General features: G+C 35.0%; 13 protein-coding genes, 1 long non-coding RNA gene, 2 other non-coding genes and 1 pseudogene across 19 annotated transcripts; 6 read left to right on the top strand and 11 right to left on the bottom strand.

Moving 5' to 3' along the window:
- Positions 1–7,070: 7,070 nt before the first annotated feature.
- LOC114715378 (ubiquinol oxidase 1, mitochondrial-like) lies at positions 7,071–10,874 on the bottom strand. The gene is made up of 4 exons (XM_028900220.1): positions 10,385–10,874; positions 10,137–10,265; positions 7,634–8,122; positions 7,071–7,386 (listed from the first exon to the last, which is right to left on the bottom strand). The coding sequence occupies exons 1-4, from the start codon at positions 10,769–10,771 to the stop codon at positions 7,327–7,329; spliced, it is 1,065 nt and encodes a 354-aa protein (XP_028756053.1). The 5' UTR covers positions 10,772–10,874; the 3' UTR covers positions 7,071–7,326.
- Positions 10,875–13,668: 2,794 nt separating this feature from the next.
- LOC114715341 (ubiquinol oxidase 2, mitochondrial) lies at positions 13,669–16,510 on the bottom strand. Its single transcript, XM_028900157.1, has 4 exons — positions 16,039–16,510; positions 15,809–15,937; positions 14,221–14,709; positions 13,669–13,988 (listed from the first exon to the last, which is right to left on the bottom strand). The coding sequence occupies exons 1-4, from the start codon at positions 16,420–16,422 to the stop codon at positions 13,929–13,931; spliced, it is 1,062 nt and encodes a 353-aa protein (XP_028755990.1). The 5' UTR covers positions 16,423–16,510; the 3' UTR covers positions 13,669–13,928.
- Positions 16,511–18,878: 2,368 nt separating this feature from the next.
- Positions 18,879–22,410, top strand: LOC114715340 (urea-proton symporter DUR3). The gene is made up of 9 exons (XM_028900156.1): positions 18,879–19,156; positions 19,346–19,453; positions 19,692–19,787; positions 19,874–19,956; positions 20,030–20,250; positions 20,380–20,642; positions 20,723–20,961; positions 21,106–21,755; positions 21,872–22,410. The coding sequence occupies exons 1-9, from the start codon at positions 18,971–18,973 to the stop codon at positions 22,162–22,164; spliced, it is 2,139 nt and encodes a 712-aa protein (XP_028755989.1). The 5' UTR covers positions 18,879–18,970; the 3' UTR covers positions 22,165–22,410.
- Positions 22,411–31,942: 9,532 nt separating this feature from the next.
- On the top strand, positions 31,943–35,526 carry LOC114715319 (uncharacterized). 2 transcript variants are annotated; one of them, XM_028900124.1, is made up of 4 exons: positions 31,943–32,761; positions 33,813–33,868; positions 33,959–34,151; positions 35,045–35,526. In XM_028900124.1, the coding sequence occupies exons 1-4, from the start codon at positions 32,069–32,071 to the stop codon at positions 35,378–35,380; spliced, it is 1,278 nt and encodes a 425-aa protein (XP_028755957.1). In that variant the 5' UTR covers positions 31,943–32,068; the 3' UTR covers positions 35,381–35,526. The 2 variants fall into 2 exon arrangements, with proteins under 2 accessions (XP_028755957.1, XP_028755956.1); XM_028900123.1 differs by having other exon boundaries at positions 31,945–32,761; positions 35,042–35,526.
- A 1,323-nt stretch (positions 35,527–36,849) lies between these two features.
- On the top strand, positions 36,850–37,474 carry LOC114715329 (RING-H2 finger protein ATL79-like). The gene has a single exon (XM_028900144.1). It carries the CDS (start codon positions 36,926–36,928, stop codon positions 37,472–37,474), a length of 549 nt encoding a protein of 182 aa, XP_028755977.1. The 5' UTR covers positions 36,850–36,925.
- Positions 37,475–43,006: 5,532 nt separating this feature from the next.
- LOC114715328 (serpin-ZX-like) lies at positions 43,007–44,771 on the bottom strand. Its single transcript, XM_028900143.1, has 2 exons — positions 44,169–44,771; positions 43,007–43,693 (listed from the first exon to the last, which is right to left on the bottom strand). Exons 1-2 carry the CDS (start codon positions 44,688–44,690, stop codon positions 43,007–43,009), a joined length of 1,209 nt encoding a protein of 402 aa, XP_028755976.1. The 5' UTR covers positions 44,691–44,771.
- A 5,186-nt stretch (positions 44,772–49,957) lies between these two features.
- Positions 49,958–51,576, bottom strand: LOC114715353 (acyl-CoA-binding protein). Its single transcript, XM_028900170.1, has 4 exons — positions 51,480–51,576; positions 50,540–50,657; positions 50,380–50,442; positions 49,958–50,285 (listed from the first exon to the last, which is right to left on the bottom strand). Exons 1-4 carry the CDS (start codon positions 51,489–51,491, stop codon positions 50,206–50,208), a joined length of 273 nt encoding a protein of 90 aa, XP_028756003.1. The 5' UTR covers positions 51,492–51,576; the 3' UTR covers positions 49,958–50,205.
- Positions 51,577–53,724: 2,148 nt separating this feature from the next.
- LOC114715339 (60S ribosomal protein L13-1-like) lies at positions 53,725–56,387 on the bottom strand. Its single transcript, XM_028900155.1, has 5 exons — positions 56,315–56,387; positions 55,355–55,470; positions 55,102–55,235; positions 54,300–54,458; positions 53,725–54,170 (listed from the first exon to the last, which is right to left on the bottom strand). Exons 2-5 carry the CDS (start codon positions 55,461–55,463, stop codon positions 53,949–53,951), a joined length of 624 nt encoding a protein of 207 aa, XP_028755988.1. The 5' UTR covers positions 55,464–55,470; positions 56,315–56,387; the 3' UTR covers positions 53,725–53,948.
- Positions 56,388–64,932: 8,545 nt separating this feature from the next.
- On the top strand, positions 64,933–67,716 carry LOC114715337 (probable polyamine transporter At1g31830). Of its 2 annotated transcripts, none has more exons than XM_028900152.1 (2): positions 64,933–65,110; positions 65,950–67,716. In XM_028900152.1, the coding sequence occupies exons 1-2, from the start codon at positions 64,958–64,960 to the stop codon at positions 67,405–67,407; spliced, it is 1,611 nt and encodes a 536-aa protein (XP_028755985.1). In that variant the 5' UTR covers positions 64,933–64,957; the 3' UTR covers positions 67,408–67,716. The 2 variants fall into 2 exon arrangements, with proteins under 2 accessions (XP_028755985.1, XP_028755986.1); XM_028900153.1 differs by lacking the exon at positions 64,933–65,110 and adding an exon at positions 65,577–65,774.
- Positions 67,717–68,525: 809 nt separating this feature from the next.
- LOC114715338 (ankyrin repeat domain-containing protein 6) lies at positions 68,526–71,124 on the top strand. The gene is made up of 2 exons (XM_028900154.1): positions 68,526–68,844; positions 70,079–71,124. The coding sequence occupies exons 1-2, from the start codon at positions 68,708–68,710 to the stop codon at positions 70,719–70,721; spliced, it is 780 nt and encodes a 259-aa protein (XP_028755987.1). The 5' UTR covers positions 68,526–68,707; the 3' UTR covers positions 70,722–71,124.
- Positions 71,125–71,501: 377 nt separating this feature from the next.
- On the bottom strand, positions 71,502–73,292 carry LOC114715352 (uncharacterized). The gene is made up of 2 exons (XR_003737546.1): positions 72,767–73,292; positions 71,502–72,432 (listed from the first exon to the last, which is right to left on the bottom strand). It is a non-coding gene; the product is annotated as an uncharacterized LOC114715352 (long non-coding RNA).
- Positions 72,256–72,416, bottom strand: LOC114715381 (small nucleolar RNA snoR143). Its single transcript, XR_003737549.1, has one exon. It is a non-coding gene; the product is annotated as a small nucleolar RNA snoR143 (small nucleolar RNA).
- On the bottom strand, positions 72,719–72,880 carry LOC114715382 (small nucleolar RNA snoR143). The gene has a single exon (XR_003737550.1). It is a non-coding gene; the product is annotated as a small nucleolar RNA snoR143 (small nucleolar RNA).
- A 746-nt stretch (positions 73,293–74,038) lies between the features above and the next one.
- LOC114715318 (protein NPG1-like) lies at positions 74,039–78,448 on the bottom strand. The gene is made up of 6 exons (XM_028900122.1): positions 78,117–78,448; positions 77,470–77,641; positions 77,011–77,263; positions 75,699–76,909; positions 75,090–75,237; positions 74,039–74,702 (listed from the first exon to the last, which is right to left on the bottom strand). Exons 2-6 carry the CDS (start codon positions 77,620–77,622, stop codon positions 74,383–74,385), a joined length of 2,085 nt encoding a protein of 694 aa, XP_028755955.1. The 5' UTR covers positions 77,623–77,641; positions 78,117–78,448; the 3' UTR covers positions 74,039–74,382.
- Positions 78,449–79,927: 1,479 nt separating this feature from the next.
- Positions 79,928–84,380, bottom strand: LOC114715355 (uncharacterized). 2 transcript variants are annotated; one of them, XM_028900173.1, is made up of 3 exons: positions 83,405–84,380; positions 82,613–82,720; positions 79,928–80,352 (listed from the first exon to the last, which is right to left on the bottom strand). In XM_028900173.1, the coding sequence occupies exons 1-3, from the start codon at positions 84,044–84,046 to the stop codon at positions 80,272–80,274; spliced, it is 831 nt and encodes a 276-aa protein (XP_028756006.1). In that variant the 5' UTR covers positions 84,047–84,380; the 3' UTR covers positions 79,928–80,271. The 2 variants fall into 2 exon arrangements, with proteins under 2 accessions (XP_028756006.1, XP_028756007.1); XM_028900174.1 differs by lacking the exon at positions 82,613–82,720 and having other exon boundaries at positions 83,405–84,371.
- Positions 84,381–97,182: 12,802 nt separating this feature from the next.
- Positions 97,183–101,478, top strand: LOC114715354 (protein CYCLOPS-like). Its single transcript, XM_028900171.1, is given in 12 exon segments — positions 97,183–97,835; positions 98,219–98,265; positions 98,494–98,634; positions 98,754–98,802; positions 98,887–98,939; positions 99,222–99,568; positions 99,571–99,906; positions 100,239–100,282; positions 100,398–100,443; positions 100,780–100,828; positions 100,968–101,096; positions 101,231–101,478. Coding segments are annotated over 12 exon segments (1,551 nt in total). The 5' UTR covers positions 97,183–97,649; the 3' UTR covers positions 101,355–101,478.
- Positions 101,479–102,714: 1,236 nt separating this feature from the next.
- The window catches only part of LOC114715316 (uncharacterized), a 3,350-nt pseudogene continuing 1,939 nt past the window's right edge, over positions 102,715–104,125 (bottom strand).

Genomic DNA, 104,125 nt, shown 5'->3' with positions numbered 1-104,125 from the left:
CTATTCAAGAGATTTGGTTTGGAAGGGACAATCTATGGCGTTCGTCAAGGAGGACTTACCCCTAATAAATACCAACCCCCGCCTTGATTTGTATTGCAGGAAATAAATGAAGGATCTACTGAGGGTTAAGGTTTGTTCGAATTAACACTTGTAAAAAAGTGATTTTTATTTTATTTGAAAGGATACCAAATACTCCCTCCGTTCCTTATTATAAGAAACGAATAACCGAATTACGTTGATAAAAAAACAGTTAAAATTAGTTAAGAACAATCAATGTGTAAAAAGTATAATCTTTTTTCCAAAAATACCCTCATTAATAAGGAGAGAGAGCATGAGAGAGAACAATTAAATTATTAAAAGAAAGAGAAGTGGGAAGGAGAGAGAGTGTGAGTTGGAGACAATAAATATGGGTAAAATAGGAAATCAACATAAAAAAGTAGAGACAACTTTTAAGTGTCTCTTATATATAGAAACATGCCATAAGCATTAAATGTCTCTTATAATAAGGGACGGAGAGAGTACTTAAAAGTGGATTTAAAGAGCATGGATCCCAAGCTTGAGCATGAGCAACTTTAGCACGTTGGGCTTTTTTTTTTTTTTTTTTTTAGCTTTCAAAGTTATCATGCTCATAAGTTCCGTAATTTCTTTTATCCTAAATATAGAGGTTAGTTACAAAAACTTTGTTTTGATTTTAAATATAGATTTGAAATTCTTTTAGTCTCCATATTCATTTCACTAAATTAACTTTATAATTGCCAAAACTCCTCAAGCTTGATAGGATATTATGCCTCCAACTTTAGGGAAGTTTTTCTTTCAATTCTGAGTGTACGTAGAAAGTCCCTCCAATGGAAAAGGGTAATGGGTATGTGTAAACAAAAAAAAAACATTGAATTTATAATTAGATTCATGTATATTTTATAAATTATGGCTATTACATTCTAATACAAATGATCAAAGGAAGGCGTATTTCAAGACAACAAATATATTTTACAAATAAATAACTAACTTACTCAATTTTTTTCCAATTTATGCGAATTAGTTTATCACTCCTCTGCTGCTTATTATAAGGTATCAACTATAAGAGTTTTGTTATCCATTTTACAAAGCATTTACTTAGGGTCTGTTTGGGTAGCACCCCAAACCATGGTTTGGGGAAAATGCTACCCAAACAGCCTTCAATATTGTGAAACCATGGTTTCATCTGAAACCATGGTTTTAACCTCTAAAACCTTGGTTCTGTGGAAAGCAAAATTATCTTGCTTCTGGTGTTGAAGCTTTCGCTGTTGGGTTGTCAGAAATTATTTGGACAAAAAATGCCCCTTGACTCGCTTGTGTTGTTGGCGTGGAGTCGTGGAGAAATGGTTTACGGTCATTTGGTCCTGACGCAGCAAGAGAGTGAGCCTGAAAGAATCATAAAGCGGAAAAGATAATTGCTATAATAAGTAATAAATTGTTTTAATGTGTGCTTATTTATTTTGTCAAAAAATATCATGATATTTCATATTTATAATCTTTAAAATAAAATAATATTTTTCTGTTGGTAAAAAATATTTATTTTTTCCAGAAACATTTTTAATCTTATATTTTATAAATATATATATACACATGTTAATTATTTATTAATTATGTTGGTAAAAAAATATATTATTAACAATTTTGTTCCTTCAAATTAAAATATATTATAAAATCTATATTTTATGTAATTATCATATTAACTTATACCCTTTTTAGTAATTTGCACATATAAAAAGTACTTCTGGTAATAACTATCTAAACACTCTCACTTCTCAGAATCACTTTTTCACAAAATCTATTCTTCACAAAATCTATTCTCCTCAGAATCTATTCTCCAGAAGCTATTCTCCAAACCATGGTTTGGTTTTATCCAAACACTCCCTAAAGTTTCAAAGAGCATCAAATATTTTTTTATATATATATACCCATATTTAATTAGGGTAGTCTAAAAGAATAAAGTTGATGCTGTAGGAGTTTAGTGTTGTTAATAAGGATAATATTGAAAACCAATTAACTTTTATGACAAATTAAATGCTTTTAATTATTTTTATTGGTATGTATAAATTAGTTAAGAATAACTTATAAGAGGGACCAAGAGGTAAAAAGGGATTAAGCTAGAAATTTACTTTGAAAGTTTTCATTCAAAAACATTGATTACGTGAAAGTTTTTTGAATTAAAAATTTACGTTGATAGTTACTCATCTTAAATGGTCATCTCTGATCAACCAAAGGAAATTCAGTCCCCTTAAAGTTTCCACTCAAGGAAATCCTTCTCTCTCTCCATCCCCGTATTACTTCCCTTTTCTTAACTCGTCGCAGCCTCCATTCAGTTCCTGCTTTCCTCCTATCATATTTAGATCTCCTGCACTTGTTAATTATTTTGTGGATTCCGGTGTGCTCTGTTATTGACTTTCTGATTTCGGGCTTGTTTGGGTGCCCCAAAACCATAGTTTCAGAAGCACTTTTCTGCAAAACGAGGTAATTTCCTCCACATATTTACTTCGTAATCCGTAAAAACACTTCTGAAACCATGGTTTAGTTTCTATCCAAACACTCATGAGACTCTGTCATCGAAACCTGTTGAAATTTCACAAACTTATGGAGGTACCATTTTTGGAACCTTCTAGTAAAAATAATGCCAGGTTATTAAAGCATGAGCATGGTGATGAGGAGGATTTAGCACGCAATAACCTGCAATTCAGCAGCAACGCAGCATAATATAAGGAATTTTATTGATTAATAATTTATAAATGGTTTTGTAAGTGCCTTTTTTAACCAAATTCACATTAATATTTTTACGAATAGAAAAGTGAAAAAAAGATTATATGATTAAATAAGATACTAAATAATTATTAGAAAGAAAAGTCAAAAGCATAATGTTTTAAGTTCGAACTATGAATGTAGAAAATATTTTTAAGAAAATTATTTAAATTGAAGGGAAAATAAGTTTAAAATTACTAAATTTTAAATAAAAAATTCTTACAAAAAATGTGTTATTATTTACAAATTTATTATTATCAAAACTTATTAAATTGTTGTAATTTAATCTGGGATTTAGTAATTTCAAGTTTACTTCCGAGGGATTCTCCCTCAATTGAAGTGGTCAATACTTGAGTATAACCCAAATAAAAATTAAAAAAAAACAAGGAACAAAGTAAAAATGACACCCATGATTATTATGAGCAGTTTAAAATTTCAGAAACCAGTGTTAGTGCTCATCGCAGTGATAAATATCATGATACCCATCAAATCTTAACTGTATAAATTTATGAATGACCAAGGTTTAAATTTTCAATTTTTTTTTTGAATTTTTTAATAAATATATAATTCAAAATAAATGTAATTTTTTAATTGTAAAATTTTCCAAAAATAATTTTTTATTTAAAAATCATAAATTGAAAATTTTAAATTTGAACCGTTAAAACTATACTTAAATAATATAGATTTTACCAGTCATGACACTTATTAGGAAAAATGATAAAAAAAAAACACTTGAACCTGAAAATACCAAAATAGCTACTTGAATATGCAAAATCCCATTTTCGTCACAAGTGACCAATTTGATATTTATAAATTTGTTGAAATGATCTTATTACCCTTTATTTTATTTAGTTTTTAAAAAATCCAAATGCCTATACTGGCTGGCCGGATGCCGAAGCTTTGGTGCTGGCGATGGTCGTCGGAGCTCTAATGGCCGTCGTCAGTTAGATTTTAAAATGCCACTTTTTTAATTTTTCAGGAAACTTCTTGTTAAATATTATACTAAACTTGTTAATAGAATTATAAAACTTGTTAACGGTATTATTGAAGTTGTAAAAATACTACTTTTTTAATTTTCTGAAAAACTTGTTGTTAATTACTATACTAAACTTGTTAATAATGTTATAAAACTTGTTAACTGTTTTACTAAAGTTATAAAAATCTTTTAAAAAAATTGTTGCCAATGGGAGTATTTGGCTTTTTAAAAAACAATAAATAAAGTAAAAGATAATATGGTCATTTTAGTAAATTTATAGATGTCAAATTGGTCACTTGTGACTAAATTGAAATTTTATAAATTCAAGTGACTATTTTGACATTTTCAAATTTAAATATCATTTTGTGTCATTTTCCCTACTTATTACTACCTCTGATCCTAATTATAAGAATTAGTTGACTTATTTGAGGAGATTAAAGAAATAAGTTAAGCTAGTTATTTATAATAAATTAGTGTTGTCTTTCCTAAAATATCCTTGCTAATCAAGTATATTTCCTAGAACTACCATTGTTAAAAAGACTACCTTGCAAAAGAATGTATAAATATGAGAGACAAAGTGAATTGCGGTCTTATATTTACGACCAAAATAAAAGTAAAATAAGATTTTATATTAAGAACTGGAGGTAGTATTAGCATTAGTATCTACTCATTTAAGGGGGTGTTTGGAAGCATCCAAAAATGCTTCTCAGAAGCACTTTTCTACAAAACGAGACAAATTCCTCCACATATTTATCTTGTATATTGTAAAAATATTTTTAAAATTATAATTTAGTTTCCATCTAAATACTTTTTTAGTTTTTTTTTCGACCAGCATCTAGTTTCAAACTTTCATCATTTTCCTCTTTTTTTTTTTTTGTTTTAAGTAAATCAGGCCGGCCACACTCTTCCTCTTCTTAATTTAAGAAAAAAGTCAAATGACTCATGAATGCTATTGATTTGACTTCTCCGACACTTTATGCATTAGAGTTTTGAATAGCCAAGCTTTCACATAGAACTGTTTTATAGGTAGGAGAGTAGGGGAGTAAAAAGATGTTTTCTTTTAACATGCTTTATTTCATTTTTCTTTTTTTCCGAGTGAAGCTTTATTTCATTTTTCATCCACGTAATTTGGGCTGTTTCTCCCTAAGCAATTCCACGTCTTTTTTTTTTTTTTTTGCCAATAAGCAATTCCAAGTCCTACATTTGACGTAATATGTACGTCTCCTTTTCCAAAAGTTTTGATTTTTTAATTCTTCTTTAAAAAAAATATTTTTTTACTTACTATATATTTAAGAAAATTCTAATAAAATCCTGTAAAAAAAAGATAACTTTAAAAAGTTTTAATGAAAAACAAAAAGTTATCATTATTTATTTTAAAATTTATCGTTATAAATTACTCAACAAATTTATTTTTTGGGACTTAACTTTAATTCCCGGTGCCTATATTGTCATCACGATATAAAGGCCTGGCAGGGATCGTGAGTGTGCTTGTTGTGGGTCCTTTTTGTCTTTTCGGCCAGTGGGTCCACTTAAACAGACATGGGAAGAAAGCGTGTTAGGAGTGAGGAAAACCGTGGTTCGTAGGGAATGTGCAGAATACATGTGTATAACGTTATTGAGGCTTACCGGAGCTTTAAAAATATTTAGATATCTCAATAATCACTTTTTAGAAGTATTTTTTTATAAATTAAATTTTTTTCATATATTTACCTCATAAATTATGATTTTGATCTTACCCAAATACTCCTTTTTTCATTTACGAATATTTGTAAATTTTTTTCATTTTTTATAATGTAAATTAGTGTTTATAAATTTTTTATTTTATTATTATTATTAGTTGTTAAAATTAGGATGTGTAAATTTTTATATGAAAACTTATTATTTTTCTGTTGTTAGCTCTTAAAATACATGTGTACTTATAAATTTACCTACAAATTTAACTTAATAGATATAAACAACTTGATAATTTTTGACCATGCTTTGATTTCATCTTTATATTTTTTGTGTCATTATCAATATTTTGATCCTTTTAGTACTTTTATTCTAAATATATAAATTACTTGAAAAGCTTGTTTTGATCATAAATATAAAATCTTAATTCATTATATCTTCTAATTTATAATTTTTTTTCCGAATTCTCTCTATTAATTGGTACATACTAAAGAAAGAAGAAATAGTTTCCAGCCATAATATTAATGATAATTCAATTGAGTAAAATAAAGTTGATAGTAAAACCTCAAGTTTAAGCTTTTGTTTTAAAAAATAACTCATGCTAAAAAAGCTATTAATTACCATAATTGATTTGGACCACCCGAGAGCTTTCTGAACTGTGTTTTTTTCCTCTTCTGTTTGTTTTTTTCGAGTATTGTGTCTGACGGTGGATATTTCATTCTCGTCTTATCTCAGTATGTAGCAATCATAATTATAATTAAGTAATTTGGTGTAAAAATTTAATTGAGATCAAGTAGATATTAATTAATTAGTAGAAAGTGTGATGGATGAAAAATTAGTGAGAAGAACTTGATTAAATTTTTAATGAAGAACTTGTTTTCCTAATTTTCCACATTAATTTTAGGGTCTAAATGCTTCATTTTTCCATTTTATAACCACTAATCACATGATGCCTAGAGGATTAATCAACAATATATGGTGGATCGCGTGCCCTCTTTGGTGCATCCAAAAAAACAACTCTCTTTCCTCCTCCTAACTGCTTCCTAGTTCTTATAAAAGGTGGGTCACTATATATTTCTTTTTCAGCCTCAAGGGTCACCATATTTTCATTGTCTAGTTCTGATTTCTGATTGACAACAATAAACTATAAAGCAGGTTGTGCTCACAACTCCCAAGGAATAGAATAAAGTGACGGAATAAACCGCTTTTTACAGGGAAAGAAAACATACACAAGCGAGCCAAGAGCAAACCAACAAATCAGTGAGCATCAGGTTCTCGTCCACCTCAACTTTTTTATCTTCATTCGTCTGCCTTCTTCTCGGCCTATCAAAAGAAAAACAAGCTGCTCTCTAATCAGTTATGAAGAAATTAACGAGTCTTCTTTTCTCATGAGTAAGGCTAATAGCGATCCGATTACAAACTTTACAACCTCCATGAAACTTCTGAAGAAAGCTTAACTTGCTCGCTTCAGTAGAATCATCAGATATCCTCTGTTCTCAAGGGAATCTCAGCACTTTGGACCATTATCGCAGATCTATAGATCTCCAAAATGCTAAAATCCCCATCTTACTCATGAATTAAAAATGGCAGTCCCTGTCTTTATGACATACAGAATCCAAATCAACGAACAGAAGAATACATCACAACAAAATGATTAGGACAACAAACTTTATCAAGTAGGATTCACCACGCAGTCTTCTTACAGTACAACCCCAAATGTGAACGATTGTTAACATGATGGGGGCACATTATTAGTATTTACATTAAAGTTGCCAGTATTCTATACATATTGTCAGAGTAGAGCACAGCCATTTCAACTGGCAACAGTGTTTTATTCATACCCAAAACAACTTCACAACTAAAGACCAACATTTTTCGTGCCCCGATGGCCAAAATCTCAACTTCTAGTGGTAATCAATCGGAGCTGCAGCGTCCCTCAGCTCTCGCCCTTGATAATGTATGTCCTGCAATTCATTACAGGGAAACACCATCAGTACTATCTTACCACAATACAAAACCAAAATTCAAATTTATTCCGGACACTCGAACCGGCTATCCAATCAAAGGGGAAAACTACTCACTCCAAGGTTAGCACATTCCCAACAAAATTGACCAACCTAATTTAGCGCAGGTATCTGTATTATGCATCTTACAAATATCTTAGTGCACCGATCACAAACATCTTAAATAATTAATAGAGGAAAAACTTACCGATGCAAAGTGGTTGACATCACGGTGGTGGGCTTCATCGGCTCTAACGACCATGACGACATCTCTCAAAGTGGAGCCAGGTGGAAGCTGCCAATAGTCGATGGCAATGGCCGGGGCCGGAACATTCTCAATAGTTCCCTTATCCAATTCCTTGAGGAATTCAGTGTAGGAGTGAATGGCCTCCTCCTCCAGGTACCCCACCATGCGGTGTGCGAATTTAGGGGACAGCAAATAGCCCAAGAAGTAAGCATTGAGGAACACGCCTTGGACGGCTATGACCAGAGCTCGCTCGTACCACCTGGGCTTTGATACCTCCATGAACGTCATTAAATGCATCCTCTCGTTCTCTGCTTCTTCTAACAGTGCCTTGATCCAGCCCCCACTGTGCTCGAACCGTCTCAGCGATTTCAAGTGCAGCACCATCCCTGCTACCATGCCCGGTACAGCCGCCACTGTTTCCAGCATCATTGCTCGGCAACCATACCGTCTCTGTTACATTAGTGTGCACACCATGCATAAGACAGACAACTTTCAAACATAGAACGCATATAGATAAAGTTGCCAAATTGTGTGGGATACGCTGTAGAATTTGGATCCGCAAGCTTGAAGCAAGAATCTTTAGCTTTGCCGGGTAACATCAACATGAGAAAATGATATAGCATAGATTGAATCCGATGAGAAACTCAACAAAAAAACCATGGTGCCAATTTTCTTACCATGTTTATTTCCAACATAACCACTACAAATGGACGTAAGATGTGTCCAAGTTCACAGACGGCCATACAGGCGGAGCAGAGAGAATGGCAAGCAATGAAATCATGTGCCACCTCAATTTACAAGTAAATATACTCCTACTTATTAAGCAGGGACGGAAACAAATGTAAATGGACTCGAGGCAGCTGCCTCTCCATGGTTTTACCCGCATATCATTAATTAGTGTAATTAACATTCTTTTAACTTCAAATTTTTAATCCCTCCCGTCCAAAAAGTCCCCCCCCCCCAAAAAAAAAATTGTTCTTTGAAGATAGAATGCAGTGCAAGTGCAGTAGTTTTAAAGTCGGGGGTGTTAGCTGAAACGGTCCAAGCTAACATAGTCTGATATCCAAGGCTCTAGTCCAGGTAAGGCCACTCATTCTCAAGTGGCTATGGTTTTGTTTGGATCAGCAACTTCTTTTCCCTTTTCTTTATCTGGACTAATCATAATAAATAAATTTGATGGCATATAAAGTATAATAAACCAAATTAAAGACTTTTCAAGAAAAATTTTAATTTCATTTTTAATTATAACTAATGACATAGCAAACCAGTTCAAGTGATAAAGATAGAATACAGTGCAGTAGTTACGAATTAAAACCCTCCACTTTATTTTCTTTTTATTTTCTCTGTTCCACAAAATCCTTTCTCTTTATAATTTATTTAATCATTTTTTTTGGATAAAATTTAATCATGTTCTTTACTCGTTATAAACTTATTTGTATAGTAAATAATAAATGATTTTTTCACAATAAGTCTTATTCTATATATTAATAGCAAGATTAGAAATTTTATTATAATGGAGATCATGGAGGAATTTTATTACAGTAGGAACTAATGAATAAGACCTTAATATTATAAATAAATTTGAATGCAATAATATTCTCACCTTATATTTATTTTTACGTTGAAATAAATTTTTATAATATTAATCTTATAAACATTTAAATAAGATTTTTAACTATTCCCTTACAGCTTCTTAGTTCTGCCACGGTTATTTTATTTTAATCGATAAATTACTTCTTTTTTTTTTTTTTTAGGACACTAGAACTAATACTCTGTAGGCTACCCATGACAACGCGATTTACTTCATTCCCAAAATTATGATTCCAACCTTTCACCACTTGTTTAGGATCCTATCACACAGAAACTAAGCTTATTTTTTTTATTTAATATGTATTGATTATATGATAAAAATTATTTTTATATGTTTTTTTTGTTACTGGATTAAATTGCAAGTCAATAAGTCATGCTAAATTGCTTTTGATTTGAATTTTATTGTCAAAAATATTTATTTTCATGTTTTAGAATTCAGTTTTTCCCCCTCTTGTAATGATCCTAGCATTTGGACTGAAAAGATATTCCATCTTTTATGAAAAATTAATGATTTTATTTTTTTGGTTCTTGAACGGCTACACTCGATCGCGTCAAACCAATAATTCCTGATTAATTGAACAGAATTTTCCTTCTATAAAAAGAAAGTTAGACTTTTTGGCCAAAAAAAAAAAACGAATCAGAAAGTTGGAATTCTCAGTCATCCACTACCTCTACAGAGTCATCATGTGCCATATTACGCTAAACTGGATCCAAATTTTATAAACGGATCACCCTGCCAAAAACCAAAAACCCAATATGCATGACCAACATTCAGAAGGAGAGAAAATCATGAACAATATGCATGACCAGTATTCAAGGCATATAAAAAAGATCGGGAAAGGAAACTGTTTGTGTGATGGGATTAGATAGATACCTGGAAGAATATATCAGTGGGCCATCGGAGAACCTTTACAGTCCAATAAGCCATCTTGTCCAAATATGTCGCCGGCGCATGGTGCTTATTCAGATCAATCGACAGGTTGGCTTGGTACGTCTCCCACGGCTTCCTCAAATCAAAACCATCAAACACAAACAAATTCATCAATAATTATTCCATCCAAATCGATCAATTATGAAAGTCCCGCAATTGAAATCCAAAGAAATGAAATGCTCATTACATACCCTAAAGCAATTCCACCTCCATTCTGTACCATCCGATTTTGTGATCTTCGCCGGTTCAACACCCCAATAACTCACCGCTCCCTTCCCGTCATTTTGCCTGCCCACACGGCTATCGGTTGAAGCAGAAACCGACGCATCCTGCTTCTCTTTCTGTTCCACAGATATAGTGCTCCAATTCCGCACACTTCCACCGTTAATCAGTGGAACCCTAAGCCAGTAGCTGAGATTCGCTCGACTTGCCCAAACTGGATCACCAAAACCCTTGGCTACATTACTCAGCACCGCCTCGCTGCCCAGAGCACGAGCGGTTGTACCAGTGGTGGAGAAGAACCGTGAGCCCGCCGCGACGGCGACTCTGCCGGTAATAATAACACCACGACTTATCATTTGAGAAGGAATCCAAGGATGTGGGATGCGGAAGGACCCTTAGAGAGAGCTCGTCTTCCCGCCGAGAAAATATGGTACGAAGAGAGAGCAGAAAGAAAGGTTACTAGCTGTTTGGTTACAGTCGTGGCGGGCTCACGTTGTTGGATTTTATAACCGACTTCGTCTTAAAATTATTATTTATTTCAAGGGTTGGGTTTAATTTGATTTAAGAGAGTATTTTGTAAAAGAATTTTTTAGTGAAAATATCTTTGATGCTTGTGGGAACCCACCTTTGCCCTTCAATTGAGGTTGTTTCATATTTTATGCCAATTTTGACCATTCAAATTTTAGTATTTTAATTCTACTAAAATTAAAGTAATTATTACCACAGTGTGAGTTATTATTTATGACATGAATATTATTCTAGTTTTTAATCTCATAATAATGTCCCAAACGAGAAATATATCCAATGGATATCATCTTTGCATATCCAAATTCAATTGGTTTGATTCACTTGATAATATGATTATTGACGCAGATTGACCACTCTGACCTTGTTTGGTTTGTAAACTGAAGTGTAATAAAATGAAATTGAAAAAGGAACACGCTAAATGTAAAATATCATTCGTTTTTTAAATTAAAAAAAAATATAGAATTATAATGATAATATTACCTCCGGTCCTAATTATAAGACCTAATTGACTAATTTGAAGAGATTAAGGAAGTAAGTTAAGTTAGTTATTTGTAATAAATAAGTATTGTCATTCCTAAAATATCTTTGCTAATTAAGTGTATTGGCTTAAACTATCATTATTGGAAGGACTATTTTGAAAAAAAAATACATAAATATGATAGACAAAATGGATTGGGGTCTTATAATTAGGACCAAACAAAAAGTCAAATATAGTCTTATATTAAAGACCGGAGGTAATAAAATAGAAATGATTGTTACAGAGAACATATTACACAACTTGATTTTCATGCAAGATTCGAATTCTCGTTAAGAATTGTGTCTATATTTAGTGTTTGACATGTCTTGCACAAAATAACATCTGACAAAAGGATGCCTATCATCATGTTTACCCAAGAGAACCGGAAGCCTTTCAACTTAATCCAAAATTTTTGGGATAAGTTTATGGCCTTGTATCAGAGGTTTGGGCTCTTTCTTGGGAAAACGATGGCCACTACATAGTCTGGGTACAGGCGATGCTATTCAAATACAGAAAAGAATACTCTTGGCTTAAATATAGTTTTTTTTTTTTCCTTTTCTTTTTTTCAGGGAACAATTATATTTGAAATAGATCCGCACTAAATTTATGACTTAAATGGGGCTACTTCTGTGATTAATCGCTGTATATTTATGACTTAATTAAGACATTTATAACAAATTGGTATTGTCTATCAAAACTAATGTAATATTCTAAATTATTAATAAGTTGGCATCCCTCTAGGCTTATGAGCAAGTTGCCATTTCTTTGGGAGCAAGAAGGCCGGGTTTTTGAGTAGGCCACGTAACCCGCTTGATTTAACCGCTCTGCAGATCCCGTGGGCGGGCGCTAATGTTCAATGAATGGGTTAATAAAATATTACGATAAAGCCCCGATTTTTGTTGTTATTGAAATAATAATTCTTCTCAGATTCATGGTGTCATCACTTACGTAAACAAATAGTTTTTTTTTTCAAAAAAAAAAAAAAACGCCAACTGAGGTTCTGTTTATTGGTTTGATCATAAGGCTTTGTCGAATTTAATATGATCAAATTGCCTTAAGTTGAGGGAAAAAAATACACAAAACACGGGGACCAAATTGAGGCAGGGGATTTGATAAAGAGTAACAAAATTACGAGATCCGTTTTATTTGCATGGAAGGAAGACATTCATTCCACATGGGCTTCATAAGTGCAAAAGATATTTTATTAAAAATATATCACCTTCTATTGTTAATATAAAATCTAATTGATTAATTTGAGACGATTAAAAAAATTAGTTAAATTAATTATTTATAATAAATATGTGTTATTTTTTTCTAAAATACTCTTATTAATCATGTGTATTAGTTAAAACTATTATTTAATAGAAACTTTAACATGTGTAACTAAATAAATAAAGTGAATTTCAATCTTATATTTAAGATCAAATTAAAAATTAAACAAACTCTTATACTAAGAACGGAAGGTAGTATATAAGTAAATGCTTTATTGTATAGGGGGAAAAAAACATGAACTGTTATAACTAACTCGTCATATACGCAGAAGCAGTGTAGAACGTACAAATAGCAATTTGAATTTGGGTATCCCGAAAGAGTGTTTGAAACAGAGATGAAGAGTCATATAGAAAGACAATGTTGCTTCATTCGAAATGGAAGGTGGTGTGAACGCTTAAACGGAGGAAGCTATTGAGATGCAGAGAAGGAAATTTAAACTCTTTGCAGCAATGCAAAATTGCAAGTGACATTCGGCATGCTTGTTGAAAATGGTAATAAGATCTTTTAAAAATAACTTTTCAATTATAATTTACTAAATAAGATATAAATATGTAAAAAGAGTTATATCTTAACTTGTATATTTTTAGGATGTGAAGAGGTAATTCCAAACCAGCTCTAGAATCATTCCAAAACCTTGGTGGAATCACATGGCGCATATTTGACAAATGCCTCCTCTCTGGTAGCTTCGTATTTATGTCCAAGCCACACCTTCATCCCACCCAACACGTCCTCGTGCTATTTCCCTGATATTATGCAACTGAGCCCTTATTTATTTAGCGAGGAACAGATCGAAAACAAAACAGAACTACAAGTTGTCTTTCGAGAGCGGCTGCATTGCGTCATCGACTTTTTGAATGAGTTAAAAGTTTGAATTAGCTTGAAGGATTTGTGTGCAAACGCAAGCGAAGAACGGGGATTGCCGGGGAGAAGAAAGCCCAGTGACATAGAATGACGGGACAAAAGAACGGTCAAAATATACTTGCCCATCTTCTATAAAGCTATCACATTTTGGATTTCTTTTTCCGCCAACACAGATTGTTATCATAACGGGTGCTCTATATTTACATTACCCTCGCCAATCTACATCATCACAGCACCATCAAATGTCACGTGCAACAGTAGTATTTTATTCATACCACAAACAAAAAAAATGACCAGCTTTTCCGTTCTCAGGGGGGCCAAATTTCAGTCAGGTTCTAGTGATATCCAATAGGAGCCGGCGCTTCCCTCAGTTCTCGTCCTTGATAATGTATGTCCTGCAATTTTATCACCCACAAACATCATCAATATTATGATCTCATGACGGTGTCCTAACCAGCTCTTCAGTTAAACATGAACCATCCACTCCAAGGCTCAAAAAATACTAGCAAAAAAATACCACACATAACACTTGAGCCATTCCTTCAGATTGATTAGCCCATCACGAAGTGTACCGCACATCGTCAACAGTCACAAACAACTCAAATAATTCAGGGAGGAAAAACTCACCGATGCGAAGTGGTTGACATCACGGTGGTGGGCTTCATCAGCTCTAACGACCATGACGACATCTCTCAAAGTGGCGTCAGGCGGAAGTTGCCAATAGTCGATGGCAATGGCTGGGGCTGGAACATTCTCTATATTGCCCTTGTCCAATTCCTTGAGGAACTCAGTGTAGGAGTGAATGGCCTCCTCCTCCAGGTATCCCACCATGCGATGTGCGAACTTAGGGGACATCAAATACCCCAAGAAGTAGGCGTTGAAGAACACACCTTGGACGGCTATGACCAGGGCTCGCTCGTACCACCTGGGCTTTGACACCTCCATGAACGTCATTAAGTGCATACGCTCGTTCTCTGCTTCCTCTAACAGTGCCTTGATCCAGCCACCACTGTGCTCGAACCGTCTCAGCGACTTGCAGTGCAGGAGCATCCCTCCTACCATGCCCGGTACAGCCGCCACTGTCTCAAGCATCATTGCTCGGCATCCATACCGTCTCTGTGTCATTTGCGTACACACCATGTAAGACAAAAGAGAATGCATATAAACTAAGTTCCCAAATTTCGTTGCACCTATACATTTAGGTCCGTACATGAGATCAGAATCTTTAGCGTTGTATAGCAATTATAACAACAGAAAATGATAATCCTAAGGTTTTCTTCCAATAAGATATATTAGCAAGAGAACCCACTATAGAATCTGGCGAGAAAATAAAATTTTAACCAACGAATACTGGATTACAAGTGTTCTTCTCTTGTGCCAAATTTTCTCATCATGTTTATTTCAACCAATGATTTTTCCCATCTTTTGACCAGTTTTCCCCCCCCTTTTATTTCGGGCGTTCTCTCGAATTTGTGTGAAGACGTCCGTTAGTTTTTTTTTTTTCCCCGACCGATATCTTATTCCAAGAGTTTGGGCTGTTGGATAATACCCCATTACCTCAAAGAAACTTACTGGGCTATTGTCCAACGTTTGGCTCAACTTGACATATAAGTATAATCACAATCACATACAGCCCAGTAAGCTGTAAGCCATCAATTTATCACATTCAAACCATTTCAATTCCTGTAAGCCATCAGTTTATCCAATTCAAATCAATCGACCTGATAAAAATCATCACTTACTAATAACCATACAATATATATAATTAAATTAGAATTACATGACACGAGTGTCCCAATGTAATTTTGATTTTAATTTTATTTTAAAAAATATTTATCTAGTGATTTTAAAGGGAAAGAATATTCTTCAAAAGGTAAACTCCATCGTCCCAGGCCTCAGCCCAATTATTGTGGATAGTTTTTTCGAAAAAATTATTGGAGATAATTGAATAGAATTTTTCTGTCATCTAATACTCCACACCGTCATGTGCAATATTAGGTCATTCTAGATCCAAATTCTGTGCATCCTGCCACAAATGACAAGCTGGCAAACCAAACCGAATTCGCAAGCCCATGATTCCAGACAAGTAAAAAAAGACCAGAAAATTTTGCAGAAAATTATCTTCTATAAGCCATTCGATGTATGAATAAAAAGCAGGCTAATGGAGAGAAAACAGTGCTAGTTTAGATAATTTCAGAAGAGATACTGTGCATACCTGGAAGAATATATCAGTGGGCCATCTGAGAGCCTTGACGGTCCAATAAGCCATCTTGTCCATAAAAGTCTCCGGCGCATGGTGCTTCTTCAGATCAATCGATAAGTCCGCTTTGTACGTCTCCCATGGCTTCGAATCAAAGCCATCACGCACAAATTATCAGTAACCCCATCCAAATCAATCGATAACGAAAACGTTGAAGGAGAAAACACAATAAATGAAATGCATACCCTAAAACAATTCCACTTCCATTCCGTACCGTCTGGCTTCGTGATCTTCGAGCTTTCAATACCCCAATAACTCACCCCCTTCTCGTCTTTGTTCCCCCCCACACTGCTGCCGCTTGAAGCAGTACCCGAGAGATCCTGCTTCTCTTTCTCTTCCACCGACAAAGTGCTCGAATAGCGCACCCGGCCACCGTTGATCACCGGAACCCTTAGCCAGTAACCCCGATTCGCAACATTTGCCCCAACCTGATCACCAAACCCCTTGGCTGCATTACTCAACACCGCCTCACTGGCCACAGCACGAGCGGTTGAACCAGTAGTAGAGAAGAAACGTGAGCCCGCCGCGACGCCGACTCTGCGGGTAATAATAACACCACGGCTCATCATTTTCCGATGAATCCTAGAATGCGGGATGCGGAAGGAAGGACCAGTGAAGAGTCTTGCTTTCCAAGAAAAAATGAGAACGTAGAAATCAGAAAGAAAAGTATATGTTGCCGGGTCACAGTTGTGAGGAAAAGCTTTTGTGTGGTTGGGAATTTATATGCGATATAGACAGAGTCGGTTTCGTAATACAATAATAATAATTTTGTTTGGCCAAGTAATAAAATAATAATTGGAGGCCTTTGTTTTTTTGACCTGGAATAGTTGGAGGGCTTGGGGTTTATGAGAGGCTTGGAACATTTTGAAACGTGACTAGGGTGGAAATATCTTTGATATTTCGTCTGGATTTTTCGAGAGCCGCCTAATTAATTAGATTTGGTCCCGATTTGTGGGGATAATTTTGTGGCTTTGGTCAATATCACGATGTCGCTTTGACCGTTTTTGTAATTAAAGACTGCCACGCGTTGGCCAAAAAAAGAAAACTGAAGGATTCCGCAGGAAAAAATTTTAATTTTAATTTTGATTATTATTACTCCTTCCTGTTAATATTTTAAACTTTAGATAACTAATTCATGAATAATAGTTAAAAATATGTTCTCGTAATAATAAAATAAAAAAAATTGAGTGAAAAAATGTGATAAGAAAAAATATGATAAAAAAGAGAGAAAATCAATAATTAAGAACAATTAAAAAATATATTAAATATTAAGATTAAAAAATATTAATTTGGTAGTACACCAACCTCGTGACTGGCGGCGGATGCAGGTGTGTACTAATTTGGTAGTACATCGGGAACAAATTGCTCAAGTTTTTGTTAAAACTTAAAAGGTATTATTAATTAATAATTAATAAATATTAATAATTAGTTGGCATGTTTTTTGGCCTGTAAATAAAGTTGGCATTTCTTGGGGACCAAGAAGGTTCGGTTTTCGTGTGGCTCACGGAAGCCACGAGTTTCGCGGCGACGCAGCCAGCAACTTGTGCGGACGCGTCCAAATACCCTTTTTTTTATTTTATTTTATTTTTACTTTTTTTTGGTAATTGAAATGAAATATGATATGGATGCTGTGTATATATTTTTCAGATTCGTAGCATCATCATCTCTCAACGAAAAGGTGAGACTATACATCACGTTTAAGAGTTATTCAACATTCTTTCATGAAATTATTTTATAGAATTAATTTTTTTTTAATTTTGGTCATCATTTTTGTCAAATCCAATGCATTATAAACAAACTGCGTCAAGTTGTTTTTTTTTTTTTGAAAAAAAAATTACAATGACCGAAATAAAACTTCACCTTAGAATTTTTCTTTTGGCAAGAAAAAAAGTTTAGTTGAGTCTATAGAGATACTTACAGATCAGTTATGAATAAGGTATTCACATTGATAGAGGGATTCAAACTTCTAATCTTATAGATTATGAGCCGATTCTTTATCAACTAAACTAACTTGTTAGTTTAGCTCAGAAAAATGAAGGCATTAAAAGGAGATTCAGCCCAAGATGATAATGAGATGCGGTGCGGTCTTAGGCCCAATGTTGACTATACGAGATGGGCTTGTCTGTGTCATAGATGGGCTCTCATGATTATGGGTCGAAGCCCATACGGGCAGACCACGGCCGGAGAAAGCATCCTGGGGATTCAGAAACGCCTCTTGAGTTCCCCCAAAAAAGAAAAAAGGAAACACTCCTTGAAAAGCGTTTTTCAATTAATTAAAGAAATTGGCCTAAAAAATATTAATTAAAAAAACGAAGCAAAAGCGTACTTTATTGATTAGTCCTTTAGTTTCGTATAATATTTTATTCTGGTCTTCTAATTTTGTTTAGTGTCTTTTTAGTGATAGAACCCCAATAATGTCAATGACAAAAGACATTAGCATTAAAATTTTAAATGTTAGCAAAACAATAATTTGCATAAAAAGTTATTTGAGACAAATGGTGTTAAAGGACTGAAAAGATATTTTATAAAATTAAATGACCAGGTTAAATTTATGAGATTCTGTTTCATTTAGCTGGATATTCTGTATAATAGCCATAATTGACAGGTTAATAGTACATGAGATTCTGCATCACTTAGCTGGAGACTTTGTGTAATAGCCTTAATTGAATAGCGTATACGGGCAGAAAATCTAGATCAATCATTCCCGAATAGAAACTGACCAACAAAAAATTATAATTTCATTAAGAAAATGCTTTTTTTTTTGTGACTTAAGAAAATACTTAAATAGTGAAACACAATGCTTTGGCAACTCAATTAACCATCAAGAGAGCAGTTTTTTATTGGCTTCTTTCCTATGACAAAAAAAATATCAACGTCCAAATTTCAACACTTGCGACTTAAAATACTCCATGATTGATTGAACTTTGAATCCAGACCAAAGATTCCTCTGGCCACGATAGATACCTTTGACTTTTCAAACCCATTGTAATTCCCAAGAGAAAAGCCATTAAATTTCCGCTCTGCTTAGTAATCCCCAAGCAATGGAGGCTTGGGAAACTTCAGTTGCAATTTTCTAAGGCAAAACAGTACCTTCCTGTGCCTCCACCTTCTTCCCTCATGGCTTCCCCAACACAGTGTCCACCCTTTGAGTTCTCTGCAAAATATTATCATGTTTCTGAAAATGGAGGCAGCTGTGTGAGGCAGAGCAGTTTCTTTGAAGGCAAACCTGTGCTTAATCAGGGAGTTGGATACTCTGTCATTCTTGGTTTTGGTGCTTTCTTCGCTATCTTCACCTCTTTCTTGGTGAGTAACCATTACAAGTTTCACTTTCTTTATGTAGTTTCTTTGTTCTTCTGTCATGTACGTTAGGTCATGAACTGAAGCTTTTTCTTCTTCCAATTCCATGTTTTCTTATCAGTAAGATACCCTTTAACTTCCAAGGCATCAGAATTAAGTTATTGATCATTTTGTTTAAACGTGCTTGTGGATCAGGTATGGCTGGAGAAGCGATATGTTGGGTCCCGCCACACTTCTGAATGGTTTAATACTGCAGGAAGAAGTGTTAAAACAGGATTGATTGCTAGTGTAATTGTGTCTCAGGTAACATATTCACTCATGACCTCATAAATCATAATATAACTATTAGATAACTAAGAATCACTAATACAGATATATAAAATGGGACCCACAAGAGATAATAAAACTATTTCAAAGTAATTTAAAGTGCTGCTTCATTTTTAGATGTCTGGTATGAGACCACTATGGCTTTGAAAGCATTGGTGCTTGATTGTGAAATTACTAATCTTTAATTTCCTTTCACCACTATGGTTTTATTTAGTGGACATGGGCTGCGACAATCCTGCAAAGTTCTAACGTTGCCTGGGAGTATGGAATTAGTGGGCCTTTCTGGTATGCTAGTGGAGCTACTATACAGGCATGAAGTTTATATCTTCATCAAACATAACTTGTAATCTTTGATATGATTAGACAGTGAAATTAGGCTGAAATTACAATGAACAGGTATTATTATTTGGAATCATGGCCATAGAGATTAAAAGAAAGGCTCCTTATGCTCATACTGTTTGTGAAATTGTCAAAGCTCGGTAAGTTAATTGGGTTTGAATCAATGACAAGATTTCTGTCAGTTTAAATGATATAACATCTTCTTTGTTTCAGATGGGGAACACCTGCACACATTGTATTCCTCATCTTCTGCTTCTTGACCAACATAATAGTAACGGCCATGTTGCTTCTTGGAGGTTCTGCAGTAGTAAATGCATTAACTGGTGTGAACATTTATGCTGCTAGCTTCCTTATACCACTTGGAGTAATCGTCTATACTCTAGCTGGAGGCCTCAAAGCCACGTTCTTGGCAAGCTATATACATTCTGTCATAGGTTGTTCACTTCAATTTTAGTCACTTAAACTACACACAAACACTTTTTTTTGTAAATCTGGTATAGCTAAGATTTGTTTTTGATCCCTTTCGATAATTAACTGGGTATTTGTTTATTGTTCACTTTCAGTGCATATTGTTTTGGTCATATTTGTGTACCTTGTGTATACGGCAAGCAGTGAGCTTGGTAGCCCAAGTGTTATTTACAACCGTTTATTAGAGGTTGCAAGCAGATCAAGACCATGCCAGGAGCCTATGTCACATCATGGCCAATCATGTGGTCCTGTTAATGGCAATTACAAAGGATCTTACCTGACAATGCTGAGTTCAGGTGGTTTGGTTTTTGGGATCATAAATATTGTTGGCAACTTTGGCACTGTCTTTGTGGATAATGTAAGCATAACCCTTAGCTTCTATTGGAATCTGATTAGATCTATGAACAAAGTTTAAATTGATAATGTTGCTGATTCTAGGGATATTGGGTGAGTGCCATTGCTGCAAGACCTTCATCAACTCATAAGGGCTATTTGTTGGGAGGATTGGTCTGGTTTGCTGTGCCATTTTCTTTGGCTACTTCATTGGGTCTTGGAGCTTTGGCCCTTGATTTGCCCATAAATGAAAGCGAGGCAGGCCATGGACTTGTTCCGCCTGCTACGGCAGTGGCTTTAATGGGAAAAGGAGGATCTATTCTTCTTCTTACAATGCTTTTTATGTAAGTTACAATTTGCTCCTTCAATACATAACTTGATACCAACTTGAAGGATTTATCTAATGATAAAGATTAACATGTGATGTGTGACTAGACCAATTGAGTTAACTACTGTTTGACTTTTGATTATTTTGATATATTGATCAGGGCAGTGACTTCAGCTGGTTCATCAGAACTAATTGCAGTGTCTTCTTTGTGTACATATGATATCTACCGTACTTACATAAATCCCAACGCAAGTGGAAAGAAAATCCTTAAAGTGTCAAGAGGGGTAGTTCTAGGATTTGGGTGTTTCATGGGTTTGTTAGCTGTTATCCTAAACAAAGCTGGTGTTTCTCTGGGTTGGATGTACCTTTCAATGGGAGTTTTGATTGGTCCAGCAGTTCTTCCCATTGCATTCATGCTTCTATGGAGAAGAGCAAATGCAAGTGGGGCCATCCTTGGAACAATCATCGGTTGTATCTTTGGAATCATTACATGGTTGTCTGTCACCAAGATCGAATATGGCCTGATAAACCTCGATACAACAGGTAGAAATGCACCTATGCTAGCTGGAAACCTTGTCTCAATCCTAACTGGAGGAGTACTTCATGCCATTAGCAGCATGTTATGGCCTCAGAACTATGACTGGAGCACCACCAGACAAATTACAACAGTTGAAAAGGAAAAAACTGATCTTCCTGCACAAGAGTTCAGAGAAGAAAAGCTGTTAAAGGCCAAAGCATGGATAGTGAAGTGGGGTATTGCCTTCACTGTTTTGATAGCTATAATATGGCCTATTCTCTCCCTCCCAGCAGGTAATCTTAAAAAAAAAAAATTCTTAGTTAAACTAATCTAATCATAAAGATACATAGAACACATATTTGAAGTATAGTTCATTAAAACTGATGCTGTGATTTGTTGATTTGAACAGGGCAGTTTAGTAAAGGGTACTTCTATTTCTGGGCTGTGATTGCAATAGGGTGGGGAACCATTGGTTCTGCAGTAATAATAGCTTTACCAATAATAGAGAGTTGGGAAACCATACACACTGTGATTCTGGGGATGTTTACAAATGACAGGCTCATGGAGAAGGTTGAAGAGTTGAATTTCAAGTTGCAGACAATCATACAAGCAATCCCAGAAGCTGAAAGACTTTATTTGCTTGAGAAGGAGAAAGCAAAGAAAGAAGTCTCAGAGCGACAAGCTTGCTCTCTTCCTGCCTGAGATTCTTTGGAACAAAAAAGAACCTGTTAAGATGTTGCTCCATTATTGGACTTCGGACAAAAAAAAGAAAAGGAATTAAAAGCATCATATCAATACAAGGACCCATGAGATGGTTTTTGTATTCCACCTTTAAAACCGAAAAAGTTTTCATTTTACTGTCAAAGTATCTATCGATAAGGACAAGTACAAGGTGATACAGATGGGTGCGCATTATAAAATATAAAATACATTTTATTTTATTGTTAATGAAAATAGTATCATGCTTTAATCAAAATACTGTTAACCTATATTCATAAGTATTTAATATAAGCATATCTCTTTTTATGAAATAAAATAGATGTGCTTTGTAGTATCGAATCCGATGTTTACATTGCTGTCCTATCAAAAAAAGGATTCCTTATTTTTATGTCATTGACGTGTAACATTAAATTCTAGCGAACCTTTCGTCAGTATACCATAAAAAGTCATAAATTTACAAGAGAAGTACAATCAAACCCTAAAAAAAAAATATAATTACTTAAAATCTATTAACAAGTAAAGTAAAGAGTATATAATGACAAGTTTTAGAGTAGGGAATAAAAATATGTTCAGGTCCATCATTTGTTATTGAGACTTTTTGGTAATTAAATCTTTTTTTGGGATCTCTTGATAACTCTCCCTAAATTTATTATTATTTTAGTAAGATGTCAAAGATTGAAAGGATTAATATAAATTTTAGTCCTTTTAAGTTTATTCTCATTTTGGTTTTGATTTCTTAAATTTTAAATCATTGGTTTTGGACTTTTGGTCCCTCAAATTTCTTTTCAGTTAAAACATTAGTTTCTATAATACAATAAAGACCCGGACCATTTTACCCATAAAAGGACTAAAACTTATGATTTGAAAATTGAGAGATTAAAACCAAAATAAAGATAAATTTAAAAGACTAAAGATTATATTAACCTTTTTATAAATTACTTTTATAATTGATTAAGAGCATATTTTTACGTAAGTGAATATTGTTCCCAACCCGAGTAAACAATAATGATTTAATGATGTTAGAGATATGAGATTTTAGCACGTCATTTAAGCATAGATGATACTCCTCCGATCCTTAATATAAGACCTATTTAACTAATTTGATTAGATTAAAAAAGTTTGGTAAATTAGTTAATTATAAGAAATGTGACAATTTTTTTCTAAAATACCATAATCACTTTCTTAATATCCTTTCTCCCTCTTCTACTTGATTATGGTTGAGAGAGTATCTATAGGAGTAATTTAAAGAAAATTGATAAATATGAGAGATAAGTCTTATATTTAGGAACAAAACCAACTTAACAATTGGGTCCTATATTAAGGACCGGAGGAGTACAATCTTTGGTTTTTAATATAAGAAATAGTTGACTAATTTGAGTAAATTAAAAAAATTAATTAAATTAATTATTTATAATAAATTAGTGTTTTTGTTCCTAAAATACCCTTATTAATTATGTGTATTAGCTAAAAGCCTATAACTATTATTTGATGAAATATTTAACACGTGTAACTATTATAAAGACTACTTTAAAAAAATAAATAAATATTATAAAAAAATTGAATTGAGATCTTATGTTTTAAGATCAAATTAAATATCAAATTAATTTTTATATTAAAAAACAAATGTAATAGTTAAATCCTCGTCAAAGAAGAACATTATCATAGATTCCTACCTTATGTATCATCCCAAAAGTTTGGTTTTGGTTCATATTTGTTATTGTAATTATTGGTTAATCTGAGTTTCATCATCTTTGTTCCTCTTTCTTCTTCATCCTTAACGAACAGATTGAACACTATTGAAGGATTTTTTTTAAAACAAAAAAAGAATAAGAAGAAGAACAAAAGGGGGGTGTGAGTGAAAACATGGAAAAGCAAAAGAGAATAAACAATAAAAATGATTGTAGACAACGGACAAAATGTTCACAAAATTACATATGAGACAACTGATAATTACTACTTCCGTTCTTTAATATAAGAGTTTGTTTGACTTTTATTTTGATCCTAAATATAAGACTCCAATTTGTTGTGAATATAATATCTTTATGGATGTCCATGTATCTATCATTATCTCCCTTATCTCCCAATATCTTCAGTAACTCCCATTATCCCCATTATCTGCAATTATCTTTTATTATTATATCTGTAGATGCTATCAAAGATGTAAAGCCGTGCCTATAAATAGAGGCCATGTACAATGTATTCAGCACCCTATTGAATAGAAAGAGAAATACTCTCTCTTATTGATATTCTTTCTTCTCTGTTCTTCTTCTTTATTTACAACACGTTATCAGCACGAGGGCTCTAACAAAGTGCTATCATGTCAAACCTTACAAAACTTGAGTTTGTGGCTCTTGACATTACTGGGAAGAATTACTTATCTTGGGTACTAGATGCGGAAATTCACTTAAATGCCAATGGTCTGGGAGACAGAATTAAGGCAGAAAATAAGGCATCTAATCAAGAAAAGGCTAAAGCTATGATCTTTTTACGCCATCATTTACATGAAGGACTAAAATGGAATAGTTGACCATTAAAGACCCACTCGTACTTTGGAACAATTTGAAAGAAAGGTATGACCACCAGAAAACTGTCATTCTCCCAAAAGCTCGTTATGAATGGATGCACTTGCGCCTACAAGATTTTAAATCTGTTAGTGAGTATAATTCTGCGATATTTAGAATTAGTTCTCAACTGAAATTATGTGGAGAAAAAGTCACTGATGAAGACATGTTGGAGAAAACATTCTTCACATTTCATGCATCCAACGTGTTCCTGCAGTAGCAATACCGTGAAAAAGGCTTCAAAAAGTATTCTGAACTAATTTCTTGCCTTCTTGTAGCTGAGCAAAATAATGAGCTTCTAATGAAAAATCATGAATTCCGTCCAACCGGCTCCACTCCATTCCCGGAAGTGAATGTAGTAGTAAATGGACCAACACGCGGTCGTGGACGAGGACATGGACGTGCACGAGGCCGTCGCATTGACCGTGGACATGGTCGTGGTCATAATCGAGGTGGTTCAAATTCCTATTCAAAGAGGACAAAGAATGATGAGAATCGCAAGAGAAAAACTAGTGGAAGTAATAACCACTCTGAAGACTCGTGTTATCGTTGTGGTGGGAATGGTCATTGGTCACGTACTTGTCGTACACCGAAATATTTGGTTGACCTTTATCAAGAATCGCTTAAAAATAAAAGTAAAGGCAACGGCAAAATGCCAAGGGTAGAAACCAATTTTGTTGATGAAGAGGGCGATTCTGATTATGGCAACATGGATGTCACTCATTTGGATATTGCTGATTTCTTTACCGATCCTAATGGAAAGATTGATTACCTGATTGGTGATGGGAATGTTCAACAATAAATTGTTTTAGTGAAGTTAAATTTCTATGATTTTTTTTTCTTTTTCATCTTCTTTTATAAAGTTTCTACTTTCAATGTTGTTATCTTTCCAAATTAATAAAATTACGAGTATTTTCCTTTTATTAATTTTGTTTCTTCCTCCCTCTCTTGACTATGTTCCTTGTAACGAAGAATGGCTCCTATTGACGTCAATAATGAAGATTTATGTCTTGTTGACAGTGCAACAACTCATACAATACTTAGAAATAAAAAGTATTTCTCTTCTTTGGTAATGCAAGAAGCCAACCTTCAGACTATATCTGGAAGTGCAAAACTGATTGAAGGCTCTGGAAGAGCCAATATATTGTTACCTGGAGGAACAATATTATACATTGATAGTGCATTTTACTCAACTAAGTCTAAAAGAAATTTGTTGAGTTTTAAGGATATCCGCAAGAATGGATACCATATCGAAACAACAATTGAGGAAAATCAAGAATATCTTGCTATTACAAAGTCAACCTCAGGTAAAAAATGCACACTAGAAAGATTGCCTGCGTTTTCTTCTGGCTTGTACTACACAATTATTAGTACAATTGAAGTACACATCATTATAAACCAGCAGTTTGTAAATGATAACAAATTTAATGTTTGGCATGACCGGTTAGGCCATCCCGGGACAATTATGATGCAAAAAATAATTGAGAATTCATGTGGACATTCATTGAAAAGTCAACAAATACCACAATCCAATGTTTTCTCATGTAATGCATGTTCCAAGGGAAAGTTAATTGTTCGGCCATCACCAGGAAAACTAAAAAGTGAGCCTCTCACTTTTCTAGAACGCATACAGGGAGATATTTGTGGACCGATACATCCATCATGCGGACCATTTAGATATTTTATGGTTCTAATTGATGCATCAACAAGATGGTCGCATGTCTGTTTATTATCTTCGCGTAACCTGGCGTTCGCAAGATTATTGGCTCAATTAATTAGATTAAGAGCACATTTTCCTGATTTTCCTATCAAGAAAATATGTCTTGATAATACTGGTGAATTTACTTCACAAGCTTTCAATGATTATTGTATGTCTCTTGGGATTGATGTTGAACATCCTGTGGCTCATGTGCACACACAAAATGGACTTGCAGAATCATTAATCAAACGTTTACAATTAATTGCAAGACCATTACTTATGAGATCAAATCTCCCAATTTCTGCTTGGGGACATGCAATTTTGCATGTAGCAGTGTTAATTCGCATCAGGCCAACAAGTTATCTCAAGTCCTCCCCTTTACAAGTGGTTTTTGGTCATGAACCAAATATTTCCCATCTAAGAACCTTTGGATGTGCTGTACATGTTCCAATTGCTCCCCCACAACGTACCAAGATGGGGCCTCAAAGAAGGATGGGAATATATATTGGATATGAATCTCCCGCTATAATAAAATATCTAGAACCCTCAACAGGAGATTTGTTCACAGCTCGATTTGCCGATTGTCATTTTGATGAGTCACTTTTTCCAACAATGAGGGGAGAAAATAAGAAGTTGGAAAAGGACATTAGCTGGAAAGAATTATCACTGTCTCATCTTGATCCTCGCACAAAAGAATGTGAACTGGAAGTTCAAAAGATAGTCAATTTACAAAGTTTAGCAAATCAATTACCAGATGCATTTACTGACCCGAAGAGAGTAACAAAATCACATATTCCAGCTGTTAATGCTCCTATTAAAATTGATGTCCCTGATGGACAACCAATTGTGAATGATTCTAAAGCACGTATGAAGCGTGGCAGGCCCATCAGCTCCAAAGATAAAAATCCTCGAAAGAAAAAAGGAGTTAAAAGTATAGATGGCCTAGTCGAGAATAATTTAGAAAAGTTAGCAACTCCAGAAGAGTCATCAGACAACGCTAACATCCCAATTCTCAGTGAAAGTCAGGTACCTGAAATATGTGAAAATGATGAGATCTCAATTAATTATGTTATGAATGGGATACGATGGGACCGAAGTGAAGTCGACGTCGATGATATTTTATCTTATAATGTAGCGCTCGATGTGATAAATGATAATGAGGATCATGAGCCAAAGTCAATTAGTGAATGTAAACAAAGAAAGGATTGGCCAAAATGGAAAAATGCAATTGAGGCAGAATTAAAATCGCTAGAACAGCGAAAAGTTTTTGGACCAGTAGTCCTTACACCTGAAGATGTAAAACCGATTGGATATAAATGGGTTTTTGTGCGAAAGAGAAATGAAAAGGGTGAAATCATAAGATACAAAGCATGACTCGTTGCCCAAGGATTTACGCAAAGACCTGGTATCGATTTTGAAGAAACTTATTCACCAGTAGCGGATACAACTACTTTTCGATACTTGATTAGCCTCGTAGTAAATAAAGGGCTCAATTTACATCTAATGGATGTTGTTACAGCCTATCTGTATGGCTCACTTGATAATGACATTTATATGAGACTCCCTGAAGGGCTGAAATTGCCAGAAGCACACAATTCAAACTCTCGAGAATGATACTCAATTAAGTTAAACAAATCCCTATATGGATTAAAGCAATAAGGGCGAATGTGGTATAACAGGCTTAGTGAGTATCTATTAAGGGAAGGATATAAAAATGATGCAATATGCCCATGTATTTTTATGAAAAGATCAGGAAATGAGTTCGTTATAATCGCTGTGTATGTTGATGATATAAATATTATTGGAACTCCTGAAGAGCTTGAAAAGGTAGTGAATTGCCTAAAGAAAGAATTTGAAATGAAGGATCTAGGAAGAACAAAATTTTGCCTTGGATTACAAATTGAGTATTTGAAAAATGGAATTTTTGTATATCAAGAAACTTATACAAAAAGGATCCTAGAACGTTTTTATATGGATAAATCACATCCATTATGTACTCCAATGGTTGTAAGATCTTTGGAGGTGGATAAGGACCCTTTTAGACCTCGAGAAATCAGGGAAAAAGGTGATGAAGAGCTACTTGGTCCAGAAGTACCATATCTTAGTGCAATTGGAGCACTAATGTATCTTGCTAATCATACACGACCTGATATATCATTTGCAGTCAACTTACTAGCAAGATATAGTTCTTCACCAACACGAAGGCATTGGAATGGAGTTAAACATATCCTTCGTTATCTTAAGGGTACAATGGATATGGGATTATTTTATTCGAATGCATCCAAGACCGATCTTGTTGGCTATGCAGATGCTGGATTTCAGTCTGACCCACATGTTGGTAAATCACAAACTGGCTATGTATTCACATATGGCGGTACAGCCATTTCATGGCGATCTATGAAACAAACTATATCAGCCACATCATCTAACCATACGGAGATTCTAGCAATGCATGAAACAAGTCGAGAATGTGTATGGTTAAGGTTCTTAATACATCACATACGAACTACTTGTGGCTTGTCTTCTGGTAAAATGATCCCAACAATACTGTACGAAGTTAATACTGCATGTATTACCCAACTAAAAGAAGGGTATATCAAAGGAGACAGAACAAAGCATATCTCCCCAAAATTCTTCTTCACTCGTAATCTTCAAAAGGATGGTGAAGTCAATATCTAACAAATTCGTTCCAGTGAAAATTTAGCAGACCTATTCACCAAATCACTTCCAGCCACCATGTTCGAGAGACTTGTTCATGACATTGGACTTCGTAGACTCAGAGATATCAACTGACATTGTCAAGAGGGGGAGTAAATGTATGCTGTACTCTTTTTTCCTTGTCTATGGTTTTTCCCATTGGGTTTTCCTGACAAGGTTTTTAACGAGGCATCACTATGAAATATATATCAATAAATGTTGCACTCTTTTTCTTCTACTAGGTTTTGTCCCACAGGGTTTTCTTAGTAGAAGTTTTTTAACGAGGCACATATTTAGTTATGGATATCCAAGGGGGAGTGTTATGAATATAATATCTTTATGGATGTCCATGTATCTATCATTATCTCCCTTATCTCCCAATATCTTCAGTAACTCCCATTATCCCCATTATCTGCAATTATCTTTTATTATTATATCTGTAGATGCTATCAAAGATGTAAAGCCGTGCCTATAAATAGAGGCCATGTACAATGTATTCAGCACCCTATTGAATAGAAAGAGAAATACTCTCTCTTATTGATATTATTTCTTCTCTATTCTTCTTCTTTATTTATAACACAATTCACTTTGTCTCTAATATTTATATATTTTTTTCTAAAATAGTCTTTTTAATAATGGTAATTCTAGTTAATACACTTAATTAGTAAGGATATTTTAGAAAAGATAACACTTATTTATTATAAATAACTAACTTAAATTTTTTTCTTAATCTCTTCAAATTAGTTAACTAGCTCTTATAATTAGGACCGGAAGTAGTATTTCTTAAGAAAGAAGTCAAAACTCAAAACATTGGGAAGTAAAAAAGCACGAGGAATAACAATAATTTCGACAACGGACACGCACAAAACTACATGTGTGTAAAACTGCTATTTATTTTTAAGTGTGCTTAAATTAGCGGTGACAAAATTGATTTTTATGCCAACTGACTCTTACAAATCAGTCAGTATAATATGATATATGTTTGGATTGATACTTATAAAATGTCAATTAAAAAAATTAAAATATGTTTGGATGATTAATAAAAAAATAAATTCACATATAAAATGACTAAAATGGATATAAATTTTATTGAATAGTAGTATTTTAGATTATATTATTTTAATGTGATAATTATTAAAAAATAATTAAAATTATAATTATAAAATAAAAATATTTGTCAGTGAGAAAATTGTAATAATGATTTTAAATTGGTAAAAAGGATTTAAATTAAATGGTTTTATAAAAAATTAATTTGCAAATACTATGTGTGTATAAAAATTTATTAAGTCTTTATCCCCAATTACATTTTTTATGAAGACTTTTTTTTCCAATTTTCTCTAAATTTATTATTTAATTTTTTTCTTTGGATAATTTTATAAATATATTTCTCTAATCCTATTTATAAGGTACTTTCAGCTAGTTACACATAGATTAAGAAAAACCTTAAACTACATTAACTCTTTATTAAAATATAAGAACTTTTCAAATTTACCCTATTTGATATATACTTTTTTTAAAAAAAATAACTATCTATATTATAATAAATGACGGATAAAATTATATATTCATATAAAAAATTTAACGTAGTGACTTATAAATATGATTCAAAAAAAATTTTCTGCCTTATAAATAGAACCATAGAAGTATATAATTATTGAGTATTTTTGGAGTAATTTTTTTTATTTTTGTTAAAATAAAGCAGGACCCATTTTAAGAAACTCATCTCTCATACCATGGTCATCTTTTTTCTCTCTCTCCACCATGACTTTTTTTTAAAAGCTACAAATTTTGACTTTTGTTTTAATCTAACTTTTTTTTTTAAAAGCCCGTTTGTTCAAAAGTTAATCCAAACAATATTCTAACCTCAAATAAATCACTAACTGAAGTTTCACTTTTCGCGGTACATGTTTTTCTCTTCCAACGGCATTCCAAACACGTCCTACTTTGTTTCTTAAATTCAAAGGATAGATGGAAGGTTAGATTTAATTTTAAATATAAAATCTTAATTTATTTTGTTTATCAAATTTATAATATTTTATTTAAAATATTTTTATTAATTATAAGGGCTAATTCATAGTAATGTATGTGATTAAATGGAATAGTTTAGATAAATTAACACATATTTATTGTAAATAAATAATTTAATTAATTTTTTAATCTTTTAAAATTAGTTAGCTAGTTTTTATATTAGTGAGATGAGGTAGATATGTAGTATTAAATTACTTAAAATAATAAAAGTAGTTCTCATTTACGTTTTTTAAATTGACTTTTATCTGACTTTGCCCGTAGAAATGACATGGGTAATATAAAAATTAAAACATCATCATGCAAAGATCGTTAATTAACCTATGAATTTGCTTTTCGTTGTTTCCTTTCTCCTTCATATGTGGTTTGTCTGTACCGCTGTTTCATTTTGAAGATATAGAGCTTGTTTGAGATAGTATTTAAAAACATCTATAAGTATATTTTATTTAAATTGAAATAAAAATTTTTTTATATACTCACCTTATATTATGTGAAATACAGTTAAAAATTTTTTTATAAACTATTATAAACAGGTTATAGTTGAATTTTAATTGTTAACAAATAAAAAGTTAACTTTTCTCTTCAAAAAAAAAATTTGACCTTTTCCGAACGATAATTAACTAACTTTATAATCCAATCATGATAAGGCGATGGAGTTACGTGCGTGGTTGGATCCTATTTCTGTAAATAAGCTTTAAAGACGAGGCCTTTTTGTGTCCGCCACAACTACCCCGAGAAAGAAAGTTCGCAAAATGACAATTACTGTTCTGTTCTTTCTTTAACGCAGATGCAGCACGCACATACTACAGTGGAGCCCCTTTTTCTGTCGCTCCTTGAAATACTCACAGAAAGCTCTTCTTTTTCTGTCACCCTTTGAAGCTCCCACAAATCTCACTGCCAAGCAATGGCGGAAGACGATGAAGACCAGCCTCAACAAGAGGACCTCTCCAAGCTCACCACCTCTTTCTTAGGCCTAAGCTTCTCTCTCTTTCTTGCATTTCTGCCCAGAAACGCACTTTCTCTTGTCCAAAACCTGCAATCTCGCCTGAGGGAGCTCTCGTTGAAGCTTTTTCAAGCTGAAGAGCAACTGAGAGTAATGAGATCGAGGAGGCAAGAAGATTCCAAGGCCAATGCAAGAGTCGTTGAGATTTTCGCTAGCCACCGCAACGCGTGGCAGGCGGAGGAGAAGCGGTTGCTTCACCAAATCGATTCCGCCACCGAAGAAATCGCGCATTTGAGGACCAAGGTTGTGGAATTCCAGAAATACGAGGCCGAATCGAAGGCTCGCATTGAGGAATTGGAGAGGGAGGTAAGAGAAAGGGACGAGATGCTTAGCTTCATGTCGAGGAGAGGTGGTGGGGAGGACGAAGGGGAGGAATTGGGTGGGTGTCAGACCAGGGACTACAGTGATGACGACCGTAGAGAGTGGTTTCAAAGGGACTCGAAGGAATGCATGCCTGGCACGAATAGCAATGCTGAGGAAGTCGATGTTTTCTATGAACAGAGTCAGAGGTATCTTCAGCTTGAAAATGGGTTTGATTCTGAATTTCTGGCTTCTGCTTCTAAGTTTTGGGCAGAAAGAGCCACACTCTGGCAGGTTTGAGCAATTTTCTCTCTCTCCCTCTCTTTTTGTTTCATTTCCTTCTGAGTTTCTTGCGAAAAGAAAACCTTAAAACTTAATTTGCTACTTTATAGTATAATTTATGGAAATTGGGTTACTTTCTCAGCTGTTGATCGAGGAATCATCCTTTCTTTACTGTTTCTGATGTGGGATTCTGGCTTGTGAGACCCTCCTACCACTTATTCTAGCTTCATGCTTTAGAATAATAATGGCTGGCCCAAGATTCCTTGATCACTTTGAAGTTCAAATTAACCCTGTTAACTTGTAAATGGTTGGGTTGAGAGGGAAATAATCTTCGTGGGCTCGGACAACCATTTTTAATTTGTCTCTTTCTGCCTCTTTCCTGATGCAACTTGTCCTTTGTCTGTTGATGTGTGTATAGGTTAGTATGCATTATATGACCCACTTTCAAATCACCAGGCAACAGGGTGCTAGTCCTTTTCTCTGCTCTCAACGTTATTAACTGGACCATCTTTATCTAGTGATGGATATCATTTTTATTTATTGTCTGGTGGCATGATTTTGCCAGTGCTTAAGTCATTTTTTTCTTTTTTTTTGTTGACTGAATTTGTGGGCAAACTAGAAAAACAAGCCTCTTATCTTCCCTCACCAGTGCAAATATTTCTTCAAGAATAGCTGCATCACCAATAAAACTGATAGCTCAACAGAAGAGATTCGGTGCCTCTACTTGTTTCATTCCTCTCTTTGTTTTCCCCCCTTTTCTGCAGTCCCTGGAACCTTCTTGGGTGGTTCTTGAGGGTAGCTTTTCTGAGAGTCGCCAAGAGATGATCAGCTTCAATTGGATTGCTTAGAGTAGCCTGAAGTTAGTATTAGTCTGCTTCAACTACTTGAAAAATCACAGCTTCGTAGGTCTAAATGACGGCTTTTCCCATCTCTAGTAAAAAGTTAACGCTCAAAAACTCGATTAACTTCACACCGCAGATATGTTTCGGCCAGAAATAAAGGCCATACTCTTTTTGGGTTGTATAAACTACTACTTCTGATCTTCGAATGTTAACCCTTGCAGGATGTGCAGTATGAAACCCATGAATCAACGTATAATATGAAGCATTTTGTGGCAAGGTAAATTGACAGTCTAAATGATGATAACTTTTGAGGCTTTTATTATCAATCTTCCAGTAATTGAAGGGCAAATGATCTTCTTTTACGCAGAAGGGAGTCCCCTTGGAAGGTAGATGGTGATTCAGCTGGAGTCTCAAACAAACTCAAATTACTTGAACAGGAGCTGTTAAATCTTGAGAACATTGGTAAGGGTGATCTATCGAAGGTGCCAACCTTAATGAGGAAGCAGGCTAAGAGATATCAAGCTCTTTCAGAGAAGATTGATGATTTATGCAGAAGAATAGTAAGTTAACTCCAACTTTACGACCAAAAAGTTCCAACTTTGTTGCTTTTGTTTCTATCTTCTTGTCATCTATGAAACTCCTAATCATTCTTCCGTGTTTTCTCTGAAACATTGTACCCTCCAGTTATTATCTTTTATCACTTGGGTTTTTGAACCCTGTGTCTTCTGATGGGTATCAAAAACCACGCAATAAAATTCTTGTCCTTGAGAAGTTTGTGCCTTTGGGGAGGACAGGACAGGAAGACAAAGAATCTCGGTCATGCTCTAACAATAAGCTGTCTGTTATGTCAACCAGCTAATATCACTGATGAATGGTCCCAAAATGGTGTTCACCCAAGTTAATATCAAACTAGACTGTGGGTCCCATGTGTTGCCCTTGTCTAACCTGAGTCACATTGTTCATAGCTTAATGGAGTGTGCCTTCCTGTATGTAATGATATATATATACATATACATATGATTTATGCTCTATGGGCACATATTTACACAAATCTAAGCAGATCTGGATTGAGTCACATTGCCCCAACCGCTCATCTGTTTCTTTTATGTATAGTTAAATTCATGTGACTCTCAACAGTTTCCATCAAAAGGAGGTAAGGATGCTTAGTTTGCTAGTGATCAAGACTCATAACAGAACCGAAACCATGTGCTTGGTGCAAGCATTTATAATATATATTGGACCACAAATCAAATGGGCACCAAATTTGTAAAACTTGACAGATCTTTATCATCCATCCCACTTGCTAGTTTTTCCTTGTCTTGAAGAAAATTCACTTCCAAGTTCATGCTAGGTAGAGGCAACAACCACTTAACATGTGGGCTTTTTTTTCCCCAACTTGCCAATACATTGACATCTCATAACTTACCCTGACATGTGGTCTGTCTCATAGCAGGCAAGCGATCCATGTGAACCGACACTGAGTTCGGAATTTCGAACACAACGGCAAACTGAGTTTTTGTTGGAGGCATTTCGGCTTCAGCAGAGAGCATCTGAAACGGGGCAGAAGCTGATTGAATTACAGAGTGAAGTTGGGAAGAGCTATTACAGGGAGGAGCTGGGGGGAACAAAGAGGTCATTAGACTCCATAAGGAACAACCTGAAAGAGATACAGAGGAATCTGGAGATATGGTTGGCCAGAATCATCGGAGATCTCGAAGGGATTCTGGCAAGGGATGGAGCATCTCGCGTAAGAGAGTATTATGTCTCCAGATATCCTTTTGTTCAGTAGCAGGAATGATCTGTGAGAGAAGAAGGGCCTCTTTTAACCTAACAAATCTGTTAATTTGGTATTCATAATGGAAGGAAGCCATAAAAGTGGTGGTTGAATGTGTTAGCCAAATGAAATTATATATAGCACCTGTGTTTTTTGTGGCATGGCCCTCCATCTTTATCACATTTCTTCTTCAGGCCACCCTTAAATGCTCCTTTCTATTTGCAGATTGAGCCACACACATTACACCAGTAAAAAGAACCAACAGATTGATCACTTCAATGTTCTGATAAATAGGCTAATTTTATGACTATTTTTTTAAAATAAAGGAACTAAATAAATTGATGGCAAAAGAGAGAGTATGAACTAGGAGCAAATTTCGCTGGGTAAGTTACAGCAAGTACCTTTTGTGGTATTGTATGCTCTGAATGTTTGAGTTCTTGTATTGTTATGTCACCATTAATTTCTCTTCTTTCGCAACATCACAAATACAAGAACCATGCTTCATATGATATATTAATTTAATTATGTAATTATATTTTAAAATTGGATGTAAGCTTGGAAGAAGTTTTATTCGCTGGATGCTCTCGTACGTTCGCAGGTGCAAGAAATTAGAGGCCTTGTTTTGTCATGTTTTGTTTTGTTTTTTTTAAATATATTTATATATATAATGAAGTATATTATATTATTATGCACATATTTAAGTTGGAGAGAGAATCTGACGTCCCAATTGTTAACGACCATGCAAAATATGATTGCGCTATGGCTTTACGCAAGGAATTGGTCAAGTTTTTTCTGGCTTTTTTAAATATAAGGCTTATATAATTAATTTCTTATAGTATTAAACTGGTTGGTTGAGTACTTCATTCGGGGGAAAAAATGGTTGGGTGATTTATATATAAAATTGCTTATTTATTTTTATGTTGAATATTTCATTTGGTTTACGTGGAGGAAACGTCGAGAGCTATTCACACTCTTGAGTGTTGCCTGAAACAAAGACAAAGCGACTCATTGACGTTATTTATTTTATTTAATTTGATATTTATATAATTGAATAAAATAAAATAAAAACATAACTTCCTCCGAATAAAATTATCAGCCGACTAGTGCACTATGCCCCCCCCTTTTTTTTTTTCCCTCTCCTACTTCTTTTCTTCCAAATTTCAAGACTTTTTTTTTTTAAAAAAAAAAAGAGGTTAAGATCTAAATTTGCTGAAATTTTTTTTACAAATATTACACATTCAAAAGTTTTTATTAGATGTAAATTTGTCGTAATAATAATTTTAAATCATAATAATATTACTTTTACTGAATATCAGCAGTCAATGTCATCATATTGACGCTAACAAAACTCTTAGTCTAACACTCTTAAATAAAAACTTAGGAGATAAATTTACACATTAAAAAAAAGAAATATATTAAACAATGAACGTTAACATCAGAACCAAAGAGACTATAACGACAGTCTTGCTGAATTCCCCGGGCCGGCTTCCTCTGCTTTATATCTTCAAATCTCATCCCTCTCAATCCAATACCACCGCTCTCTCTCACATCTCATAATCCATGGCCGACGATGGTCCTCCTCTCTTCAGCACCAACGTCTCCGTCGTACTCATCGCCGTGGGCTCCGCCGCCTTCGTCGTCACAATGTACCATCTACTTGCTGTTTGCTTCTGCGGCCACCAACTGACAGACCCTAACTCTGGCCAGCCGACTCCCGCCACCGGAGTAACTCCGCCGGCTTCGAGCATCATCGACGAGAGTTCGTTGGCGGAGCTAATTCCGGCACACAAGTACGAGAAGAAGATCGACGATAATGACTTGGAAGGTGCTCGCGAGGTGACCTGTGCGGTTTGCTTGGGAGATTTCGAGGAAGGCGAAGAGGTGAGAACATTGCCGGAGTGCTCGCACTCTTTTCATGTTCCTTGCATAGATATGTGGCTCTTCTCTCGCCTGAATTGTCCCGTCTGCCGCGCCGATGCCAAGCCGTCTCCGGTGGTTCTGAGCACCGTGTCGGAGTCCGTTCCCGGTGAATCGAATTCGAACGCGAATGACCACCGGATAGATATTGTGCAAAATGCTTTGGTCCACAGTGTCATGTTGCGACGGTGAAATGTTATCGCGTTTCTGCCGTAACGTCCCTTTGCTTTGCTTGCCCCACCCCCACACACACAGATAAATAGCACAAAAACATTTTTTTAAGAAAATAAAAAAACAAATAATATTATTATTAATTTTATGCTACCATTTATTTGAGATGTATAATTTAATATCCATTCACTAAAACTTTACTGTCCATTAACTGAATTCTTGTAATTGGAATGTATTGAAAATGCATGATGGGGATATAACATTTACGTGGGGAGCCCTGCTAGACTGGAAATTGTTTGAATCTGATGCGGGCGTGTTTGGCTGAGCTCGGCCAGGCCTCGGATCTGCTCGGGTGAGAGCTTCTGAATCCTTAGGGGGAGGCCAAAATTCTAAAAGCAATTTCAATTGGATTATTTAATTTGTGTACATTTTCTTAAGAATTTTGATAAAGAAATGATGGTTAGTTACACCATGAAATTAAATAGAAGCAAAAGACGAGGTGGGGGCATGGAGGAGATATTTCATATTTGTGGCCCAGGAAGGCGACAAGTGCGGTTGAATCTATGAATCGATGAAAAAGTTGGGAAGGCGGGTGGCAATGGGTGAACGTTGTTTCAAGCTCAGTAAAAGCCTCCTATATATCTCTATGTTCCCATAAAAATTAATCTCAAATTTAAAATACTTGACAATACTCTGAGTTATATATATATATACTCCTCCGGTCCTTATTATAAGACCCAATTTGACTTTTTATTTGGTCCTAATTATAAGACCCAATCCATTTTGTCTCTTATATTTATGCATTTTTTTTCAAGATAATCCTTCTAATAATGATAGTTTTAGCCAATATACTTAATTAGCAAGGATATTTTAGGAATGACAACACTTATTTATTATAAATAACCAACTTAACTTACTTCCTTAATCTCCTCAAATAAGTCAATTGGGTCTTATAATTAGGACCGGAGGAGTATATATATTAAAAAAAAAGAAGCCTACCATGTGCATATACTCCCCCTTCCTCATTTCATAATTTAAGTAGCTTCTAGAAGAATGACTTGATTCAAAATATAAGTCACTTAGTGAGTAATTAATGCTTATTTGTTAATTTTATTCTTGCAATTAATGCTTCAATATACTCTTCTGGTCCTATTTATAGAGCAAAAAGAATATATTTCTTGGTCTTATTTATAGGGCACTGAGAGAAATTTTTTGCATGGATGTATAATTTTACCCTCATTTATTATTGTGTTGACTTTGTTTATATGAGGTATAATGTATATTAAAAAGGGATAAAGTTGAAAAGTCATTAAATTTTAAATAAGAGTTAATCAAGTTTAAGGTATTTCTTAGTCCGTGTGAAACATGTTAGAAGTGCCTTATAAATAGGATCAGAGGAGTAACTCATTGTGTTTTTCTCTCTCATTCATTACCTCGTTTAATATGGGTAAAGTTAGAAAAAATTTTCAAGTTGGGATAGTTTTAATGAGTTAACTATCCTTTTTTTATATTGATGAATTAGTTAAAGTGACTTGTATGATGAAACTGATGAAGTACTTAGTAGGGTGCTATGGTAAATTGGCAGTTCAATGAAATCCATGTTTGCATAATTAACAGCATAATCTAATTAGCACCACAAGAGTTAATCAGCTCCGCAACAAGGGGACCTAATGATTTAATCACACCAAATGCCAATAAAAGAAGCCCACCCCACATCTCAATATTCACAACTTACTCATCATAATCAAAGTGCCCAACCAATAAACACAACCAAGAGTGACTCATATTTAGTTGTGTATACGAAAATTCAACGCTTAAGAGGATCCCGATGCTTTATTAAATTCGATTAACTTTATTCGATTACTCTAAAGGATTTGATTTTGTTTGTCAGCATATCATCAAGTTGACTTCACACATTGAGGCTTTTGATATGTAGAATCTTATGCCAATTTTAGAAATTGACGCCTGATGAATGGCTTGGAGTTTGACAAATGAGTTAAATCATTTTCAATTAACGAGTGACATAATTTAATAGAAGTTACTCTATATAAATATGCATATGTATCGTTTTCACTTTTCACTAGGGCAAATATTAATTTGATAAAACCTTATCTTAAATTTTACTTAGGTAAAAGGGCTTGTGTGAGGAGAACGCTTAATAAAATTATTAAATGAGACCTTCTAGTTAACAATGTATCTAAAGACTTAGGATCCGTTTGGTTCGATTACATACCAGCCTGACAATGCGATGCAATCAGATGTCATGCGATGCAATGTAATATTTATTACCACAAGTTTGTTTGGTATATTAATTAGGAAAGAAGAGTTTTATATTTAATTAAATAGATATAAAAATACAAGGACCAAAATAGCCCCATCCGGAAAATAAAATCTCTCTCCTCCCTTTTCTCCCAAAGTCGTCCTTTCCTTCCTCTCTGGAAATGGTAACTTCAAATCAGCAAATCAAAACCAACACAAATCAATTACCATGATTTGAAAATAGATTAAACAAAACATAAATCTCACACAAACACACACACACACACAACCCATTTAGAACATTTTCAAAGCGTAGAACAAAAAAAGGCATTCATGGAGCAATGAACCATATCTCTCAACCCACCGTAGATATAGACAAATTGAAAAGCATGGTCCACCCACACATGGGTCTTGTCAAAGATCAAAACAAAATCATCATCAACCTTACACTGACTCTTTGACAGTAAATGGATGCAACATTTAGAACAAATGAAATCACAAATTTGCATTTTGGGATGGGAAGGCCCAAAAAAATTACAAGCAGGGTGACTGTTGCTCTTTGAAAATCATTTACAAAACTCGCGATCATTGTTGAACTCAATAATTTGATTAGTGACAGTAGATTGTTGCTTCTCATAGATCATTCAAGGAAGGGAATGGCAGTTCGATGATGGAACAAGAGTGTCCAATCCAGGTCGGGGGGTTTGATGTTAGTGAGATAGGAGGTGGATTAGAGCAAGAGGTGTCACCAGTAGTGGTGTTGTTAATGATAGAGTGGATTTGGCCGAAAGAGGAAGGAAAGTCGATGAGGATCAAAGAACGTACTAAGGGTATTTTTGACATGAGGTGATGGTACAGGGCGGTAATGAGGATTCATACGGGGAAGTCTATGAAGCCTCATTACCAAATTTTATGCAATCATTATTACCACTGCATCATTAAAAGTCCAACCAAACGCATACCTCATGGTAATGGGATTTGAATTACCACTGGATTACCATTACAGAGCCGTAATGTAATTCAACCAAACAGGCTCTTAGATGTTGATAAAGTACAATAATATCATGCAATCTATATAGCTGACTCCATTTAGTAAGATAAGACGTGTTATTGTTGCTATTACAACAGGGCGGGTGGGCATGTTTAATTCCCATAAGGAAGATATCTCTATGTTACTAATTTTATCTTAACTAACATTTGAAAATTAATAAACATAAAGGTAATAATGCATTATTGATTTGGTTGCTACCATTTGGTAGGGAGCACAAGGAAACAAAACCAATCAAGCAATGACATTTGCAAAATACCATATTAATTGGTAGATCAAGCATCACTTTTTTTCTTGATATTTTAAAATTTTAAGTGTCTGAATTAGAATATTATAAATTTTAGTTTCTTTATGTGTCATTTTCCAATAAACAATGTAATAATTTATCTTATGTTATAAAACTGACTTGGAAAGCAGTAGAAGTATAGAGAAATGAGAATAGACAAGAGAAAGTCTTCCTATATGTTTTTTTAAAAAAAAAAAAACTAGCATTTACTTCTCGGGAGAGAATTTACTTCCTTCTATCATATCTAATATATTTTTATGCAAAACAAATTTTGTATACTTAACTAATTTGATTTAATTTCAATAAAATTTAATTACAATATTACTTATCACCAATGAAGATAATAATAATGCAAATTACAATAATGCTATAATAATTATAACAATGAGGAGAATATGAAATAAAATAATTCAAATTACAATATACAAAATTGCACCTCTTTTAATTAACTTTTCACATTATTTTCACTTAGGTTTATATGACTCAAGATTTTCTATTAAAAGCATATACACTTCTGATTTGAATTGCTTCAAGAAAAATTCAAGAAAACTTGTATCTCCAAGCCGCAAAGGAGTTGAGTAAATGATGACGTGAACCTTCAAGTTTAGTATGCTGAAAATTAACATTCTACGAGGCGGGCAAAATATCCCAAATTGAGAACGTGCGTCCGTGCGTGTGTGTGTGTATTAATAGCATTAGGGATAGATGTCCAGGTCAAAATGTAGTTATTTATCTCGTCCTCAAAATGAAGTTGGAGTTTATTCTCGTCCTTTATTTTCCTCATTGGATCTTTGGGTAGAAATTAAATTATGGTTTTAAAAGTATTTTTACGGTATACAAAATAAATATGTGAAAAAATTTATTTTGTTTTGCGAAAAAGTACTTCTGAAAAATACTTTTAAGTGCTTCTAAACACCCTTTTAATTTGAGTTTTGCCTTCTTCGATCTCATTCTCTGCTTTCCCTTCTTTTTTTTTTCCGCCCTTGCTCATTCATCATATAATTTTGCCAACTAGGATGACTCAATGATGACTAGCTTTGATTTATGGATGATAAAGGATAAAAATACAAGTGATTCAAAAGTTAAGTACAGACAAGTGAGTCAAAAATTTAAGAACTGAACTTTATCAAACCATACTTGAGATTGAGTTTAAAAGACTAAAAAGTTAATTTTTCTAAAAATGTTATCATAATTATGAATTTCACATGACACGTGTTGATTACCTTTGTGATTGTGAATTTTACCTGACATGGATTGATTTACCTTGTCGCCTGTCTTGTGCATTTGTGATTGCTTCTTGCTCATGTCAATCTGTTAAATTTGTGGGATGCAGAAAATGTTGGTTTACGGTATTTTCTCATGGAAGGGCTATGGCAACATAACGAAGGCGAAGTTGCTACTCCTTCATTCTTCAAATTGCCGACGCTTAAAAAATGTTATCATCTATGCATTCTTAGAACTATTCACATGCAAAAACTACCAATGAATGAATCATATTAAACGGTAAAGTCATGTGATTTATTCTCTGTCATAGAAAAATAATAAAAATACGACTTAAGGAGAGTCAGAAAAATAATAAAAATACTACTTAGGAGAGTCAAACATTTAAATTTAAGAGTTAATATAAATTTTGGTCCTTCATATTTGTCTACATTTTGGTTTTAGTTCCTCTAAGTTTTAAACTACAGGTTTTCGTCACTCAAGTTTCTTTTCATTTAAAATATTAGTCCTTATAACCCAATAAAAACTTGGACCATTTTGCCTCTAAAAAAACCAAAACCTATAGTTTGAAATTTGAGGGACTAAAACCAAAATAAGGATAAATTTGAGAGACCAAAAGTTATAAATTACAACTTATTATAACGATGACACATAACATAGGAACACTACCTTGGGAAAGGACTGAGCGTCATCCTAATTGCCAACTCTGTTCTGGCCATGAGAATATCTCCAAACCCTGCTAGGCTCCAACATGAAGGAGGGTTGGGATGTAACCTTTAGAGCGTATTTTTATTCTAGGTAGACGCGGCAAACGTGGTGGACACCCAGACATTACTATTGCAGCGGTGGCTGTTGCAGCTTGGGTCCCTTGTTCGTTTATTTCGATGAATGACTTCTGAAATATGTTGGAAACATATAACCTTCGACAACCAAAAGAACTAAACATTTCTGTCAACTCTCCTTTAGAGAATGGCGATGTTACCCCAAGTTGCCTCAGCACATGGGAAGCCTCCACCTCAGAAGAATTATCAAATTTTGGGGTCATGCAGCCACATACATTCATTAAGGTTTCAGTAACATGGTATCTACGCCCATGTTCAGTATCTACAGGCGGATAAACGAAATGCATCTTGACTTGGCGCTTATCTTGACTTTGCTTTTTATATGTTTGATTGAGGAATTGACAACCATCCTTACCATATTCATTCCTCTTGGCAGTCATGAAGGAAGCCATCTCGACATTTTCAATGTCCTCAAAGCTTTCGAAACGATCTTTGTCCTCATCCCATGCTCCTTTGAAGTAGAGTGCATTTGTAAAGACGAGCTGGACTGAGTTGTTGAGAGACTCCTCACGAATAAGGTTTTTAACCAGGCCATTTGTCTCATTTTCCACCCAGGAATTAATATTTTGCCTCACATCAAGAGCCTGCACAAAATAGCCATTTCATAAGCACTTCAAGAGAACAATAAGTTGTTGCATGTTCTTGATTCCCTTTAATTTCCTTCCTTATCTTAGATATATAAGATTAAAAGAAACATATACTCCAACAGAGGTTAACAAGTGGACACACATGAAATCCTTGTATTTGAACCTAGCTCACAAGCACCTCTCGTGCCACTCCACATTTACAATTTACAACGGTTATAATCATTTAAGAAGAATATAAACGGGCTGCACATATCATGCATCAATCAATATAAGAACTAATGAGATGATTTAGGAGACAAAACAAGGAGAGAAGGAGAGGGGATAATTTGGAGTTGAAACTCAATGAAGTTGATGCAGAGATAGAGAGCATGGCACACAGGAGTCAACCAAAGGGAATAGAACCTGACAATGTTATGACTAATGTAACATTTAAATTTGAGTTAATTAAAGATATTGAGTAAAAAAAAATTACCTTGGTCTGAAAGTCCACTGGGTTCAGAGCGGTTTTATAATCAGAGTTGAGAATCTCTTTAAAAGAGGGCTTGAGAGTAAGGGGTTGATTATGCCACAAGGCATTGGCGCAACGCATACGAGGGCCGACGGCGGGATCACCATCGGCACAGATGACGTCGGAAATTTGGGAGGCTAAGTGATTGAGGCGATCGACAGAATCGGTGTTGAAGAATTTGAGAAGCTGACGGAGGGTGGAACCGCCGGAGCCAGCGGCAAGGAGGCTGAGCACCACTTGGAAGGACAAGGGTGAAACTACCTTGTTTTCGGCTATTTTTCCGTCCATAAGTAGACACTTTCCGAACATCGCCGATTTCTCCAATACGGTGGGATGTTCCGTAGTTTCCCGACCTTCTCCTGTTCTGCTGTTGTAAGAAGCCGTTTGGTTTGCCGAAACTGGGCACAAGGAGAAGGAAAGGACACCACTTTCCAGCCATGGAGTGATGGAGAGCCGGTTCCTGGGATGAAGGAGATTTAGCCGCATTATGGAGAGCAGTTCAAACCCAAATGCTTGTTTTCGAGACTTTTTGCGGTGCTTAGGGCTTGGGAAGGGGCAAAGCTGCGAAAGCAAAAGTCCGGGCGAAAGTAAAACTCCGGTCAAAAAGTTAAGCGAAAATTTTAATTAAATTTATTTAAAATATTAAAATTTAAATCTATATCTAGATAACCTAAACATGTATGATATAAAGTAATCAGGCCAGCCACCTATGCATATCGGCTCCCCTCACAATGTTACTGTTCATATAAACCGGCTTGGAGCATTGATGTGTTAGGAAAGTCTATGCAAAGGTTACGTGTCTAAAGGGTTTCCGGTTGCCTTTTTTATCGCTTTCTCAGTCCCAAGTATTATATAACGGTGAGAGCCTCCTAATTCATTCATAACCGTAATATCTTCTCTCATGTCTCCTTCCTTCCACTGCATTCATCTCCATCCTCTATCTAACCTCTCATGGCTTTTGAGCATGACAGACTCGATGAAGTTGCCCCTTCTGCAGAGAATTGGCAAGTGGTTGTGAAGGTAGACCGCCTGTTCATGAGGTCTGAGTACCATGTAACTGAGAGGGACTTTGGATTCCCCCAAGAGGCTGATCTCTCGATATGATAGTATTGGACGAGGATGTCTGCCACTTTCGTTTATGATTCATGCGTATTGGTTTTTTTATCAGTTTTCTGCACATGTGGATAAGCTTCTCTTTATCCTTTCTATGAGGCATACTAGGATGCTACTTAGGATTGATGGGGATAGGCTGATAAATCATTTCTTTAACGTCCTTCTCAAGGGGAAATGTTTATCATCCAATACATCACCGCGGGTGTTGGTGGTGAGGACATTCATCAGAAGCACCGTACTTCTTCATAGCACATTGGTCCAGAAGCGTAATTTCCTGTGTTCCTGCCTGCTACTTCAAACACTGTTTGTCAACGCTATCAGCAGGGAATCTTCTTCTGGTTGCAAAGTCAGAGGTAAGTGTAGAACATGTTATTCGTCACACCCGCAAACTTCAAACACGTATCATATTTTGCTACATAACTGTGTTATTATTATTTGTTTTTTCACCAGATGTCGATGGTCCGCTAATGAGTATCGAGAAGGGTAAATGGGGAAGGCAGAAGGGGATGGTCACATATCTGTTGACCTTTGTCATAAGAGACACTCAGTGAGCTAATCTCATGTTGACCATCTATTTACTTATATACATGATATGCTTGTGTACTTAACGCTGATGTTGGCTTATTTCAGGAGAGACAGGCTCAGGCGTCCTTTATGGAGACTCAGCTGAAGAGGCTTGGAAGAGTTATCTTCTTCTAAAAAAGATGCATACACTCGTGACTCTGGTCAACTATGCTGAGGTGAATAGGCAGCAAGGTATGGTCATAGTGTAGGATGCATAATTGTTTGGGTTATGCATGTTTATGGCCATCACATATAGGGAATGTTTCTGCCAAGAAATAGGCTTTTGGTTTTCGATTTTTATCCAAAGTCATGTATTCGATGGCCAAGCTTAATGTATTTTTACAATCCATTGACGTCTAATGTAATGGCTATATCAACTACAATCAATGTTTAGGTATTTTAGACCAGTGTGACTGAATATTAACTGTGAAGGTATGATTTACAGCTAAATAGCTAATGCCTTTGCTTGTCTACGGACATTATGAGACCATAGTATTCCTTAAAATAAGTGTAATGCATGCTCAAGAAAGTAAGTGTTTTCTGAAGAACACACGTGTTAATTTTTTAATCAGCATGCAGATAGAAAAGAACATCGACTTCATATACTGAAACAGTTTTTTTTTTGTTATTACCCACTGGTCATCGCCTTTGGTTTTCCACTAGATTCATATGTCCTTTTTTTTTTTTTTTTGCTACGGTTAAATACAGAAGTCAGTAAGCAGCACATATTTTTCTTGTCAATTACGTACCAAATCAGAATATAATTATTATTAAAATTGGCATGCTTTTGATTTGTTAGTGGTTGTTGATATGTAGCTGTCAGTAATTGCAGACCATGGTTTCTGGAACAAGTATTATTATAAGTCTAATTACTTAACATGTTATAATCTCAAATTAAACAGCATATCATGTCCAACCTTGCATGAACATAAACCATGGGATTTTGGTCATCATTATGCAGTTGCTTTCCCACCTGTCTGTCAGTCTCATTGGTCTTTACAGATGCATGTTTTTTCCCACCTAAACTTCTGAAATTGATTGCCAACCCGATATACATGATATGGAAGGCCATCGTGAAGATTTGGGATATGCATTTATCAGTACACAAGCTTCCATTTTTTATGCTGGTGCACCTTTGGTTAGTGTGTTCATCCTTGCGTCGTGCTTCAAGAACTATTTGAGTGTCTTGAAATATGATGCTACCTCACCAACTTGGTCCAAATGGAAGGAATTTGGGTATCTTAAGCATCATGTTCCAGATTTAATATTTAAAGTGATATATATAAGGAAAAATATTATTGGGAGGAGTCTCCGTTACGGTGTCTGACAGTATCTTGAGAGATTAGTCTCTTATTATTTAGGTAGGAAGATTCTGGGAAACTAAAAAAGCAAAATATGATGAACTATCACGACAGCAAAAGCTTTTCCCTTCCCCAGAGTTGTACATGAGTTCCCATGAATCAGAAGTTGATTTACAAGCAGGTATGCTATTGCATTACTGCATATTGCAATTTTTCAATCCAGTCAGCTATGGCTTAGTGCTTTATATGGCTTCATATCTAAATGATGCTGAATGGGTGCTCTCGGAGATCTGAGGATATAATTGCATACGGATTTGCTTCAGAAAATCTTCACAGCAGATTATACTTCCTGCAAGGGAAATTACATAGCATCATGTACAGTAACCTCTTGCCCCCACTAAGCTTATAGGCTCGATTAAACATGCAAGACTCATTGAAAATGGTTTGTTGGCCCATTATTTTTTGGGGGCAGGTTTCTGGTTGTTTCTTTATCCGGCTTGCAATTGCATTGTACGTAGTGGCATTTCCTTCCTTTGTTAAGGGGATTCAACGCTAGTTTCAGATCAAGTCTAATTAAGAGTTTTTAAATATTATTAAAAAAATCAAAATGCTCCCTTCATACTTAAAAAAATTTAAAGTAGGTGTAAGTCTGAAAGATTTAATTAAATTTAAAGCAGGTGTAAGTCTGAGGGATTTAAGTAAAATTTTTTTCTTTATTTTCAGTTTGTTTTGTGTTTTCTTTCTTTTTTTTCTTTAAATATATGTGTGTATTAATTCTTTCCATCCAAAGCAAAGCAACTCATCCATAAATATCTAGAAACACAGTAGCAAGAGATATAAATATTTATAAGGATATTTTAGTCATTTGATTACATTTACAAACTATCAGATTAAGTATCACTTCCTTCTCTAAGATTTTGACTCTTAGATGCCTAAATTAAAATATTATGATTTTTAACTTTTTTTATGTCATTTTTCCTATTTAATGTGTACATTTTGTTAAGAATTTTTATAAAGAAATGATTAGTTACACCATTAAATTAAATAGAAACAAAAGACGAGGCGGGGCATGGAGGAGATACTTGTGGCCAAGGAAGGTGACAAGTGAGGTTTTTTTTTACCAAGTACAAGTGAGTTTTTTTTTGTTTTTTTGATACAACAAGTACAAGTGAGGTTGAAGCTGTGAAAAGGTGAGGAAGATGGGTGGGCAGCTGGTAGTGGGCCCACCACGTTTTAAGTTTAATAAAACCCTTGCATTTGCATATACTGAGTATGATAGTTCAATGAAATCTGTGTGTTGCATAATTAATAACATAATTACTACCTTGATCCTTAACACTATGTCTGATCCTAATTATAAAGCTGATTGATTAATTTGAAGAGATTAAAAAAAATATTAAGTTAGTTATTTGTAATAAATAAGTGTTGTCTTTCTTAAAATATCTTTACTAATCAAGTTTTTTTGGCTAAAACTACTATTATTAGAGGGACTATCTTGAAAAAGAATGTATAAATATGATAGACAAAGTGGATTAGGAGCTTATAATTAGGACCAAAATAAAAGTCAAATGAGATCTTATATTAAGGATCAGAGGTAGTATAAAAACTAGTTTGACATTTAATTTGATCATAAATATAAAATTTCAATCCATTTTATCTTCTATATTTACTTACCATTTTTCAAAGTAGTCCTCATAATAGTTACACGTGTTAAAAGTTTCTATAAAAAGATAATTCTAATACACATTATCTACAAAGATTTTAGAAAAAATAACATCCATTTATTACAAATAAATAACTTTTTTAATTTTTTAAATTAGTCAACTGGTTTTTATATTAAAGATTGAAGGTAATATTTTCAAAGACCACCTCACACAGTGAGATTCTTTTTGAACAATGATGAAGTAGGGGTTGCTTGCCCACTTGCCATCATGAGTCAATAAATTGGGCTTCTTACCCCGCATTTTATCCAGAAATAATAATAATAATAATAATAATAATAATAATAATAATAATAATAATAATAATAATTGTTGTTGTTATTATTATTACTACATAATCTAATTAGTACCACGAGTTAATCAGCACCGACTCAGTAACAAGGGGACCTAATGATTTAATCACGCCAAATGCCGATAAAAGAAGCCCACCCCACATCTCAACATTCACAACTTACTCATCATAATCAAAGTGCCCAACCAATAAACACAACCAAGAGTGACTCATATTTAGTTGTGTACACGAAAATTCAACGTTTAAGAAGATCCCTATGCTTTATTAAATTCGATTAACTATATTCGATTTCTCTAAAAGATTTGATTTTGACTCTAAAGGATTTGATTTTGTTTGTCCGCAAATCATCAAGTTGACTTCATATATTGCGTCTTTTGACATGGAGAATCTTGTGCCAATTTAAGAAATTGACGCTCCTAGATCTGCTTTACATTTAAAAGCATTTGATGTATGGCTTGGTAAATGAGTTAAATCATTTTCAATTAATGAGTGATATAACTTAATAGAAGTTACTCTATATAAATATGCACATGTATCGTTTTCACTTTTCACTAGGACAATATCAATTTGACAAGACCTGATCTTAAATTTTATTTAGGCAACAGGGTGGGTGGACATGTTTAATTCCCACAAGGAAGATATCTCTATTTTACTCGCTTTATCCTAACTTGCATTTAAATAAAAGCAGTAATGCGTTATTGATTTGGTTGCTACCATCTGGTAGGGAGCACAAGGAAATAAAACCAATCAAGCGATCCAGTGGGCGAAATGAATTGAAAGTAGAAACCATTTCAATCCAACCATATATAAATATCTTCTACTTGTTTCCACTCATTGGCTCAGCCACAACCAATTTCCATAAAGCTATAAGAACATTTAACTAAACAAAGTCACAGTTTGATTCATCACATAATGAGAGGAAGCATTGGACAGTGTCAGACTAAAAACTGCTTATGCTTATTTAGCAAACACGTTGAAATATAAATAAAGCAAGGCTAATGAAGATCTTATCAAGCAGCCATTCCTGCTTCTTCCAGAAGCTGCTTCACCTTGGTGATGTAATCATTCATAGCTTCTTCCTGGGATTTCCCTGTAAGACACAGAAAGTAACAAGTTTCGGTGTAAGATCAATTGGTCTAGCCAGCTTTCAAGTGATCCGTGTAATGCGCTATTTCCTTTTTTACCTTCAACAGCCTTCCATGCATCCCATTTGGCTCTGTCCCTCATGTTGAATATCCCGGGACGACCTGGAAAGCATACACATTCATAAGCATTAAAGACAATCCAAGATAAATTCTGAAGTTAAAGTTGCTGAATCTTGTTTGTTGAAAGAAAAGCGCTCACTAGTGTTAACAGGTCCAACAGTGGCCTGCTTGTACAATCCATAGAGGATAAGCTTGTTTTCATTTGTTGTAGTGTCAGGCAAAGTCTTGGCTTTCTCAGCGTACTGCTCAAAATCCTCCTGCATAACAATGTCCCAATGAGCGTGTGATGCATAAAGGTTTCCAAGTTCTCACTTTTGTTATTCATAATGGAAAAATAAAATGACTTCGTTAGCAAATTTTGCGGTTAAGTTTGAATAAAAGAGTGAAATTTTAATGCTACCTAAGCTAACTAGTAACCAAATCAATCCTTGTTGACTTAAAGTTGAATATGCTTGACTAAATTCTTACTTGCAGTTCTGATGAAACAGATTTCATTATGGCGATAGAAGGAGCTATTCCACAATTTTAGGAACAGGTTTCTTTCCACACTATATCAAATATTAGCTACGAACACTGAACTCCATAAATTTTACGAAAAAGTGAAGCGATCCCTGCAGCTAAAACTCCCTACATTTTTTTCTTCATTTTATTAAACCGCCTCATTATTACTTAAGAGTACAATCCTCCCAAGATACACAATCAGTAACCTAAAGCCTATACATAAAAGAGCAGATCCCCGCAGCTAAAACTCTCTTTGTACTTCCAAACCTATCAAGGATACCACTCGAAGGTTACAAGATACCCGCCAAGCAAAATAAATGGGAAAATAGGGCTTTTTCCCAGAACAAATAAACAGAGAACAGAAAATTTGTGATTGCTGAAGAAAAAATCCAAGAAAAACAGATCTGACAAACGAACTGACTAAAGAAAAATTGACAAAACCACACGGGGAAAGGCGCGGATCTGAGAAACTAGCATGCTTTTACAGTAAAGAAAGGACCGAACCGTGTGTGCAGATGAATAATATAACGAAGAATTAAAATTGAAAACTGGGGAAGACAAAGATTGAGGATGCAAACCTTGAGACCCATTTGGTTTCTTCTGGCACTTCTAGGAAGAAGATGATGAGATGAATTGCGTTACGTTCGAGGCCTCTTTATAATGCATCGCAGAGCAGGGTGGGGGAGCGACTTTGAACTCTCAGTAGCCACTAGCCAATCACATCCGTACACGTAGGATACTCCTCCCGTGGCCCTTTTGAAAATTGAATTCGGTAACCACTACCCCCAATCAACTGAATTTCTTTTATTATAAGAATCAATGCCTTATTTATGGCCACGAAAATGGTCACAAAATTCTCTTATTCGTGCGTTTTTATAATATTACCCCATATTCTATTTATAAGATTTTATTTATAAATTATAAATAAGATCTTATAAGACTTTATTTATGGATTATATTTAAAATCTTATAAATAGGACAGGAGATAATACTTTTTTTATGAGAAAATAAAATTCATCCATAGAAGGATTTTTTTTTTGGCTTGAGTTGCTTTATATTTCAAAAAATATTAGTGATAAATTATTCATATTTAGTATATAAATTTTCTTTTTTTTAACTGCTCAATGATAAACATGTTAAAATTCCAATTATTATTGACATTTTTGGACCAAAAAAAATTATTATTGACATGTTCATATACAACAACTTCACCCGGTCCCTTGCCAACAAGCTCGCGAGGTCTTCCATAGGGCCCCCGAGATCAGCCCAGTTCCAGCCCAAATTGACTCTTCTTGACAAACAAAATTAGGGAGTTAATTTTTACATTCTTTCCTCACATTTGTCATTCTTCTTCAAATTAATATGCCTAACTATTAAACTCATACAATAAAATGTTATATAGGAGTATTTTAGATTCAAAAGATTATAATTGTTAGTATTAAGTAACTAATTTATCTTAATTTAATCAAATTACTTAAATAGCTCCTTCATTAAGGATTATCGGAATATCAAGGCATCAATGTATTTTTTAATATTAAAGCAAAAGGCTTAGGGAAAAACATAAACTTCTTAATGGCACAGCATAGTTTGATATAGAAAACAATAATTGAATTTGATATATTATAAAGTGCTATTAACATTTAATTTAAATGGTGGAGAAATAAATTGGGAAAATTGGGATAAATCTTTCATTAAAAAATTAATTGGTAAATCTTTGAGAATTTTGTATAATTCAACTTCCTTGTGTGCGTTCTATCTTCCCTTATACATAATCTTTTTTTTTTTTTTGCACGACATCTTTCCTTTTGCAATTAAACTTTTCTTATGTATAATCCATCTTCATTATGTACAAATTAGCTCCTTATATCTAGATAATATTTTATATAAATGATCTTTTGTACGGCTTAACTTACTTTATGTGCAGCTTATCTTCGCTTGTGTTATCCATCATCATCAAACATTTACTAATTAATTTTTCAACAAAGAATTTATGCCTAATTTTCTCAAATAAATTTCAGTTGAGCATATAAAACATGTTCTAAAAACAGAGCGAACAAAATCATGGGCAAATTAATTTTAACAAGTTTCGACTTCAATACTAACAGTTTGAGGAACATATCTCCACATCCCAAGATTTCAAATATTCTTTTGCCTATTTGTTAAAATTAAAAAGGATCCAAGAAAACAATTAATGAGATGTTATCTCCCCATTAACATACCTCCAGCTCAAAATATAAAATAAACTTTATTAGAAGACTTGATTTTTCTTTTATAACATTTACTTTTGTCCAAACATTTAATAATTTTCTTTTAATTTTAACCCCCATATATTCTTTTTCCTCTTTAATCCATTTCTTACATTTTTTTTACTTATAATAAGGACATATTTAGGAGAAGAAAATACACACTTATATATTTATTATTTTAAATTAATTTTAATTAATTTCTTAATAAACGTAAATGAATAAAATTTTCTCCTATTTTGATTATGTATATGTTCAATACATAGTGGGATACTTGCCCCTACACAAAGCTAAATACTACTTTCAATTATAATTATAAGAACTAATTGACTAATTTAAAAAGATTAAAAAAATAAGTTAAGTTAATTATTTGTACTAAATAGATGTTATCTTTCCTATAATATCCCTACTAATTAAATTTATAAGCTAAAATTACTATTATTAGAAGGACTACTTTGAGAGGGAAAAAAAATAGATTGGAACCTTATATTTAAAACTAAAATAAAAATCAAACAAAGTCTTATATTATGAACCGGAACTAGTAATAAAATCATCAGGGCAGGCATATTTCAGGCACCTATTAAGAAACATAGAGGAAAAATTAAGACTAAAATGATATCATCCAGAATTCAGACGCACCACAGAGAAAAGCAGAGGACTGTAAATTAGTAACCGTTCACAAGGTGACATTTAAACTAGAATGCTCTAAATAAAACCATAGACGTTGAATCTCATACAAAAATAAAATGGCATGGCAATCAATTATCTATTAAATGGCGGTACAAAATGGGTGCTAAAAGATCATCACTTCTTTTCTTCCTTTTCTGCTTCGGCAGCCCTCTTTAGCCTGGCACCGATATGGCGAGCATTCGTGCGTTCGGCACGAAGCTTCTTATAAGCATCAAATGCCTTCAGTTCATCTGTGACCTTAACAAGCTCGACGGACGGCTTCTCCCTCACAATTGGCAAGTATTGTCCCTGCACTTGAGTGGCATTGGCAAGCTCCTCGGCAGCAGAATCACCAGCCTGCAATAGCCAAAGTTAACATATATAGAGATGTCAAATAAAACCTTTTTTTTTTTTCCCCCCTTCTTCATCAAGGAAGATAGTCACCACAACAAAAATTTACCAAACATCCCAACGATCTTATTTTACCTTGAACTTGCGTGCACGCCTTGGGAAGACAACCAATTTGGCCTTGTATGTTTTCAGCCTCTGGACGTTAGTCTGAAGACCTTCTAGAGAACGGTTCCTTCGGCGATGATCAACAGCAATGCCAATGGTTGGGGCAAGCTTCCTAGGAATGCCTGCAGCCTGATATTACAAAGATTAGAGTAGATTAGATTAAATAGGTTCTTTATACTTTATTGCTCTATAATCACTGTCTAAGAAGGGCTTAACCAGATAAATTTTACAAGCTTTAACAGTGGTACAAAGAATCATAACAAAATACTTAAATTCTCTCAAAAATTAATTTCTACACACTAGACACATCCTTGCAGCCAGAATTAAGGGGGTGTTTGGATGGAAACCAAACTTTCAAAAATGCTTTTACGGTTTACGAAGTAAATATATGGAAGAGTTTGTCTCGTTTTGCGAAAAAGTGCTTCTCTGAGGGTTGCCAAACACCCCCTACAAAGCTTCCCAGCAAGGAGTTGTAACACATAATATACCAGCGCTAGATTCCAGAACAACCCTTCTAATATTAGCATCCTAAAACAAGTTAGAACACGTAACACAAAACACAAATTGGTAAACAAACACTAAAGCAACATAACAAACAGTAAAGATTTAAAAAAAAAGTTGCCAGTAGATGTGAATTTCAGAAAACTACAATTTGATAAGGAATAACCAACAGGCATTGCTCCTAGCGGAAGAAGTTAAGTGCTGCTTAAACACGATAACATAAACAGAGCAACTAAGTGCAATACGACATAAGGGGTAACAAACGGTTTACCTTCAGTTCTTCTAAGGAAAATCCTCTTCCAGCTCTGACTTTCATGTTGTATTTCAACGTTTGGCCATGAACAACAGGCCTAAGGGGTCCAGCTGTGGGCCTAGGGAAAATCTTAACAGCTTTCTTTTGCCGAGCTAGAATCACCAGCAAGTAAAAAAAAAATTGGAAAAGAAAAAAATAAGTATAAATCCAAAACGATAATTAATTCATTAGAGCAAAGGTTAAGAGAAAGAAGGAAACCATATAAAATTACCTAAACGTCTCCTCGTCTTCCTTGCTGGTTGATTAAACCATGTCTTCACATAATTTTGCCAATGCTTCCGGAAGTGACCGTTTGGGATAACATTGTTATGCTTAACCATAGCTTACCTGACAGCAAAAATAGCAGAAAATATAAAGAAAAAATTGAGGAAATATAAGAGCGGCATACAATAATATAAACAAAAGCAAAAATCTCAAAACCCTGAGATACTACATTGGTCCTGTTAAATCAATCCGCACTTCACGCACAGTGGGACACCGTATAGTAGAGCACTCCCCTAAGGGAAAAATCTACTTTGCTGGTAACAGTGAAAATAAGGTAAAGAGGAAATGCATTCTATCTACATTGAAATTGTGCCAATTAAATTTAAACCTGGCGACATCATTCATCTGATTAATTATGAGATAATGTTATTGATCACGTAACATACAATTCTTGTTTGCCATTTTTAAAGGTTATCCTTCTATCTCAGGAGCTCAACTCAAAGCATTGTGATAAGGATACGATAATACAAGAGTACATTAGAATCATTACCGAAGCCGAGCAAAGAAAAGTATATCACTATTGAGTGTTTGTAAATTGCATTCCTCAACTACTACTTGGTATGGTGGACGTGAGAAGGGAATTTCACCAAGCAACTGATAACTATACTTCGTCAATAGAAGTTATTCTATAAAAAGAAAGCCGCGGGGAGAAAAAGTGACACATGTCCCTTGCATACAGATTTCTAGAAACCAGAAAACCATATAAGAGATCCATGTTAAATTATTCATTTCAGGCTATCTTCCACATTAAAACCCCGAAAAACCATCAGCAATAAGTTCAAAAAGGTATATAAAATCTCCAAACAGAATCGTACAGCATTATCGCCAAGAATTACAATGGTAGAGACATAGAACATCGGATGAAAGAAAAGCAAGAGACACCAGAAGCATCTGAAGCATGAATTACCTGAGGCTTCTTCACACGCCGAAGCACAAGGGGAAGCCGCACCAGAGCTGGAGGAGGTAGAGGCTCGGTCTAGTCTAGGTTTTAAAGAAACAACAAAGTGACTGGCGATTGCTTTGTCTGTTCCGGGCCTTCGTTTGTTGGGCTAGACTAAAACGGGGATTTAGATTTCGCATGTTTTCTCATTTGTTGGATTGATTAATGGGCCACGAAGATAACATTTGTGGTGGACTCACTTGCCAAAAATGACTGCTTAGAATTGGTTAAAAACCAGTCTGCCAACCAAAGAAACTTTTTAAGTGGCACCGCCTTAGCCCACCAACCTACAGACTGAACCGTATTTTTTTTTCAATTTTATTAATTATTGTATTTTATATTCTATGTAAAACATTAAAAAAAAAGTATCTATATCATTCATTTGGTGCTTTCAATCAAGTATTTGAAGAAAATACTCCTCCGATCCTTAATATAAGACATATTTAACTAATTTGATTTGATTAAAGAAGTTAGATAAGTTAGTTAATTATAGGAAATATAACATGCTTTTTGTAAAACACCATAATCATCTTTCTTAATATCTTCTCTCTCTCTTCTATTTGATTATGGTTGAAGAAAATTCATAAGGGTAATTTAGAAAAAATTGATAAATATGAGAAGTGGGTCTTATATTTATAACCAAAATTAACTTAACAATTGGTCATATATTAAGGATCAGAAGAGTATAAAAATATCATTATATTTTGTTTATATTATATAAGGAAAAAATTTAAAAATAAAAAAAATTAATTGGTAGGTTGATGGGTTAGTATGACAGGTTAGGGTTAGTTAAAAACCAACCTATACCACCTAGCCCTAATTCACCACAAGCCAGTCCGCAACTCGCGGATTGGCCTTTTTTACTTCGAATAGGTTTGTATTAAAAAAAAATTAAAATAGATAGATCTCCCTAATGACCAAAAAAAATTACTGAGTATTCATTTTCATTTGTAGAAGAAAATATATGAGCTAAGTAAATATCATATTTTGTCTCAGACTTCTAAACATTTAATACATATTTTTCTATGTGTGTGTTTGTATATATTACTCCTCTAGTTTTAAGGGTGCAAACTAGTTAAAGAGTTAATTTTGATTTTAAATGTAAAAACTTACCCCATTTTATCTTTTTTTTTTAAAATCAACTTATCTATTTTATAAACTGACATATAATAAAATATTGTACGGATGTATTTTAAGAGAATCATATCACATTTATTGAAATTATATAATTTATTTAATATTTTTTATTCTGTCTCAAATAATAAAGTAGCTCATACTTCTTCTTTTTTTTTTACAGAAAATCGATTTATTAAAAGTAAAAAATTTAGAATACATTCAATACTCCAAGATATATTTGCCGGTGTGCTTACGGTGCACCAATGTGCCTGCGTTCCAATTCCCTAAACCTAAGGGGACTTGGTTGAAAAATTGGGCTTCACAAAAATAGGAGAGAAGAGAATTATCGGCTCAGAGCATAAGCCCAACAAGACATTAGGGAGAGAAAAAAAAGCCACGGCTCCAGAACATGATGTGTCCAGATCTTGGCCCCACATATTTGGATCGAAGATAGGGACATCCCGGTAGTTCATGTAGGTGTTAAGAATTAGAGGTGAGTGTTTTGCCACAAAAAAGGAATTAGAGGAGCGCGCGCGTGTGGTTTTAATCCAATGAGATTTTTTTTTGGTAATAAAATTTTAGAAAAAGAGCTGGACTCAAGGACAGGACACTTAATATTTGATTCACTGGGATCTGTGCCTGTGGGTACAATAGCATCTAATGAGATTTTTCATTCTTTGCTTCCACTCACCAGTCACCCCTAATGATTCAACGTGACTGAGTTCCAATAAGTCAACCCAATGATACGAAAGGTGGGTGTTCTTTTCCAATCACAATTTTTCGGATGACTCTATGTGAGATAAAAATATAATTACACGTTTTTCTCAGACGTCATATAAAAGATTGACGATTGAAACAACTGAAACCGGAACTAGAATATTCATGTTCATGATTTATAAATAATATAATTTACAAAAAAAATTGATTAAAAACTCCCAATTAAAAATTATCTGTATAGTATCAAATAACTTGGGTCCTTAAGTTTGTGTAACTCATTTTTAATAAGGAAATTTAATCTTTTGGTTCCCATAGTTTTCACTCATTTGTATCTCAATCCTTATTGACTCGGTGCAACTCAGACCTTATAATTCTAACTCGGTTGTAACTAGAGCTGTTCATAGAATAAGACTGGAACAAGCTCGTCTTGGTCCCATCCCATTGAACAAAGAAGGGGCAGGATTTTTGTCCTGTGTCCCATCCCGGTTCTGATGAGACTGAAACAGGAACGGGAGATCCTATTTCCCTTTTTTTAAAAAAAAAAAACTATAATTTTTTGTATGAATTTTTATGTTATAATATTTATTTTTTATTGGGCTTCTAAAGATAAAAACATTATATAATAAAGAAACAATACTATAAAAAAATACCATAAAAGAAACTTTATATAATGGCTATATGAATTATTTTATTGAGGAATGAGGTTTTGTTGAGATAACACTGCAACTTAAGAGCTGAAAATCACTATAAAAATAATTATTAATAAGTGAATTGAATAATTTAATAATAATTATTAATAAATAATTTTAAAAAAAATACTCTAAGACAACCACGTCCGGCGTCCTGTCCCATCCTATAGTCGTCCCGTCCCAAATTTTTTTTGTTGCCTGTTCTATCTCATCCTGAACTGACCAAGATCGGGACGAGATAAGTTGAACACTTCTAATTGTAACTCAGTTTCTGAAATTTGATTTGTTGCAACTTAGTTCCTTTACTCATTTCATTTTTCAAAAACTCAGAGACTAAATTATAAAATGGATAAAACTATAAGGACTGAGTTGTAACAAATCAAATTTTAAAGATTGAATTATAATCAAATGAAAATTATAAAGATTGAGTTGCATCGAGTCAAAGATAAGGACTGACTTACAAACACATTAAAACTATGAGGATCAAAAGGTTCATTTTTCCTTTTTGATATATGTAATTTTTTCTATAATTGCATTTTCATTTTGTATATAGTTAAAGAAGAGTTACGTGTAAAACTTTATATTGTTCGCACTCATATTAAAGGGGTGTTAGATAAAAATATATTGCAACTAATTAGAGGTGGTAAAGACGGTTGGCCCTCCAATTAGTAGCCTGTAACATCTTAAATTCTATTTCAAGGATTTAAATATTTAAAAATTAAAAAAAAGATTCAAACTGTTATTTTTTTCGTTTTATCTAGGGTTTTTAACTTCAATTTATTTTGGGTGTTTTCTTTTTACCTTCTCCCTCGTCTTTTTTTTTTCCCCTCTTCTCCTTCTCTCACTCCGCTCTGTGGCTTGCAGCATCGCTCTCTCCCTCTTGTTTCTTTCTCCATTATTACATATTATTTTGGTAAGTAAAACTACTTCTAATTACAAAACTTCTCTTATAAAAGTTGTTATACTCAGTCAGATCTGTCTAACAATAGTAATTTTGTGTTGCTTAAAAGAAATTTTTGGTATAAAGTTTGGAGCAAGTATTTAGTTTTGATAAGTGTTAACGACGGTATTATAGATCTGTTACAGTAGATCATTTCTACCGGTTTAGATTTATCCATTTGTTGATTCTAGTATTTAAAAATTAATTTTTAATTAAAAATATGTTATGTATAAGATATATCATATTTATACCAATTAAAATTAAGTTAAATAATTTATTTGGGTTGTTTGACATATTATTGAGATTTTAATCGGTTTATTTTTATTTATTGGATGACTGGAGGTTTTAAAATAATTATTGTAGTTAAAATTTATTATTTATGAAATTATATATATGCCATTAAAATTTTAATTAGATTATTTATATATATAAATATTTGAGACACTATTGAATTTTTTATGGTTCAATTTTGAGGTTTAAATTTCAAATGAGATTTTTAGAATTTAGAATATAGTAATTTCATATTTAGAAATTTTGAAAAATTCTTTTTATTAAAGTAAATAAGTTGGAGGATGTAAATAAATAATTTGGTTTATCAGAAAATTATCAGTTAGTTCTAAAGTACTTAATTTTGGGTTATAAGGTTGTGAGAATTTAGAATAAAAATTAAATTAAATTCGAAATTTAACTAATATATAAAATTAATTAATTAATTAGTTTATATTAATTGTGTAGATTAATTATTGGTTGAGTAAAGGATTGACCTCGTGGTAATCCTTCTATTACTTTGGCGAGAGATAACCACTTTCCACTTATTATATGTACTAATATATTGTTTGTGAGTATTTTCCTATTTTTGAATAATATTTGTTATTTGGAATTCGAGTTGATATATTATATCTTTTGAGCTATGAAAATTGTCTTGTCGGATTTTTGGAATTGTGATTGAGAAATTTGAAAAAGATATGAGTTATATCTTATGGATTATACTGAGAAAACATTGAGACATTTTTCTTTATATTGTGAATGATTGGTTGTTATTTGGATTTTAGATTAAGCGCTGTCCTACCACGTGATAAGACCGCCATTGGTGCACATTAGTTGGCTTCTTCCTTCGTTCTCCAAAGTGAGGGATAAGCATTTGTGGCTTCTTATTCGTTTCCAAATTGAGAGATAGGCCTATATGTCTGATTGATTCCCCATAGTGAGGAATAGACTTATGTGGCTTGGGTGTTGGCCCCATAGTGAGAGTTTGGATGATTAAAATTATATTTCTATGGATATATCTATATTTCTCGAGCATTAATAATTATCCCACTTGACATCTCACAAGCCCATGTTAGTTTGTATGATGAGTTAAAAAGTTGGTTACTGAGGCGTTTGTCTCACCCCCCGTGATTTAACATTTTCAGGTAATAGCTCTAAGGCTGGTCCGTCAGAAAAGATGGTGGAGGCTCAGCTATCAAGTTTTTCTTGTATAGCCTCCCTTCTTTTGTCTTATGTGCTATTTTATTATATATTGCCACATAGCACTCATCTATTTTAATGTTGTAAACTAATAGATTCGATTACTACTAATTGATGAGAGGGCTATTAAAAAGTCAGAGGCCTCTAAGACTTTCCACATAACATTCGTTTGAAAGTATGAGTTTTGTTTATGCTAAGAATTGAATGATATTTTTGGACTTTGAAAGTCCAAGACCCAAGTTAAGTATCGATGTGCTCGTGATAAGTTTATTTTTTTTAATGATGATAGTGATTTTAAAATTTAAGATTTCTTCTTCTCTATCATGGTTAATCTTTTAAATAAATTGAAAATTTTGATCTAAATAGGTTTTAAAAGAATGCTCATCACATAGCCAACTCGTCGCAGGTTGAGCCCATGTAGGTCGATCCTAAAAGGACCGCCTCCTAGAGGGCCTGCATTTAGCCAGCCTGCCCTCCAAGGGATGAGTTGGTAGGTTAGCTCGCAAACCTCTATCTTTTTTATTTTTATGTATATATTTTTTAATTTTAAGATTGAATTAGAAATTTTTAAAAATTAAATTCTTCTTATTTTTATATTTTTATATAATTACATAATTAAATTAATCTCAAAACTCAAAATATAAATATATAACTCATTTTTAATAATTATTTTATTAGTACAAAAATGGTAAAACAATAAAAATATAAGAAATCAAATTTAGAATTAACAAAATACAAATCTATATGTAAATTGAGTAAAAATAATAAAAAAATTTTGCACGAAATTAAAATAAAATTTGAAAAGAATTTTAAAAAAAGGCGGGTTAACAACTAAGAGTTGAAAAAGACTACATCCAAACACTCTCAGAAGGTTTTTTTTTTGTTCAAGGTTACCTAAAAATGTTAAAATAGAGCAATATTGTTTTTTACCATTAAAAATATCGAGAATCAATATCAATTTTTTAATAGCCAATATTAGTTTTTTTAATGACATGAAACACTATTTCTATATTTTAAAACTTTTAAGTCATATTAAACCTAAAAAAGTGGACCTGGCTTATCTCCTTTTTCTTTTAGGCAGCGGACGGTTCTCTACCCCAAAACTACACCCTTTTTGAGGTAAAATGGTGATGGGGGCACTTTCTTTTCTTTTCTTTTTTCTTTTCTTAAGAACATCCAATAGCTTGAAGTATTATCCTATTAGTATCTGATATCTTAAAATAATTTTTAATACACTTAGCATCCTAAAATGTTTTTAATAGAACTACTAAACCAATTTTTTTTGCGATTATACTCTTAATTTGTTCTTTTAGTAACAATGAACACCCTAAACTTACGATAATGAGTGTTACTAAAAATACTTTAAATGCTAGATGTACAAAAAATTACTTAATGATATTAGACAATACTAAAAAAATTATTTTAGGAGCATCTAACTTCCCTCCTTTTTCTTACCTGTTGCTCATCTTCTACCCAAAACTACACCATTTTGGAATAAAATGGGGGATGGTGAGCATTTTTCCCTTCTAAGTGGTACCTAGGAACCTAAAATATACTCTTCCTGTTCTAAAATATTTTTTTAATATCATCCAGTATTTGAAATCTTGTGCCTAATAGTGTAAAATATTTTTCAGCAGCATCTAATATTTAGCAGTTGACATTCTAAAATATTTAGCGTGCCGTATTCTGAAATAATTTTTGATACATTTAACACTTAAAATATTTTAATTATCTAGGGACTGAAATCTCACATTGGCTTTTGATTATTCACTCAAACACTTCGATGATCTCGATTTTCCCCCCGAATTGCTCGTCCCTCAAATAACGAGAAAACCGCGATCCTTGCTTCCCCTTGTGTATCTGGGACTTGGATTCTCTCCACTACCTTTCCATCCTCTTTCCCCTCCACTACCCTTTTTTCTCTTCATAACTATTGGATCAAAATTCCAATGGTCCAGATTTAACATCTTATAAAAATAATATTATTAAAAAAATAAATTTAAATTGTTAAAATCTGGTCTGAACAGTTTACAATTGTATTAAAAAAAATTTGTTTTATAATAACAGTCTGTAGTTATGAACTGTTCAGATTAGATTTTAACAGTTTAAATTTATTTATTTATTTTTTATCATAATATTTATTTTTATAAAATGTTATAAAATATTAAATCTGGACAATTGGAGTTTTGATCCAATGGTTGTGAAGAGAAAAAGAGGGTAGTGGAGGGGAAGAGGATGGGAAGGGTAGTGGAGAGAATCCAATTCCGTGTATCTGATGATAAGTAAGCAACAGGAGGCTACTGGCGTGATCTTTAGCCATTTTTGAAAGTCGTGCCAACTGAAAATATGGAAAACAAGAAATTGATTTTTAAATTATAATTTTAAAACCCTATGTTTGGATGGAGAGAAAATAAAAAAGAAAAGAAAATGAAAGAAGAACATGGGAGGAGAAACGAGTTTTCTTCTGTTTGGATGAGCAGAGAAAAGTAAGAAGAAAAAAAAGTAAGAGAAAAAAATGAGATGTGAGACTCACTTTATTTTCTCTTCACATATGGAGAGAAAATGAGAAGAAAACTCGTATTTCCCATATGCCCTTCTCAAATATAGTCCATTAATATCACATTCTACTTTTAATACAAGTTTTTTTTTTTAATTTTACTTATGACTGCTTCATAATTCAACAAAATTATCTCATTATATTTGTGGCTAAAATCAAAAGCTACACATGAACTCTATCCTTTCTCATTCAATGAACAATGCAAGAAATTCGCACAAATTAATATATATAATATAATTTCTTCATCTCTTTCAACTTTTATATTAAATTTTTATTATTTATTAATAACCTATACATAATTTATTTATATCATTTTATTATGTTTGATTTTAAAAAAATTTAATTTTTACCTTTAAAAAGAATATTTTTTACTAAATTATTTGGCTTTTACAATATAATCACGTTGTAATATATTTTTATCAAATAATTTGATTTTAAATTATTTAATGATATCAACACTAATAGGATTCTTTTATTATGACATTTAATTTAATTTATAACATGATATATTTTGATATAAGAATAAGGGTATTTTTGTCATTTATATATTTACTCATTTTTTTTCTTTTTTGTTTTTTCTCATTCATCCAAATAGAAAGGAAGATAACATTTTCTCTCTAATTTTTTCTTCTCTCTGTTTTCTTTCCTCTAAACTTTTTTTCCATCCAAACGGAACATAAAAGTCAAGAGAGGAAAAGTTTATTAGTTAGCTGGACAGGAATAAGAAGGACGATATGATCGAGTTGGATTTTCTTGAAACTTTCATAAACAAAAGGGGCTAGCTTTTTCATATCAAAGTTTGCTAGTTATACTACTAGCTTTTTTTTTTTTTTTTTAATCAAAGAGATTTTATAACCTATAAGATCATGCGATGGAATCCTACTGCCGATATAAGATTGTAGTGTTTTCTGAGCCTCAAGTCATACATGTTAAATTATGCGCTTCATTATTCTACTTGTCTCGCATTTAAATCTGAATTGAAATATCAGAGTTTTTAATTGGGATAATGATATTAAATTCGTTTGATTATAAATGCATTTACTGCAACGCCATGGAAGTTGGAAGCTGATTTATTCCTCTAAATTATTCCTTCGTCTCCTTCTGGGTCGGCAAGGTGCGGCTCCATGGCCATCGAGGAGGTTGCCCGATCACCGGAAGAAGGAGGAACTACTGCTCACAACGGCGAGTACGATGGTATAGTCGCCGCGAACCCGCCTCCTCCAGCGGGGGGGTGTGACATTCAGCCGCCACCTGATGGTGTTTCTGAAAGCCAAGAGGTTAGCTGCCGCCTCCCCCCCCCCCCCTTTCTCTCTCGATCTGTTGTTAACGTAATCTGGCCCAGAAAGTACACCCTACTACGCCATTTTCGCGGAACAGCTTCCGCATCATCTTCTTATCTTGTCTTTTTTCTAACCAATTAAATTGTGTATTTGTGGGAGTCATTATTTGAATCCAGCAGCATAATCTATCAATATAGCGGGTTATATTTTTAAAAAAATTATTATATATAATTATAGACATAGAGGTAGAAATACGATAGCTTATTATCCAAGCAATATTGCCCATGTTTATAAATTTAAGAAAAAAATGACGTATTAACTTTAAAAAAGCATAATGTGCCTGTAAAATTAAAGACGAAGGGGGTATTTATGTCCTTCTGCCCGTCTTACCTTCCATTCTGCAGCCTCTCAGTCTCATACCCGGTCTCTCAGAACCAACAAGAAGTCTCATAGTTTCATTCACCTACCCTATGCTTACTCCTCTTATTCATGTGGCTGAAACGAGACATCAGACGTACAGGGAACCAGTAGCTCCATCTTGTGTTCCGTAGTCTTTAGTCTCATTATTTTATCTGATTCCATAATACTTACCTGACCTTTCAACGTTATATGATTTCTTTTCCACGATTGCTGATATAGGCGCTTGGTCTTAAACGGATCGGTATATTTCATTTCTTTCTGTCCCTTATTTCCATTTCGTTTCATTTGCTTTTTTTTTTATTGGCAAAAAAAAAAACTTTTCTTATATTGCTTAGAGAACTTGTCTCTTTACTGGTGACATATAAGTATTTTCTGTTTTATGTTTGTTAACTTGGAAAGCCATTTTCTGGGTGCAGAAGCTAAGGACCGCACCAAACACACGGGAGGTTACTGCAATGAGGCAGCACAATGGGAATGACTACGTTACCGTTGATGAATTACCCTCCCCCACGGCAAATAACTTGAAGAAGGTTTCGGTTCTTCCTCTCATGTTCATCATCTTCTATGAGGTTTCTGGGGGCCCTTTTGGCATAGAGGATACAGTCCAGGCTGCAGGTCCTCTGTTAGCCCTTCTTGGTTTCTTGGTTTTCCCATTCATATGGAGTGTCCCAGAAGCTTTAATTACTGCAGAAATGGGTACCATGTTCCCTGAAAATGGCGGCTATGTGGTTTGGGTTTCTTCTGCATTGGGTCCCTATTGGGCGTTTCAGCAAGGTTGGATGAAATGGCTCAGTGGGGTGATTGATAATGCCCTATACCCAGTTCTCTTTCTTGATTATCTTAAATCAGATATCCCTGCTTTAGCCAGTGGCTTTCCAAGAATTGCTGCAGCCTGGGGATTGACAATAGTACTCACATATCTGAATTATAGGGGTTTAACCATTGTGGGATGGATTGCTATTGTTTTAGGTGTTTTCTCACTCCTTCCTTTCGTGGTTATGGGGTTTATAGCGATTCCAGACTTGAAACCTTCAAGATGGTTGGTGGTGGATCTAAATAATGTGGATTGGAATTTGTATCTGAATACTCTATTTTGGAATCTTAACTACTGGGATTCCATAAGTACTCTTGCTGGAGAAGTGGATAAACCAAACAAAACTCTTCCAAAGGCTCTATTCTATGCTTTGATCCTAGTAGTTTTAGGATATTTTTTCCCACTTCTAATCGGTACTGGTGCTGTTCCTCTCAAACGCTCATTGTGGACTGATGGGTACTTCACTGATATAGCCAAGATCATCGGAGGAGTTTGGTTGAGTTATTGGCTACAGGCAGCTGCTGCAATGGCAAACATGGGTATGTTTGTTGCTGAGATGAGCAGTGATTCGTTTCAACTTCTGGGGATGGCTGAGAGGGGAATGTTACCTGAATGCTTTAGCAAGAGATCTCAACATGGAACCCCTCTTGTAGGAATACTTTTCTCAGCGTCAGGTGTAATTTTACTGTCATGGCTGAGCTTTAACGAGATTGTTGCAGCTGAGAACTTCTTGTACTCCTGTGGAATGATTTTAGAGTTCATAGCATTCATATGGTTGAGGATCAAACACCCCAATGCATCTCGGCCTTACAAGATTCCAGGTGGAACAGCAGGAGCAATTCTTTTATGCGTACCTCCTACAATAACGATTGGTTTTGTGTTAGCTTTGTCCTCTCTCAAGGTCTTGGTCGTAAGCCTCATTGCTGTGTTCATTGGTCTCATACTCCAGCCTTGTCTTAAATTTGCAGAGAAAAAGGGATGGTTAAAGTTCTCAGTCAGTTCTGAGCTCCCAGATTTTGACAATCGGGAGAGCAGTCATTCTTTGATAGAACAAAGTTGATCCTTATATTAGAGAGTTTATGCATTATGGAGTACGATTCTGGTCGTGTCCAACATTTCTGAATGCAACTACTGTACTATGGGAGCTTTGGCTTCCATCAGCTGTTTATTGCTATAATGGATGGATGGGGTGGTGGTAATCATCAGAAACATGTAAACAAGTGTGTATAGAATACCATGGGAAATGGAAGTTACAGTGTCTACAGGGTCTTTGTCTAGGTTGGCTTTCCTGGTCCTCAACTGTCATGGACAGTGTAATTAAGTTTAATAATTAGCATCTGAATGAAATCATTTAATTACTTGTGCTTCACTGTCCAGGAGCCATTGCATACTGTAGATTGGTGCAGCTGAAGGTGAACCAGACTTTGTGGGTGGGGTGTGGGTTTCTTGAGCCAATGAGCTCTGAGAGTCTAAGATCCCTCACTAAAAGTACATTTTAATTACAAGTAAATAATAATAGATTAAAAATTAAAAATATGAGTCAAACGGAAAGAATAGAAGAGAAAAATAAGAATCCAAACATAACCTTAATTTATTCAAGTTTTTCAATTGAAAATCGAATCAAACCAGATAATCTGAATTCAATTTTATCTGGGTTCAGTTCAGTTTTGTACACTACTAATTACTAAAACTAGCTTAATATGAAACTAAATAGGACTAGCGTATTAACCCAGTTGAACAATCGAAAAGGATTAAGAGATGAGTTCTTATATATATTTTTTCAAATAATGATATTTTTGAAGTGTAGATTTTTTTTCAAAAAAAACTATAGGAATTGATTAATTGATTAATCAATTTTTCCTAATAATTATTTATGGCAAGAGTTATTATCCTCAATATGTGAAGAGGTAAATTTTTTTTTTTGTGCCAACATGTGAAGAGGTAATTTAAACTATGAACAAGTTGCATAAAGCTAGTCTATTAGGCATCTCGAGAGTATAAGAGGGAGAAAATAACATTTGGATGATTTTCTTGAGGAGTTAAACTTTAAAAAATGATTTAAAAAAGAAATAAAATTTTGTGTAAGTCGTAAAATGAAATAAGGTAAACGTGAGTCGCCTAAATATAATTTTTGGCTTTTAGCCCTTTTTTTAATTTTCCTTAAAAAAAGTGAAATGGAAAACCGGAAATGCGAGGCGAGGGAAGAGAGGATTCGTTTAGAGCGTCTAGAGGACTGGAAGCAGCTGAGAGGAGAAGAGGATACGAAGAAGACCGGGAGAGTTCAATCGTGTTTCCGGAAGAGAGAGTACTGAGTTCGAGGCTAACAGTTTCTCCAGTGGCAAGAGGCACTGAAAAGGGAGATGGGTAATCCGCAGAACACGAAGGCCGGCGACGACCTCCACGCGGCCGCAAGATCCGGTGACCTCACCGCTGTTCAGTCAATTTTGAGTACGAACCCTTTGGCCATCAATTCCAGAGATAAGCACTCTCGAACACCGTATCCTTTCTCACAAAATTATTACTTTCTTTACCTTCTCTATCTGCCATTTATTTGGCTGTTTGGAACCCTAAGATTCTCTTTTTAAAAAATTCAAAAATCTCTCGGTTGCTGGGAAAAGCTAAACTGATTGGTTAAAGGGGGTTAGATAACTGTGGTTTTGTCCTCTGTGCTGTTGTTGGTTTCAGCCGGCTGCTAACAACGGCATGTCTGGAAAACCTTCCGATGTGGTGGTATGCCTAAAACGTTATTGTCATAAATTCGTCTTAATTTTTTTAATAGAAAATGGAGCAGCTTCTGTTAAAATTTAGCTGTTTATCTTGATTCTTGATGTTTGTTAGTGCGAGGAAGATATTATTGATTGGTTTTGTCGCCTGCTAGTGTCCCCTATGTACTTTTATTTTGTTGCGGATTTGAAGTCCGAATTCTTTTCTGTTTATGGGTTACTTAATGATGATTATAACGTCTTTACTTCAAGTATGAACACTGTCACCTGAAAATGTTATATTTCAAGAAGGGCAGTGGTGATCGGTGAAAGGGATCATGTGCGTTAAAGAATACAAAGGGTGCGTGAGCATAATTACCCCGAAGCTCTAAGCAAGTTTACTGCAAAGGAAGTGTTCATATCTAAAATTACAACATTCTAGTCTTGAATAAGCATTGCCTAGTTTCTCGCTGTGTATTTGTTGAGCTTAAGTTTTTTCCCTCTTTGTTTTCCTTTTCTTGTTCTTAATTGTGTTGTATCTTCTGTTTTTCAAAACTAATTTTCGAGAGCATTTCAAAATGGCTCTCGTTGACCAGCTTAGAGAGACAAGCGGATGATGAATTCTTGCGTGCCTAATAGATTGGAAAAGCCATGTTTTTGTTGGGGAGACTTCAACGTGGAACTGAGATTTCAAAATTTTCTGGTATAAAAGAGTGATGTTGGCATGTTGCATATTTTGTGCCTACAGAAGTTTCATCCTCATAGTCCCATGATATTTATTGTTAAAATCATCTATCCTTTTGTCAAAAAAAAAAAAGAATAATAATAATAAATATTCCCTTTGTTCCTATGGATGTGGCTTCCGAGTGTTTTTCTGCATTTCATCCTTTTATCATTTTATGCTAGGCTTACATAGTAACAATGTACATATAAGTTGGGTATGATGTGGTTTTCTTGTTATTTTGGGATCTTAGTGTAGATTTCTCGTGTTACTATATAGTTTCTTTGACGAGAAACTTTGGACCATAGACTACATTTAGCAGCATGGTCTGGGCAAGCAGAGGTAGTCAATTATCTCTGCAAGAACAAGGCTGAAGTTGGTGCTGCTGCCATGGATGACATGGGAGCGTTACACTTTGCTGCACAGAAGGGACATTTAGATGTTGTTCGTGCCCTACTTTCAGCTGGGGCCCCTGTCAAAGCTTCCACTCGCAAAGGCATGACTGCGCTTCATTATGCTGCCCAAGGGTCCCGTCTTGAACTTGTCAAGTACTTGGTGAAGAAGGGGGCAAACCTTGGTGCCAAGACTAGGGCCGGAAAGACCCCTTTGGACCTTGCCTCCAATGAAGAAGTCCGTTCATTTCTAGAGGAACGTGAAAGGTTGGGAAAGAATGGAGAATCAAGCAAGGAAGAGAAAGCTGAAGAAGGTGATCTAAAGCCATCAAGCAAGGAAGAGAAAGCTGAAGAAGGTGATCTAAAGCCATCCACATCAGGACCTGAAGATAATCCTGGTGCAGAATCTCCTTGTCCACTGGACGAAGAAAATGATGATGGAAATAAGAGGAAGGGTGATGAAGATGATGCAACAGAATTCTCGCCGCAGCCAAAAAAGGCACGGGTTAAGCTAAGCCATCTTCAAAGTTCGGATGATACCCAAGAAGAAGAGCTGTAATTTAGCAGAATGATGGAAGGGTGGAACTTTTGCCCTGTAATAGTACAAGGTCTGGGGTTTCTTAATACTAGATTGATAGATTTGCAGCATCAATTTTGTCAGCTTGTCTTATAATTCATCTAGTTGACCTTCATATTAGAAATGGCCACTTTTTCGTGGATTATTTGTTGGGTCTCCTTGGGACCTCTGGGCGCTGTTATTGCATTTGTAGGAGTAAAAATATCCACTACATGGGGTGCCTTCGTTCTTGCTTTCACTCGAGAAAAAGCATCGCATTCTGGCTCTAGTGAAATTTACATCCGGAAGTCGAAATCTTGCGATTCACTTGTTGTATTATCATTTAGAAAGTGTTATTTGTAAGAACCGAAACGAAAATTTCAAGAGCAGTTTTATCGGCAAAAAATGAGTCGAAACTTGACCCTTTCGTGCTTCTCAGAGCCAGAGCATTTTTCATGATTCCCACAGGTCGCAGCAGCCATTGTTTAGTTTTAGGTGTATGGATGAGTTTTTGCATAAATCAAAGTAATAAACTGATCAATATTTTTACCTCATTTTTAAATATGAGGCATTTTAGACAGACCAAAAAATTTGATGCTTTTAATACAAGGCATTTCATGAAATTTATGGCAAAATGTCTTGTATTTGAGAAAGTACCGCAAAATCCATACCCATAATCACATTACAGCATTCTCATTTTTCAAATTTCAAAACACACACACACACACACACAGATGTGTTATGATTTAATTAATACCATAAACAAAAGTGCATCCAACAACATAAAACAAGAATTCTTTTTCATTTTTGCTAGCCCGGCTGAACATTCTCAAGTCTCAAGATCCGTAATAGCCATGCAACATTTCGGCAGCGTCAAATTTACAAAAAATAATCTGCACAAAATGCTGGGATCATTATGAACTGCGAAATCTAACATACATAAGTTGTCAAGTCTACGATGGCTAAGTGGAACTTTAGGACCTCCCTCGCTTTCCTCATTACTACGTATAGCAACCATGGATCTTGCTTTGCGAAAGACATAAATACTGATCCCACACCAACATTTAGCAAGTCTCAGATTTGCCCATCTCCACATACTTCACGTTCCGAAAAGTAAAATAATTGACTATAAGACCACCAGCAGGCAGCAGTGCAGGGTCTGAAAAAACACATTTTAAATTGTTTTCCGTGTTCTGAATGGTCATTAACTACATTAAAATAATGTCAAGATTAGGCTTCCGTTATCAATTTTGATGTTTGAATCAATGCAATGTTCTTTTGCATTACTTAATTAGGATTGGTACTTCAAGTTTTTATTGTGCACAATTAGATCTTTATTTGGTTTTTGTTATCCCTGTATGTTCCACAACAATAGAACTTAAGACCAAGTTATCCGGCTTTCAACAAGACTTGCAATATGAAGGTTATTACCATACTACCATCCTGGGCACTTTTGAATCATAAGTTACCGAAAGAATGCAAAATAGTTCAAATAATAGTACGGAGTCCCATGGCTTTGGAATTAAAATGATTACAAAATTGTGAGATGGAATTAGTAGACAACAGCACTTTGAGCTGTTAATCTGTGGATCCATCTCAGCAGTTGTCTGGCTGCCTGCTGATTAAACAGCTTTCACTCTGTGCACTGAAGCTCAAGGCCACCCTATTGAGTAAGAGAGACCTACGATACAAGTGCAATCCCAAAGCCTCATACCTGAGCACTCCATGAGACATAACAAGATAACACTACAACTACCATTATCCCATCTTTCCATAAAAATGCTAATAAAGTTTCCAAATCTCCACAGAGAACAAGGTTCCCGAAGGTGATGGTGGGATGTGTATTATTGGATTATAGTAAATGGGTAAGAGTCAAGCATTTACATGAAATGTTAATTATTCCTGTGTCAGATTACAAACATCCAAAACATTCAACATATCAACAGTTAAGACTACCTTTGATCGAAAAAAATCATGTTAATGAATGATACGAAAACAAGATATGTGAGATGGAATTAGTAGGCAAGCAGCAGACAAAAGCCACTGACCTGTGGATCCATCACTAACCATCAAAATAAGATGGCTGAATAAATTTCACTTTCTGCACCTTGCTCAGGCCAAACTATCAAATATCAGAGAGAAGGCCTATGATTAAAGTGCAATGCCCATCAACCATTACACCATACCCCGGATTAATCATCAAAATCCATACTCCTCAAAACGATAATGGTAAATAAAACTAAAACTGGATTGCAAGATGACAATGAGCGAAACATAATAGATACTAACGTTTCAATTGTCATGGATAGTATATAGTCCATAGCAAAGAACCCAGCATGCAAAAGTGTAAGAGAAAAAGAATCACAAAGGCGATGAAGGCGAGAGAAACCCATATGCCTGTTTGACGTTGGAGACTGGAGCTTGATGAGCCCCATCTCAGATGGCAATTTCCAACGCCGATCGAAGCATTTCGCGAGTGACGCTGCTTTGACACAATCCTGGAGGCTCTGGAAATCCGGATGATATATAGAGGCAGTCCACGAGAAACCCTAGTTCCTGGCCCATGTTGATTTGGATTGAGCTCATCCCGAACCCAAATTAGTTTTGTGCCAAATTAGTTTTGCGTTTTTGGGTCGGCGTTCAATATTGCGTTTGAACTTTCAAGGGAGAAAATGGATTCGTTTGTAATACCAAAAAGCGAAAAAAACAAGGGATTCGTTTATAATCCTAAAATGCATTTTTTTTGTATAAAAAAAATAAGATGCAATTTTTATGAACCAATTATACTTTTACATCCAGTGGAAGAAATCTAAATTCAATAAAGCTCCACGAAATCTAAAATTAAAATTGCAGTCCTCAGGCTGCAAAATGTAAATAAGTTTTCACGCTTAATTAACAAATGTCCTTTTTAAGGGGGGAAAAAAAAAGCAAAGCTTACCATTTTTAATGCCAGTCAGCAGAGCAACGGCTGATAAGGTATCGGATTTGTGATGACTTTATTTGGGAAAAGATAGCCATAATGGGAGCAGAACCCAAAATTATCTATTTCCTAAAAGATTTACCAACCAACGGAACATTAATGCATTTTGATATCATATTGCCAGAAGTGGGGTTGTTTAAAATGCTATATAATAGCATGACGCAAAATAAGATAATTTTCTCCTATAAATATATAAAGTTCTCTTTTCCATTAAAAAAAAAATCATTTTGTTGTCCATCAAATATAATAAACATGCTTTCTCTAACATTTTCCCTCTCCACAAATTCCATTTTCCACATTCCAACCCCAGCCTTAATGGCGTCACTAATAAACTACTTGAGAAGATAAACGGATCTCTTAGTGGAACTTCATTGTTCATCAACATACATTTACAAGGCTGATCAGCAGTTAAACAGACATAAGAAAACAGTCTAAGCTCTTTATACATTCATCCTACAACTAGATTGACATCAATCCCTTTTCTTTTCTTTTCTTTTCTTTTGCTTTTCTCCTTATTCATTAAACAATTGTTTGAACCAATTTTCCTCTCTCCAAGCCTAGTTTATGCCGATTACAAGAAATACAATGAAAAACAAAACCCACAACTCGACTGCACTTCCAAAACTGTCTTGAGCATGTTTTTTCCAAAGAACTCTGAAGATGGACCAACCATTTACACTTGAGTCAGAGAACAGAGCTGAAACTTTCAATCGGATCCGATTCTTCAAGCATGGAGGCTGCCTGGAAGCAGTCAGCAGCATCACTCATCCGACCATCCTCTTTGTGAACCATACCCATATAATACCAAGCCTTGTGGTTCGTGGGGTCTATTCGCAGAGCTTCAGCAAGTAAGCTTCTAGCCACAGGCAAACCTTTTGGACCGAGTTTTAGAATCAGAGAACCCAACAAGATCTTGCTTGGAACGTAGCTTGGATCAAGCATGAATGCACTGAAGAAAGCACCAAGAGCAGCTTGATCTTCCTCACGTCCTTCGAATATTAGACCTGTAGGAAGAACCAAATAGAAAAAAAATTCAATTTTCCAGCATAAAATTTTGTACCCAACAAGTCTTTGCTTCGTGCCAACCCATGATGTATTTATGCTCTATTTTCACATCTTTGGCATTTGGATGTTGCTTTACAATCATAAGTGAATTCATGTTCTATTTAATGCTTTAAACCCATCATAAGTGAATCCAGGCCATAGGCCTAGGGCCTACATCAAAAGTAATGTCCCAGCAGGCCAGAATTGCAGGCCTACGATTGAATACTGAGACCTGCCTCGAATGGGACAATGACGTGGTTTCAATTAGATTAAAAATAGAACCGAAAGAAAAAAGTCCCAGCACAGGAACAAAAAAGCTTTGAGAAGATTAAAGGTTCTGTTCTTGCCTTTGGTGTGCATCAATGCTGCAGAATAGGGCTTCAACACTTTGGCCTTTTGCAGACATATTTCAGCATCCTTCCTATGAGAAAGACTAGCATATAGATTTGCCAGACCATGCCAAATCTCAAATTCATTTACTTTACCATCATCAGCCTAAAAGAGGTTAATAAAAGAAAAACAATGAATTAATGAATCAACATTTAAGTAATGATGAGTTCCACAAAACAATGAACATATAAAAACCTTCACGTTTTCTTCTCTTCGATATGAAAGTTTAGAGAGGAAGCTTGCTCCAATACAAAAATAGAATTGGGATTTTAGATAGCACTTAATCTCTAAGACAAAGGAAACCAAAGCAAAGCAATAGGATCAAATTAGATTTTTGCAGAATTCAATTCTATGGGAATAGCAATTCTATATAGGCAAACTCAATCTTGGGTGGAGCATGTGATGCATACCTACATACATAAACATATTAGAACATCACACAAATAATTTGAGTGAAGAAGTTATCTAATGCTTAAAGCAAAGTGATATGTCTGCTTATCATTAAAATGGGAAAAAAAAAAAATCCTACAACAAGCAGAGAATTTAAATAACTGACCAAATGTTACCTGTGAACTAGTAAATAGTGAGCCAAAGGATTTTCTCTGGGCTTGAACCAATGCAAGGAGGTACCGATATGTTTCAATAGCATCCATGTACCGTGATTGGGAGGTCTTCAGCTTTGCTTTCAGCCTAAGTAGTGGCCCCTGTTCCCATTTTGTAGTTTGATCTAGAGCTGCGTCTGTGACTACCTCAGCCTCTGAAAATCTTTGCTGAGCAGACAAAACCAGACCAAGCATTCTCCAACCTTTTAATATAGAGCCACCTGTTTCATCAAAGAATTTCTTTGCATAGCACAGAGCATCAGTCAAATTTCGGTGCTCTGCATATTTAACAGCCAACTCAAGAGTCAGATCAGAATTTTTTGGCTCCAACCCAGCTGCCTCCTCCAATGATTTCAAAGCTTTCGACTGAAGGCGAGACCTCTCAGAGTCAGAGGAAGCAGCCTTAGCTTGCCTTCCAAGACAAAGTCCCAACATTCGGAGACCCACACCTTTAAGATGCTCATCTGGTCCCTGAGCACTTGTGATTGCCCTTTGTGCATAAACTACTCCCTCAGGAGCGAGTTGAGGATCCTCACTGCAGATCCTGGCAGCCAATAGCAGTGATATAACCTCATCTGGTCGATCATGAATGTGCAGAGACCTCCGCAGTAGATTCAAAGCACTTTTGTTATGCCCAGCTCCACTGTGACATAAAGCTAAATATTTCCAACGATCAAGCCGATTATATACTCCAGGCAATAGCTCTTCAAGTGACTTAGCCAAAATAGACGTTTGGCCACATATAGAAAGTGCAAAAGTCAGGTGCTCCATCACTGATGGGTCCCATTTGGTCTTACCAAGGCAAAACTTTCTGATAAGAATCATAAGAAGCAGAATTGCCTCTTCCAAATTATTTTTAGGTACATATGACCCATCAATCTGAACCGCTAAACTGGGTGGGCTAGCTTCTACCCCACTGTACAACAAAAATACAACAAAATTTTTCTGAATTCTTGCACAGCAATCATCATCAAGATTCCATTGGCTAAGAAGGGCTCGTCTATAGGCAGATATTGCCTCATGATAGCACCCGGCCTGTGTCCAAAGCTCTGGAAGGAGCTCTACAGCATGGCTGACTATTTCTTGCAATCTATTGTCTACCTGAATATCAGGTATACCCTGATAAAATATCTTCTCAACAGCATCAAGCACACTTTTGCATTCACTTGCAGCTTCTGCAGAATATTCAAAGCAGAGATTTGATTCTCATTCAGGAGCAAAACAGGAATAGCAAAGAGAACAACAGGTGTGATAAATTTAAAACATAATTTGATACCAGTTAATCTCCCTAGGATTTGTAATGAACACGCTTTTAAGTAGATGGCTTCAAGCACCAGACTAGCAGCATGTTGAGAGACTGAAGGAGCTGGTTCAGTACGATTGCGCCCCTTCTTGGTTAATGGTTTTTCAGGAAGGGAAGTTTGCAATCGCTGTATGGCAGCTTGGAGATCAATCCCATCAAACACACGAAGAGCGCCTTCCACATTCCCTCTCTGATACTCCAACTTGCCCAGAAGTGCTCTTGCTTCCTGTTAAAGTAAAAAAGCAATCAAGTGACCATAGAGCATAACTCAAATACATGATCAGCTTATCCCCCAGATGTTTTCCCAATATACCATATTTCTATGACTACCATACATCTAATGGGTAGTTTGCGTTATATTTACAGAATGTGACAACGATTTAGGTCTAATTGCTATTCTAACCAACAATTTTCACTTATAGGGAAACTGACCTCAAAATTGAGTGATAGCCCTTCTCGCAACGAAGATTCTGCCTCTTGAATATCTCCTTCATCAAGCTTTGCTTCAACTTCTGCTGTTCCCATGTAACTCCCATTTGCACAGACTTCTCGAACTGTCATGCTCTCATGCTCACTGAACTCCATGGATCATCACCTCCCTCACCTACATACACATTCACACCTTTGCTCTTAAGTTTTACTTTCGTTACTTTTGGACTCATTGGTGACATGGTACATAAGTTATTTCACAACTGAAACAGCTTAAAACAAAACCCAGATAATCCTTGGAAGTTTCAGAGTGACAACAAATATAAACAAACAGCAATGATTGAGAGGAAGAAACCCATCTGAAATGGTGACGCTCTAGGATTTTGCCCGACCAATATGACACCATTTCACATGGCATTGCTCGGGACAGATCCAAATAAAGCGTACCCGATTCAACAGCAGGTCAAGATTCACATCATCTCTTGTCGGTTAAAGCCATTACTCATCTAACAGGGAAAAAAAAACTGAACTTTCGCAGGAAATCTCAAAATTGAAATTTAAAAAGAACGATGGATAAAACAGTTTCAGATCCGGAAACCCAGTTGAAAAAAATAGTACAGTGACAGAGGAAACGCGATCTGACGACTTACCGAGCTCCGGAACAACGGTGAGAGATTCAATAGTGACCTAAATTGCGATCTTTCAGACCATCATTTTCAGCATAGGACTTCCTTCCAAGTATCTGGGTCTCGGAATTGTCATCAGCATTGTGTAGCAACCCGTCCCACCCTGGCGGTCAGATGCCGATCCGGCAGATCAGTGGATTCGTTTGTCTTTTGTGAGGAAGGAAAAAAAAACAAGAAGGAGAGAGTGGTCAAACACTAGACTACAAAATATTCATGAATGTGCAGTGACAGGCAGTTTCGTGGTGGGTTGGGGTTACGACCGCGATATAAGGAAGATGGGTCTTCTTTGTTTCTAGTCTAACCTGTGAGTCTAGTGTTTTGAAATTACGACTCTGAAAGCCGACTTGTGGTGGACCAATTAAGTTCAATCCCAACCATCGTTGCCTGACTCGGTTCTTTTAGCAGTTTAACTGTTGCTAACCTAATAAGTTTGACCTTCTTTAATTGCTTGTTTACTTGTTTCCCAAGTATTTGTTATTTATCATTCACACAATTATTAATCACAATTAGAACACTTTATTGTAAAATCAGAGTGCAAATAACTTAACAATTTTAGCAATAAAACACAGAATACAGAAAAAATAAAAAATTTTAAGTTTTCATTTATATTTTTTAAGATTTGTTTGATATACTTATCTAGTGTATGATACTACCTCCGGTCCTAATTATAAGAGCTAATTGACTAATTTGATAAGGTTAAGAAAATAAGTTAAGTTAGTTATTTGTAATAAATATGTATTGTATTTCCTAAAATATCCTTACTAATCAAATGTATTGCCTAACATTATCATTATCATTATTAGAATAAAATGACTATCTTGGAAAAAAATATATAAATATGAGAGGCAAAATAGATTGGAGTTTTATATTTAAGACCAAAATAAAAGTCAATTAATGTCTTATATTAAAGATCGGAGGTAGTATTATTACTAAGTGAAATTCAAGTACTAGAATTTGAATAAAAAGAATTCAAGGTGTATCTCGAGCTATTAAACCAGAAGAAAAGAGCCTTACCATATTTTTTAAATAAAATAAAATAAAATTCCTTTTCTTTTCTCGGATTTGGGGGGGGGGGGGGGTTGAAAACCCCACCATCATTGGTGTCGTTGAGGAAGACATGCCTGCATAAAGGTGGATTCATCAAAGCTGCATCCCGCTGGTCCATGATTCATCAAAATAGAAGTGACTTCTAACATTTTTACAAGCACAAAATAAAATGAGAGTTGTTTTCAATGCTAGAGTTATATAAATATATATATTACTCCCTCCGTTCCTTATTATAAGAGATAAATAACCGAAGTACATTGATCAAAAAAACAGTTAAAGTTAGTTAAGAACAATTATGTATAAAAAGTATAATTTTTTTCCAAAAATGCCCTCATTAATAAGGAGAGAGAGATGAGAGAGAACAATTAAATTATTAAAAGAAAGAGAGTGGGAGGGAGAGAGAGTGTGAGTTGGAGATAATAAATATAGGTAAACTAGTAGTAAATCACAAAAAAGTAGAGACAACTTGTAAGTGTCTCTTATATATAGGAATATGACATAAGTATCAGTGTCTCTTATAATAAGGAACGGAGGGAGTACTATTTAAATTTGAAATCTATAAAGTTGTGAAGTCAAAACTTGAGGGCGAGAGAGAGAAGAAAGAAGTTAAATGGCGGGGAAAATGTTAATTGAAAGAAGACATATGTTTTTTTTTTTTTTTGGACTCAAGAAATACTATATATTCCAAAGAAAGAGTCTACGCAAGGTTAACCGATTCCTTGCTTACAATGCTCAGCATCAAAAGAAAGCAAACTTAAAAAAAGGGATGGGGGACACAAGTCCCAACCTATAGGGCACATCCCTTTGCAACCAGCTTTGGCTAACCAATCTGCAGCCAAATTACAAGTCCTAGGAGCAAACTTTAAAGTAAAGGAACGGTGGTTATGAAACAGAAATCGTAAATCAGAAACCAAAATTGTAGCATGCCAATCAGGACACGGGGAGTCATCCAAAACAGCATTCACTAGAGGTAAGCAGTCAGACTCAACAGTCACTCGGCCTAGATCTCGATCTTTTACTTTAAACACTGCTTCATGGAGAGCTACGGCTTCAGCATGGAAAGCCGATGAAACTATACAAGATTTGCAACCAAAGTCCACCATCCTTCCCTCTGAGTCACGCAAGACATAACCTGTTCCACCTTTGCCAGTAGCTGCATTAAAAGCACCATCAGTATTTAGTTTAAGGGAATCATTGTTAGGGGAGACCCAAAATTTAGGTGAAACATCTTGAGATCTGCTAGGTTCTTGATCTTTAAAGAAATTCCTAGCAGCCCAAAACTCATTCACACTACACATAACAGAATTAATAAGCCAAATACAATCAGGAGGCCTAAATTCAAAGATTTGGGTACATCTTGCCTTCCAAATATACCAGCACATATAGGCCACAACAGATTGAGCAAACTCATCATGCTTGAGATTTATTAAAGTTTGAAGCAACCAGACTTCAAAACTAGAAACATTTAACTCATGCACCTTCAAACACAGAGGAGAAGCAAACCAAACCCGCTTTACCCAATCACAAAGCAAAGCAAAGGCAGTGTTCAACCGTTTCAATATAAGAATCACATCGTACACAAAAAGGTGTGACTCCACACCGCCTCTGCCAAAGTGCTCCTTTCGTTGGAATAGCTTTAGAGCAAGCTTTCCAAAGAAAGTGTCTCACTTTAGGTTGAACTTTTAGAGACCAAATAAGAGACCAAAGGTGCTTATCTAGAGGCGTTGAAGTACTGGGCCTTGGGCTTGTAGTTGAGCTATCAACTCTCTGCAGCCACTGGTATCCATTTTTAACAGAATACCTACCATTAGCATTCCTGAGCCAAATCAGTTTATCATGAAAACTAAAGTGAGGCAAATCAATTGCACAAATAGAATCTGCAACATGCCTGGGAAGATCCATGTTATCAAGACTCCACTTACCATTCTCAATGAGACTAGAAACAGTAAGGTTTTTAAATTCTGTAGGGATTTGCAATTCAGGAAGACAAAAACCAGGTAAAGCAGAAACCCAAGGGTCTTCCCAAACATTAATACAAATACCATCCCCTACCTGCCAAAGCACATTGTCTTGCAACACTCTCCTTCCTTCGAGAAGACTGGTCCAAGCCCATGAAGCTCTAGAGCCTTTACCAGCCTTCCAAAAAGAAGAATTAGGAAAATATATGCCTTTAAGAATCTTAACCCAGAACTCTGTTGGTTCAGTCATGATTCTCCAACATTGCTTGGCCAGAAGAGCCAAATTAAAGTTTTGAAACTCTTTGAAACCCATACCCCCATCTTGCTTACTCTTGATTAAGTGACTCCAAGCTTTCCAATGGATTTTTCGATTAGTCTCATCTCCACCCCACCAAAAATGAGCAATAATGCTATTCAATTCAATGCAGGACTGTTTGGGGTAAAGAAAACAAGACATAGAGTAAGTAGGAATGGAATTAGCAACAGATTTAATTAAAGTTTCTCTACCAGCTTGTGATAAGAACTTCTTATTCCATCCTAGAACCTTCTTTCTTACCTTATCCCTGACAAAAGCCAAAGCCTCTACTTTTGATCTTCCCCATAAAACAGGAAGGCCTAGGTAACGACCAGGGGAATCAGCAACAGGAATTCTTAAAGAGTTACTGATCATACTACTCACTTCTACCGAAGTATTCGGGGACACAAAAACAAAAGATTTTTCAAAATTAACCCGCTGCCCAGAGGCCAACAATAATCATCAAGGAGGCTAGCAAAAACATCACAATTTTTCTTGGTAGCTCTGAAGAAAAATACCGAATCATCCGCAAAAAGACAATGAGAAAGCACAGGACAAGCATTTGCAAGTTTAATACCCTGTAAATCACCTCTGTTAACATGTTCACTAATCATTCTAGATAACACATCAGCCACAATGATAAAGAGATAAGGAGAAATAGGATCTCCTTGTCTTAGGCCACACTTTGGGGTTAGCTTACTGATTGTTCTTCCTTCCAATTTCAAATTAAAGCTCACAGAAGAAATGCATTTCATAACTTGCCTAACCCACACTGGATGAAAATTCATTTTATAAAGCACAGCCTCCAAAAAATCCCAATCAACTCTATCATAAGCTTTGTTCATATCAAGTTTCACAGCAAACTCAAAAACTTTGCCAGACCTATTCTTGAGAAAATGAAAGGCCTCATGAACAACAAAAATATTATCTTGAATCATCCTTCCAGGAACAAAAGCACGCTGTTGTTCTGAAATTACTTTTTTTAAAACAGGTTTAACTCTATTAGCAAGTAGCTTTGAGAAAACTTTATAACTGAAATTGCACAAGCTGATAGGTCTAAAATGTCCCACAGACTCAGGGGAATCAATCTTAGGAATTAGGACCAGATTAGTAGAATTCAAATTCAAAAGAGCACCATCATTTTCAAATAAGTCTCTTACCATTGTGCAAATTTGAGGGCCAACAACCTCCCAAGAATGGTGATAAAAAAGTCCAGGGAAACCATCAGGACCTGGAGCCTTTAAGCTACCCAAATCAAAGGCAGCCCTCTTTATTTCCTCATCCAAAATAGGAGCAGCAAGACAAATATTATCAGAATCAGAGACTACAGGGTCCACATATGATAGAATAGAATTGAAATTTCGGCATTCAAAACCAGCAAAAAGATCAGCATAAAAATTTGAAAAACAGGAAGTAATCTCAGCATGATCATCAATCCAAATTCCAGCATCATTTTTCAAGCAAACCACACGATTTCTCCTTCTATGCTGGGCTGTTATATTATGAAAGAAACGAGAATTTTCATCACCCCAACTTAACCAATTAATTCTTGATCTTTGGTACCAGTATTTTTCTTCTCTTACCCACACCTCCTCAATCTTATTCGCAATCTCTCTAGCCTTAATGGCTGAATCTTCATTCCAAACCCCTTTATAACAATTCCTGAATTCTTCCATAAGAGACCCCAGGAGTTTCTGGTTATTAGGAAATTCAATCTTGCTCCAATTTAAAAGAACATTTTTAACTTTGTTTAGATTAGAGGTGAAAGCAGCAACTATACCCCCACCATCCTCTATATTCCTGTCCCAAGTTTGGTCAATAATCCCACTGTAATCTTTATGATCAACCCAGTTAAGTTCAAACTGAAAATCTTTAAGACATCTTATCCCCAAGAAGTTAGAATGAATGAGAATAGGGGAATGGTCTGAACCTACAGGTTCTAAATTACATACCTGGGCATTTTGATGTTTTTCCCTCCATGCAGTGTTGCAAACAGCACGATCAAGTCGCTCTTTTACATGGGCCTCATTGACTCTTTTGTTTGACCAAGTGAACTCCATGCCTTTAGATCCCAGATCCACCATATTGCACTGAATCATAAAGTGTTGGAACTCAGCCAGAGAATTCAACCCTCTAGTATTTCCCCCTTCTTTCTCAAAATCAAACATTAGATCATTAAAATCACCACAGCAAAGCCATGGCACTGCTTCACCTGGGTCTAGACCCCTCAATCTTCTCCACCAACTACCTCGGTCTTGTTTCCTAGGAGGCCCATAGATTAGAGTTAAGAATCCAGAATCCATTTCCAAACCTTTTACTACCTTCAAATGGACTATATTCTTATCAGCTTTAATAAGTTGCAGCTGAATATCATCATTCCACCAAACAGCTAGACCACCCCCAATTCCAATCGGCTCAACATACACTTTATTCTGAAAGTCCAGTCTTCTACGCCATCTCTCTACCTTATCCGTCTTGACCCTAGTCTCCATGAGGAAAACTAGAGCAGGTCTGTGCTTGTTATACAGAAACCTTAAGTTTCTGCCTGTCAGGGGAGACCCCAACCCCTGACAGTTCCAGCATAAAAGACTCATGGCGACTTGGTGGTCATTAGAGGCTGACCACCAAGCCCTTCAACAGAAGAACCACAGCATGAATCTTGTTTGTCTAAACCTTCAAAAATATTTGATACTGTAACACCCACAACCGGTACCTCCACCAGATTACTATCAGTAGTCATTGAGAGTTTCTTACCTTTCCTGTTTTTTTTCAACACAGGAGAGCTCTTTCCCAGCACAAAAGGACTTTCATTCTCCTTATTGTGAGACCTTTCCGCAGCTTTCTCGAACCTGACTTCATTCCCTACTTTAGCTTTCTTTGATTTCGATGTTTCCCACTGTTCATCAAGAGCTCGCTTTAAGCTGACCTTTTTCATCTCTTGAACCAAGGTGCCTTCGTAGGTAATTTGCAACAGCCCTTGAGTTGGTAAGTCATATCCTCCTTCCTCACTTTCGTCTGGAAGTTCTACAATATATGGTGCTGCTGTATCTGATGCACTTACAGCCATCTCATTAGCAGGTCTCGATGAGTTATTACTCTCCTTTAAGCCCAGCCCATTAGTAGTATAATCCTTTGTGACAGCAGCTGGACTTGACTCATTAATAGGCCCATCTAAACTGTCAGGCTCATTTATCTCAGGAGGCCCTCTCTTAAATGTAATTTTTCGACACACTTTTGGGTTGGACTCTACTTTCTGTTTACCTTTGCAACTCATAAGCCCCTGCCCATCTGACTTTAGTGGGCTTGTGACCTCATTCATTTCCCAGTCCTTAGCAAGCCCAATATCACACTCAATTCGAGCCTCAGCAGATTTTTCCTCTGGACTGTTCACACTTCCCACACCCTCTGGCCACGTATTCTGCTTTTCCCGACCAACCTGTGAGCCGTTACCACCATAACCGTCCTCATTATTCATGTGCACATCAACTTCTTCCACGCTCTTCTTTGATGAGGACGATTCACGCGAAGACATATGTTTTAAGCAGAGAGTGATAATGAAATTTAAATCTCAATGAGAGATAAAATAGGGTAAAAAAATAAAATATAAAGCTCTTGAAGTGGGTAAAGGCAGGTGAGGTGTGAATAGAAGTTTAATATTCAAATTTTGCATAATATAATTTAAAAAAATGTAAGCCGATTATATGTGTGGCTATAATTTTAAAAACTCTAATTAAACAAAATATAAATGAAATATTACTTTAGAAACACCTAATAATTTCTCTTAAAACTATCCACATTAATAAGTTTTGAAATTATTTTAAAGAATTTAAAAATTAAAAATTCCAATGTGAGATTATAAAATGTCTTGAAATCCTTTAATGCAAAAAAAAAAAAATAGTGTTAGCCAAAGCATATGTTCCTTTATCTAAATTTTATTGACTCTTATCTTCACATGCTAAGAGACTATACTGAAGTTAGAGATGCTAATTTTGATTAATTAATCTAAGCATAATACTTTCTTTTCCTTCCCTTTGCAAGATTGAATTCTTTAGCTCATAGCTACATTAACTGATTTGCTTGTCAACCTACTGCATAGACCTTGGTTTTATGCTTAGAGAGCCTACCTTTTAAGAGTAACAATCGTTTGCCTTTTGATTTGTGTAACAATCATCTTGCTCCTATTTAGTTTCTCTGGCACGAATTGATTCCATAGTCTTTAACTCTTTGTAATGAGGGAGATGAAAACGATCCATGCACATCATGAATCAATGATTTGGGAAGAAGAGCGAGACAAGGGGTTTGGACTCGGTAGTGCCTTTTTTCCCTTCTTTTTTTTTCTTTTTATGGGATATACATCAAAAGTTCAAGTGAATCTGATCTACAAGTAGGGCTGAGCAATGGGCGGGGTGGGCTAACCCGAAGGTTAGCCCATAGCCCGCCCATTTATTCATAAATGGGCATGGGCTAACCCATAACCCGGTAGTAGCCCATTTAGCCCGTATTAAATGGGCTACGGGGCAGCCCGTTTGGGCTGACCGGGTTACGGGGTAACCCATTTATTTTTTTAAAATTTTTTTCAGTATAGTTATTTTGTATATGTAACCTTATGAAACTGTCAATAAATTTTACATGCCAAATAGCAAATCAAATATGAAATAACATCAACCATATTCAATCACACAACCTCACTTAGATTCGCAAACAATTAAAGTCTGATAAAATCATAAAAGTAGTCACCAATCATAAAGTCTCATAAACTTTGAAAATTCCAACTTTTACCTAAAGGATAAAATAAAAGCTTAGACAAGCATGAATGTTTGATAAAAGATGAATGAGAAACAATATCATCAATTAAATGAAGAATAAAAATATTTTTAAAAACTTAAAACTTAAACGGGCGGGTATGGGCAGCCCAATACCTTGCCCATAGCCCAACCCGTTTAATGGGCTACCCCGCCCATTTAAACCCGCCCGTTTATAATATCTTATTTGGGCTAATTGGGCGGGCTTAAATGGGCAAAAATTTTATGGGTTATGGGCGGGCTAACGGGTAATGGGTTTGTTGCTCACCCCTATCTACAAGGTGTTCATGTCGGTAACAAAATTTGATCTCAGCTTGTAGGGTTATGAGCCTATGAATAAACTTTTTAACTAGCTGAGCCAACCTACGTTCGAGCCCTTGTTTGGATGCTATTAAAAAGAATCAATTTTATAACAAGGGGTTTGAAAAAGAAAGAACCTACACAACTGCAATGGCAAGAGAGAGTACGAAACCCCAGCTACAACCTGGAAGGAAAATGGTGAACTCTGCGGGGTTCACTGCTCACAGGCGTCTAGCTGCGGCTACCCACCAGACGAGAGTCTGTCTTTTTTAAGTCATTTTCACTCTACCATGGATTTGCTCTCATTCTGTCATTCTCATCCTACAACATCACTTCCAACTTCCAAGCCCTGCGCCCTCCCACATTCTCTTTCAAGCCCTTCCCCTTCCGTCTTCAATCGCCTAATCTCCACCCCTCCCGCCCCCTTCTTTCCAGAACATCGCTCAGGCGCTTGCTCGCTGCCGCTCCGAGAAATCACCTGAAAACGTAAACTTTAGGTATGGACCTCGAAATCCCAATGTCCCATTTCACTTTTCTGCTCCTCAGACGCCTGCCACGGCCACGAGAGGCGCCGAAGCTGATGCCATGGGGCTGCTGCTGAGGGAGAGGATTGTGTTCTTAGGGAACAGCGTCGATGACTTTGTGGCTGATGCAATTATCAGTCAATTGTTGCTTTTGGATGCCCAGGATTCCACTAAGGATATCAGACTTTTCATCTCGGGCATGATTTTTCTGAGTTGCTTGTGTATCGTTTGGTTGCTGAGAAATGCTGGTGATTGGGGGCTTTTTGGAATATCAGAATTTTGATTTTCATGCACTTGGAAGTTTGTTTAATGGATATTATTTGGTTATAAGAAAAGTGAAAGATTTGAACTTTAAGACAAGGCCAAAGCAAAAAAAAAGAAAAAAGAAAAAAGAAAGAAAAAGAAGCATATGCCGACTTCTTTTTTTTTTCAAAGGCAAGTACAACTTGAAAATAAAACTACTCTAAATCTTTCCTCATCTGAGCATCGCACTCAGGAGGTGGGTTCTGTAAAATAAACAAGTCTTGAGTTTGATAATGAGCTAATCTAGCTAAAATATCTGCACACTTGATGGTTGACCGAGGTGCATAACTGATGGTGAGATCCCACTCTGAGAAGATCAAATTTCTTAGCTCCGCCACTGTAGGTCGCAAAGGATGGTGAAGACCGCCATCTCTTGTGATGAGATGGAAGGCTTCTAGCGAGTCGGTATACGCATGAATCTGTCTGAATCCATATTGTGTACAAATCCGCAGTCCGGTCAATAAAGCATTCAGCTCCACTGCAGTGGATGGCATGAATCCCATCTGTTGCTTGAATCCCACGATCCATTCTCCCGTGGAGTTTCGAACCAAACCTCCACCTGCTACTAGTTGCTGATTATTTACTGACCCATCCGTGTCAAGTCTAACATAATTCTCCGGGGGCCGCCTCCACCTATCGTCCATCGAGTTCAGTGACCCAAAGAGACAATGTTTGAGTTGTCCTTGCTCCGTGTGTTCCATGAGTTGGTGAAGCCCCATATGTATTACCTCATTCGGTTGATGCCTGACTCCCTCCATGACTCCTTTGCATCTGTTTTTCCATAGTAGCCAGCAAACGATGGCAAACACTCTGGTCCAAGGCCATCTGTCAAAACTCCTAGTTCCCATGTCTCTGGAAAAATTCGTCTTCAGCCAATCCTGCAGATTTAAACGAAAAAATTGAAATAGACAGTTAGGATGAATAATATTAGTCCACACTCTTCTCGCATTCTCACAGTCTCTCAGTATATGTATAGTGTTTTCCTCTCTTAAGCACTCAAAAGGGCACTCCTCACTGGTAATGATTCCTCTCTTAGCTCTGAGTGAATTTGTTGGCAATCTGTCATGGATAACTTGCCAAAGGAAGAATTTGATTTTTTCAGGCACCGCAAGTTTCCAGATCTTCCTCCATATCCCTGCACCTGGTTGTCTGCTTTCCTCGAACACCATTCTGTAGGCTTGTCTAACACTAAAATTCCCATCTGTCGACCTTCTCCACCAGAAGCAGTCCTCTTGTTGTTCTACCGGGGGTCTAGTCTTCCTAATTACTTCAACTATGCCTTGCGGGAGATATTGGAGCATTTCTTGAGCGTTCCAGTCACCATTGCTCATAATGAAGTCTTTGACTTTGGTTTGGGACTTGATCCTGTGAAGATTCCTTTCCACATAGTATATTAGTGGTTCTTCTAAAGGGGTCCAGATATCCCACCAAAAGTTGGTTTGTCCACCACTATTAACCTTACGACCCACCGCCTGGTAAAATTGTTGCCAAACGGCTACTATGCTCCTCCACACCCACGAGGAATTAGTCAAGACTATAGGATGAATCCCGTTGCCGCATCCATACTTGTTTTTTAGGCATTGCACCCACAGAGCATCCGGTTTCGTGAGGGTCCAGATATCCCACCAAAAGTTGGTTTGTCCACCACTATTAACCTTACGACCCACCGCCTGGTAAAATTGTTGCCAAACGGCTACTATGCTCCTCCACACCCACGAGGAATTAGCCTTTTTCAAGACTATAGGATGAATCCCGTTGCCGCATCCATACTTGTTTTTTAGGCATTGCACCCACAGAGCATCCGGTTTCGTGAGTAGACCCCAGCACAACTTCATGACGAAAGCAATATTTTGGCACTGAAGGTCTTTAATGCCCAGACCTCCCGCTCTTCTGGTTTGTTTAATTTGATTCCATGAAATTAAATGCATTTTCCTCCCCTCTTGCTTTTGATTCCACAGGAAATTTCGGCTGCACTTCTCAATATCTTTGAGGATGCCTTTTGGTATTATCATAGTTTGCATCTGATATGTAGGTATAGCCGACAACACAGATTTAATTAGCATAGTCCTACCTGCCATGGTGAGAAAGCGGCTCTTCCATTTTGAGAGTTTTCTTTGAACACGATGAAGCATCGGGGAGAGCATATGCCGACTTCTGATAAGGGGGAATAGGAATAAGTGGACCCATGGTGGAAGAAAGAGGACCTCTGTAGTCGTATCCGTTCTTGTCATTAGAGTGTTTTGCACAACATCTGAATAGTGCGAGGAGGATTAATGTGAACTAATATGCTCAAAACTTGCTTGGTTTGATTCCTTTGTGGGCTTTTTTGGGCCCAAAGATTTGTTTGTTGATTTGCTTATAGTTTCTAAGTAATAAAAATTCGGTGGCTAACTTAGTTGTTCATACCGCATGAAACACTGCAAAGTCATTAAAAAATGGGAAGGGCTCATGCAAGAGCTCTGTTCCTCTCGTTGTTAGGTCCAAGTTGGGATGATCTTTATTTCGTTGCTTATAGATTCTTTTTTCAGTTCAATGTTGCTTATGGGTTCTGGCAAAATACGTGGGTGCATGTCACCTCTTCCATGGAATGTCATTAATGGTTTTCGGGCACACCTGAAATGTCAAATGATCTCAGATAGCCACACGCAGAGGTCCGGTCACAATCAGGAACTCGAATCTTCGGTCTTACACAGCAAATACACAATAGGAAGAAGAAATAGAGCGAGCAAGCAAAGCAGAGGCAAAAACCAGTTCCCAAAAAAAATTTTCTGTGTGGTTTTTAACTCCCCCTACAATTAGGAAAAACTACCTCCACTCACATACGGTTACAATAACCGTTCCCGCTCCCTTCTGTGCAATTTAAATGCAATAAGTGAAAACTATAATTCTCAACCCGAATGTATTGTAATTTGCACCAAAACCCCAAAAAATAAATGGGTTTGGGTCCGATCCACCAAGAGTGGACTAGCTCATTTTCCTGCATTGGATAAAAATTGATCTATGTCTCCTACTACTCCCTCTCCCCCTGTTTTAAATATAAGGCGTGTTTTGGAAAGTTTAGTATATAAGGCATTTCACAGATTTCTTAGGACAATTAAAGTCGTTTTTCCTAAATTGCTCGTTAGAGTATATTGAAATTAATTACCTCAGTCCATCAGTATGATCTTTTCTCCATGTACTTAGAGAGGGCAAAGTTAGAATAAATTTAAAATTTTAACTCCTAAACTGTTTCAAGCAACTGTTATTGTATGATGATTTATGCGTCTGAGTAATTGAAACCTCTAGTTTTATAAATCTCTGACTCTACGGGATTTGATTTGAAGTTGCTCTATTACCAGGGAATTTTTTAGAACAGAGTTGCACCTAATACGGAGATTCAACCAGAATAACTTAGGCATAGGCTGTAAAGAAATGTTTACACATATGGAATGGGTCAACAATTTACCAGCTTGACTATAACTGGTAAAATGCACAACCGCGTTAATCCTCCTGTATAATTTAGGCAATCCATGCACCAGAATAGTTGGCCCATTCTTCTTTCTTTCCTTACTTACATGGTTACTTGGTCTTCATTACATTATATGCCAAGATCAAAACATACTTCTTCTCTTTCATATTGTGTAATTTATATTTAGTTCGGAATGCTGCTAAATAAACCAAACAGAAGAATAGTAATGCTAATTCTAGTGGCATTTCTTTAATTACTGCTCTTTCATGTATACTTTGTATTTTTCTTTTTTTTTAGCATGCTCCTCATCATACAGCTGGTTTAATTTGCCTTTGGTGTTATTTCTTCAATGCTAAAATTGCTATTTTTGACACTATACAGCTTGTGAGAGATGATGTTTCCACAGTTGCCCTTGGCATTGCCGCATCAACAGCTTCCATAATTCTTGGAGGCGGCGCCAAAGGCAAATGTCTTGCACACGGATTATGATTCATCAGCCTATTGGGGGTGAATTATTTTTTTTCTTTTTTTCATTTCTTTATGTAGGCTCATATGGTACTCGTCCGGTCCTTAATATAGAACCTAATTGTTGAGTTATTTTTTGTCCTAAATATAAGACTCATTTTTCATATTTATTAATTTTCTCTAGATTACCCCTATGGATACTCCCTCAACCATAATAAAGTAGAAGAAGAAGATGGGGTATTAAGAAAGATGATTATAGTATTTTAGGAAAAACGTGTCACATTTCTTATAGTTAATTAACTTAACTAACTTCCTTAATCTAATCAAATTAGTTAAATGGGTATTATATTACGAGCCCGAGGAGTATTTTCTTATACCATATTCACACGCTTGTACATTTCTTCTTCTCCTTATTTTATTTAAAGAGGCATCACTAACGGTAACGGCACAAAGTTACAGGTAGGAATGTAGGATTGAACTTACGAGTTACTTCTCATTTATTGGATCACAAGGCTGTCGGCTCATGTGCATATATGCATTTGATCAAATAAGTTGAACCTCCTGTTTCCCCCAAATGGCAGGGTATAGTTGCATGAATTCAAAGATCCCAAACATGAGAACGTCATCATATCCTTTGACTTAAATGTTTGTTGGCTTTCTGAGTAAATGGTTGCATGAATCCAAAGATTCCAAACACTGTCAATATTTTCTTTTCTTTTTTTTCTAGATTGGTGTGTTATGCCAATGTAACTGTTCTTTTTATACGAAAATTTTCTGGAAGGATGAAAATGAAAACCCCAATATTTGTCGGCAAGTACAGAGTTCGCTTTCTCCCATCGTTGTCAATTTATGAGCAGTTAGAGTATGAGACTGCAAATAACATATTTGGAACTTAGAAACAGACAGCAAAACGGGTCATTCATGTGATGTTGTTGTCTGTGAGTGGAGACCACATTTTAACATTTACCTAAACATGGAGACGCAACCGTCTATCATGTAAATAAGAATCAAATGGCAAAACAACATTGAAAGAAAGAGGGTCAATCACAATCACTCTGATCATATTGCCTACGCTTTTAAGACATTGTGCACATTGTTCTATTCTTCATCTTTTATTTTCTATCCGCTACCAACAATTACTTTGATTAAAACCACCTCATTGTTATGAATCTCCGTTGAGAAGCCCTACAAGTTTTATGTGATTTATAAGTTATCTCACATCGAAAAGTTTCACAAGTTTTATGTGACTTATAAAATTTTATAAGTTCAAGAGGCTCTCCCTCTTAATAGGTTAAGTGTTTGTTTGATACTCTTCCAGTCTAAATGTAAGACCTTTATACTCACGAGTATAAGGGTTTTACATTTAGGACCGGAGGAGTATCAAATAAGCACTTATGAGTATGTTTCACGTAAGTTAAGATAAAAAATTTTTTCCATATATTTATATTGTATTCTGTAAATCACGATTGAAAAGCTACTTATAAAGTATTCCAAATAGATCCTAAGTCTTTTGGGATAAGGCTTTTTCTTTAAACTTGTCTTCATAACAATCCTCTTATTTCCTAAACATACAGTAAACAAACAAATTTACAAGAAAAAATCACTGAGGTCCCAAAAAAAAAACCACAAAAACATTCCAATAACAAGTGATAAATTGTCATTTCTTATTATGAAATTTTTTATTACAAGCTACTTAATTGTTATTGAAATTTTTAGTACTTAATTATTATTAAAATTTTTAGTAATTATATTTTTCGTTAAGAGTTATTGAAATTCTCCCAATTTATAAAAATGCTTTTCATGTGAGACTGTTTTAGAGTTTATGCTGTCCACTCAACACAACAAACACAAACCAAGTCAACTTGGGTGTGTCCCTCACCCAAGACCAAATTATTATCTCCGAATTTTAATATAAAAATAGTTGATTAATATAAGTAGATTAAAAAAATTGTTAAGTTAATTATTTATAATAAATAAATGTTATTTTTGCTAATCATGTGTATTAGTTAGAACTATTGTTAATAAAATTTTTAACATGTACAACTACTACAAGAGTTATTTTAAAAAATAGATAAATTTAAAAGATAAAATGGATTGAAGTTTTATGTTGAGAACGAAATTAAAAATCAAACTAAAATCGATAAGATAGGAGACAGTAACATTGAAGCTCCAATGCTGCCGACCCTACAGCACCTCAATTCAAATCCTCATTTGTTAATTGTTATTGCGTCTCCACTTTTCCCCCATTATTATCATTTTTTTTCAAAAATAATCAAATTATATTTGACATTTTTTTGGTTATTTTAGAACTTATACTCAACTCTTATTTGATTTAATTTTGCCAAAAAAAATTAACTTTTGGATATCAGATGTGCGTTTTAAAAAATAACCATGACTTAATTTGTTTATATTTAAAATATAATAATCTTTTGTTGGTGTTTCGTGTTAATTTAATAATGCTTACCCTTTATTCATAATAAAACAAAAAAAAACTTTTTCTAATATGAAAATAAATTCTTTTTTTTTAACAATACTTGTCAAGATCACAAAAAGGTATTAAACGGAACTTACCCTAGATTTGAAAACCATATATAATTAGAATCATTAGAAAAATGGAGGTTGCCGAATGAATGAGACTATTAATCAAGAGAATAATTAATGCCGTTTCAAAGTTTGACTGAAAATATTAAAAGATTTACATATGCATCATATTATACAAACAAGAAATTGATTCCAGAATCAAACTGAAAAACCTCATCTTCTGATTAACTTTGTTGACTTTTTATGCCTGCATTATTATTCTTTCATTCATAATATTCTAAATAGGAGGATTTTCTGGTGGTTAAGCGGCACAGAGTCATTGTGAATTAATTTAGCTTATTTTATTAATTTTGAAAAACTCCTAATGATGAATTTCCCCACTACATCTCTTATGTTCCCATCTTTGTTTATCATAAATAAGTGTTGAACTCCATTAGAGATAAATTTAATAAGAAGTATTAAGAGTATATCTAAATGTCTATTTGTAATTAAGAAATTAATAAAATGGTGCCTTCTGGTTTGTGTAATTTAGAACACTTGCTTAATTGCAAACATGGTTAAAGTAAATTTTTGCTAAATCCATCCTTCAAAATATTTTAGGATACTTTGTCTTTCTATTTATAAGACCATATCAATAAGGTTTTAATACAAAACCCCTCATATAAGTTAATGAAATATTCATTACTCATAAACTAAAACGCTCAAATCTCTATTTTTCCCCCATCCCCTCTCCCACAATGAATCATACCAATTAAAGGCAATTTTGGAAAATTGCAACAACAAAAAAATAATAAATTTAACTAACTTTGCTTGATTTCATTAATTTCATAAAATAGTTAATGCAGGCTTATAAAAAAGATCAAAACGGGTACTTGTTTAAATATAAAGAAATATAGAGATAGTAACTACAAGAAATTATTTATTATTAAAAAAGTAAAAATTAATCTAATTAGATACAATTCCCTTTTTTTTCAAGAAGAAACCAAGTGGCATTCCCAAAAATAGATATCATGTTTAAGAGACACAACCATCGACCAACTATGTTGGGTTTTGTTGTTGGAGACAGTTGATATTATTGATAACAACTCTTTAATTATTGAATCACAACTTAAACCCTAATGAGCTTTTAGGATTCATTTGGATTAAAACAATCCACCCTTTTCTCAGAAAATAATATCAAATACGTGTGAAAGCATATAATCAAATCAAGACTCAAATTATTGTGTGATTAAAAAAAACCCACTTGGGTAGAGATTCAAGCAAGTGGTGTACACTTAAGTTAGACTCCTCCTTGCACAATTAAGCAACTTGCTTAAGCACAGGACATATGATAATTAACAAATATAAGTATCAAATTATTAAAAAATTAATGTTAATTATTAGGAGTAGGTAAATTATTGTACAAGCAATGAGTGCAAATGCAAGAATATTGATTAAAATAAAAATATTATCTCTAAAATTTAATATTACTTACGTCATAACCGGCGTGTACAATACTTTTGGGATTTTTTAGTTAAAATTTTCCATATGATATCCTTAGCTTTTAATTCATATATCATTTTCAGTTGCAACCATTTGCAACAACAGTACAATTTACTAAACTACTAGTTTATAAACAGCGTGACTCTATGATTAGTCAGAAAAGGTTATGAAAGCAACCTTTTTCTACATATTTAAAACAATTTCAATTGGTTACCAAAACAAAACAAAAAATCGATTGCCATTTTTTAAATTGAATCGATTTTTTTTCTTTTTTAGCTAAACAGCTCATGGATTGAATCGAATTAATAATAACTAAGGTCCACATTTCTATGCATGGAACAAAGTATACATGAACAAGGTTAAGAAATGAATTTATTCGGGTGGTTTTCACACTAGAGCAATATTGTCGTGAAATTTTTTTAGTTCAATATTACTCTAAAAATTTCAAAATGTAACAATGTTAACTGTCCCATTAAAAAACTAACATTTACTATTAACATTATTAATAGTAAAAAGTATTATTATTCGTTTTGATACTTTCAAAACAACTTTGAACTCAAGAAAAATAATTTGCGACAACAAAAACTTTGAAAACATATTTGTACAGATATGTTGTATTTACTATTAGCCTGTAAATAATTCTACCTCTGGTCCTAAATATAAAAGCTATTTGACTAATTAAAGTAAATTAAAAAAACAAGTTAAGTTAGTTATTTGTAATACAAAAATTCTTGTTAATCAAGTTTATGGGTTAGAACTACTATTATTAGGAGTATCTTGAAAAAATGAATAAATTTGAGAGACAAAATGGATTAGGATCTTATATTTAGGACCAAAATAAAAGTTAAATAAGGTCTTACATTAAGAACCGGATGTACTACATTTTATTATCAATTAGCATTGAAAAGGAGTTATCACTCTTTAAATATAAAATTTTTTTGTTCAACTTTATATAACTGCAAAATATGGATTTGAAAATGTTATCTTTGATATACTCAAATATAACATACTATCTCCAATCCTTAATATAAAATCTCGTTTAACTTTTATTTTGATAATAGATATAAGATCTCAATCCACTTTGCCTCTCATATTTATATATTTTTTTAAGATAATCTTCTAATAATATTAGTTCTAACCAATATACTTGATTAGCAAGGATATTTTTAAAAAGAGAATACTATTTATTACATTTAAGTAATTTAAACTTATTTCCTTAATCTCCTCAAATTAGTCAACTACCTCTTATAATTAAAGTCTGAGGTAGTATTTGGTATCTTATAATCACGTCAAAACAATTTATATTAGCACATAATTAAATGTCATTAAAGGCCATGTTAATATTTTATCGAAATATCCTATTAAAAATATGCACTTGTCTACATTAAGACTAAAAAACAAAACGATTCCCAAATAATATATTTATATTGAAGGGCAGCGTTCAGCGATGAGAGCAGAAGAATCTGCGTTCGTGAGCTAATTAGCTAAACGACCGTCGTGGCCTCCATGCTTAGGCAACAATGAAAGCGCCATCTAAACGGCTACCAATATTGTAAAACAAAAATCTCCATTAATTTTAATTGTTGCTTAACGTCCCTTTCATTCTGTTTCATCCTATTCATTATTTCTTAATCAAATCTTAATCTTCCAATTAAGGAGAACGAGTTCCCATTTATTAATGATAATCATAAAAATGGGATTCTTTTACTTCGTCGAAAGGCTAAAATCTTTTCTCCTCAATTTCACAGACCACGCGGTTCCTAACTGTTGAACACTTCGAATTACCGCTGCACGAGTTTCATTTTCAATATAAACAAGAGACAAAAGAAAGCTACACAGAATCTTCTGCAAAACCTTTCAGTTTCACCCCTAGATGCCACCATTCTGTCCCTAGGTTTCTAAAATATCTACATGCAAGGGTATCACTAACCATAGTCATCCTCAAAACTTTGTGAAGTTTCACAGTCAGTTTATAAAATTCTCAAGGATAAAATAGTTCATCTCCGGGGTTAGTTGGATAGTAAGTTGATTAACCTCAAGTTACGTACCTTTTTTGGGAAAGAATTATAAAGGTGCATATGCCAGGTTGACAGAGTTCAAAGGTGTGCAGGCTTATGGCATTGTGGGGTTGAATTTCGCTGATGATATAACCATAAAGGTGTGATCTTTTATGTCTAAACCTTCGTTTTGGAAAAGGGTTTGGTATGGTTAATGACAGTGGTTTCAGCTTACTATTCTATCCTGTAACCTGAAAGTACTAATAAAAACTTGAGTTTAGGACGGTCTCAAGAAGATTGAAGCAGTTGGAAGGCGGAATCAGAGGAAGAAGGAGATGGAAGGAAGGGGGTTTTCTGGGCTATATAAGAACACAAGTGAAGAGTTGTTTCTGAAGACAGTGATGGAAAGTCCTCTTGGAATGCCAGCACCAACCATGGAGATGTTGGGTTTCAAGGCCGTTTCTCAAAGTTTTCGCACGGACAGTGAGGAGCTCTTCAAACGCTGGCTAACAAATGGAGAGGCAAGCCTATTATTCTAGATCATATCGCAGCTTTTGCTTTCAAGTTCTCAGAATTCCTGAGTTTTCTTTCTCTGATTTCTACATATTCAACCCCACATGCTAGTTGACCTTCTAGCATTTGATTCTTGGACTAAAACAGTAGCGTTTGGATTTTTATTCAGAACCCTCTAGTTTTCAAGATAAAATTTTCTATGTAGCCCAGATATCCTTGAAGTTCATGTGTTTTAAACTGCGCATGCTAGTTGATTTTCAGCATTTAGTTCTTGGAATTTTTGTTCAGAATATCTTCTCACTAGTTTTCAAGACAAGGATCTGATCACAAGAAGTTTCTACCCCGAACAAATCCAGTTACTCACTTGATGTATCTTTGTTTCTTCAATCAGGCTTACAATTCAACAAGCATCGGACATAATAGTCGATTATCACAGAGGTGAGTCTGTCACTGAAACACACGTTAGAAACATGTCAATTGGGTGCGTTTCATAAGAGATTTGACCATTTTATTTTTGTTCTCATGGTATAGTCTGACACTTTACCTTTCATCACATTTATACTTGATTTGTTTGTCAATTTTCCTCGTGAAGATTTCGCATTTCCTGAAGCTTCCTTCCTGGTTTCTGTCTAATCCTGATAGATCATGATTCTCTTGTAACTGCAGGATATCCACTGACCTAGCCAATTTGTCTAATCCACAACATGTTGGTGTGATTTCAGAGGAAAAAAGCAATGAAAAAGTATATACACAAGAAAACCTTATGGTCGATGATGCTTCTTTTGATTGTAGTGAAACTCCGATCAGGTAATTATATGCAATATTTTCTTCTCAGTATTGCATTCCGATTTCTTAATTATCTTTCTTGTAGCTTGCTTTGGTCTAGAAAGTAGTTTGTAATTGGGTCTGCTGTCAATTTTCATCAGAGATGCTGCTGATAGAGAGCTGCAAGCTGGTAACTTGTTTCTGGCAAAGGTTTGTTTTGTTTATATCAATACTACATCCATTTGTGAAGACTTAGAATCTTCATGTTTATTTGATCTGCTATTGTGAATTCAGGCTTGGTTCCTTAGTGATCAGCGAATGACAAGAAGCCGGTCCTCGGAATTGAGGTATCCTCATCATCTTGCATCTGTTCATCAAAATCATTTGCACAAATGCATTTTCAAATTATGCCAAGGAAAGTCTCATCATCTTGCTGTTAAAGGCTAAATTTGTTTTCTTCTGTGTTTTTCGCGTTCATACTGAATTCATGCATGATATTATGAGATATACTTGTTGTTACTGTCTCTGTGTCTCACGATTGGGAATTATATTTTATTGTTCAAGAAGAAAAAAAAGTTCTGTATCTTTATTGATATGATTTCTTTCCCCCCCCCCCCCCCCGGCGGTAGGCGAAGGTATGTTGAAATGCAAAATGCACAAGCAACACAAGGTATGGAGCCCATACACCTGGTCCCTCGTGATGGCGTTGCTGAAACATTGAAACAAGAAGGTTCAAATGTAAATGGCTTTGGTTACCTTTCTCCTTGCGAGCTTCCAAACCAGAAGGCTACCTTCATGTCTCCATCAAACTCATCTTCATCTACCTTCAATACACCACGAATGGGTGATGCAGATAAAGTTTCAACTTGTGTGAGCATGCTAAAAGGTACATTGGAACGTAAGAGACTCAGCAATCATATAGAGAAAGAAGCTGCAGAGGATAGCTCCAATGGCATCTTTGGTGCTCAAAGTGATTTGCCAAAACTGTTTTTATGGAAGGACAAGAAAACTGGATTTATCAGATGCAAATAAATTTCCGAGGAGCATCTAATGGTGAAGTTAAGGACCGTGGAGTTCCACAAACGCTTGAAGGATCTATGAACCTTGACATGGATAGTTTTGCAAATCAGACAAACGCAATATGTGTTGGAACAGCTTCGCGAGAACCATCTCAAAGTGAATCTTCTGCTGCTGCACCAGTAGTTTCATCTGGTTTAGATGCAATTGAAGGTCCAAGCATCTCAAGTCAAACACCATGTGAAAACACATGGAAACAAGTGGGAGTGAGTAAAAATTCAGAAAATAGAGTCAAAGGTAAAATACAATATGATGACAAAATTGCATGAAATTTCCCAATATTTTTCATTTACTTTAGCATCATTAAAATGGGACAATAGTTTTGCTTTCTCACATTGGAGCCACTTTTGTGTCATTCTCAATAACTTTCATGTTTTCTTCTCAGCATTCAATGCCCTAGAGAAATTGAATCACTCAGACCCGATAACATTTTATTGAAAACCCACGCTCTTTCTGAATAATAACTATCATTTAGGTCAGAAAAAGAGCAGATATGTCCCTTCTTTTTTTCATTTGCAAACATTGTCCATCTAATATTATACTACAATTGTGTTTCTGTGAACTTGCAGGTTTCAGAGAACAGATAATGGATAATCTGAAAGATGATCGGAAGGTATAACCTAAACTAAGACCAATGGAACTTAAGCTCCATAATAAGGAGTGATCACGGAAATTTATGCTTTTAACAGTTTTTTCCTATGATAATGTTGCTAATCTTAATTGTGCAGAGGAGAAGTCTAGAAAGATATGGATCTGTAACATCAGCTGTATCAGGTAACGATCAATGTCCTAATACAGTTCCCATTTTCTAAGCATACACCATGACTTGGATTAACCTCATTACTTTAATTAAACTATTCTGATACTTTGGATTTTACTTTCAAAAACCTTGGATTCTCTTTCATGGTGCTGCTTGTGTGGTTAGAGATATAACAGTAAGATCAAAAGTTTCTTAACCTAGACGGACCACCCACCAAAAGCCAAAAAATCCCATCATCTTGTAATTAAAGAGTTTTTCATGAGGCTTATTAGGTTTAGATACTCCAAATGTCATATTCGCTTGTAGATGCATAACATAAACTAAAGTAAATGTTCAAATAAATTGTGCAGAGGACAAGGGGGATGCCACAAAAAAGCGGCGAGTGGAGCGATCAAGGAAGTATGTAAAATTATATATACAGACAGTCTCTCTTCTCACATAATACTGTTGAATCATGTCAGAATTAAAGATCAAAACTTTACTTCAAGAGGATCACTGTGCATTTCTCAGCTCTTTTGCCAATAACCTTGTCATGCAGAATGGCTGAGGCGAAGGAAAGGAATTCGACGCCACCAGTTCCATCAGATATGCAAGCTGTCTTGAAGCGATGTGAAAACCTTGAGAAGGAAGTTAGATCCCTTAAACTTAATCTGTCCTTCATGAACAGGTAATATAAGTCAATTACAATTAAATGACTAAGAAAGCATTGGTATTACAGAATCACATAGAGGCAATCAATTATCAATTATGAGTACAGAGAATCATGAACTAACGTTAAAGAACTGTGCTTCGAATTTTCAGGAAGGATTCTGAGCAAACAAAGCAGATAGAGGAACTTCAAAAGCAAAACGAAGAATTAGCAGATGAAAAGGAGCGCCTTTTAGAGGAAATTGAAAGGATTGTATCAGAAACCGGCAAGATTTAATATTTGGTTTCAATCCCATTAATCTTTTACCTTCCTCAGAAACAATGTGGTAGCCCAGACAGGCTGTGATAAAGGGGAAAAACAATCACCACGAAGTCAAGAGTTTTAGCGACCTGATTACCTGAGAACCTCCGGAGTCTCCGCAAAACTTTGTTTATCTCTGAATGTCACTGGCATGCCCATGTAATAGTGAAATGCTAAGTCTTAACAGTTATCAATGTTTGTGATTTTGGAAGCTCGGTCTAGAATACGATTCCAAAATTTTTTTGACAAATCTTAGCATGAAATCCTCATATATGTAAGAAAAATTATCACTGACAGAAAGACATGACACTTCGACGAAAACTAGGATATTCAAGCGGTGAACTTTGAATTTGCCATGAGTATTGTTGAACACATGTTCGACACCTGTTTCTCTTAAGTTTAAGGCAAAAAGAGGATTCTTCAGGTGTTTCTTTAAACTGCTACCTCTGGTCTTATTTATAAAAACTTGTTGACTAATTTGAGGAGATTAAGAAAAGAAGTTAAGTTAGTTATTTGTAAAAATATGTGTTATCTTTCCTAAAATATCCTTACTAATCAAGTACATTAGCTAAAACTATTATTATTAGAAGGATTATCTTAGAAAAAAAATACATAAATATGAAAAACAAAGTGGATTAAAGTCTTATATTTAGGCGACTAAAGCAAAAATCCAACAAAATCTTGTATTAAGAAACTAGAGCTAGTATTTATTAAGAAATAGGTTAAAATTTTTTAAAAAAACAATGTTTGAATGCCAAAGTATTGTGTTTTTCTTTTGAAAAAATTGATGAGAAAGGTAATAAACAAATTTTGTCATTTAAATTTTCATTGCGAAGTGCTAAAAGCCACTTGAAGTAGTGGAATTGGATAATCACCACAATGGTTGATTACTCTTGCCAAAAAGAAGGCAAGGTGATTGAATGTAAACTGATTTAAGATCGTTATGGAAGCCATTACACAAGCAAAAATTACAGTTCAGATAGAATTTAATGCAGTCATTATATTTCATTAATAGCTAGTACTGAACCATGACTTGATTCAATTTTATAATTCTGAGACTGTCATCTGAACTATACAAACTTCTTTCTACACAGATCGATTACAAATAAGTCTATGGAGCCACCATTAATTTATCAAACGACAATAATGCTATCAGCTGCAGCTATAATGATACAAGGTAATTAAATGAAAGGACATGGCACTTCAATAAAACAAGTACCACAACTAATGAAATCCTGAAAACTGAATATATCCATCAGACCGAGACTCTTCCGATTTTGTAGCCGACCAAAGCACAAAACATTTGATGAGAACACCATTGACAGGTGGAGGAGATACCATGTGGCAGAAGCTCAATGCGGTGAAGAAAACAGCCGCTGTATGAACCTAAGCAAGGCTATGGAGATCAAAGAAGTTGAAAACCCAGTTACAACCCCAGCTATCATTTCCCACTTCAAAATCTTGACCCTTGCCTTGCCGGTACTCCAGGAATTCACCATCTCTATGGTCCTGATGATCCACACACAATAATCAGGAAAAAAAATTATATGATATGCTTATTCAAGCATATTCACAGAGGTCAATCAAACAACATTTCCAATAAAGTTAAGTTAATGAATGAGATAGAGCCCAAAACACCTCTTCTTTTCTTTCAATCAGTACCATGTAAGAACTTGTCAAACGAAGAGTATGAGAAATATCATCCCTCTGGGTACAAGCTACCCAATTACAACCATCATAAAATTTATGAGAAAGAAATATATCCGGGGTAAACATGAAAAAGGCACAGATACTGCAACTAATAGGAAGTACCAACATGGGTAAACAAATCATTATTTGAAGTAGGCCGAACAAAGCTTCATTTTGAGCACCAAGCCACCAATGGCTTATCCTTTTCAAAATCCAAACCCCACCCCCTCAGCCCTATAAATTGGGAAAAGGGAAAAAACTGTTGTTGTCCTAATGCTTTATCAGAAACTTTCATCCACATTAGGAAGTTCTAACTATTTTTCATTTTCCATCACCAAAACATGTGTTGAGCCACACATTTAGAGGCCATTTCATTAAATGTTAAGAAGTACAATAGCACAGAGTGATAAAGGAAAAGTTGAGAGATAACAAACCCCCCTGCTGCACAGAACAATCTAGATGCATTTTCTTCTCTAAAAAGATCACTGGTCCTACGAATCTGATTCAGCTTTTTATTTGAACAATCGACAGATGTCTTTGAATTAAAATACAAACTTTAATCCAGCGCTTATTTGTACGGAATGATACAATGTTAAGAATGTTTAGTCTCCTGTGATATCCAGAGAACAGGTAATGCAATTAATAATTAGTATGTCGAGTTAATAAGTACTCACAGAGTGAAATATTGTCTAATTGTGTCCATAGTCGATTTCTCATCCGCATGGCAACCGAAAATATCATGTTGATCTAATCGCACTTTGGGGACGCCAGATGTGTACCAGCAGTTATAAGTCTCATTGATCTAACCAAGGATGAAGAGAAAATTTCTTTAAAATACCAGCGCTGAAGGCCTAAACAAGTAATAATCGTTATACATGACATCATAAAGAATTTTAGACGTATTCAATGAAGCCATGTCTACAAATATATATTGACTGAGATCATAAGTTGTGACCCCAACCTTGAATTTATATTGGGTCAACCATGCAGCACCAAAATTGGGCCTGCAATAAAGAGGAAGGGCTTCATTTGGAGCCTCTGCAAATGCATACATTGTC

This window comes from Neltuma alba, unplaced genomic scaffold (assembly GCF_004799145.2).
Source record: "Neltuma alba isolate B1F8T4 unplaced genomic scaffold, ASM479914v2 tig00011587_pilon, whole genome shotgun sequence".
Lineage (NCBI taxonomy): Eukaryota > Viridiplantae > Streptophyta > Magnoliopsida > Fabales > Fabaceae > Neltuma > Neltuma alba.
This window is presented reverse-complemented; position numbering and strand designations above follow the sequence as displayed.

Bases quoted from the DNA above. Each gene is read 5' to 3' on its own strand.
- LOC114715378 (XM_028900220.1), bottom strand. From the start codon at position 10,771: ATGATAAGTCGTGGTGTTATTATTACCGGCAGAGTCGCCGTCGCGGCG. The intron at 8,123-10,136 runs GTATCTATCTAA...CTAATGTAACAG, and splicing joins CCACTGATATATTCTTCCAG to AGACGGTATGGTTGCCGAGC. The intron at 7,387-7,633 runs GTAAGTTTTTCC...AATGAATTGCAG, and splicing joins ATGTCAACCACTTTGCATCG to GACATACATTATCAAGGGCG.
- LOC114715341 (XM_028900157.1), bottom strand. From the start codon at position 16,422: ATGATGAGCCGTGGTGTTATTATTACCCGCAGAGTCGGCGTCGCGGCG. The intron at 15,938-16,038 runs GTATGCATTTCA...TTTGATTCGAAG, and splicing joins GGAAGTGGAATTGTTTTAGG to CCATGGGAGACGTACAAAGC. The intron at 14,710-15,808 runs GTATGCACAGTA...CAAATGACACAG, and splicing joins CCACTGATATATTCTTCCAG to AGACGGTATGGATGCCGAGC.
- LOC114715340 (XM_028900156.1), top strand. From the start codon at position 18,971: ATGGCTTCCCCAACACAGTGTCCACCCTTTGAGTTCTCTGCAAAATAT. The intron at 19,157-19,345 runs GTGAGTAACCAT...CTTGTGGATCAG, and splicing joins CTATCTTCACCTCTTTCTTG to GTATGGCTGGAGAAGCGATA. The intron at 20,643-20,722 runs GTAAGCATAACC...TGCTGATTCTAG, and splicing joins GCACTGTCTTTGTGGATAAT to GGATATTGGGTGAGTGCCAT.
- LOC114715319 (XM_028900123.1), top strand. From the start codon at position 32,069: ATGGCGGAAGACGATGAAGACCAGCCTCAACAAGAGGACCTCTCCAAG. The intron at 32,762-33,812 runs GTTTGAGCAATT...TAACCCTTGCAG, and splicing joins AAAGAGCCACACTCTGGCAG to GATGTGCAGTATGAAACCCA. The intron at 33,869-33,958 runs GTAAATTGACAG...TCTTTTACGCAG, and splicing joins ATGAAGCATTTTGTGGCAAG to AAGGGAGTCCCCTTGGAAGG.
- LOC114715329 (XM_028900144.1), top strand. From the start codon at position 36,926: ATGGCCGACGATGGTCCTCCTCTCTTCAGCACCAACGTCTCCGTCGTA.
- LOC114715328 (XM_028900143.1), bottom strand. From the start codon at position 44,690: ATGCGGCTAAATCTCCTTCATCCCAGGAACCGGCTCTCCATCACTCCA. The intron at 43,694-44,168 runs GTAATTTTTTTT...TATTTTGTGCAG, and splicing joins CAGTGGACTTTCAGACCAAG to GCTCTTGATGTGAGGCAAAA.
- LOC114715353 (XM_028900170.1), bottom strand. The intron at 50,443-50,539 runs GTGAGCGCTTTT...TATGCTTTCCAG, and splicing joins TGTTGGACCTGTTAACACTA to GTCGTCCCGGGATATTCAAC. The intron at 50,286-50,379 runs GTAAAAAAGGAA...TGTGTCTTACAG, and splicing joins TGCATGGAAGGCTGTTGAAG to GGAAATCCCAGGAAGAAGCT.
- LOC114715339 (XM_028900155.1), bottom strand. From the start codon at position 55,463: ATGGTTAAGCATAACAATGTTATCCCAAACGGTCACTTCCGGAAGCAT. The intron at 55,236-55,354 runs GTAATTTTATAT...TGGTGATTCTAG, and splicing joins GAAGACGAGGAGACGTTTAG to CTCGGCAAAAGAAAGCTGTT. The intron at 54,459-55,101 runs GTAAACCGTTTG...TTGTAATATCAG, and splicing joins TTTCCTTAGAAGAACTGAAG to GCTGCAGGCATTCCTAGGAA.
- LOC114715337 (XM_028900152.1), top strand. From the start codon at position 64,958: ATGGCCATCGAGGAGGTTGCCCGATCACCGGAAGAAGGAGGAACTACT. The intron at 65,111-65,949 runs GTTAGCTGCCGC...TTCTGGGTGCAG, and splicing joins GTGTTTCTGAAAGCCAAGAG to AAGCTAAGGACCGCACCAAA.
- LOC114715338 (XM_028900154.1), top strand. From the start codon at position 68,708: ATGGGTAATCCGCAGAACACGAAGGCCGGCGACGACCTCCACGCGGCC. The intron at 68,845-70,078 runs GTATCCTTTCTC...TTTGGACCATAG, and splicing joins GATAAGCACTCTCGAACACC to ACTACATTTAGCAGCATGGT.
- LOC114715318 (XM_028900122.1), bottom strand. From the start codon at position 77,622: ATGGAGTTCAGTGAGCATGAGAGCATGACAGTTCGAGAAGTCTGTGCA. The intron at 75,238-75,698 runs GTAACATTTGGT...AACCTCTTTTAG, and splicing joins CACTATTTACTAGTTCACAG to GCTGATGATGGTAAAGTAAA. The intron at 74,703-75,089 runs GCAAGAACAGAA...TTCTTCCTACAG, and splicing joins AGCATTGATGCACACCAAAG to GTCTAATATTCGAAGGACGT.
- LOC114715355 (XM_028900173.1), bottom strand. From the start codon at position 84,046: ATGAGTCTTTTATGCTGGAACTGTCAGGGGTTGGGGTCTCCCCTGACA. The intron at 82,721-83,404 runs GTATGTAATTTA...GAGGAAATAAAG, and splicing joins AAAAACATCAAAATGCCCAG to AGGGCTGCCTTTGATTTGGG. The intron at 80,353-82,612 runs GTAAGAGACTTA...CTTTTAATGCAG, and splicing joins GCCCTCAAATTTGCACAATG to CTACTGGCAAAGGTGGAACA.